This window comes from Lampris incognitus, chromosome 10, assembly GCF_029633865.1.
Source record: "Lampris incognitus isolate fLamInc1 chromosome 10, fLamInc1.hap2, whole genome shotgun sequence".
NCBI classification, from domain to species: Eukaryota; Metazoa; Chordata; class Actinopteri; order Lampriformes; family Lampridae; genus Lampris; species Lampris incognitus.
Genome location: NC_079220.1, coordinates 28,655,815 through 28,799,993, shown reverse-complemented (window position 1 = coordinate 28,799,993; position 144,179 = coordinate 28,655,815). Strand labels below are relative to the sequence as shown.

At 44.3% G+C, this 144,179-nt stretch overlaps 3 protein-coding genes and 1 pseudogene across 5 annotated transcripts in view; 1 reads left to right on the top strand and 3 right to left on the bottom strand.

The window, feature by feature from the left end:
* Positions 1 to 10,122, bottom strand: part of stat3 (signal transducer and activator of transcription 3 (acute-phase response factor)) — a 37,187-nt gene extending 27,065 nt beyond the window's left edge. The window contains exons 1-2 of one of the 2 annotated variants that reach the window (XM_056287450.1): positions 9,881 to 10,122; positions 5,429 to 5,578 (exon numbers count right to left, since the gene is read on the bottom strand). In XM_056287450.1, coding sequence (XP_056143425.1) covers positions 5,429 to 5,556 — 128 coding nt within the window. In that variant the 5' untranslated portion in view covers positions 5,557 to 5,578; positions 9,881 to 10,122. The remainder of the gene's footprint in view (positions 1 to 5,428; positions 5,579 to 9,880) is intronic. The other variant, XM_056287452.1, reaches the window with a different exon arrangement.
* Positions 10,123 to 32,530: 22,408 nt separating this feature from the next.
* cavin1a (caveolae associated protein 1a) lies at positions 32,531 to 65,868 on the bottom strand. Its single transcript, XM_056287968.1, has 2 exons — positions 65,040 to 65,868; positions 32,531 to 34,654 (listed from the first exon to the last, which is right to left on the bottom strand). The coding sequence occupies exons 1-2, from the start codon at positions 65,541 to 65,543 to the stop codon at positions 33,875 to 33,877; spliced, it is 1,284 nt and encodes a 427-aa protein (XP_056143943.1). The 5' UTR covers positions 65,544 to 65,868; the 3' UTR covers positions 32,531 to 33,874.
* Positions 65,869 to 76,951: 11,083 nt separating this feature from the next.
* atp6v0a1a (ATPase H+ transporting V0 subunit a1a) lies at positions 76,952 to 127,457 on the top strand. 2 transcript variants are annotated; one of them, XM_056288509.1, is made up of 22 exons: positions 76,952 to 77,011; positions 80,166 to 80,302; positions 83,478 to 83,556; positions 83,634 to 83,731; positions 83,818 to 83,946; positions 87,748 to 87,830; positions 91,726 to 91,852; positions 93,206 to 93,288; positions 93,444 to 93,537; positions 99,300 to 99,512; positions 104,174 to 104,324; positions 104,716 to 104,855; positions 112,420 to 112,586; positions 112,692 to 112,782; positions 112,929 to 113,047; positions 113,163 to 113,379; positions 113,538 to 113,645; positions 113,757 to 113,864; positions 118,543 to 118,560; positions 119,079 to 119,196; positions 119,766 to 119,937; positions 126,309 to 127,457. In XM_056288509.1, the coding sequence occupies exons 2-22, from the start codon at positions 80,186 to 80,188 to the stop codon at positions 126,400 to 126,402; spliced, it is 2,526 nt and encodes an 841-aa protein (XP_056144484.1). In that variant the 5' UTR covers positions 76,952 to 77,011; positions 80,166 to 80,185; the 3' UTR covers positions 126,403 to 127,457. The 2 variants fall into 2 exon arrangements, with proteins under 2 accessions (XP_056144484.1, XP_056144485.1); XM_056288510.1 differs by lacking the exon at positions 118,543 to 118,560.
* A 14,790-nt stretch (positions 127,458 to 142,247) lies between these two features.
* LOC130119782 (uncharacterized) overlaps positions 142,248 to 144,179 on the bottom strand; it is a 5,455-nt pseudogene continuing 3,523 nt past the window's right edge.

Sequence of the window (144,179 nt, the reverse complement as noted above, 5' to 3'; positions counted from 1 at the left end):
GTCATGCACATCATGTGCACAATGTCCAATAGAGAAGGGGGCAGTGCCTACATTCAAAAATTAAAAAATGTGATCGCTAACCGTCCAGAAAGGGGGGGGGTTGCATACAACATTAATGGTATTTTTCTACTGGCGTTATTTATTTATACTTACAAAATAGGTGCTTATATCTATGTCTGCAACTGCAATTCATTCCTGTTATTCAGTGTGGACACATTTCTGGTTTGTAAATGATAAAATATTTTTCAGCTAGACATAGATAGCACATTTTACTACTGGTTAAATATGCTTTGTTTTTTGAGAGGACTTTCCAGGTGGTTGAATAATAAATGTCTCTGTCCACCAATGACCAAATATAACAGCTTAAAGATGTTACATTTTTGAAATTGTTGTTTTTAAAGCTACACGTGTGCATTAAACCTCTTTTTGAATGTTCCCTCTGTTAGACCAACATATGTCTCTACTTTGCCGTTGTCATCTCTCGTCATCGTAGCTTGGTATATAGCTCCTTTCATCTGGCATTTTCTTTCGAGGGGGCATGAGTCGTTCACATGGCAGTTGCAGTTGGGGATGTCCATTTGTGATGAAGGTGTCATTGATTTGTTCATGATTGTGTTGTGGGACGATATTATTTGTTGAATGTGAGGCATGCAGCTGTAACTAATTTTGATGGTGTTCTTATTGAATAGCTTTCTTCCTCAGTTGGTGGTCCGGGGTGGAGCACTTATCCAAAAGTTCAAAAAACTGCTTACCGATGTTTGTGGCCACGGTATCACTGTAGGCTGGGTTGTGCCAGGTGATGTTTCGTCTTCTGCTATATTTGTTGATTTGCTGGCAGTCAGTATTTAATGGTGGGTTGTACTTGAGCTTAAAATTGTAGCAGCTCTTTTGTAACGCATCTTGGTATGGGGGTGTAGCTTCATTGAAGATGGACTCATTAGATGATAATTTTGAGAGTCTTCTATTAATGCTTTCTGGAATGTTCTTCAAGATGGAGGGTGGGTCGTTGCTTTCTATATGAACATACTGCCGCGTGTTGTTGGGCTTAATGTACGGCTTGTATGTACCATTCCTAAGGTCCATGGAGATGTCCAGAAAGTCAAGTTGTTTTTTGTTTGCTTCAATAGTGATTTTTAGCCCATTGTTTGAGAATATTTTGCATACAGATTTCTTAATTTGCTCAACCTCTCTTGATGTTCTCCACAAATTGCTAGCCCATCATCCCTATAGAGTCCGACATTAATGTCTAGGTCTTGTAATTGAGATAACAAATATATGCCAATTAGTTCACACGTTTCCACCCCGTCGAAGCTGCCCATGGTAAAAATTTGCTATTACCTTTTTCTGCCATGGGTTTTCATTGTGGTACAAAAGTGATTCCTTCGGCTGGTATATAATGCCTCTGTCTCGCTCGGATATCACTGTGTTTTGCAGCAAAATCAATGGCTTTGGATAATAACTTTTTGCTTATGGAGGGGTAGAACTCACAGATATCAAAACATAGCAGAACAAGCTTGTTTTGTGCGTCACGCACTCATCAGCTGCAAATGTGGTTAAACATCTAATATAACTGATAGCAAAACATAAATTTGCAGGTCTTCTTGTCATCTATATGTTCTTAAACCATTCTAATACTTGGTTTGTGTTTTTCCATTGGTTTAAGGGGACTTTTTTCAAGATTTGATCATTCATGTTTTCGATGATTTTTGTACTTATCTTTCTGATTTCCGGTTTTGTGGGGTTGATTAGTCTGCATGTTGGCTTGTTTAAAAATTTCGGTTTGTGGTCCTTCAGGGAGATAAAGGCTTGGTTCTGGGGTTCCGGGCAGTGACATCAATGTGGTTGTCTAACTTTGGGTACGAGACAATTTTTTTTTTTTTTTGTCTTTCATCATTACTTCTCTTTTGGCGATCACCGCAGCCCTCTTGTATGATTTTGTGACGTTATTTTCTAGGAGGGCGCCATATTGCTCGAGTTTTAATTTGTAAAAGTTAATGGTTTTGTCGGCTGCAATGAGGAGCATATATAATCTTCTTTTATCTTTTTTGAATCGTTGTGCAATTTCTTCTGGAATGTTTTAGTTGGTAGTTTAAATGTGAAGTTTTTAATAATTTCGAGCACGCCATCTTCAAAGGGTTTCAGTTTGGGGACGGACGGGGGTGATTTGGTAGATTTGAATCCGTAATTCTCTTGTCAATTAGTTTATCGTCCAGATTTAGAAAGAAGAAAACTCTCTATCTAACCGCTCTTATGAACTTCTCGGTTTTTGAAACAAGGCACTTCAGGTAGTCTCTCTGCGTCAGTGATGGTATGTTCTTCGTCAAGTAGCTGAAATTTACTTGTTCCATGTTAGTTTCAAAAGTGCTCAACCAGATGAGAAGCAAAAAAATATATATATATAAAAAATGTAACAGGAAACTGCTCATGTACTGGGGTGTTGCATTTTGTGTGCTGGTACAGGCCTAAGTGAATGTGTACCCACCTCACACCTTCTCACCCCTTTCTCTCTAGATAGTAGACAGAATTGGTAGAATGGTGAACTGGAACAACAACAAATTTATGTGAAGTTAACCCAACTGTTAGCTTCCAGGAAAAAAAAACAACAACGAAAAAGAAACCTTCACTGTGTCTCTGAACACCTTGATACAGTATAAACTCAAATTAATAAAGGCACTCTTTTCTCACACTGGTGGAGTTTCTTTTAAGGGTCCTGGGACAATGAAATAACCTTATTCATATTTCGAGTATGAACTTCCTTCCTAAACTGCTTTACTCTGCTATTGAGAAAAAAGGTGAAGGCAGCTTAAGGCTGTGCTTCCAGAATGTAACCCTAATACCCTGGTGCCTCATGTATCAACCGTTACCATGGGCAAATTTGTGCATACACACCCACAGAATTTTTTAGCCCTCAAGTTTGTCTGACAGTCAGCAGCAAATCATGATGGTTATTTATAATTCTTCCCTCCTTGTCTACCTCTTGCAATGAGCAATCACCCAGGCCTGCAAAGACATCAGTGTTAGCCGATCGGTGTCTAAATTCAGGGGTTACCCAGGTTCTACACTGGTCTCTGAGACAAACTTCAGGGCTAAAAAATTCCATGGGGGTGTATGCACAAATTTGCCCATAGTAACGACTGATACATGAGGCCCCTGGTCCCTGAAAACGAGACCTTGAATGGGGAGAAATCCCACATTAAAAAGGCCCTGGTTAAGTGTGGTTATCCTAACTGGGCATCTGCCAAAGCCAGGAAGATGCCCAAACAGTGCACCAGCTGACCAAAGAGAGGAGAAGGACAATAGCTTTCTAAGCATAAACCAATGGTGACTCCATATGTGGTGGGAGTGTTGGAAAAGTTTAGACGCATATTTTCTAAACGCCATGTCTCAGTTGCTTTCAAACCTCAAAACACCCTGCACCAGAAGTTGGTCCACTCCGAGGATCGGGTCCCCTGGCACAAACAAAGCAATATAGTGTACGCTGTTAAGTGCCAGGAGGATTGCAGTGACTTATACATTGGGGAAATCAAACAGACAGTGGCCAAGAGGATGGCACAACACAGACGAGCAAACACGTCAGGCCAGTATGAGGATGTGCACATCCTTGATAGGGAGGAACGCTGGTTTGAACGGGGAGTCAAAGAGGCCAACTATGTGAAGAGGGAACAACCATCCCTGAACCGAGGGGGTGCCTAAGAGTACATATGTCACCATCTTACAATGCTGTGAATGCAAACATTCCCCAATCCTCTGTGAATAGTACACATGGACATTGTAACTCTAGTTAATGGTCATGGCATTATGCATATGCAACCAATCGTTGTTTTCAGTCATTATGCATCTGAATTGTTTATAAGGCAGTCAGAGAATAAGTGAAGAGGTCACTTAGATGAATGATGAAACGTTTATCCCAATAAACGTTGTGTCCAGATGAACTGATTCAACTTTCTGTGATTTCCTTACCTGGATTATTGAGCATGCATAAAGACATGTTTTAGTGTAGCTTCTGAGATGATTTCCAGCTGTGACTGATTAATCCTACTCTTGAAATTTTATTTTCATAGCGGAGTTTTAAAATTGGTGACTATGTCACTTAAGTGTGGCGGCAAGGTGGATAAGATGAATTATTTTTGGTTCATCCAGTCAGTGTTCTTCCAGTTCTCCTGTGCTGCGATCAGCAGTGAATGATTTGCTGGCTTGTGAAATATGATCAACTCATTTTCTTTCAAGACTCATACCTGAATACATAATGTTTTGGTTTTGACACTGTCAGTGCCCGATCTGACTCAACCGTATGTGTAATAAGACGCACATGCACACAGTTTACTCAGATGGGGCAGCACCAGAGAGCAGTGTTGCTAGAGCTAGAGAGTGAATGAAGAGAGGGAGCGGCGATAGCGAGAACAAACGTTTTTCCAAAGGTTTTGAATCATCGCAACCATGAGAGATTCTTCATCATGCAGTCATTACTGTGCACCAAAAACTTTAGGCTGATAGGTCCAGTAGTTTGCAAGATTAGCCACGGACAGACACACACTCACACACGTTACCAAATGCATAATCCCCTCGAAGCTACTGCCTGGCAGAGATAATAACCATTAACATTGCAGTTTTGAAAGCAGTTCAGTGGATTGTTTGTGAAGTACGAGTACAGATGCACCCGATATCAATAATGGTACTGGATACCAGAAACAGTATCAGCACATTACATTTTAGCTGACACCAGGCTATATTGGAGTATCGGTATCAGATATTTTACCCAAGACTGAAATCCAATATCAAAAGCAATAATTAAGATGCCATAAATAAAAGCAAAATGGCTTGATTTACTGTATTTTTGACATGTAGAAACCTGTATTTCTTTAATAGTGAAAAAGAATGATTCTTTCTCAATTACATTGCCCATTGAACCCAAAGTAATGGTAATATTATGTGTTTTTACATTACATCACCTCTCATGGTGGCATTGCACGTGAAGAAACTGAAAAAGCACAGGAAACATCTGGCTCTATCCAGAATACCCAAAAATGTAACCCTAAACTTGTTCATTTTCAATTCAAGTCAAAGTGAAAGAAGTTAGAAGAAGCTGGGTTCCCCAATAGTAAAATGTTAACAATGCGAATTTAGAATATTTACCCAGCCCATGTGGTGGTGTCACAAGATTTTTGATGTTATGAGGAAGAGGGCAGTCAGGAAAACTAAAATAGTTTGTCGGTCACGGTAAGTGACTCACTACCAGGAAATTTCAATGAGCAATCTGTCAAGTTGACACTTATACAACGATCCCACCTTAGCGAACTGATAAGAACATCAGCATATAGCTAAAAGTCTACGTGCTTACCAAGCAAAGTCTCTTTGTTTGACATAGACACATCACTAAATTTAGACAAGTTACTAAATTTGCCACCATTAAATTATTTAAGACACCTACCAGTCCTGGCTCTCAATCCAGGGGGCAAGGAACTGTCGGAGCTCCATGGGGAAGCTGTCACTGTAGAGGTGGTAGAGCTGCTCCAGATACCTGGTCTCCAGCTGCTGTAACTGGTTCCACTGCGCCATTCTGACTTGTGGCTCAACAACTCTACGCAGACAAGAGAGAGAGAGGTACAAAGGCACAACTCAATAATAATAATAATAAATAAAAAAAAACATCAAACACAGACCTACATGTGTTACTATAAGAGCTATTACACTAAACAAAACAGAAAGAAAAACCTGCTTGGCTTTATCTGCTTTTACAGGAAACTTTAAAAAGCCACCGAGAGCATGATGACATGCTGTTTTGATGGGAGCCTGCTTCTATTAACATGGTTACTTCCTGTTCAGCAAAACACACCACCGCCACTGAAAAATGCAGGCTGTCACTCCAATACAGATTTAATTTGATGGTCTTTGGCAAAAACAAGGAAGGGAAGCATACCTTTTTCCTGGCAGCTGGTATTCAAAAGCTGAGCTAGGTATGGATTTGAATTAGAAGAAAACTATTGCATTTACCTAGTACCAAAATGTGTGCTCATCTTAATTCATTGAGTTTTTTGTTTTTCCCGAGGGACAATTTTTGTCTCTCACCCACTTTCCCTGATAACAGAACCTGCAAGCCATCTCATCTTTACACCATTCCTTATGGGGCTCTGTCCTTTACTCCAGCAAGCCTCATAGATACTGAGTGAACCTTACAGAGGTAGAGGAGTAAAATATTTCAACTGAGAAATTTCAAAGTCAAGAAGCCCTCCACCCCCTCCCTGGCCTTCTTGTGATACACAAAGGCCTCAACTCCCAACACCACAGTAGCGTTGCCCAATACTTAAAGACATTCCACAAAAGGCCTTGTTCCTTGGAAATCTTCCAGCACACATGCTCACAACAGTTATGCAAAAGGTCCTGTCAAAGCTGTTCTTTCACAGATACAATGCAAAACAAAAAAAAACAAAAAACAACAACCTTAAATGTACACGTTTTAGCAGCACTTGAGATAATGCCTGATTATTTGAGCCTGTGCTGAATCCAGGCCCACATCTATTATGTTTTAGGCACAATCATGCTGGACTTGATCAGTTAATTCATCACTTTGTACTTTTACAATACAACCAGCATCATTCACAAACTCCGACAGCAATCTGAAATCACCAAATAGCCTAATTGCAATTACTTCAGAGGCAAATGGCATTACTTTGATCCATTGTCAGTCAAAAGCATCCAGTTAGTGAGCCATAAAAACAACATATTCTCATTAAAATCAGGGAGAAGCTGCAAGTAGTAGTAGTAGTAGTAGTAGTAGTAGTAGTAGTAGTTTCTCATTAAAATCAGACATGTTTAGGGGTTTTGTAGGGACCTGACAGGGAAAACCCAGATGCTCTTACAAACCTGACACGATTCTCATCTGACACTATATTCCTCTTTCAATACCATCTGAAAGTACACTCAACTCGAAATTTCTGTGCATGTGAGAAAGATGAGAAATCTCCACACAGCAGCTGATTCATCATATGTGTGTGCACCATTCTCTTTGAGTTTTGATTGTTATAGTTAATTGTCCTTTCTATTTTGGCCTAAATTCAATTTGCTGACGATAAGTCAGTATAACCAAAAATAAATATAGATGCTCTAAAAACTTCTTACAATAGTATTAATCAGCATTTATACCACAGACTTTCAGCTTCTTGACTAACTGATGAGTAATAGAAACTGATAAGCACATCTCACCTGTGAATCTTTCCTGAAGAATTTTACCCTTATAAAGTAATTGATTCCTGCCATCATCATCAAAAAATCCAATGACCAACTAACTGATCTAAAACCAGCCTATATTGGCAGGTTGCTTCTGGTCAACTGGGCTGCAATTAAACCAGAACAATATACTATTTAAAAATAGACATCACAATTTGTGCAATGGACACATTGCAAAGGGTGCAATGTAAGGCAAATTGGGCCCATCAGTCAGGTAAGGCTTACACACTTATTACTTGATAGAAAATGAAAACTAGCTTCTTTATGACTATTTTTTAAGAGAAATATCCTGGCACACCTGAGAAATAATATGATTTAGTCTGATTTCATGACTGCTTGGACAGCTGCCATACAGCCCCCTCTAAAATCACCTTAGGGTGATAAATGCATTGCAAATGGAGGCTTGAAAGTTAAGAGCTGCACATCTGGTGAAACTGGTATATCTGCAAAAAAAAAAAAGAAAAGAAAAAAGTAATATTTATTTATTCATTATCCAAACTGCTTATCAGGGTCGCGGGGATGCTGGAGCCTATCCCAGCAGTCATTGGGCGGCAGGCGGGGAAACACCCTGGACAGGCCGCCAGACCATCACAGTGCATATAGTAATATTTAATTTCTTTTTACCAATATTTTGCCAAAACTGCTCAAACTCTGCAGCACAGGTTTAGGAAAAGGTTTGCCCCATTATCTGTCAGACATAAAACTTTGACTTCCGATTTCGAAGACAGAGGAACGTTTCTGGCAACACAAACTTCAGCATTATACCTGTTTGTCCTTTAACTACTGAAAGATAAACAAATCTTACGGTATCCCAGAAAATGTCCTCTTCGACAAAAAGAAAATAACAATGGCTCTTTTTCTTCTTTTTTTTAACTTTATGGACTTTTCAACAACACAAATGGGGTATGGCAAGCCCTAGCTTTTGCTGGGTCAGATAAATAAAAATAAGAAGGTAGGCAACACAACAGTCAGTACAGACTATTCAGTTATCATATATGGTTATTACATAAGCTGACATTTTGGTCATTTAGACAAACTAAGAAACTAAAGCTGTGGCTAGTAATACACTACCATAGGACATCAATAATACAAAAGAATGGCGATGTAAAAAAGAAAGCAACAACGATTACAATTCCTAAAATAAGTGACGGTCGGATTTGAAACCCACTTCAGATTTTATTAGTGCAAGAGAGGCTGTCATAGAAATCAAAATAAAGAGTGTCGGAACGGAGCAACACCCTGTCAGACCTGTCAGCCTCAAGTTTTGTTTTTCATTCTTTATTGAACACATTTTCACATACAACGGTATAAGGACATAGACAACAGAAAACAAAAATAAAAAGGAGACAAAAATAAACAAAAAAAGGTTACATTTTACAATGCCAGATTTTGTTATATGCAGCATATAGCATATTAAATTCACCTAGTAATTTAAAGGTATTAATAGCTTTTTTGTTTTTTTTTAAGATTAAATAAAATGGTGTGATATTGTTTAAATTCATTAATAAAGTGCAGGAAATTTGGACTCGTTCCTGACCATTTTGTCTTGTGAATTTCCAATCTTACCTTTACTAAAACATGGCATTACATCAAAAATATCTATTTCAACACTCATGTTAAGTCTCTTTTTTTAGAAAGTTGGCTAAATCAATCCAGAACATTCTTGTATGTATACACTGCAAGAATAGATGGGTAATACTCTCTTTTTCTAGTCCAGAAAAATCACACTTATAATCAATATCTAGTTTGAATCTTTCTAACACAAGTTTTACCAGATAAATTCTATGCAATATCTTGAAAAACACTTCCTTAAACTTGTTATTGATTGAATATTTATCACAAATTGCCCATGCTTTCTTCCACTGTATATCATTAAATAATGAGGACAAAAAACATCTAGAAGATGGGACAGCGACACCACTAAGCGTGTTCCTAGTATTTTTGTTAGAGCACTTCTTTTACAATATATTGGTTTCACCAATATAAATATTTCCCCACACAACCTTCAAAATGAAAAGGTACGTTAGCCTCCAGCTGGGCTACAGATGGGCGTGACTGACGAGCCACATCACAACATGCATTACTGCTTCCCAGTCAACGTCCCAGTCAGGTTAGCGATGACATTAACAGACATTGAGGGAAAGGTTTGAGTTGTCAGGCTACTTAAGTCAAGTCAAGTCAATTTGACCTGTATAGCCCCAATACCACAGATTAAAAATTTTCCTCAAGGGGCTTTACAGCAACACAAGATCCTGTCCTTAGTAAAGTGTGCTGGACCAATGCGAATCACCCAAAACACAACTACGTCGGGCTAACGTACGATTGAGTAGATCGTCTTCGGCACTAGCGATATGGGTTGTAAGGGGAAACACGTTGCCAGTAGGGAAACCCGTAACATGGCCCATCAGCATAACTCTTAGAAAAAAAGTTACGCTTGAATCAACTATGTCGCAATGGCGAACAGTAATTGCTGACACACTGATGCAAACACCACTAATGTCAAACGATCTACGAGTAGCTAAAGTATGCATTTGAATAGCGCAGCTCGCCAAAAAGCGACGCTGGTGATAAACAAGCCCACCCGGAGCCTGGCTGCAACGGAACATAACGCGTCTAATAATGGCAGTGATATGAAACACAACTTTATAGCCCTTACCTGGCTCGCCGTCTTCTCTTGGGAAAAGTTTGAGAGAAAAAAATATAACTGTCGATACGAGTTAGATATCGACAAAGCTCCTTACACACTTTACTTCAAGCGGATGTGACAACGCCAACCTAGAAATGATAAAAAGACAGCTTTTCACGCAGCGTCAACACGAACGCTTCCTCTCGGCTGCAGTCTTCTTTTTTCTTTTTTCCCCTCAACCCACCTCTGTCGCTCCTCTCACCCCAGCCAGACACAGTCCGCGAATTTAATGATTGACAAGTAGAGAAGGCAATAGAAATTAAGAATTAGTCTGCTGTCCATTCGTGGCCTTGTATTTTGCCACGGGAGGCGGGACAGAAAGCTGGCAGGAGGCTGAGCGTGTTATGTTTATTGCCGTCGCAGTCGTGCTGTTCCGCGTCGACTCACCCCTTCTGCTACAGCCGTAGAACACATCATGGCCGTCACTGTCTATAGAGGGAGGACGGATTAGTTGATAGAAGAGCTAAACTGGAAGTCATCTGAATTACCGGCAGTAACTACGTCATCAAGAGTTTAACAAGACCGAACGCACATTCTGTTAACCATTTAAATGAATCGATGAAATGAACTAATGATTAAAAAAAAAAGAAATTCTCGCAGTAAGTTGAATCAGTTCATCTGGACACCAAGTTTAGTGGGAAAAACGTTTCATCGCTCGTCTAAAGGCTTCGTCAGTCTTAGCTGACTTGCAGGTATCCCCAACCTAAGCAGCGTAATGACCGAAACCGGCGATCTAACACAGGTTTCATGCGCAAATGCAGTGACCATTAATTAGTTACAATGGCCACGTTTACTATTCACAGAGGACTGGGGAATCGCTGCAATCACAGCGTTGACAGATGTATGTGACAGATGTGCCCTTAGCCCCCCCTCCTCGGTTCAGGATGGTCGCGCCCTCTTCCTTATAGACGGCTTTTGATTTTAATTGCCTTACCTGTATTATTGAGCATGCATCAAGACACTTAATAAAAATATACACTTTATCAACCGCTTCCTATAATGACCTTTTTCCAGCTGCCCTCCAAACTAAGCAATATAATCAAAATAGGAGAATTTTTGCATTTGCATTCGAATTCTAAAATATCCCCCCAAGACTGTCGTTCATCATGACAGCTTTACCAATGAAGTGTCCATCAAGTTGGTTCAAGGAGTTAACATCTTTGTTCTCATCCTTTTTGTGTTGTAATAGGAAACCTGAAATAAGCCTGAAGAAACTTTCAATGCCGAGACCCAAGGGTGGTCTGGCTGTGCCAGACATTTATGAATATTATTTATCTTATAATGCCAAACCCAGCAACTGAGGATGCACAAGCCAGTGCATCCTTAGTGCCAGTCCCAAGCCCGGACAAATGGGGAGGGTTGCGTCAGGAAGGGCATCCAGTGTAAAATCTCTGCCAAATCAAATATGCGGATCATAAATAAGACTTACATACCGGATCGGTCGAGGCCCGGGTTACCAACGACCGCCACCGGTACTGTTAACCAGCAGGGTGTCGGTGGAAACTATGCTACTATTGGGCGAAGGAGAATGAGAGGGGGAAAGCATGTCCAGAGGCAGCTAGAGAGGAGGAAGGGTAGGCATGTGGAGGTGAGAGTTGGAACTTTGAATGTTGGCACTATGACTGGTAAAGGGAGAGAGCTGGCTGACATGATGGAAAGAAGAAAGGTAGGCATACTGTGTGTGCAAGAGACCAGGTGGAAGGGGAGTAAGGCCAGGAGTATCGGAGGTGGGTTCAAACTCTTCTACCATGGTGTGAATGGGAGGAGAAATGGGGTAGGGGTAATTCTGAAGGAAGAGTATGTCAATAGCGTGCTGGAGGTGAGAGTGTCAAACAGAGTGATGAGTATGAAGCTGGAAATTGAAGGTTTATTGTTGAATGTTATCAGCGCATATGCCCCGCAAGTTGGGTGTGAGATGGATGAAAAAGAAGAATTCTGGAGTGAGTTGGACGACATGGTGGAGAGGGTACCCAAGGAGGAGAGAGTGGTGATTGGAGCGGACTTCAATGGACATGTTGGTGAAGGGAACAGAGGTGATGAGGAGGTGATGGGAAGGTATGGAGTCAAGAAGAGAAATGTGGAAGGACAGATGGCGGTGAATTTTGCGAAAAGGATGGAAATGGCTGTGGAGAATACATATTTCAAGAAGAGGGAGGAACACAGGGTGGCATACAAGAGTGGAGGAAAGTGCACACAGGTGGACTATATCTTATGTAGAAGGCGCCATCTAAAAGGGATTGGAGACTGCAACGTGGTGACAGGGGAGAACTTAGCTAGGCAGCATCGGATGGTGGTCTGTAGGATGACTTTGGAGACCAAGAAGAGGAAGCGAGTGAAGACACAGCTGAAGATCAAATGGTGGAAGTTGAAGAGGGGAGACTGTTGTGTGGAGTTCAGGCAGGAGTTAAGACAGGCACTGGGTGGTAGTGAAGAGTTGCCAGATGGCTGGACAACCACTGCAGAAATAGTGAGGGAGACAGCTAGGAAGGTACTTGGTGTGTCATCAGGACAGAGGAAGGAAGACAAGGAGACTTGGTGGTGGAATGAGGAAGTACAGCAAATTATACAGAGGAAAAGGTTGGCAAAGAAGAAGTGGGATAGTAAGAGAGATGAAGAAAGTAGACAGCATAAAGCAAAGAGAGAGGTGGCAAAGGCAAAGGAAAAGGCGTATGGTGAGTTGGATGACAGATTAGACACTAAGGAAGGAGAAAAGGACTTGTACCAATTGGCTAGACAGAGGGACCAAGCTGCAAAGGATGTGCAGCAAGTTAGGGCGATCAAGGATAGAGATGGAAATGTGCTGACAAGCGAGGAGAGCGTGCTAAGAAGGTGGAAGGAATACTTTGAGGGGCTGATGAATGAAGAAAATGAGAGAGAGAGAAGGTTGGATGATGTAGGGATAGTGAATCAGGAAGTTCAGTGGATTAACAAGGAGGAAGTGAGGGCAGCTATGAAGAGGATGAAGAGTGGAAAGGCAGTTGGTCCTGATGACATACCTGTGGAGGCATGGAGATGTTTAGGAAAGATGGCAGTGGAGTTTTTAACTAGATTGTTTAACACAATCCTGGAAAGTGAGAGGATGCCTGAGGAGTGGAGAAGAAGCATACTGGTACCGATTTTCAAGAACAAGGGCGATGTGCAGAACTGTAACAACTACAGAGGTATAAAGTTGATCAGCCACAGCATGAAGATTTGGGAAAGAGTAATAGAAGCTAGGTTAAGAGGAGAGGTGATGATCAGCGAGCAGCAGTATGGGTTCATGCCATGAAAGAGCACCACAGATGCGATGTTTGCTTTGAGAATGTTGATTGAGAAGTATAGAGAAGACCAGAAAGAGTTGCATTGTGTCTTTGTAGATTTAGAGAAAGCTTATGACAGAGTGCCGAGAGAGGAGGTGTGGTATTGTATGAGGAAGTCAGGAGTTGCAGAGAAGTATGTAGGAGTGGTGCAGGATACGTATGAGGGAAGTGTGACAATGGTGAGGTGTGCGGTTGGAATGACAGATGGGTTCAAGGTGGAGGTGGGATCACATCAAGGATCGGCTCTGAGCCCTTTCATGTTTGCAATGGTGATGGACAGGTTGACGGACAAGATCAGGCAGGAGTCTCCATGGACGATGATGTTCGCGGATGACATTGTGATCTGTAGCGAGAGTAGGGTGCAGGTTGAGGAGAGCCTGGAGAGGTGGAGGTATGCACTGGAAAGAAGAGGAATGAAAGTCAGTAGGAGCAAGACGGAATATCTATGCGTGAATGAGAGAGAGGACAGTGGAATGGTCAGGATGCAAGGAGTGGAGGTGACAAAGGCATTTGAGTTTAAATACTTGGGGTCAACTGTCCAAAGTAACGGGGAGTGCAGTAGAGAGGTGAAAAAGAGAGTGCAGGCAGGTTGGAGTGGGTGGAGAAGTGTGTCAGGAGTGATTTGCGACAGAAGGGTACCAGCAAGAGTTAAAGGGAAAGTTTACAAGATGGTTGTGAGACCAGCTATGTTATATGGTTTAGAGACAGTGGCACTGACGAAAAGACAGGAGGCGGAGCTGGAGGTGGCAGAGTTGAAGATGCTAAGATTTTCACTGGGAGTAACGAAGAAGGACAGGATTAGGAGCGTTTATATTAGAGGGACCGCTCAGGTTGGACGGTTTGGAGACAAAGCAAGAGAGGCAAGATTGAGATGGCTTGGACATGTGTGGAGGAGAGATGCTGAGTATATTGGGAGAAGGATGCTAAATATGGAGCTGCCAGGGAAGAGGAGAAGAGGAAGGCCAAAGAGGAGGTTTATGGATGTGGTGAGGGAAGACATGCAGGTGGCTGGTGTGACAGAGGAAGACGCAGAAGACAGGAAGAAATGGAAACGGATGATCCGCTGTGGCGACCCCTGACGGGAGCAGCCGAAAGTAGTAGTAGTAGATTTATCTTATAATGCCAGATATTCTTCTATCACATGGGGTTATGCTAACCCTAATTTGATAGACAGCTGGGAATGGCTTCAGGGACGAATTATTGCTAATCTTAACAACAAAATGTGTTTGGCTGCTTTGTGGTTTCATCCAAATCCTTCAGCAGAACTTGATAATGCCAAGTGGTTGAGTTGTAACATTACGTGTCTGGGAGATAGAATCAGTGATAGGAGAACAGTTTCATATAGTAATTTAAAGGAACAGTATAACCTAAACGATGCCTCCTTCTTGCCTTATCAACAAATGCTCCATAATTAAATCTAAAATGCATAAAGGGGTGCCAATGGCAACAGAGAAGGGTACGAACGATAAGTTAGGGGACGTTGTTGCCAGGAAAGGATTTGTGTTAAATCAAATCAAATGAAATGAAATCAATTTTATTTGTTTAGCCCAATATCACAAATTATAAAATTGGCTCAGTGGCAAATTTGTAAAATGTGATATTACAATGTTACAGTGTTACAATTTCATTTAGCAGGCGGTTTTATCCAAAGCGACGTCGTGAGAGTTAATACAACACAAGCAATGCCCTTGTGTGAGCGTCGGGGTAGCGTAGCGGTCTATTCCGTTGCCTACCAACACGGGGATCGCTGGTTCGAATCCCCGTGTTACCTCCGGCTTGGTTGGGTGTCCCTACAGACACAACTGGCCATGTCTGCTGAAACTCCTCACTGTCAGGTGAAAAGCAGCGGCTGGCGACTCCCCATGTATAGGAGGAGGTATGGGGTAATCTGCATTTAGCCCTCCCGCGATCGGCAGAGAGGGGATGGAGCAGCGACCGGGACGGCTCGGGCAGCGGGGTGATTGGCCAGGTACAACTGGGGGGGGGGGTCTTGTGTGCGCCTCGCTACCGTAACTCACCAACACAACTTTATCCACAAGAAGGATAGAAGGGTTTAGCTTTCTGTAGCCTGTTAGCAAAGAATATGGAATGGAACGATATCAAAATGACAATTTTGCATCACTGAAAGCTGCGGTCTCAGACAAATGCTGGCATGGCTGCGGTTAAAGAAGCACCCACTTCCACTGTCTGTGGAAATGCCCTGCAGTGAACTCCCTCTGGTCAGTGGTAACAAATGCCCTCACACAGATCAACCAGGTTTTCATTCATTCATTCATTAATTCATTATCCAAGCCGCTTATCCCAATTGGGGTCGCGGGGATGCTGGAGCCTATCCCAGCAGTCATTGGGCAGCAGGCGGGGAGACACCCTGGACAGGCTGCCAGGGCTGACAAACATTCACACCAAGGGACAATTTAGTATGGTCGATTCACCTGACCTACATGTCTTTGGACTTTTTTGGTCTTTTTTTTCTCTATTAAATGAATGTTAAATGCAATTTGTTTGTTTTCAAGACAAGGATATATTTTTTAAATTTCCTTTTTCAGATAACAGTATAGAACAGGTTAATGTTCCTAAATGTCCAATAGGAGACAAAATAGATGGATTATCTGTAGGGAAAATAAGATTAATATTATTCGGTTGTCTTGCTGCTAAACAGAACATTGTTATGAATCGGAAGATAAGAAATACAACCTGTTTCACCCTGAGCGGTTGGTTGGAGGCGTATAGGCTTAATAGGGATGGAAAGAGCTGCCACCACCCTAAGGCACCTTGATCTGGGCCTTGAGGGATACAAAAAGGTCATATTTGAACTCCTTACCGGATTATGTGTAATAGTGTATGAGCTACAACAATAAGATTTCAATGATCTTTTGTTACAATAAAAAAAATCACTTACATTAATTACTTATTGATGCCCCCCTTTTTCCTCATATTCCTTTGTTTTTGTGCACTTATGTTGTTTTGCATTTTTATGTATATAATTTTGTATGTGCTAATGTCCAGTCTGTAAAATAAAAAAAATTAAAATGTCTAATTACATGATTTCTATCTGATAAAAATTGGAAATGCATTTTTATGAAAGCGGACATGTAGCCTAACACTCCAGAGATCAGTCAGGTGGTGCTGGTATGTAGGCTGTGTTTTCTTGGGAGTATCAGTATATTTACCTGTGTGCAAGTAACTCAGATATAGAGTTAGTTGATTGTATCAACTTAAACAGACAGACTTCTACAGCAGTCATGTCTTGTGTATTAGGGCGTGACTGAAATCTCCCATTTTCATGTTTTTCTAGCATTTTAGGAATTAAAATTTTGAAATTACAAATGAACAAAAGAAAAATATAGATTTTCAATCGTTCAGTTTCACTATGATGGTTGAGGCATCACTCAGACAATAGAAAACATATGTGGTGAGCTAGCATGGAAGAAGGCAACGAGAAGCAGATATTTCCTTTTAATGGCAATTCTCGCATGCCACATGTTGCACGACCCTGGGATGCTCCTTTATTTGGATGTAGAACAGAACTACCCAAACATGAACACTGGCTGGAGGCCATTAACTGCTACAAGAGTCCCGATCAAAGTGACCACACCACCAGCCATTCCCCAACATTGTCCTGGTCACACAAAAACTGAAGACCACACAACCACAATAACAACAATATGAACACATCACTAAAACAACGATTTTAACATAAACGTTAATAGTCCCATGAGCCCTTGCTCTCCCCCAGCACAGATCTGTCAACAGTCAGAGCGACTGCCTCCTTTGGTCGCTACACAGCCCCCATCTGAGGGGTCAGTAGTCCTGACGACCCCATCACCCAATACATAGTCACTCAAATGCCCAGGGTGCCGTCACTGGCTTACAGGCCACTTGGGGCTCACAGGAAGCACAACTGGATTAAAGTCACACTGATTGGTACATGGGGTGCTGCTGTTGCCCCCCTCCCCAACAACAGGTGGAGCAAGGGGTGGTATGGGGAGAGTCTGTCCTGGTGCAGCAACACCACGTGCCCCCGGCTGGGCATGCGCGCCTGGTACACCACCTTGGACAGTCGGCCCACGACCTCACTTGGCCCCTGCCAGTGGCTGCAAAGTTTGGAGGAAACCCCCATCTTGCGAATGGGACAATACACTTATATCTTGTCCCCTCGCACAAATACCTGCCCAAGGCACTGTGCTCCACAGGTCCTCCTCTACTGGCTGCACTCTGGAGCCAGCCTGGGCCTGGTGGATGCAGGAGTCATGGCAGTGCACATGCAGCTCCATGTTTCGTCGACAGCCAGGTCAGTAGAACCGCCCCCTGAGGTGGTGGAGGGTCTTGGCATTCCCGTAGTCCCCACCTCAACCGAGCCATGGACCATTTGGAGAACCTGGGGACAGAGCCCATGTGGCACCAATATCTGTAGGAGGTTGCTCCCACACGAGGGAGCGGCACAGTGTCGACAGTAGTCCTTGACTGCCCATTTGACTCCTAGCCAGTAGAACCTTGCCATGGTACGCTCGTAGGTTTTCTGGGGCTCCAAATGTGCCCAAGTAGGTGAGTATGAGTGAGATAGAGGACCTTAGAAATATAAGAACTCGGTACCAGTAACTTGTTAACTACAGTCATTCGGTCTTTTTGTATCTTACATAGCAGACCATTTTTTTATTTTTATTTTTTGCACAAAGTGATGATATCTGAGTTCACTCACCCTAGGCTGGAGGACTGAATCGATCATCTGCACATCGCTCTGTGCTTGGGCCAGATTTGGATCTTGGAGTTGGGCTGTGGCAAACCGACCTGGCATTTGGGCATCTCCTGGTTCAGCAAGGGAAAATTCTGAGAAAACCTCTAATGATCTGATCTCCTTGGGGGCTGGTCAATGCTCAGCCCCCTCTTCAGCTGACTCATGGTGTCTCCTGGAGGGGGGTCAAGCTCTGACTCCCTTTCAGACCAGGTGGAACTTTCCTGGTGGTTGGTAGGCAGTACTACAGCACACAGTTGAGCCATGGGGTGTCTGCATCTTCCCTTCCTCTTTTGGCGCGCAGTATATCTACCATCTGTGGACGCCTTTTTCCAGAGTCAGGAGAAAAGAGGGCAGTCTCTATCAATTAATATAGGAACTGGGAAGTTGTCGACCACTCCGGCTGGCAACGTTGTCCGTCCTTGTGTGGTCTGAAGGTACACAGAGGCTAGTGGGTAAAAAATAAAATAAGATTAAAAATAAAAACAATTTGAATAAATAAAAACAAGTAACAAACATTTGTAAAAGCTTTCCCTAAAAGAAAAGTTTTAAGATGAGATTTAAAAGAAGCTAAGTGTCTTAGTTCAATAGGAAAAGAGTTCCATAGTGTGGGGGCTCTAACAGCAAAAGCCTGATCACCCTTTGTGACAAACCGAGACTTGTGAATAACCAGCAGGGCTCCATCTATGGATCTTAATGGACAAGAGGGCGTATACCAGGTCAATAAATCAGAAATGTATGGAAAAATAACATAATAATAACATTTTAAAATCAATTCGAAATATAACAGGGAGCCAGTGTAGGGAGGCAAGCACAGGAGTGATATGGCCATGCCTCTCTGTTCTGGTAATGAGCCGAGTCAACTGCAAATGGTGGAAGGAGCCCTTACTGATACCCGAGTAAAGTGCATTGTAATAGTCAAGCTGATAATAGATAAAAGCATGTACAACTTTTTGCAGATCGGCAATTAACAAAAATGACCTAATTTTGGAGATGACCTTGAGGTGGAGAAAGGATGACTGAACAACATGTTTGATTTCAGAATCATAATCATAATCAGAATACTTTTTCTATTGCAGACACTCACACTCTAATAACTAAAAACAAACAAGATATAAGATAAGAAAACAGAAACAGAAACAAATAGAAATAAAGATAAAATAAGATATAGCAATAAGAACAACATACGTATATCAACAAGCATGGTGCACATAACACCCTATCTATACTGCACTACTGCAGCACACAACAAGCAGCACAAACAAAACCCGACAGGGCCAATCCAATGATCATTAACTCAGAGTGTCTGACAGTCTGAGTCTGAGTGAGGAGTTGTAAAGTTTGATGGCCACAGGCAGGAATGACCTCCCATGGCGCTCTGTGGTGTTTTGTTTTTTTTTTGGCAGAATGAGTCCTATTACTAAAAGTACTCCTGTGCCCAACCAGCATGTCATGGGGTGGGTAGGAGACATTGTCCATGATGGCACATAATTTCAACAATGTCCTCCTCTCAGAAACCGCCGCCAGAGAATCCAGTTCCACCCCCACAACATCACCGGCCTTGCAGATCAGTTTATTGAGCCTGTTTGCATCCGCTACCCTCAACCTGCTGCCCCAACACACAACAGCAAACATGAGAGCACTGGCCACCACAGACTCGTACCACATCCTGAGCATTGTCTGGCAGATGTTGAAGGACCTAAGCCTCCTCAAAAAGTAGAGACGGCTCTGTCTCTTCTTGTAGAGGGCATCAGTAATCTTAGCTCAGCCCAATTTATTATCTATATACACCCCCAGGTACTTGTAGTATTCCACAGTGTCCACACTGACTAACTAACCCTAACCCTCGAATGTAGACAGGGGTGACTGGTGTCATTTCCCTCCTTAGAGCAACAACCAGCTCCTTTGTCTTATTCACGTTGAGCTGCAGATTGCTCTGCAGCTCAACATGCTGCAGAATAAGTGCTATTTGATTACTGAGGTTAGCATAAAATACTACCCCAAAATTCCTAGTAGCCTGCTTAAGACTTCTAGGGCTGATGGAATTTGGGGGACTGAACAGAATGACCTCAGGCTTATCATCATTAAATTTAAGAAAATGTTTGGACATCCAGTATTTACTGTCAGAGAAGCAAGTTGTAAGGTTTGCTAGGGCACTAGCATCTGTGGGTTTTAGTGGCATGTATAACTGAGTGTCGTCAGCATAAAAATGGTAAAACACATCATGATTTTGAATCATCCGGTCAAGGGGCAGCATTTATATAGAAAATAGAAGGGGGCCAAGAACTGAGCCTTGAGGGGCACCACAACTCAACTGAGCCATCGAGGAAGTAGTTACCCAGAATAACAGATAAAGTTCTGTGAGAGAGGTATGAGCCTAATAAACTAAGAGCTGAGGCTTTGATACCAACCCAAGACTCTAAATAATGTAAGAGGATACTGTGGTCGACTGTGTCAAAGGCATCACTTAAGTCTAAAAGAACTATTATTGAGCAGTCACCTCTGTCTTCAGTCAGTCATTAGTAAAAATATTAGAGCTGTCTCAGTACTATGAAGTGCTCTAAAACCAGACTGGAAACTGTTAAAAACACTCTTGGTGTTCATTCAAGAAATCCGTTGAGATGAAATTGCTCATTCCAGAAGCTTAGATAAAAAAAGACAATTAGAGATTGGTCTGTAGTTACTTACGGACAAGGGATCTAAATTGGTTTTTTTTTTCAGCATCGGGTGAGCAGTGGCATGCTTAAAACTGTCTGAAAGGAACCAGAGCCCAGAGAAGAATTAAGAATTTGCAAATAACGGGGCTAACAGTTGGAAATACCTCCTTGAGCAGCTTAGTGGTAAGGATGTCTAAAATGCAGGAGGAGGAGTTCATATTGGAGACTGTACTCTCTAACACTGAAATTGTATTTGGCTGAAACTGGGAAAAGAGGCAGAATTAACAAGGGCCAGGCTGGATTTGGGACCTGATATTCTCCACCTTATTTACAAAAGGAGTGAGAACTTTTTCAGACAGCTCAACATCAGGTTAAAAAAAAGAAGATGAGGGACCATTAATAACAGACTCAATTACCCTAAAGAGAACTTAAGGATTGTGGTTATTTCTTGATATCAATTCAGAGACGTACGCTGATCTTGCATCCTTAACTGCCTTCTGGTAATTAACATTTGGTTTTTAAAGGTGTGATGTGCTAATTCAGATTTGTTGACCTTCCATCGTCATTCTGGGCCAAAAAAGGGCCCAGCAGAGGATGTATTTTATCTAGCAGCTCAAGAAATTCAACCTGCCTCAGGAACTGTTGATTCAGTTCTACATTGCAATAATCCAGTCTGTCATCTGCACATCCATCACTGTCTGGTTTGCTTCGGCTGCCAAACAGGACAGGGACAGACTACAATGGACAGTTAGGTCTGCAGAGAAAATCATTGGTGCCAAACTGCCCTCCATTCAGGATTTATACACCTCCAGACTCAGGAAATGGGCAGGCAAAATCACTGCAGACCCATCACTCCCTGGTCACAACCTGTTCCAACTCCTTTGCTTTGGCAGGTGCTACAGAGCACTGTACCCCAAAACAACCAGATATAAAAACAGTTTCTTTCCACGGGCTGTCATTCAAATGAATGCTTAACACTATCAGTAAATCCAACCATTTTGTATATACTGTACTGTACATTGTACGTATACTGGTATGCTCTGTCATGTCCATCTACCTCAGGGATGTATATAAGTAACCTGCTAACATCTCTTTCAGCATCTCTGATATATTCTCTGCACCATTGCAGCTTATCCCCTCTTATTTCACTTGTGTATAGTCAATCCTTGTGTATATATCTGAAGATTGTTGTGTTGTAGTGTTGTTAGTCTATATTAAGTACACTGAGAAAGTCACAAAACCGCAGTCAAATTCCATGTTTGAGCAAACCTACATGGCCAATAAAGATGATTCTGATTTTTTACAGTCTATAGGCACGAGTGTGATCGTTCAGCCAGGGAAGGTTATTTGATTTTTGTTTTCTAGTTTTAAATGGTGCAGTTTGGTTAAGGATGGATAGGTACTAATCACTGAATTAATTTAACAGTGCATCTGAATTGAGAGGGGTTGCAGAGGGATTAAAGGATGATTAATATTTGGGAATCGGTCAACAAACTCAAATAATTGAGAGGGGATGCAGAGGGATTTAAGGATGATTAATATTTGGGAATTGGTCAACAAACTCAAACAAGAAGCTCATGATAAATGATGTAGAAATCGAAAAAGTGTCGGAAATCAAATTTCTTGGAGTAATAATAGACAATACATTATGTTGGAAACCTCATACAAAGTATATTAAAGCAAAAATATCAAAGTCAATTGCAATACTATATAAAGCCAAAGATCTCCTGCATCAACCAGCACTATGCACCTTGTACTGCTCCTTCATACTTCCGTACATCACCTACTGTGTGGAAGTGTGGGGGAACACATACAAAACAAACACAGATCCAATTTTCATCCTTCAAAAAAGAACCATAAGAATTGTAAACAAAACCACTTACAGACAGCCTACAAACCCACTCATTATCAAACTGAAAGCACTAAAATTTAAGGATTTGGTTGACTTCAAAACAATTCAAATCATGCACAGAGTAAAAAATCAGCAGTTCCCGAACGGTGTCCAAAAGTTGTTCCAAAGGAGGAAAAGTAAATACGATCTCAGAGGAATATGTATATTAAAAAAACAATTAGTGAGGACAAATACAAAACTTCATTGTATATCCATCAAAGGAGTCAATCTATGGACCAACTGTAAAAAAGAAATGAAGATGTGTACATCAATAAGTAAGTTTAAACAACTCTTTAAAACAACATATTGAATTGATATAGGATGGAGGAACAAAGAGGTGGACTGGAATAACATGACATGATACATGACGTGTAAGGTGCCTTGTTTGACTTGTACTGTTTTGTTTATTTTGATCTCTATGCATTGGCATTTCTTTTCTTTTTTCCACTTTTGTTTTGTCTTGAAAGTTTTGTTTTGTTTTGATTTGATTGATAAAGTATAAGAAAGGGGTATGACCAGAAAAGTTCTTTACTTCATCCTACGCCCTTTTCGAACATGGTCTAGTTATTACTTGTGTTGTTACAGAGAGTTTGCAAAATATGTTCACTATTATTTCCATTTGTTCTTGTATTCCTGCATGTGTATTTTATTTTGTTATTTTAGCATGTTCGAAATAAAAAAAAAATCAATCAATTAATTAAAAGCATCACAGAATTTAACTGCAGAGCCAGCATTGAGAATGCGAAAGCATGTTTTAGGATAGTAACTAGGAATAGCGAGCTGTAGTGGAACTTTGAAAATGATAGTTTTATGGTCAGTTACAAGCATATCCACCAGACTAAGACACTTGGAAGAGAAACCAGATGAGAGTACAAGGTATAAAATGTGACCTTTGGAATGAATGTGTGGCCCCTTTAACAGACTGAATGAGATCAAAAGAGTCTATAAGATCAAAAAGATGTGAAGTCAGGGAATGGGGAGGACACATATATGAATATTAAAATCACCAAAAATAAGCACCCTGTCATATTTTGGCATGACAATAGATAGGTCAGAAAACTCAGAAACAGGCAAATGGGAACCACAAGGAGGTCAGCTATAGCCAAATACCTCGAGGGAGTGAGGCAGGTCCCAAGGAGCCAGTTCAATGGGAAGAATAAGATCCAAGCCATCAACACATACGCCCTACCAGTCATCCGAAGGAATAATAAGCTGGCCAAAGGAGGAGATAAAGGCCATAGATATCAGGACATGGAAACTCCTCACAATGTACAGAAGGTTCCACCCAAAGTCCAGCAGCCTGAGACTGTGCGATGAGTGAAAAGATGGGGGCTGAGGGTTAGTGAGTGTCAGGGCCACTATCCAGGATGAAGCAAGGAACATCCATTAGTACATCAGAAAGAGGACCCAAGGATGAACTGCCGAGTTAGCACTTCAGGCAGCAGAAGACAGAGAGTGCAGAGGAAGAAGAAGAGGAGGTATCATGGAAGATCAAGCCCCTTCGTGGGATGTACCAGAAGACGTAGCTGATATTGAAAAAGTGTCGGAAATCAGATTTCTTGGAGTAATAATAGACAATGAATTAAAAAGCCTACCAGTAGCTAGAAAAGGCTGGAGCAAAGAACAGCACAAAGGTTCTCATTATAACAGCACAAGAACAGGCACTCAGGACCAGATCGGTTGAAGCAGGGGCCTACCACAGCAGAAAATATCCAAGATGCAGGCTGTGCAAAGACCCTGAGAGAGATTTTTTTTTCAAATTTCCCTGTCACCCCTTTTTGGGTGGTCTGTGTCTTCCTCTACCAGAGGCCTGGGAGTTTGAGGGTCCTGCACAGTATCTTAGCTGTTCCTAGGACTGCACTCTTCTGGACAGAGACCTCAGATGTTCCTGGAATCTGCTGGAGCCACTCTCCCAGTTTGGGGGTCATAGCCCTTAGTGCTCCTATTACCACTGGGACTACTGTGGATTTCCCCTGCCACATCTGATCTAGGTCTTCCCTCAGTCCTTGGTTTTTCTCTAGCTTGTCATGCTCTTTCTTCCTGATGTTGCTGTCTCTCGGGATTGTTACATCGATCACTACTGCTGTCTTCTGTTCCTTGTTGACCACCACAACATCTGGTTGGTTAGGCAGCACCTGCTTGTCAGTCTGGAATTTGAAGTCCCACAGGATCCTTGCTCTACCATTCTCAACCATCTTTGGCGGCGTCTCCCATTTGGACTTGGGGACTTCAAGTCGGTATTCAGTACAAAACTTCCTGTACACTATTCCAGCCACTTGTGTATGCTTTCAGTGTATGCTTTCCCAGCTAGCATTTTACACCCTGCTGGACTATATCTACACTCACTGGCCACTTTATTAGGTACACCTTGCTAGCACCGGGTTGGATCCCCTTTTGCCTTCAGAACTGCCTTAATCCTTCGTGGCATAGATTCAACAAGGTACTGGAAACATTCCTTGGAGAGTTTGGTCCATATTTACATGATAGCATCACGCAGTTGCTGCAGATTTGTCGGCTGCACATCCATGATGCGAATCTCCCGGTCCACCACATCCCAAAGGTGCTCTATTGGATTGAGATCTGGTGACTGTGGAGGCCATTTAAGTACAGTGAACTCATTGTCATGTTCAAGAAACCAGTCTGAGATGATTCGAGCTTTATGACATGGCGCGTTATCCTGCTGGAAGTAGCCATCAGAAGATGGGAACACTGTGGTCATAAAGGGATGGACATGGTCAGCAACAATACTCAGGTAGGCTGTGGCGTTGACACGATGCTCAATTGGTACTAAGGGGCCCAAAGTGTGCCAAGAAAATATCCCCCACACCATTACACCACCACCACCAGCCTGAACCGTTGATACAAGGCAGGATGGATCCATGCTTTCATGTTGTTGACGCCAAATTCTGACCCTACCATCCGAATGTCGCAGCAGAAATCGAGACTCATCAGACCAGGCAACGTTTTTCCAATCTTCTATTGTCCAATTTTTCGTGAGTCTGTGCGAATTGTAGCCTCAGTTTCCTGTTCTTAGCTGACAGGAGTGGCACCCGGTGTGGTCTGCTGCTGCTATAGCCCATCTGCCTCAAGGTTCGACGTGTTGTGCGTTCAGAGATGCTCTTCTGCATACCTCGGTTGTAATGAGTGGTTATTTGAGTTACTGTTGCCTTTCTATCAACTCGAACCAGTCTGGCCATTCTCCTCTGACCTCTGGCATCAACAAGGCGTTTTCGCCCACAGAACTGCCGCTCACTGGATATTTTCTCTTTTTCGGACCATTCTCTGTAAACCCTAGAGATGGTTGTGCGTGAAAATCCCAGTAGATCAGCAGTTTCTGAAATACTCAGACCAGCCCGTCTGGCACCAACAACCATGCCATGTTCAAAGTCACTTAAATCACCTTTCTTCCTCATTCTGATGCTCGGTTTGAACTGCAGCAGATCGTCTTGACCATGTCTACATGCCTAAATGCATTGAGTTGCTGCCATGTGATTGGCTGATTAGAAATTTGCGTTAACGAGCAGTTGGACAGGTGTGCCAAATAAAGTGGCCGGTGAGTGTATATAGTCATGGGGATGCTGGAACCTATCCCAGTAGACATTGGGTGGCAGGTGGGGAGACACCCTGGACAGTCCACCAGACCATCACACAGGGCCGACACACAGGGCCGACACACACACACACACACACACACACACACACACACACACACACCTATGGACAATTTAGTATGGCCGATTCACCTGACTTACATGTCTTTGGACTGTGGGAGGAAACCGGAGCACCTGGAGGAAACCCACGCAGACACGGGGAGAACATGCATGCTGTGCATGTTCTCCCCGTGTCTGCGTGTCCCTGTGTCTGGCTTAGGACCTTCTTGCTGTGAGGCGACCGAGCTAACCACTGCACCACCGTGCCACTGCTAAATATGTGTGTGTGTGTGTGTGTGTGTGTGTGTGTGTGTGTGTGTGTGTGTGTGTGTGTGTGTGTGTGTGTATATAATAGCTCAAAGTTGTTAAATGGCAGAACAAGCCTGTTTCGTGCTCAGTGCACTCATCAGCTGCCATATGTGTGTGTGTGTGTGTTTATATATATATATAATGTATTACATCTCATAAAGAATTTACTTGGCTCACTGGATTTTATATATACTATATATACATACATACACACACACACACACACACACACACATGGGCTAGGCTTTTTTGCCTACATGCATCAATGAGCCTTGGGCGCCTATGACCCTGTCGCCAGTTCACCGGTTGTCCTTCCTTGGACCACTTTTGGTAGGTACTGACCACTGCATACTGGGAACATCCCACAAGACCTGCCGTTTTGGAGATGCTCTGACTTAAATTTGGCCCTTGTCAAAGTCGCTCAGAGCCTTATGCTTGCCCATTTTTCCTGCTTCCAACACATTAAATTCAACAACTGACTGTTCACTTGCTGCCTAATATATCCCACCCCTTGACAGGTACCATTTTAATCAGATACTCAATATTATTCTCTTACTTGTAAGTGGTTTTAATGTTTTGGCTGATCGGTGTGTGTGTGTGTGTGGGGGGGGGGTGATTTAGTAAAAGAACCCTTAATGATAAAAAGCAAACTTCAGTAATTATCTATCCCTTCTATTCCTGGATGTTAGGAGATCTCTTTGCAACAGTGTAGCTGATCACCTTGCAGAATGAGATTAGTTTTAAGAGCAATTGTTCTGCCACTATCATTTCTAGTAGCCTCGCTTGCATTTTGATAGCTGGTGACTTATATATCGGAACCAAAGTGCCTCTCAGTGGAATACTGTGCATCTTTGCTTCTGGCTGTCAATAGCGAAGCTTTTGTCCAGTCAGGAGTGGTGAGTTTAGAGGAGGGGATTCGTGCGAACATTCAATGATGGTGCATTTTTTTTATCTACATATTGTAGTTTGTATTGTTACTTCATAAAACCCAGCCACTGAGGATGCACAAGCCAGTGCATCCTTAGCGCCGGTCCCAAGCCCGGACAAATGGGGAGGGTTGCGTCAGGAAGGGCATCCGGCATAAAATCTTTGCCAAATCAAATATACGGATTATAAATAAGACTTACATACCGGATCGGTCGAGGCCCGGGTTACCAACGACCGCCACCGGTACTGTTAACCAGCAGGGTGTCGGTAGAAACTATGCTACTGTTGGGCGAAGGAGAGGGGGAAAGCATGTCCAGAGGCAGCTGGAGAGGAGGAAGGGTAGACATGTGGAGGTGAGAGTTGGAACTTTGAATGTGGGCACTATGACTGGTAAAGGGAGAGAGCTGGCTGACATGATGGAAAGAAGAAAGGTAGGCATACTGTGTGTGCAAGAGACCAGGTGGAAGGGGAGTAAGGCCAGGAGTATCGGAGGTGGGTTCAAACTCTTTTACCATGGTGTGAATGGGAGGAGAAATGGGGTAGGGGTAATTCTGAAGGAAGAGTATGTCAAGAGCGTGCTGGAGGTGAAGAGAGTGTCAGACAGAGTGATGAGTATGAAGCTGGAAATTGAAGGTTTATTGTTGAATGTTATCAGCGCATATGCCCCGCAAGTTGGGTGTGAGATGGATGAAAAAGAAGAATTCTGGAGTGAGTTGGATGACACGGTGGAGAGGGTACCCAAGGAGGAGAGAGTGGTGATTGGAGCGGACTTCAATGGACATGTTGATGAAGGGAACAGAGGTGATGAGGAGGTGATGGGAAGGTATGGAGTCAAGAAGAGAAATGTGGAAGGACAGATGGTGGTGGATTTTGCGAAAAGGATGGAAATGGCTGTGGTGAATACATATTTCAAGAAGAGGGAGGAACACAGGGTGACATACAAGAGTGGAGGAAAGTGCACACAGGTGGACTATATCTTATGTAGAAGGCGCCATCTAAAAGGGATTGGAGACTGCAACGTGGTGACAGGGGAGAACGTAGCTAGGCAGCATAGGATGGTGGTCTGTAGGATGACTTTGGAGACCAAGAAGAGGAAGCGAGTGAAGACACAGCCGAAGATCAAATGGTGGAAGTTGAAGAAGGAAGACTGTTGTGTGGAGTTTAGGCAGGAGTTAAGACAGGCACTGGGTGGTAGTGAAGAGTTGCCAGATGGCTGGAAAACCACTGCAGAAATAGTGAGGGAGACAGCTAGGAAGGTACTTGGTGTGTCATCAGGACAGAGGAAGGAAGACAAGGAGACTTGGTGGTGGAATGAGGAAGTATAGCAAATTATACAGAGGAAAAGGTTGGCAAAGAAGAAGTGGGATAGTAAAAGAGATGAAGAAAGTAGACAGGAGTACATGGAGATGCAGCGTAAAGCAAAGAGAGTGGTGGCAAAGGCAAAGGAAAAGGCGTATGGTGAGTTGGATGACAGGTTAGACACTAAGGAAGGAGAAAAGGACTTGTACCGATTGGCTAGACAGAGAGACCAAGCTGCAAAGGATGCGCAGCAAGTTAGGGCGATCAAGGATAGAGATGGAAATGTGCTGACAAGCGAGGAGAGTGTGCTAAGAAGGTGGAAGGAATACTTTGAGGGGCTGATGAATGAAGAAAATGAGAGAGAGAAGGTTGGATGATGTAGGGATAGTGAATCAGGAAGTTCAGTGGATTAACAAGGAGGAAGTGAGGGCAGCTATGAAGAGGATGAAGAGTGGAAAGGCAGTTGGTCCTGATGACATACCTGTGGAAGCATGGAGATGTTTAGGAGAGATGGCAGTGGAGTTTTTAACTAGATTGTTTAACACAATCCTGGAAAGTGAGAGGATGCCTGAGGAGTGGAGAAGAAGCATACTGGTACCGATTTTCAAGAACAAGGGCGATGTGCAGAACTGTAACAACTACAGAGGTATAAAGTTGATCAGCCACAGCATGAAGATTTGGGAAAGAGTAATAGAAGCTAGGTTAAGAGGAGAGGTGATGATCAGCGAGCAGCGGTATGGTTTCATGCCACGAAAGAGCACCACAGATGCGATGTTTGCTTTGAAAATGTTGATTGAGAAGTATAGAGAAGGCCAGAAAGAGTTGCATTGTGTCTTTGTAGATTTAGAGAAAGCTTATGACAGAGTGCCGAGAGAGGAGATGTGGTATTGTATGAGGAAGTCAGGAGTTGCAGAGAAGTATGCAGGAGTGGTGCAGGATATGTATGAGGGAAGTGTGACAATGGTGAGGTGTGCGGTTGGAATGACAGATGGGTTCAAGGTGGAGGTCGGATTACATCAAGGATCAGCTCTGAGCCCTTTCATGTTTGCAATGGTGATGGACAGGTTGACGGACAAGATCAGGCAGGAGTCTCCATGGACGATGATGTTCGCGGATGACATTGTGATCTGTAGCAAGAGTAGGGTGCAGGTTGAGGAGAGCCTGGAGAGGTGGAGGTATGCACTGGAGAGAAGAGGAATGAAAGTCAGTAGGAGCAAGACGGAATACCTATGCGTGAATGAGAGAGAGGACAGTGGAATGGTCAGGATGCAAGGAGTGGAGGTGACAAAAGCATTTGAGTTTAAATACTTGGGGTGAACCGTCCAAAGTAACGGGGAGTGCAGTAGAGAGGTGAAAAAGAGAGTGCAGGCAGGGTGGAGTGGGTGGAGAAGTGTGTCAGGAGTGATTTGTGACAGAAGGGTACCAGCAAGAGTTAAAGGGAAGGTTTACAAGATGGTTGCGAGACCAGCTATGTTGTATGGTTTAGAGACAGTGGCACTGACGAAAAGACAGGAGGTGGAGCTGGAGGTGGCAGAGTTGAAGATGCTAAGATTTTCACTGGGAGTAACGAAGAAGGACAGGATTAGGAACGATTATATTAGAGGGGCCGCTCAGGTTGGACGGTTTGGAGACAAAGCAAGAGAGGCAAGATTGAGATGGCTTGGACATGTGTGGAGGAGAGATGCTGAGTATATTGGGAGAAGGATGCTGAATATGGAGCTGCCAGGGAAGAGGAGAAGAGGAAGGCCAAAGAGGAGGTTTATGGATGTGGTGAGGGAAGACATGCGTGGCTGGTGTGACAGAGGAAGACGCAGAAGATGGGAAGAAATGGAAACGGATGATCCGCTGTGGCGACCCCTAACGGGAGCAGCCGAAAGTAGTAGTAGTAGATTGTTACTTCATAAGTTATAATATAAAATATGTATGCATGATGCCATAAATATTTTAAGATATCAGTGGGGATCTAAAGTATTTGAAGGCAAAATCCATGCCTGTTGTTGACTTGATTTTTAATCGTCATTGGTTTTTTGTCCACTAGCTTCTTCGCCATAATGATACGATTGGTGATTCCGCCAATTTCCTGTGTGTGAGCACTGTTCCACACAAGTACTCATTATTCTGCCCATAATGCCTCTGTTGTAGCCCTCAGAATCAAATGGACACACACACACACCCTCTTCTTTTGCTCTTCCCCTCTCTCTATTTTGAGAGTGCTCTGCCCACTGCACTCTCCTTAATCAGATTCATTGGCCCATTGATTATCCTGATGGTTCCTCCTGCTACACAAAGAACAGCTATATGGCCCTCTCCTTGCCTACACTGCATCAAGGTCGGACACAATGGCCTCAAGCAAGGCAGAAGGAAGCTGTTTGTCCCCCCTTATCCCTGCTCTGAAACCAGTGTGCTGCTGCTTAAATATTAAAGGAGGTATGGGTTGACTGGCGTGCATCATAACTTTTACCTCGTGTCAGGCACAGAATAATTACACTCTACGCTCTTCATCGTTCCTGATTGTAGTTCACTGCTCTTTGTGGCTTAGGATCAGGCAACTTCACATATTTCTGAAATTTCATCTACCTTCATATCATCTAATACTAAAATGAACAAATATCTGAATACAATATCAAATCGCAGTGCCTTTAATGCACAACAACCAGAAGCAGAGTTGAGTCAGTTCTTGGCCTTTAGCAGTTTCTGCTTTCTTGCCATTGACTGGAAACACTAACATGCTTTCTTGTCAGTGTGAAAAGTCCCTCTGTTCAGTACAATATGCACGAGCTTGTACCTGATCTCTGCAAACCAGAATGGGTTGTGTCCATATAGTGTCTTTGTCCACGTCTGCGTCTAAGTTTATTTTGTCTTTGTTTGATGGCTGGGAGAGCTGGCGCTGGATCAGCTGGGAGAGCTTGGCCTGCTGCGTCCTATGGGCCCAGGGATCACGACCCTGGCCGGAGTTGCGCCTGAAGAGGTAACACCAAGGGCAGTCTGACAGGACGCGGAAGCGGTGCAGGCTAAGCTAACTGCTTGTCCATGCAGACCAGCAGTTCCGATAACACCGAGGGTGGTCTGGCGGCAGCCTCGCCTAGCGTTGACTGTGTTTTAGTGTCGTCGTGTGGAGTGTGGGGAGGTGTGTCGAAGGTGTCTGGTTGGGAGAGCTGGCGTTGGATTGGCTGGGGGAGCCTGTCCTGCTGCGTCCGGTGGACCCAGGGACCACGACCCTGCTGGAGCTGTGCCCAAGGAGGAAACACTGAGTGTGGTCTGACAGGATGCAGAAGCGGGGGGCAGGCTAAGCTAACTGCTAGCCCAATGCAGACAGGCAGTTCCAGCAGTCATCCTGGCTGGCGTTTGTTCTCGGGGCAGTGGAATTTTTGGACTGTTGCACTGAGTGGACTGTGTTGTTAACTATATGTTTTTTTTTGTGCTTTGTTCTCTCTGTTTTTGTATGTTTTTGGTGGTGTCATTTTTGGGAAATTTGGGATGTGTGTTTTTGTCTTTTGTGTCACACTGCTGTGGGCTGGGGGAAATGTAATTTTGTTTCTTTTGTGTACTCAAGTACATAAAAGAAATGACAATAAATTGTTCCTGATTCCTGATTCCTCCCTGTGATTTGGTATTTATACCAAATCAAATTACCTTGAAATTTTCTCCCACTACTATCAAATTCAATAATTCAATTCACTTAATTCAAATGTAATGGAGATGGGAATATGAACTGTGATGTGTTGTGACCAGGGTGACAAAGTCAATATCCTTGCCTATTGTGCGGTCGTGTAATATGTGGATCTTGGTTATACAAAAATGGCTTGGTGCGATGCTTGTGCCAGGGTGAATATAAAATCAAACATATCACAGCAGATAAAATTCAAAGTGTGTTTTTACTTATGTCATTAAACGTGCAATATGAAGAAACACAGTAGCAAAGATTACATTCTAATTGCTAATTGCATCAATCTTTGGCATTTGATCACGAGTGCTGAATCAATCTGAAATAAGTGCCCATTTTCAGACAACAATCCAGAATAAATACAGAGAACTCTATCTCCAACATAATAACATTGTACAACTTAGAATCTCTTAGGGAGGAAGTTTTATGACCCCCTTCCCTTTTTGCTTGAACACAAAACAAAATCATTTGTTGGTTGGCTTAAAACAATGAGCCACATTAACCCCTTAAAACTGTCACATCATATGTAGTTTACAATTTTATAATATGATGTATTTTATAAATTAGCAGATTTTCCATTGAAATTTTCCACCTTAAATATTTCAAAGGAGGGATCAAACCTTTCATTCCCTGATAAGGTTCGGGATAACACCACCAATCATCTCACTTTTTCAGTCGCCGGCCACTCACTGTTTAATATGAGACAAACTTATATTGAAACTTATGTTGAAACACTTGGCACAATGGCTGTGTAAGATGAGCCCACATTTGCAGTAAAGGGCTTCCTGATGTCATTTCAGTCGGCTGAGACTGCTTTGTGCATATGTGGTTAATGTATATGTAAACTCTTCAGTCAAGGAAAATACATCAAATCCATCCCTTTTTTGTCTTCTCATCTCCTAAGACACCCATCATTCAGTCCTTTCCTTCTGGCATGCATGTTGCATGACCACACACCACTGACTACAACCCATACCCTGTAAGCAACCTCCTGTTAACATTCTTATTTGTGTGTATATATCTTACATGGCAATTATTGTACATCAAATCTACAAAGCAAAGACTATTTATACCTTTCTCATTGTGGCCACTCCATTAAAAAAAAACAAAAAAACAAAAACAAAAAAAAACAGCGAAATTCGATAGACAACAAATATCCCGGACCTCCAAATCTAGGATTACTGTTGCGGTGAATGATTGTGTTCCTCCACTGGGAACTCTAAAAAGCTGAGTAAACAAGGAATGAGAAAAAGAGACTGCAGCATGTTTTAAAAACTAGCGTTTAGATGTTTTTGTTTTTTTTGTTTTGTTTAATTTCTTCTCTAAAACTGAGCAAATATCAATGTAAAAGTCATCCCTCATTGGTTAAGAAAAAGAAAAAAAATAAAATAAATGAGACTTCATAGATTGTGATTATGTCCAGAGAGTCTCTATAACTAATATGGTGTCCTTGTGTTTAGACTCATTCATTGAGATTTCTCTCTATCTTTCTTGTATCCTTCCACGAATCGCAGCAGTGCAGAGCCAGGGTCTGGCCTACTCGTTGTGCGTCTTCTTTAGGTGGTCAGCCTCCACCATGACCAGCTGAGAGTCCTCAGCCACCTCCAGGATTGCCCCCATCTCCGGACCATCTACGCTCACCAGCTCCCCCTCCTCCACCTCCAGGTGCACATCCAGCACTTCCCCCTCTTCCTCCGACAGGGCTTCGGTCTTAGTTACCTCTATCATCTCTGTGTTGTGCACCACCTCTTCATCCTCCTGCTCCTCCCCGTCACGGATCTTCTTCACGTAGAAGGTGAAGGGGGGCACACGGTACACAGCCGTCTTGGAGCGGGCATACATGGTGTGGTCTGGGGTCAGCGACTTCTTCATCTTATCGCTGGAGCCCTTCAGTTTCTGCTTGCGCTCTTGGTTTGGGGTCAAATGGGAGCCCAGCTTATTCATCTTCTTCTCCAAGCTGTGCTTGGTCTTCTCCAGGTTTTCACGGGTCCTCTGCCGGGTCTTCTCTAGGTTCTCGCGGGTCCTCTGCCGGGTCTTCTCCAGGTTCTCCTTGGTCTTCAGCTTGGTCTTCTCCATTTTCTCTTTGGAGAAGGCCTTCTTTATGTTGTCCACGCGCTGTTTGCTGGTGCGCTTGATGCGCTCAGCACGAGACTCCTCGATGATCTCCTCGATCTCCACTTCCTCGTCAGAGTTGAGGGCGACGGGGACCCCCTCGCCCCCCTCCTCAGGTATCAGCTCCAAGCCTTCCACCGCACTTCCTTCTGTTACCGTCTCTGCTGCTTTGGGCTTAGAGGACTTTGGTGTCTTCATCGCTTCCTGTGGAGAATGGAGAGAGACCGTAGGAAAGGTCAGCAGTAAAGGAGAATCTTTTTTTTCTATGGCACGACATCAAAGTCTGCCAAAAATAGAAAAGAAAAAAAAGAAAAGAAAAACAATCATTGACTGTAGCCAGAGATATTAAATGTATTATCTGTGGGAAATTAGATGTCAACGTCCTGAATGAATCGTGAAACAAAAATGCATCAACTGTACGACATACTTAGGACATTTTCTGTCAAGTCGGTCAATCAAGTTGCATTTCTATAGCGCTTTTCAAGCTGCAACAGCCACTCAAAGCGTTATCATTTATTCATTAATATTAAAACGGATATTTATGGTGAGATGATTGCCGTTAGCAACGAATCCATGTCACTTCTTCGATGTCACATAAAAAGCCCGAAGCAGAAATTCTAATGGACCGTGGGATAGAAATGAAACTACAAATGTGTACGGATGGCACATTGATTATACTGTAAGGCGCGTGCAGCGCTCAGTGCAAAACGTTGAACGTCATTTGCAGCTGTTAGTGAAGCGCGCCATCTCGTGGTGAATCTTCAGAACTCCTGTGCCGGCAATGCGCCTGCAGCTTCAAGAAGTAGCACAAAGCTGAGAAGTCAGACCAGTGTGGTTAAATATACATTACTATACCACACCTTAACCACATCCTCACGTTGATGCAAAATCTATGATTCTTCAAAGAAAGCACGCCAATTTTATTTTGTTTTCAGTCATACTGAAACTTGACGTCACAGGAACATACATCTCGGGCATGAATGCATTTCCTGTCGTTTACTCTACACAGTCCACATGAGAGTGTCCTCCTCACAACAAAACAAATTGAAATGAAACAGCTACTCAAAGTCTTTCATCCAAATATAAGCCGAGTCTGCGCCTCACAGACCTGTTAACAAGAGGACCAATATGACGGCTAAATGTGGGGATTTAAGGTCGTTTAAAGCTAATGAGGGTGGTTTATTTGGAAAGGCTTGGTTATAATGGCAGGGCATGTGAATGTTAGTAAAATTCTGCAAGGCTCTCTAATGCAAAGCTGTGCCCATCAAACAAAACAAACATATCATATAGATAACCACAACCAATAAATACTGATTTTAATCTAAATATTCTGAATCCTAATTGTACTTTGCAAAAACCTTGTTGGTTGTAACAAAAGTGTATTATGAATATGAATCCTACTCGAAACAATAATGACACTCAATACATTAACCCAAGCAGTAAGCCAATTAACAAGTACGTATACCAAAATCTCTGTTTCAGAGTTATCACTGTAATGGCGAATACGTTTTGAAATATTTTGGAAAACAAGAACCCCTGACGTTGCTTTGCGTCATCAAGGCAACACTAAAACAAGACATGAAGTGTGCTATACGTGTATTTTCCCCGGGTGTGCATTATGAATACTGCAACATCTTCTGCTCATGTGGCTGCCATCCAGGAATATGTTGCATGTGGGGGACAAGCACTTTGCTTTGCTTGCCATACGTCGTTTTTTTTTGCCCCCCTCCCCAACATTCGTGACATTCGTAGTTCAGTAAAATACGATATGAAAAGTTTCTGGAAAAACCTTCCAGTACGTCCTGTCAGTGCGTATTTGAGTTCTTCGTGTTTGATGAAGACCATGGTATCGTTAAGCCACTGAGAAATGGAGGGACACTTGGTAAACTTGCACTGTGATAGGAACGCCTGGCTAGAAAGGATGTGAAAGCTACGATTTGTTTTTGCACACAATTCAGAGAAAGTGAATTGTCAGGGGTGCAAAACAGAGCCAACCGATGGGCAATGCTGTACTCTAATCTTAATGACAGTGGAAATAATACTGAAGACACTGGTCCTAAAACCCTATCGTGCCCTTTCTCTTTTCATATGAGCAGCTGTCTCATCACACCCTTTCACTGTCGCCTCTAGTCATTCTTTTTTTCTTGGGGGAGAGGGTTCCCCCCTTTTTCTCTCCAAGGGGGGTTTCCCCCTTTTTCTCTCCAATTGTATTCGGCCAATTACCCCACTCTCCCGAGCCGTCCCGGTCGCTGCTCCACCCCCTCTGCCAAACTGGGGAGGGCTGCAGACTACCACATGCCTCCTCCGATACATGTGGATTCGCCAGCCGCTTGGGGATATAGCGCGTGGGAGGATCACGCTATTCCCTCCAATCCCCCTTCCCCTGAACAAATGCCCCGATCGACCAGAGGAGGCGCTGATGCAGTGACCAGGACCATACCAACATCCAGCTTTCCACCCGCAGACACGGCCAATTGTATCTGTAGGGACGCCCGACTAAGCCGGAGGTAATGCAGGGATTCGAACCGGCGATCTCCGTGTTGGTAGGCAGCGGAATAGACCGCTACGCTACCCGGACACTCGGCTCTAGTTATTCTTCTTCCATTGGAAAACAAGGACGGGTGTCTCTCTCTCTCTCTGTGGGACCGAGCCTGATAACGGTGAACCTGCTCCTATGTAACAGCACATCCACGAAACACGACCAGGGAGGCTCCTAACATGGGGTTCCCACCCTGAGCTCAGACACACCTCTTCAGTGAGAGCGAACGTGTGGCCAATCTCCCGAATTTGTGTGATAAACATCATCACTTCTGTCAATAATAGTTCCTCTTGAGACTTTTATTGTGAAAGCAATGATGATGTTGACCAAAATAATTGTGTTGATCACACACACTCGGGGCTTGGCCTTATGCTAGCTAACAAGCCCTGTCGATGGCCCATAGCACACATATCATTCATACCATACATACTCTTTTGGACTTGGCATACTGTAAACCCTTCAGTGAATGGCTTGACTGTGTCTCAGTGCCAATCGGATGGGATCAATCTCTTGCACTTCTCCTGGATCGCCACCTTGCCGTGGTGGAGAAGCTTGTGTGTACCAATGATCCCAAGAGCTATGCCGTCCAGAGCTTGGCTCCTGGTAGGGTCACCCAAGGCAGGTAGGTCAAGGGGGAGATTCCAGGTGAAGTGCGATCCGACAAAGACCTCAACGGCGGAAGATGTCTCCAGGTCACAATGACAGTGAAGGTGGATGAAGGCTGCAACAGAGGGTGGTCCCCAATCATCTTGGTTCTCCATGGCATTGGACTCTGGCCACCCCCTGCCAAGGACCGTGTGGTGACTGCAGGCGCATTAGCCACTCCACGCAAAAAGCTGACACGCGCAGGCGTCCTCCCATTATGCAGCTCCAGGATTGGCCTCTATACCCACCTGAGGACCCAGAGGGACCCAGAGGGAGGACGGTCATACTCGACCCCGAGTGAACACAGATGATGATGAATCTACTGCAGAATTTGAAGTATCCTCCTGCATGGATACGGATTCTGTGTGGTCGTGAACTCCTCTCTCACCAGCATTTGGGGTACTCATGGAAATCTCCTTTATGGTTTATTGTCCTATACTAGACTTTATCACATTAGTATAGCTGTAAAATAATAACGAGGCAAGAGACGAGCACCGTACGTTTTCAACTCCTTTCTTTTTATCTCACTTCTTCATCACCCTCAGCACCGTACTACACTCAGCGACAATCATTAGGCTACTGCGCCCTCTGGTGGCGTGGTGGTATTGCAATGCATGAACAATGAATGAACCGACTACACAACATTTATCAACTCTTCATTGGTCAAAGAAGGTGTGTCAGAGTTAGATATGGAACTAATCAGCGTAGGTGACTGAAGCAAGTTCCTCAGTAGGGATACAGCCTCAGCTGTCACAAGCTGATTGTCCGCTGCCATACCATCGACCGTTGGTAAAGATTCTGCTATTCAACACCTGCACTCCTTACTTCCTCCCGCCTTCCGGTCGAACTGGTGACCTTGAGTGGTACCTTCCCTATGCTAGTGAAATTACTTGTATGCATACATGTGAAACGCTTGCACATTGACATATAACAGCATACATAAATATAACTGAAAACATATACATACACATTTGAAACATGTATCCAAATATGTGAAACACTTGCACATGTATCCAAACTTTTTGTATTTTTGTACTCATATGCAAGAGATTCAGTTATGAATGTGTTTAACAATATATATACCTTTTCATATGTGTATGTGTGAGTGTTTCAGACAAAAATGTTTAAATCATTCACTTGTTTGTGTGTAAGCATTTCATATGTATGTGTATAAGACAGAAGTATATATGTATGCGTGAGCATTTCAGAAGAGTATGTGCAAGGTTTTATATATGAGCGTGCATAGGTTTGCAGAGTATGTACAATGTATGGATGAGTGTTTCAGTAGTGAGTGTGAAAGTGTCTCAGTGTTATTGGCCTAATCAGCCCATCATACATATATATGTGTCTCTGCCATAGGCGAGGCTTCATACAATAGACATATTGTAAAACATGCAGGGGTGGGTTAGCTTGAATCGACAATGGGTTTATTGAGAAAGCAGAAAGCAAGGAGCGTGTGCGTGTGTGTGTGTAAGCCTTTTATTTTACTGTAGCTTCAGGAGTAGCTGTACAAGGTTTATGTCTTTAAATGGATATTCAGGGCGTTACCAGGGTTTCAAAGGAGTGACAATCACAACGTGGTGCAAATATGAAATAAACATATACACTCTATATGTTTATTTCAAAGATCATATACTACATATATGTCTTGATGCATGCTCAATAATCCAGGTAAGAAGATCAAAGAAGGTTGAATCAGTTCATCTGCTTCCGGTGTGGGAAGATGGCGGCGCGACGTCACGTCTGCGGCAGCCTCACCCCAGTACCATCCATGCAGTGTCTTCATCCCCGTCTGTGTCTAAGTTTGTGTCTTCTTTTGATGGCTGGGAGAGCTGGTGCTGGATCGGCTGGGGGAGCTTGGTGTGCTGCGTCCTGTGGGCCCAGGGACCACGGCCCTGCTTGGAGCAGCGCCTGAAGAGGAAGCACCGAGGGCGGTCTGACAGGAGGAGGAAGTGGGGCAGGCTAAGCTAACTGCTAGCCCATGCAGACCGGCAGTTCCGACAGTCATCCTGGCGTTCGCTCTCTTGGACAGTAATTTTTTTTTTTGTGGATATATGTGTTTTTTGTAGTTTTTGTAGTTTTTTTGTAGTTTGGATAGCTATATGTGTTCTTGTAGTTTGGATATGTGTTTTTGGTCTTTGTGTTGCGCTGCTGTGGGCTGATCTGGGCACATTTATTGACAGATATGTTTCATCACTCATCTGAGGGACCTCTTCTAAGAGACTGAGGAGGTCACTTAGATGAGTGATGAAACATAATCTGTCAATAAACGTAGCATCCAGATGAACTGGTTCAACCTTCTTTCGACATAACACATACTATGATCGGCAAAAGATAAGAAAAAGTTGTGGTTTCCTTCGTGAGAGTTTTACAAGTTGTATATGTCTTTACTTTTTTCCTCCAAAAGATGGGCACCTGTTATATTACGTTGGCTACATAAGCATCTCACACGGTTCACGTATTGCCACATGATCCCAACCATTAATGCACATTGCTTCCTTTTCTGGTGCTGTGTATGAAGGGGACCCTGCCAACCCACTCTAAATGGGTTTATTTTGAGCTCGCCTTTCCCTCTCTGGATTCCATCTGCCATTCTCTGGCTGGTGGCCACCGCAGCATTCAGCATCACTTGCCACCCCCGCCCCCTGGTGAAAGGCAACAGATAAACACAGCGCCCCGTCGCCCTGGCAACCATCCTCCAGCAAATAATAGCAGGACATCTCTGCAACAACACACCACCGTGTCGCTCTCTGATCTGCCCCCTGTGACTCAGGGGGCAGATCATCGCCAACGTTGAACCTGCAACCGTTATGTAAAGCACTCGTCTCACATGTCGCCACACAGGGCAGAAGCGGAGCTGAAATGCTCATATGAGGCCCGCATTTTTTTCTAATGGACTTAATCTTTAAAAAGTCCCACTCCCCACAGTCAAACCAATCCATTCATAGTTGCGCCTGGCTAACTGGGGAGAGTGGTCTTAAAGAGGCCTATTCAGTTCATCTCCCCAACACATGAAAAAACAAATGGGCCACAAGAGTCAATACATAGGGAAGATGCACTTGCCAACAATGACAACCATTGTGTAACTGATGAGTAAACAAGAAACTTTACAGGATCCCTTTGCCTCCAACAACCACCTGAAAAAAATTTGGCAAATTCTTGTGTCTGTATTTTACTATATCCCAGTTGTATTACCGATTACCCCACTCTTCTGAGCCGCCCCCATCGCTGTTGCACCCCCTCTGCTGTTCCGGGGAGAGCTGCAGACTACCACATGTCTCCTGCGATATGTGTGGAATCTCCAGCAGCTTCTTTTCACCTGACAGTGAAGAGTTTCACCAGGGGGACATAGCGCGTGGGAGGATCACGCTATTCCCCCCAGTTCCCCCTCCCCCCTGAACAGTCGTCCCGACCGACCAGAGGAGGCGCTAGTGCAGCAACCAGGACACATACCCACATCCGGCTTCCCACCGGCAGACACGGCCAATAGACCGCTATGCTACCCGGACGCTCTTCATATTATATCTTTTTCTTTTTTTTGTAATAAATGTATTGTAACCGGTTATTTTCCTTCCCGGTGCGGGATTCGATACGGGGTGTACTGCACCACAAGGCGACATCACTAACCGCTCGGCTAAAGGGTCAGACCCGTTAGCTAGGGGCTAACGTGTCTTATTACTAGTTTACAGTATTTCTGATTTTCTCCCATTTTAGTGGCCAATCGATTCCTATTTTAGTTCAAACACTCACCCTTGTACTACACGCGTTCGCCAACTGTATCTCTCCGGCCGGCAGTCTCGAAGGAGTCGCCTCGCCACTTTCGTAACAAGGCGAATCCAGGCCGAACCACTGCTTTTCCCGACACACACGCATTCATGTGACGAACTCAAGCCGGCTCCGCCCCCTCCCGAAGACAGCGCTGCCAATTACTGCTGCTTCGTCGAGTCCGGCCATAGTCGGATCTGACGAGACCGAGGCGCGAACCCCGGTCCCCAGTGGGCAACTGCATCGACACAAAGCCGATGATGAGACCGCTACACCACCGCGGACCCTTCATATTATATCTTAATAATATAGGAATCTAGGGCGTCCGGTTAGTGTAGCAGTCTATTCCGTTGCCTGCCAACACGGGGATTGCCGGTTCGAATCCCCGTGTTACTTCCGGCTTGGTCGAGCGTCCCTACAGATACAATTAGCCGTGTCTGCGGGCGGGAAGCCGGATGTAGGTATGTGTCCTGGTCGCTGCACTAGCGCCTTCGGTCAGGGCACCTGTTCAAAGGGGAGGGGGAACTTGGGGGATAGCATGATCCTCCCACGCGCTACGTCCCCCTGGTGAAACTCCTCACTGTCAGGAGAAAATAAGTGGCTGGCGACTCCACATGTGTCGGAGGAGACATGTGGTAGTCTGCAGCCCTCCCCGGATCGGCAGAGGGGGTGGGGCAGTGACCAGGACGGTTCGAAAGGGTGGGGTAATTGGCCAAGTACAAGTGGGGAGAAAAAGGGGGCAAGATAATAAATAAATAAATACATACATACATAATATAGGACTCTATGATCTGCAGGAAACACAACCGTCACTGTATTCACAGAGACATCCTGTGTGTTGCCACACAACGATGCATCCACAACATGCAGAGGTATGCTGAACAGGCCGATTCTTTCTTTTGACTAGATGTGTGTTTGTGAATTGGTGATGCACAAACACACACACGCACGCACACACACACACACACACACACACACACACACACACCTACACGTTTGAATGGTAATTTAGCAAATCTGATTGAATGTAATGTGTGCTTTAAAGTGTGACTTTCCACCGTGATTTTGGGAGAAATTGAAAGAGAGTAAAAGGGAATTGATTATTTGATTCAGTGGGAGTTTTTGTTTTTTAAAACAATGGGTAATTCTTTTATATGTGCACAGTCAGATGCACACAAACGTGCAGGCACATACATATACACACACGCGGGCGAGCGAGCAGAAACACACTATTTGGACCACATGCAGCAGCTCTGCAGCTCCTGCAGCCAACGGCCAACACAGCAAGGCCAGCACACCGGGAACAACTGCAGCTACACAAAACAGAAAAGTGTTTGGCGGCATAGTCGACAACTCTGATTTAAGCAGATGCGATGCTAAAGGTCAATACACTAATAGCAAGACTTGTTAGGTCAAGACAACAACGACCTAACAGTCTAGCTAACTAGAAATAATCCCCGATTTGGGGGGGGGTGCTGGAAGTAGATCTTCTCTTTCTGCTAAATCAGGCCCACTGTTTTGATTTGGGGAGGAAGACGAGCAAAGCTGGTGTTACCCAAAGCTTGTTTACCGTTTTGATTGTTTCGTTTACTTCACAGCGTTACCGTTCTTGGTGGGGTGGGCCAGCAGAGTTTGTTTACTTCCTCAATACTTGATTCAGCCCCCTGCTGATTAGTGTGGGTGTTGAGTGGAGGATCACCGCTCCCTCTCACACGCAGCTGCTGGCTACACCCGGGGAAGGGAGGAGCAGCCTCCTCTACTGCCATTTACAAAGTGATTAAACGACACATGGGCCGCAAACGGAGAGCGAGAGCGAGAGAGAGAGAGAGAGAGAGAGAGAGAGAGAGAGAGAGAGAGAGAGAGAGAGAGAGAGAGAGAGAGAGAGAGAGAGGGAGAGAGCAATAGACAGATTTTAGATTTTTTTTTACATTTTTAAAAGTAACCTTTATTTAAAAAATACAGCCATATTCAGTGGTCACGGGAATGGATGGATGGACAACCATATTCAAAACACAAGCAAATAAACAGATATCTAAAAATAAATCACATCAGCTCTCCAGAAAAAACAAGTTGGTTGTCTTTAACCGAGTACAGCACATCCCCGTGGGCCCAGATAACACAGAACTGCTCGACAGCTTTCATTTCTCTGTAATCACTCAAATCAATCATCATCCTGGCTTTCACCATTCTAGTAACCAGCAGTTTTACATCAGTGTCTACCGAGTTGTTGATCTTCCTCTTTCTGCTTACACAAATAATGAACTTTATCTTGCTTGTCCCAAGATAAAGTTCATTAGTTGACACAAAGAGTTATGGACAGAGAGAGAGAGAGAGAGAGAGAGAGAGAGAGAGAGAGAGAGAGAGAGAGAGAGAGAGAGAGAGAGAGAGAGAGAGAGAGAGAGCAAATAGAGAGTGCGAGAGCAAGAGAGAGAGAAAGCAATAAGAGATCGCAATAGAGAGTGATTAAGAGAGAGAGAGCAATAGAGATGGAGAAAGAGAGAGAGAGAGCGAGAGAGAGGGACATGGAACATCCATTAGTGTCCCTGTGTTAACTTCCCCTCTCCTCCCACCTCCTAGCTATGGAAAAGTCTGCTCTATGTGCGGAGTGTGTGTGTGTGTGTGTGTGTGTGTGTGTGTGTGTGTGTGTATTCTGACAGGTGCCGGGGGAATGAGTACTTGGTGAGTATATGCCTATCCTCCTCAATAAGGACTTTTGTTGGTAACATTACTGTTTCCTCTGAGAGCATTCTGCAGCATACCTCATGGAAAACTTGGAAGACTCAGGGGAGTGTGTGCGTGTGCATGTGCGTGTGTGTGTGTGTGTGTGTGTGTGTGTGTGTGTGTGTGTGTGTGTGTGTGCGCATGAGCTTGTGTGTGTTTTCCTTGGACAAGCTGGCAATTGTCTACCTTTATGAGGTCTCTGAGGGAGGCACCATCAAAATATCCCCAGAAGCCTCGGGGTATATGGTGGTATCGCAAAAAACCTTAATTTGTACCGAGGAAAAAGATGGATAGTTAGGTAATGGCGAAGGACGATAAACAATACAAGGACAGATGTTTTGTCTTCTGTCCCAATTTGGAGGAACTTTTAGAATTGCTGCTGTGTCTTATGCGTTGGAGAACATTTAGTCTTCAGGATGTATGTAGTTGATTGTTTCGGCTCATGCAGGATGGTCGTTCTCTGACTCATAATGAGGGCTCTTGGATGCTTTATCCAGCTGTTGCTATAGACAAGAGAACAAACAGTGGTCCAGGCTAGTACAGCTTTAACCAAAAGCACTGGGCCTGGATCTGTCTTTCACCTCCACTCCACCCCCGTCCTCTCTCTTTGCTAATTGGATGGACCAACTGCTGCAAGGCCACACAGCCATGCCCGTTGTCCAGTATTGTTGTCTGGGCAAATAAATCCAATTCCAGTGGTTACTGCTGTCACCTCAATGCAAGAAGGTTCAAACCCCGGGGTTGTCCAACCTTGGGGGTCATCGCAGATCGTCCTCTGTGTGGAGTTTGCATGTTCTCCCCGTGTCTGCAGCGGGTTTTCTCCAGGTGCTCCGGTTTCCCCCACCATCAAAAAGACATGCATGTTAGGGTTTATACTCCTGTCTGTGCCCTTGGCCGAGGCATGGCAAGATGAACTGGAGTAGGTCCTCGGGTGCTGCACGGCGGCTGCCCACTGCTCCTAGCTACACAGCCAGGATGGATGAAATGCAGAGAGGAATTTCCCTACGGGGATTAATAAAGTGTATCACAAAAAAAAGAAAAAAAAAGATGCAAGCCATTAAACGCATCCATAAAATAAACCATTGTAGTTACTTAGTTGAGTCTGAGGTTACGGCAGCACTGGGAATATTATGTCAATAAGGTGGTAATGGTCTCATACAGGGTGTAATGGTGGCTTAGTGGTTAGCACGATTGCCTCATAGCAAGCGGGTCCTGGGCATGAATCCAGACAGTCTGCATCGAGTTGTGTGTTCTTTACCTGTGCTGGCGTGGGTTTCTCTGTTTTCACAGTCTAAAGACATGCATGATGGGCCTCTCTAAATTGCCCATCGGTGTGAATGGTGTGTGAGGCACCTGTTGAGGGTTTCCCCCTGCCTTCCAGTCAGTGCATGCTGGGATACACTCCAGTCCTCTGCAACTGTGGAAAGTATTAAGCAAGTATGGAGGAGGAGGGATGGATAGTTTCATGCAATTCAGTCTTGTTTGTTTTTCCGTGGTAACCATTACCTTTAAAAATTAGCTTTTTTGTGCACATTTCCTCTTTTGGTGTCCTTTTGTGTTTCCGTTTCGGGTGTGGGAAGATGGCGGTGCGAATTCACATTTGTGGCGGCCTCACCCAGTACTTTCCATGCAGTGTCTTTGTCCACATCTGCGTCTAAGGTTTGTCTTCGTTCAATAGCTGGGAGAGCTGGCACTGGATTGGCTGGGAGAGCTTGGTCTGCTGCATCCTGTGGGCCCAGGGACCACGGCCCTGCCTGGAGCTGCGCCTGAAGAGGAAGTACTGAGGGCGGTCTGACAGGACGCGGAAGCAGAGCAGGCTAAGCTAACTGCTAGCCTATGCAGACCAGCAGTTCCGATACCACCGAGGGCGGTCTGGCGGTGACCTCGCCTAGCATTGACTGTGGTGTTTTTAGTTTCGGCGTGTGGAGTGCGGGGAGGTGTGTCATGGGTGTCTGGCTGGTAGAGCTGGCATTGGATCAGCTGAGGAAGCCTGGTCTGCTGCATCCAGTGGGCCCAAGGACCACAGCCCTGCTTGGAGCTGTGCCCGAAGAGGAAACACAGAGAGTGGTCTGACAGGATGCGGAAGTAGGGAAGGCTAAGCTAACTGCTAGCTCATGCAGACCGGCAGTTCCGACAGTCATCCTGGCTGGCATTCGTCCCCTTGGACAGTGATTTTTTTTAATTCTTTGTTTAGTTTGGATATATGTTTGTTTGGATATATGTCTTACTCTAGATGTGTGTTCTTGTAGTTCTTGTAGTTTTTGTCTTTGTGTTGTACTGCTATTGGCTGGGGTAAAAGACATTTTGTTTCATTTCATGTACACAAGTACATGGAATGAAATGACAAATAAAGTATTCCTGATTCCTTAGAAAAACTGCTGAACAAAACTATAATTAACACACAAATGCACAAAAAAAAAATCCAGACAGACCAAAACAGATTCGAGGATTAATAGAAGATATGTCCGGTGGGGTAGAAAGCACACGCAAACATGTAGACATGCAAACACGCCAACACACACACGCGACTGTATGCGAGTCATTGTGATGAGAAGCTGCTGCTGTGAGTCACCGAGGCAGCTGTCTGATCCTGTCTTCTCCAGGCAGCTGTGCACCCCAGCTTTCACAACAAGGGATATCACTGGACCGTCTGGCCCTCTGGAAGGGGGCTACGGGCAGAGAGGGGTGAGGGGCAAAGACACCCGACATGCAACATGCAAGAAGTTTGAGGTTTCCATGTTAAAAGCCCTGCGTTGGAATGAAATACAATCCTTGAAGCCTTTAGGGAAGTCGTCTCTGAACATGTGCAATGAAACCCCAATAAGAGCATGCAGGTATTTACTCTAACCAAATACCGTAGTAGCTGATATCACTAATCACCATACAGTCATCCCGAGAGAGGAGCGCCTAGTTCAAGTTTCATTTTGGGAAAACCTCATGGTCTTTGATTACATGTTGTTGGAGACAATGACTCATGATGTTTTGTTTTGGACTTACATTTTGACATCACCTACTCTCTTAGGCTCGATCAGTCTCTTTATACTTCACAAAGGATGCTTTTAGCTGCTAACTACCTGGTGCATTTTGAGGAACCCATACGACTGAGACGCCGACACTTGTGAGAAGCACAACAAGAATTCTGTTTTGTGAAAAATCACACTCCTCTTTTTGCACCCCGAAGCCCAGCCAGCGTCTATACAGTGCCGTGTTTGCAAAGGCCCAACGATGAGTAATGGAAGTCTTAACAGCCAAAGAGACTCCCCTTGTACAGACGGACCCATTCACCAAAAGGTCTCCTGTACACCCGCTTGTTGCCATGGCAATGTCCCGGTACAGTCTCCATACAAGCCACAGGAAGGGAGTTCCTCGCTTTTTCCGTTACGATGATTTATGACTTGGCAATCGGGAATCTGACTGGGAAAGCCCTTTTCCACTGCTCAGCCCCACCACATCCATGACCAAGCTGGTGAAATCCCTGGCTTACGCCCACAGCAGAGGGGTACATTTACTTTTCCAGTTGCAGCTCTGTATGAGCTGGCAGCTGCAGCAGTGGAACAGATTTTATAACAAAATCCTCTCTGCGATGCTACCACACACACTGGCTCTCATTTATTAAGTAACGTTACTGTTAGGCTTACACCAGCATTAAAAACTATGTGTTCAGACTTTCCATTCAGTTGCATCTGTACAAGACGCAATGAATACGGTCCCTGGTGCAGACACAAGCATGGAGTAACTTGCCCCACCACAATTTTCGTTGTTAGAGATGTAATTGAGGATATCATTGATTAAACTGAATTGAACTGAAATTTTAATCATCAATTTCGAGATGATGGACAGTGTTGGCCAAGTCAGAATCTGACTATCAGCAGCATGTCATGCTGAATACAGTATGGACATGTGCGCTGTTCATGTAATGTTTAGTGATCTGCCCTTCCTGTCCGACAGCACCTGGATATGGGAGCGTACGCAGTAATCCTGCTTTGCTTTAACAACGGGCTAATGTTTAACTGCAGAATAAGACTGGGAGGTGTTGAATTGAAAACAAAACAGGCTATATTGTAGGGATTTTACTGTGATTAGTTATCTGCTTGATATATAAATTTTGTTCGTCTTAACGGCCAAAACAGCAAAGTTGAGCAGTGACTGGGACGGATCGGAAGAATGGGATAATTGGCCGGATACAATTGGGGAGAAAGGGGGGGGTCAAAAAATAAATAAAGAAAAAATAAAGAAAAAAAGAATGAACCAGTGCCTGAAGTGGATGAAACAGGCAATGGTATATAATAAAAAACCAGGACTGATATTAGTATATGTACTCCGACTTTCTTTCATGAGCACAGTGTAAGCTACATCCTTCTCCTGGATCGCCACCTTGCCGTGGTGGAGAAGCTTGTGTGTACCAATGATCCCAAGAGCTATGCCATCCAGAGCTTGGCTCCTGGTAGGGTCACCCAAGGCAGATAGGTCAAGGGGGAGGGTCCAGATGAAGCACGATCCAACAAAGACCGCAATGGCACAACTGGCAGAAGATGTTTCCAGGTAACAACAGCAGTGAAGGCGGATGAAGGCAACAGCAGATGGTGGTCCCCAATCGTGTTGGTTCTCCATGCCATTGGACTCTGGCCACCCCCTTCCAAGGACCATGTGGTGGCTGCAGGCGCATCAACCTCGTCATGTAAAAAAGCTGTCACGCGCAGGCATTCTGCCATTATGTGGCTCCAGGATCGGCCCCTACACCCACCTGAGGACTCAGAGGGAGGACGGTCATACTCGTTCCCGAGTGACTGCCGGTGACGATGATGAAACTACATCACATGAGAAATGATGAAAGCCTATCGCAGCACACTCCATGCGCTCAATCCAGGCTTTAAGTTTGCAACTGTAATGTAAAAACATAACTTGTGTAACCTTTCATTCATTACTGGAAGCATCTGCGGGTGGATAGAATCTAATCCTGAAGGTACCCTGAACCCACCCGGTGTCCCAGCTATGTCTCACTGACAGCTTATAACTCACAGATCAGTGCCAGGAACATACTCCGCCACAGCCACGGTGGAAATACAAGCACCCTCACTCAGCAGGCGGACTCAGAGGACAGTTTTCATTGCATAGCTGCCCTCCTGTGAAGGTATTATTTGAGCTGAGTTTTGTCTTCACTGATGAAAATTGCTTAAAAAGTACTCTCATATGTTACAATGGTGAGTGTTATTTGTGTGACAAGTAAATAATTTTACAGATATTCCTCTGAAAATAACTTTTCGGTAGAAAGCTACTGATTATATTGCAAATGCTCCTTATCACTGATATAATACACTGATACCGCGTATTGTTATACGGTATAACTAACAGATAGATTAGATAGTCCTAACTGAGGAAATCACGATCAAAGTGCACAGAAAGCAAGGTACTTCGGCTATGTGCAAACCACACACACATATGGACATTATGTACACCTGGAAACAAACAAGCAAACAAGAAACACACACGCACACACACACACACGCATTCTAGTAAATCAATCAGTGCTGCCGATAGTTAAATTGAGATCCAAGTCAATGAAAGGGGACACTGCAGAATTCCATTCTATTGCTGCTGGGGTATTTATAATCAAAGTACCACAGCATTTTTCCCAATACCAACTCAGGCCATTTGGCACACTTGGTATTTTGGCTGTAGCTTGAAAGACGAAGGGTGTGCCTAAAAAACGCAGGCGTAAACAGTAGAGAGTGTAGCCTCCACGGAGTGGCGGTACGATACGAGAAAACGTTGCTACGGACCATCCGAGAAGCTGTGTGCAAACTTTAACACTCCACGGGTAATCTGATCTGTAGCCCAGCTGGCATATCCTGTCTGCTGGTTAAGGTTGGTTTGGGAGGAGGAGATGAGATGAGGTGAGGGCAGGCAGGCATCACAGGATTCATAAAATATAATGTATTTTAATAAAAGGAGGCCAGAGAGGGACTCTTCTAGACCTGGAGAGTGAACAATTGAAAAACAACACATAGAAGTACAAGCGCATGCACACACACACACACACACACACACACACACACACACACACACACACACACACACAAACACACACACACACGCACACACACACACACACACACACACACACACACACACAGATGGAACTGTCTTGGGTCACTTTATTTACAGCAGTAATAATGAGAATACCTATTTCGTTGCCTACCAACACAGGGAATCGCCGGTTCGAATCCCCGTGTTACCTCCGGCTTGGTCAGGCGTCCCTACAGACACAATTGGCCATGTCTGCGGGTGGGAAGCCGGATGTGGGTATGTGTTCTGGTCGCTGCACTAGCGCCTCCTCTGCGTGACCCTGCCACATGAAACTCCTCACTGTCAGGTGAAAAGAAGTGGCTGGTGACTCCACATGTATCGGAGGAGGCATGTGGTAGTCTGCAGCCCTTCCCGGATGGGCAGAGGGGGTGGAGCAGTGACCGGGCGACGCAGAAGAGTGGGGTAAATGGACGGTTACAATTGGGGAGAAAAAGGGGGAACCCCCCCCCCAAAATAACATAACAAGAGTACATTGATCGATTCGAGAAATGACACAAGTCATGCACTCCCCAAAACTGAACCCATCTCAGCTGAATAATGCAACATGCACCTTGTGTAGATGTGCTAAATTACGCTGCTGTGCAAATCACACATTAGCTGATAGGATTGCAAAGGTTCCAGGGGCACACCCCACTGTGGACATATACGTACTGTGCTCTTAACTTCGCAAGTCGAGGACACACACAAGTGTTTAGTGTTTTCAACGTGTTAAGCGTTTGAGCCCCCCCCCTTCCTTCAACTGTTGGAATAGCAGGGGTCGTCTTTCTGTTGCACAGGCATACATAGAGCCTTATGTCAGGGACAGAGAGAAGGGCTAAAGTATCTCTGTCATTATAGCCAGCATCTTTTACTATCCTTTACTCAGGCACTTAGTACTTAGACTGAGGTACACACGGAGACCTTAATAATACACCAAGGACATGGTGGAAAACCTAAATGAATACTTACATATTCAGTCATGACATGTCTTTATGTCCTCTTTAGGATGTACTTGTTCTTAAAAACATTTGATTTTGATTTTTGATATACTTTATTAATCCACGTGGGGAAATTCTTCTCTGCATTTAACCCATCCCAGCTGTGTAGCTAGGTGCAGTGGGCAGCCGCCATGCAGCGCCGAGGACCAACTCCAGTTTGTCTTGCCATGCCTTGCTCAGGGGCAAGACCATTAACCCTAACATGCATGTCTTTTTGATGGTGCGGGAAACCGGAGTACCCGCAGACCCCCCCGACACGGGGAGAACATGTAAACTCCACACAGAGGACGAACTGGGATGACCCCCAAGGTTGGACCACCCCTGGGGTTTGAACCCAGGACCTTCTTGCTGTGAGGTGACAGTGCTAACCACTGGGCTGCCTGAAGCACAGCTTTTTTTCTTTTCTTTTTAGAACACCATTACCTGTAATTCGTCCAGCTAACATGAAAATAACACCCAATTCATTTGCACTCTTGAAAACAAAAAGCAACTGGAACAAAAAAAAAAGAGAGAAAGAAAAAAGGTGGAGAATAACAAAGGAAGGCCAAAAAGTACAGTTCTGTGTTTGGAGCAGGCTCCCGTTGCTACAACAACAACACACAGCATCCTTCAAACACAGGTCACATCAAAGTCAGGGGGAGTTCTTTTGATCCAGCATGAAGGTTTTGATCTTTTCCAAGTGAGAACACACGAGAGACGAACGTGTAACTCTGCTTTCATCTGTACTCATTTGTTCTGCGGTATCACAGGTGATTTGAGACAGAGGAAAGAGGGAGGCAAGAGAGAGAGAGAGAGAGAGAGAGAGAGAGAGAGAGAGAGAGAGAGAGAGAGAGAGAGAGAGAGAGAGAGAGAGAGAAAGAAAGAATGAACAGTCATGGCAGTGGTACAGGATTGCTGCCAAATGTGCCAATAGAAACACAGAGCTGGCTCCAAGATGTCCCCTGGCTGTTGAAGGAACAAAGGCGTTTAGAAGAGACTCCGCTGTTTGACATCATGCCAAAGGAAAACCCAACAGACAAGGGGAGGAAAGCATTCTCCCTTTACAAACAGAGAGGTTTGCGACAGTCTGCAAAAAAAAGAAAAAAAACTGCAGTAAATGTCTTTGAAATGTAACACACATCCGCAATGCCTCTGACATGTTCAAATAACTGGCACACACACACACACACACACACACACACACACACACACACACACACACACACACACACACACACACACACACACACACACACATCACTCAGCCACTCAGCACTGGAACTCAAAGTTGCCTCTGCATCATAACTGACACACACACACACACACACACACACACACACACACACACACACACACACACACACACACACACACACACACACACAAACACACACACACACACTCTCTCTCTCTCTCTAATGGAAAGATGTCTGGAAGGCTCTCTGCATGTGTGTGCGTGTGTGTGTGTGTGTGTTGCAGTGTAGCAGACACTAACTGGGAGAAAAGACCTACGAGTAGTGTAGTTAGTATTTGCCAGGTGAGCAGTTCTTATATGCATTTGAATTTGAGGTTTTAAATCCCAGTCTTTTCCAGAAGGGACTTCAAATTAGTGCAACAGCAGACTGAACATCGTTTTCCAAGTGGAGATCAAGTCATTGCTTTCCAAGTCACAAGTAAGTTAGGTCTTGGCACTTAAGTCCCAAGTCCAACCTGGCAAGTCCCAGACCTAAACTTCAAGTGTCAAGGTCTAAACCAGTCATTATGTGCTCTTCATCAAATTTAATGCCGTTTCCAAATTTTAAACTACACTAAATTTACACAAATCATTAATGTTTTGTAAAATTTGTATTATTATGGATTGATTAAAAGTGAATCTGTAATTATGCAAATGAAGAGTTGACTGGCTGCACACTCGTTAAAAGCATTGAGAAGGTACCAAGTCTTTCAAGTCAAAAGGCTCAAATCCAAGTGGAGTCATGAGTCATTTATGTTGGTCAAAATCGAGTTTCAAGTGTTTTTTTTCTTCTTCAGTTTTGTCAAGTCAAGTCTAAAGTCACCAAATTTGTGACTTGAGTCTGACTCGAATCCAAATCATTTGACTCGAGTCCACACGTTGTTTTAAAACACACAAGCAACTGGTAAAGCCAGGAAGCAGAAGGATCAGGGCCTTAGTGCTCCTACAAAACTCCCGTGACTCTTAAACGGCCATGTATCAAGTCTGGATCAGAGGTCAGAGTAAATTGGGAGTGGGAGCGATAACGGGGAGAAACTGAGAAGGAGGGAGGACAACAAGGGGGCATGGCTAGCAGCAAAGGGATGCCAATGGGATGAATCACAGTTCTAACTTGGTGTGGCTGTACTTCAGTCCCCTCCTGCCTGCTGCAAGAGAGTTGCCCAAGTTACCCGCTCAGTAAAAGGTCACACATCTGACATGTGCCCAAAAACAAAAAGTATCAATACGATTGGTGTGCCTGTTAAACCTGGGCTTGGATCAGTTGGACCGGAGTAAGTGGGTCAAATTATCCTTTCATTTGAGGAAAGGTGAAGCCGGGCTGTTGCACTGGCAGAGGCAGTCACTTTTGACTGGAGCTGTTGCCTGCTGCTTGCTACCTCAGAGAGGGATGTGAAACTACGGCTGATCACTCCGATAGAGAGCCTTCATGTCTGTCACTGTCCTTGAGTACCTGCCAAAGCAGACCCCAGGTCCAGACAGACACCATGGTGGGTGTAAATCATCCATGTGAATGAATTTCTCTTGTTGAAGAAATAACCTGTGTTACAGAAGTTCTGCAAAACCCAGGGAGACCTGCAGAGTGTAATGTGTTAAGACACACATGAAGCCTTTGTATAATATGTCGAGAGGATATCACAGCTAATTGGGGGAAATTGAATCAGGGGAGAAACACATGAGAAGATTGTGTGTGTGTGTGTGTGAGAGAGAGAGAGAGAGAGAGAGAGAGAGAGAGAGAGAGAGAGAGAGAGAGAGAGAGAGAGAGAGAGAGAGAGAGAGAGAGAGAGAGAGAGAGAGAGAGAGAGAGAGAGAGAGAGAGAGAGAGCAGGAGGAGAGAAAGGGTTGCCCCCATGGGTCGCTGGCTATCTGAGGGGTGAAGACTCGCCGGCTTTGCAGCCTCAAGACCTTCAGCAGCTGCAAGAAGACTCACAGTGGAGGCATTATTTGTAAAAGACCCCCATGTCTTTGTTCCTGAGACAAACCACCTAACGAGGGAGGTTTTAATCAACTCATCGTTGCGGATACGGCTTCCAAAAAAAAAATCAATCTTAATGACAGAAACGAAAATCTTTAAATGGTGTTCATTAGCTTGAAACACACCAACACTTTGCTTTTCAGGGAAAAAAAAGATGCGTACAAAGTTAATTAATGAAGAGGCTTGAGACTGGGGGGAATAGTGTGATCCTCCCACGCGCTACGTCCCCCTGGCGAAACTCCTCACTGTCAGGTGAAAAGAAGCGGCTGCGGACTCCACGTGTACCGGAGGAGGCATGTGGTTGTGTGCAGCCCTCCCCGGATCGGCAGAGGGGGTACAGCAGTGACCGGGACGGCTCGGCTGAGTGGGGTAATTGGCCGGATACAATCGGGGGGGAAAAAGGAGGAGGAAAATAAATAAATAAATAACACGGCTCTAAATAGAAACAGCAAAATGGCACAATAACACAAACACCTGGAAACACATTCAGTAAAATACATGATTACTGGAATGCACCAGCATAGCAGCTAGCCACCACCATAATGCACCGGCATAGCAGCTAGTTACCACCAAAATGCACCGGCATAGCAGCTAGCTACCCCACAATGCACCGGCATAGCAGCTAGCCACCACCATAATGCACCAGCATAGCAGCTAGCCACGACCACAATGCACCAGCATTGCAGCTAGCCACCACCACAATGCACCGCATAGCAGCTAGCCACCACCACAATGCACCAGCATTGCAGCTAGCCACCACCACAATGCAGCAGCATAGCAGCTAGCTACCACCACAAAGCTAAAACATGGTTTCTGCAATGTGTGGCCCAAGAAGACATGAAAGATGAATGAAAGCATTCTTTCATGCAGAGTGCAAGGAGCAGGGGTTAAAATCACCCAACTTATGAATAACATGAGATACTAACTAAACAATATACATGGTATGATATAAACTATAACTTCCTATTTAAACTATGGGAATATTTACTTAGCATTTCCACAGGAGGTGAATATGATTGAATCCTTTCTTTCGAAATATTGGGCTGATGGAGCACGGCAGCTCCTTATTATTTATGTCTCTATCTTGCCACTCCACACCCTGCTGTTGCTTGGGGGATTATGCATACTGCCATCGAACCATGTTTAATTATAAAGCATCACTGTCAAAAGCTTCCCCTGAGCCCAGGAAACGAAATGATGTTACTATTCTCAGAGTGCACAGGCACAGGGACATTGTGGAAAAACAACACTTGCAGCTTTTACAAAAAGGCATGCATAAAAGGAGGTGTACAATGCAATTATGCACATGCACGCACACACGCACACACACGGCAACATCTATACTATATCTTACACATTAACATGACCTTATTCAGATACTGCCTTTAAAGCTCACTATTTAACGCAAACACCCACATCAATGTGCTAACACATTTAAAGTGGAAAGAAGTGAAACCGGTCTTAAAGCCAGTGTTGATTTGCTACGCTGCCAATCTGTGACAAACTTCTCTCCGTCTGTTATTTGAACTCGACACCCAACAGCCATTCTCTGGCAATAAATAGTGCTCGGAGCCCGGCACAACGAAGATAACATGGAAGTCGAAGTGGGTCCGGCTGTTTGACATGACAGGGCCGCCTTGAGGTAGAGACCCCAGCGTCACGGCCGAGATCCTACCAGCCACAGGAGATGACGCTCCCTATGAACAGCACCTCCACCCGTGATGGAGCAGAAACATCTCAACTGCAGACCTTCACACAAATGGGTGTGAGGAGCACCCTAACAAACGATGTTAAAACAGTCTCACACACTGGCTGAAGCCAAAGGACCTTTTGTTGTTCAAGACAGGGGCGGGGATCTTCAGTCACCCCACAACTACGATTCAGAGGCTCATGGTTCGATTCCTGAGGCATCTCATTGTCGGATTTCTATACATGGTTGATTTCCCCCCCATAAATACAAAAATTAAAACCCTTTTCTTTATACATTGTTTGTAACAAATACATCACTTAAGCTGCCCCTTTTGAAATACATAAAATATTCCTTTTCAAAGTCCTCCAGATAAGACTGAACATAGTGCTGAAAAACAGTAAATAAGTAATAATAATAACTTTATTTATATAGCACTTTTCAAAACAAATTTACAAAGTGCTTTACAAAAAACAACAGCAAAAAAAAAAAACTTAACAAAAAAAAACCACAAAACAAAAAAGAGGTAGAAAACAACGATAACATCAATTTGAAAACAGTTTGAAATTTAAACATCGGAAGGAAATATAAACGTTAGAGGAGCTCTTTTGTAGTGCAACACATTTTGTCATACATTAAAATAAAACAAAACGGATTTATATATAAAAAAAAATAATAACATTTCTGTAGCAGTATTATGTATTGCACATTACTTATACTTTCAGCCGAACATGTGTTAACAGCTCCACTCCCTCAGACTCTCACTCTCACTCACACACACACACTACCCCTCCTGTGTATCAGTGTTACGGTGCACTCTTGGGGTTCTGCTCTGTGGAGAAAACACGGGCCCTCGAGGCTTCCATTCATTAATAGTGTGTGTGCAACCCAGTGGCTAAATATTAACATTGCACTACAACAGAAGTACACGTGGGGGAAACCTACAGTACTGACTCACCATGGGGAGGAACCAAAATTTCTAGATACTTATTATTATGAATTGAACCCCTAGGCCTAGGGCCAATCTATTCTCCACAGATCAAAAACCCCAAGTGTGCACCGACCATGTATCGGGTCTGGATCAGAGGTCAGAGTAACTCAGGAATGGGAGCGATTAGGGGGGGAAACTGAGAAGAGAAACGACAGCTTTCTTTTCAAAGTCTTCCTGATAAGATCGAACACCATAGCTCAAAAACAATTAACCAAAAGAACCCGTTTTTGTACTAGTACATATCAAAAAGTTTTGTCAAACATCAAAATAAAACTGCTCTCATATGAAAAAACAACAAGCCTGAAGCAGCTCTAATAGCAGAACATGAGCATGTAGATAATGCAGAAAAATGCCATAATCGAAATTGTGACAATCGGGCGACTGGGTAGCTTAGCGGTCTATTCAGTTGCCTACCAACACGGGGATTGCTGGATCAAATCCCCGTGTTACCTCCAGCTTGGTCGGGCGTCCCTACGGACACAATTGGCCGTGTCTGCAGGTGGAATGCCGGAGGTGGGTATGTGTCCTGGTCGCTGCTTTAGTGCCTCTTCTGGTCGGTCGGGGTGCCTGTTTGGGGGTAGGGGGAACTGGGGGGAATAGCATGATCCTCCCACATGCTACGTCCCCCTGGCGAAACTTCTCACTGCCAGGTGAAAGGAAGTGGCTGGCGACTCCACGTATCGGAGGGGGCATGCGGTAGTCTGAACCCCTCCCCGGATCAGCAGAGGGGGTGAAGCAGTGACCGGGATGGCTTGGAAGAATGGGGTAATTTGCCAGGTACAATTGGGGAGAAAAAAAATTGTGACAATGCGTGGCAGTGCAACATGACAAATTTCTGCGGATCAATGTTGGAATTTCCAAATTCTTGTGTAAGAACACAAGCGGGTTACATGTTTAGGAGTCAATGTGCTTTGCTGTGCAGTGACTACATCTCCTGCGGTGGAGAAAACTCATTTTGCGGAAACACTGGTGCCTGGGATGCAGAGATATTTCTTGGACAGGAGGAAACATCACTTCATGGACACGCCACCAGTGTAGAAGGTCTTCAGAGAGAGGAGAAACTTTAAGGTACTTGTCCATTTCCTCCTCGGCTCTTGTGTCTTGGGCTGAACTGTATTTTCAGTGAAGGTCTGCCCCAGCAGATTTGTAAGCAAAGGTGAAGCCTTTTTTTTTGGGAGCATAAGGACATTGGTCTTGCTTCTCTGTAATTTTTAGCACTGGTGCATCTTCTCCCCGCATTCTGTCTTCCCGATTCATCAGCCTCTTCTACTCTCATGATCTGCTGTAGGTAAACACCCTCAATCCAATCCACATTTGAAAATGTCAGTTTACCAGACAAAAATGTACTTCTTGCCATCAATATCAAAAGTCTTGTGTAACTTCATTATTCTCTAAAACTACCATTACTGTTATGCTTTTTCTATCATGCTACTTAATCTTATTTATTAATTTATTCTATTTGAATCTTTTTTTCTCTTCTTTTGTACTGTACTGTTAATCACTCTCAGCTGCATGTAGTGTAATGTAGTGTATGCATATCATTAGTGACATTTTACATTTTTTGAGTGGCATTTTACATTTTCAAATAAATTTCAACATGGTAGAATTACCTCATGTGACACAGCCTCAGTAGTAATTCTTCTGAAGGGCCCCTGTCTCTCCTCCTCTGTGAGGAAAGGCAGTCCCTTGAAACAGGGGTCAAGAGCAGAAGCTGTATGAAGAATATTTTTCTTTTCCTCACTGGTGTACCTCTTGCTAAGGTCCTTTCTGATGGCCTGCTTAAGCTCCTGGATAATTTGTGACTCTCCAATGCCACTGCCTGTCATGTTCTGGATGAGTTGAGCATTCAGAGGAGCAATCAGACACACTATGGGGTTTCTCTCCTCTGAAATCAGAGCGGTGGCAACTTTCATTGGCTTTAAGGCCTTAACAGCATCCTCTGCATTTGATACATCTGTTGCGCTCAGAGTGCAGAGGTCAGACTCTTTCTTCTCACCTCTGGAGACAACAAGGTGGCACAGATAGCAGGTTCTTGCTCTAAGAACCTGTCTACTACCTCATACGTGCTGTTCCACCAGGTGCTGACATCTGTTTTCAGCTTATGACACTTGAGACTAAGTGTTCTGCTTCTCCTCAAGGTGTTGCTTCGCTCTGATGCTATGGTGGAAAAATGTGGTAATCCGTCTGATCCTTCCCAGTTGCCTTGACACACTGGACAGCTTGAACGCACGCTGAGAGGCCAAGTTCAGTGTGTGGGCAAAGCATATGACATGGGGGAATTTACCCATTTCAGCAGCAACCACCATGTTGAAGGCATTGTCTGTCACCAACACTAAATCTTTAGTCACGAGCTCCCATTCTTCAGCCACATCTTACAACAACTCTGCTAAATGGGCACCCATGTGGCTCTGATACACAGCTCTTGTTTTGAGCACATGTGGCTGTAGCTGTCATTTGTCCCTAATATGATATGCAGTCACAGTTACATATGATTTTTGCACAATGGATGTCCACAAATAGCAGGTTATTGCCACTTGAATTGTCTTTCTGAATTGGTGTTGCTGTATAGCACTGGCATGGCTGTGTCTTAGCCTTAGAGATAGGGTGAGGAGCTCAGACATCTGGAGGGAGGTCGGAGTACAGCCGCTGTTCCTTCGTGTCAAAATGAGCCAGTTGAGATGGTTCGGGCATCTGATTAGGATGCCTTGTGGGTGCCTTCCTTTGGAGGTTTTCGAGGCACTTCCAACTGGACAGGGACCCCTGGGTAGACTCAGAACTCGCTGGAGGGACTACATGTTCAATCTGGCCTAGGGATGCCTTGGGATCCCCCAGGAGGAGCTGGAGGGTGTTACTGGGGGAGAGGGACATCTGGCGTGCCCTACTTAACTTGCTGCCACCGCGACCCGACGCTGGAGAAGCAGTTAATTATGAGATGAGATGAAATAAGATGAGATGGCTGTGTCTGTGGAGAATTGCCAGGACAGGACATTGTACCTTGGTTCGAGGCAGGAGAAAACGAAAGCTTTCATTTTCCACGACGGAGTAAGGGCACAAATCTTTAGCATTAAAACTTGTAACAGACTTTATCTTTTTGGCTCTGTCAGAGTTAGGTGCCAGCTTTGATATGAGTGTTCAAGAGTTTTCTGGTAGGAGTCAGACACAGCAGTTTTCTTCTCTGCTAAGTTTAGCTCGGGGTGGATACAGGCAATATAATTTCTCAAATTGGTGGTGTTGCCTACATACTTGTGATCTTGGAGTAACATGTCTTGCAAACTGAATAAGTCTTGTCTAGCTCTTTTTTACCATCGATTTCATGAAATCCACAGTATGCCCAGACATCAGCTTTTAAAAAAGCCAGAGGGGATTTATTTCTTTTCTCGCTTACAGCTGCTCTGCCATTTTCACTCGGTCTTTAATGGTTGGTGCTAGATTGGATGGGCCAGAGGGTCGTTCTCACTGTTGATTGGTTGTTTTGCAGGTAACTGATGATGCTCTGGGCATTCAGTTAAGGTGAGTGATTAAGGTTAGGGTTTCTCACCCGCATGTGCATGTGCATGTGCATGCACATGTGCAGATGTGGGTATGTGTCCTGGTCGCTGCACTAGCGCCTCCTTTGGTCGGTCGTGTGCCTGTTCAGGGGGGAGGGGGAACTGGGGAATAGCGTGATCCTCCCATGCGATATGTCCCCCTGGTGAATCTCCTCACTGTCAGGTGAAAAGAAGCAGCTGGCAACTCCACATGTGTCGGAGGAGACATGTGGTAGTCTGCAGCCCTCCTCAGATTGGCAGAGGGGGTGGAGCAGCAACTGGGGCGGCTCGGAAGAGTGGGGCAATTGGCCGGATACAATGGGGGAGAAAAAGGGAGAAAAGAAGCCAAAAAAAAAGGTGAGTGGGTAAGGTTAGAGTTAGGGTGAGCCAATTGGAGGCATGTGAACACTTTCATCACACGGAGCAGAGCATCCCTCCCGACCCTCCAGCCCATCCAGTCTAGCACCAACCATCTTGAATGTAAACATGGTGTATGCATTCTATGTAGCAGTAACTCCAAATTACAGAGGCGGGGCAGCCCATTGAAAATTATATTACTAATCGATTGAAGACTTCTCTGCATCGATACAGAATTGTTCAACAAAGCATTGCGATGCACCGTAGAATCGATTATTTCCCCCACCTCCGGTTCGAGCATGATTAAAGTTAGATTCTCAAAATAAACCACCGAAGACTTAAGAAGCACAAAAATAGGTGTTGCGTGAGACATTTCGCTCACCTGGAAACTCTACATACATAAACTCCCTCTAACACTCCGGGATGCATATGCACACACACACATACACACACAAATATTACTGATTCACACACAGCGTTGCTGGTTGCGTGCAAGTTTCACAAACAGCAGGAGGCACCTGCTTTGCTGGAGTAATTTATTGGGGCCTCCAGTGTCTGATTGGATTTCTGCTACATGCCAATAGTGTAACCTGCTGCCACAGTGGACATTCCGGGAAGGGGATCTGAATTTAAGGCCCCCCTTGCCAACACAGACTCCATACTAAGCACTGTCCCAGACAGGGCCGCAAGTCTGTAAGTGTGATCCCCCCAGAGCAACTTGGTAAAAAATACAAGTTTTTTTGGCACGGCGTCTTGTAAAAACATATTTGTTGAGTACCCACTGCAGCTTTATCTGCCCTGATTTGCTCTTGCAGTCAAAAGTACATCAAACATTACCAACAAGTCAACCAGTTGTAAAATGTTGCCTTCTCAACAGAGTATGGGAATTATTGTCATAAGCAAATATAACTGCCATGCATTACATTGTTGTATAGGCATATCTTATTTGAATGTTGAATGAATCCCCTTTATAACAGTTAGCAAAGAATACAAGTGGTTCAGGCAAGCGTGTGAGGAGATGAAGTTATCATTGACATAATGTTGTCTCATGTGAAGACAGGGTTTGCATGCAGTGGGATATGAAAGCTGTTGCCACACAGCACAGAGTGAAGTAGAGCACGTGGCAAGATGCAAGCTATTAGCCAGACATTACAGCACGCCGTGCTAAAAAAAGACTTGCTCGCCAAGTCTCAAATACACCGTGGTGGTTAGACTGCTTAATGGGCCACTCACACACTAACTCATATTTACTTCTTTTTGCAAAGGGCAAATTATGTTTTCTTTGGCCATGTTCCACAGAGGCCACATAGGTTCACGACTTGATGCAGTGTATCTTCGTATAGGCACGGTCGTAATAAGCTGTAATGTAAGCTGGATTTGCAGGTTCGTGTTGGGAAAAATACTTCAAAATAGACACGGATAAGGAATTTTACAACTTGAAACTGGAAACTTTTTTTTTAATTTTAGGGCTTAATCAATGTCCATTTGACCACCGAGATGAAATTTTACAATATAATCATGCAGCAGACATTGCTGTGTTTGTGGAGAGAAAAGAGGACGTGTGCAGAGTATTGGTAAAAAAATAAAATAAAAGACTACATATTTACCACTGAATAATTAACTGTATAATCAACAACAAAAATTAAAAGCAGGAAATATTGAGTACACACTTGCAAGGAGTCTGGTGAGCAGTACACTGGGCCAAAGGTAGCCGGTTTCACACTTACAACACTAGAAAGTAGGGCTGTGAGATATGGGCTTTACCTATGAATAACACTGCTTGGAAGGAAATTCATGAAATTTTGGTGTTAGATAAAAGATAAAAGTTAAAAAAAAAATCTCACATATAGTCCTAATCTTGGACTTTGGAATTAAAGTTGAGTTGCATTTGACTTAAAAAACGTATGTGGGAGTGCTCCCGAGCTCTGTTGACTGTGTGAGGAGCTGCCAGGAGAGGGTCTAGATGGCGTCTGCATGGAGACAGGGGCGAGCCCGTGCCTTCCTACACAGGAAGAATGTGTTCAACTTGTACTTTGTTGTGCAGTCACAAGAACGCTGTTGTTGAAACAGACCCAGTATTGGCTAACCAAGAGCAAAAACAACCTAACAATCATGTCATTTTCATCTCGACAACATTTTAATGCGAAATAGAAATCAAGGCCTTTGCAGAATACCACACCAATGCAAAAACCAAAGGAATAAAACTTGTTAAATTACACAAGCAGGGTATAGTGTGGCGAAGGTAGGTTTATCCCTTGTAGCTGCTTGGCTATTCCTCTCTGAACTTTGATGAGTTTGATTACACCGGGTGAACCTTTTCAACTGCGGTTAAAAAACAAAAAAGCTCTTAACCTCGTAAGAATTACTTCTACTCTTAGCTTTAAGTAGGGGCAATTAGCGTGTTACCACTTAAAGCAAAGAATTAATTTCATTCTTAAATTGGTGCTTTGCAGGATTTTTAAAGAATAATCAGGAACATTTATTTGTCGTTTCGTTCCATGCACCTGCACACATGAAATGAAATGAAATATCGTTTCCTCCAGCCCGCAGCAGTGCAACACAAAGACAAAAACACATATCCAAACTACAAGAACACACATATCCAAGCTACAAAAAAACTACAAAAACACATATGTCCAACATATAAAATAAATAGATAAATAAATAAAATAATTACAATTTGGTGAAAAACTGAAATATACGGCTTCGTTTTAATGAAAGCTATCAGTCCTGTCTGAAATCTCAACATTTCTGTGCACATATGAGAGAGTACGTGCATCTCCTTCCTGTAAGACATCTGCCAGCATCGCACCCCTGCTAGTCGGACTCTGTCGAAGGCCTGCAAGCCCGGACGCTCATGTGTCCAAGTACTTTTGTCCAAAGACAACGGGCATAACACACCCCCCAAAACACATATAAATGTATCACCATTCCCACGGATCAGAGAGATAGTCGGATCTCAACCTACCCGACCCCCCCCCAAAAAAAAAAAATTCTGAGCATAGAAAAGGAGAAGAGAGGTGCGGCACACAGCAGATCGAGGCGGTGATGCTATTCTTCAAGTTCTGAGAACTTTGATAAATACGGCCCGTGAATACAACTCTATCAGCCATCCTATATTTACACCAATATATTTTGAGTTTTACAACCAGATAGGACATGATATGCCAATGGGGTGGGGTCCAAATCGGCACCAAAAAAAAAAAAGAAGAAGAAAAAAACCCCCAGCACATCTTCATCTTACATAGTTAAAAAGCCTGCCAAATATCTTTCCCTTGAACACGCAGAGGTGGGGCGATGGTCCTTTCTCATATATACTAGTGTGCCAGTGTTTATAAGCCTCGTCTATTTGTTTGCCCCAACTGGCCCCTCTTCTTTATATAGTCTTAATTTGGTTGCAGTGCAATACTGAAGGGTTAGGTATGGTCACCTTCACCTTCATTCCTCCTTCCTTACATTATATGATGCTGATGGAAATCACGAGGGGTGTGATGGGGTCAGACCACCTTAGGCAAAGTGCAAATACTGTACATAACCGCAGCTTCAAAATATTTAGATGTAGCACTTCTTTTACCTCATTAGCATCATATACAATGTATATATTAAAAAAAATCAAATTAATAGATAAGTCCGAAATGTTCAAGAAAAAATAAATTGTTACGTATCACAGAAACTCACAGCTTTGAGCTATTGACTGGCATATCAAAGTATACTAAACTGAGAACCACTCCCTTTAGCTTAGGTCTCCCTTTTTTTTTTTTGCTCTAAGAAGTACTAAACCATTCATGGTCACTTTAGGCCATGATGTGTCAAAAGCCTTCTTGAACGTTACGACAGATACGATTTCGGCGCATTTTGCACTTCATCCCAACTTTCCACTGGAACTTGGGAAATGCACCACACCCTTTAATGAGACAAACATATTCTGTCAGAATGACTCTAGCATGTCCATGTTAATGACCCGTGCATGAAATATTATTGAACTGTGCAACTTTCACACTTCGATGACACTCAGACCAAGATTATGACCTGCTGCTGATAACTCCGCAACGCTACTTAATAAGCAAATGTGTACAGATCCTGCACCCCTCAACACACCCCAACTCACCTGGTAGATGAGAACTTTGAAGTTGCGTCTCTTGAGCAGCTCGTTCTCGTTGCTCTCCAGCTTCTTGATCTGGCCCGCCTGCTTCTCCAGGTTGCCTCGCACTGTCTTCACGTTGACACTGACCTTGCGTACCTTTTCCAGCATTTTGTTGACCGTATTGGCGGTGCTTGTGTGACTCTTGGACAGCTTCGCCAGCTCCCCCTGTATGCCCGACACGGACTTCTCCATGGACTCTTGCCGAGCCTCCAGCCCGTTCTGGGTGTGCTGGATCTGGTCCACCACACCGATGATCTTATCTAGCAGGGAGAGAACCATGACGCCGTTCACCTGCGCCTCACTCTTGTCTCTGGGGCCGGCGGCCAGCACCAGGTCCACCTCCTCGTCAGAGTCGTCATCGTCATCTACGGCCGGCTCTGTGGCGGCACCCACCAGGGCCACTTCGTCATCATCGTAGGGAACCTCTGCTAAGACCCCCCCCTCCAGCTTCACACCTGAATCCGCCATGTCTGTCTACACCAAACACACCGCTCACAACGCTCACTTAGGATAAGAATACACTGCTGGAAAACAACCTGCAGAAGCCACCCTGCCCAAAAATCAGATCTGAAGGCTTTCCCCTTTCAGACAACCGTATCCTCTACTTACTTGCTTCTTTCTAGTCTACTTCAACCTTTCGTTCCCCCGCTGGCCCTAATATGCGACTCTCTCGGTCTTTCTCTTTCTCTCTCTGTGTCTGCTCTGGGATGCCAGCCAGCCAAAGGGAGCAGAGCCTGTCACTGCTGAGGCATGTGTGCCCTGACTCAAATGCCTCTGCTCCCTATGAAACCAGCCAGCCAAACTTTTTCTTCCCAACACCCGCCCCCGTGCTGCCCAGGCTCCACCCTCTTCCCTCCCCAGGCAGAGGGCAGAAAACCCCCAAGTCTCAGACTCCACCTCTGGTAGTGGCATGACACACTCCTCCCTATGGGAAGCAGAAAGGGTCAATGGAGTGGAGATTCAGTAACCATGAGCTACATCAGAACATGCTGGCACAGTTTGGCAAATTAAAAGCCATTGTAAAGCACCCCTTTCAGCTTCCAGAAATGATTACAGATATAAAATGTAGATGTCCTGTGGATGTTGACTCCATGTCATAATGTCTGTTCTTAATATGCAGTGGCAAAGAAAAAAGAAAGAGATGGAGATGAAGACAAATGAGGGCTAAAAACAATTATACTTACTGATGTAGTCTGCAAAGCTAAGGCATACAAACTATGAAGCTGTACAGACTTGTGCTACAGTCATCCAGCTTAGTGTGCTCAGTTATTTTTCATTTTATTTTTCATTTCGGCGGCATGGCTCAGGGGGTAGAGCGGGTTGTCTAGTAATCGAAAGGTCGCTGGTTCGATCCGCGGCTCCTGCAGAGAGCGTGTCGAAGTGTCCTTGAGCAAGATACTGAGCCCTTAACTGCTCCTGATGAGCAGGTTGGCACCTTGCATGGCAGCCTCCTCCATGAGTGTATGAATGTGTGTGAATGGGTGAATGTGAGGCATACACTGTAAAGCACTGTGAGTGGTCAGTCAACTAGAAAAGCGCTATACAAATGCAGTCCATTTACCATTTTACCATTTATACAGCAAGTGTCTAGTTCATGGGTGGGCCCGAGCTGGCCTGAGCCCACCCCCTTAACAGCCAGGCCCACCCAATGAAAGATCTTGTTTTTTTGGTGGGAATTTTATACAGTAAAATAGCGAAGAAGCTTTACTAGTCATCCAAATTCCTCTGTTCTAATGCGAGGACAGTTTCGTTCCAATTCACCCTGCCATGCCTATAGTAGGTGAACGTTGCACCTGTTTGCTGGCCGTCACGCTGCTCCTTATTGTGCAGTAGTATAATATAGCATATTGTCTGTTTTTTGATGTTTGTGAGGCTGATGCTGTGTTTTGTTACCCACTGTGTGACGTTGGTTATTTTCATCTGACTCTTTTCAAATAATAAAAGTCCTTGGTCAGTAAGTTTACGTGTGATTGGCTTTAGCGTGTGGGCCCACCTACACACACACACACACACACACACACACACACACACACACACACAAAATTGATCGTATCTTAATTTCAACAGTCTCCTGGTTTTCCAGCAGATGGTGCTGTTTTCCCTTTGTCTTGAGTGCTTTTTAGGGTTCATTAGCTTTTTATTTTTTGACACAATTCGCTGTCAATTAGTTTAGGCAAGTTTATGTAATTTCTAGTTAGTTTCGACTTAATTATGATCTCATGTTTTTATACCAGCTTAATTTCTTTTATATATATAGATGTATAAATGCATGTATATATGTATATTTATATGTATATGTATATATATATGTGTGTGTGTGTGTGTGTGTTTTAATGCTATGCATTAAAACTTTTTCGCTGTGTCTGTGTTGATGTATATACATACATACACACACACACACACACACACACACACACACACACACATATATATATACACTACCGTTCAAAAGTTTGGGATCACCCAAACAATTTTGTGTTTTCCATGAAAAGTCACACTTATTCACCACCATATGTTGTGAAATGAATAGAAAATAGAGTCAAGACATTGACAAGGTTAGAAATAATGATTTGTATTTGAAATAAGATTTTTTTTTTACATCAAACTTTGCTTTCGTCAAAGAATCCTCCATTTGCAGCAATTACAGCATTGCAGACCTTTGGCATTCTAGCTGTTAATTTGTTGAGGTAATCTGGAGAAATCGCACCCCACGCTTCCAGAAGCAGCTTCCACAAGTTGGATTGGTTGGATGGGCACTTCTTGCGTACCATACGGTCAAGCTGCTCCCACAACAGCTCAATGGGGTTCAGATCTGGTGACTGCGCTGGCCACTCCATTACCGATAGAATACCAGCTGCCTGCTTCTGCTCTAAATAGTTCTTGCACAATTTGGAGGTGTGTTTAGGGTCATTGTCCTGTTGTAGGATGAAATTGGCTCCAATCAAGCGCTGTCCACTGGGTATGGCATGGCGTTGCAAAATGGAGTGATAGCCTTCCTTATTCAGAATCCCTTTTACCCTGTACAAATCTCCCACCTTACCAGCACCAAAGCAACCCCAGACCATCACATTACCTCCACCATGCTTAACAGATGGCGTCAGGCATTCTTCCAGCATCTTTTCATTTGTTCTGCGTCTCACAAACGTTCTTCTTTGTGACCCAAACACCTCAAACTTGGATTCATCCGTCCACAACACTTTTTTCCAGTCTTCCTCTGTCCAATGTCTGTGTTCTTTTGCCCATCTTAATCTTTTTCTTTTATTGGTCAGTCTCAGATATGGCTTTTTCTTTGCCACTCTGCCCTGAAGCCCAGAATCCCGCAGCCGCCTCTTCACTGTAGATGTTGACACTGGTGTTTTGCGGGTACTATTTAATGAAGATGCCAGTTGGGGACCTGTGAGGCGTCTGTTTCTCAAACTAGAGACTCTAATGTACTTATCTTCTTGCTCAGTTGTGCAACGCGGCCTCCCACCTCTTTTTCTACTCTGGTTAGAGCCTGTTTGTGCTGTCCTCTGAAGGGAGTAGTACACACCGGTGTAGGAAATCTTCAATTTCTTAGCAATTTCTCGCATGGAATAGCCTTCATTTCTAAGAACAAGAATAGACTGTCGAGTTTCAGATGAAAGTTCTCTTTTTCTGGCCATTTTGAGCGTTTAATTGACCCCACAAATGTGATGCTCCAGAAACTCAATCTGCTCAAAGGAAGGTCAGTTTTGTAGCTTCTGTAACGAGCTAAACTGTTTTCAGATGTGTGAACATGATTGCACAAGGGTTTTCTAATCATCAATTAGCCTTCTGAGCCAATGAGCAAACACATTGTACCATTAGAACACTGGAGTGATAGTTGCTTGAAATCAGAGGTGGAAAGTAACGAAATACATTTACTCACGTTACTGTATTGAATACTTTTTTTGTGTATTTTGTATTTTTTAAGTACAATTTAAAATCGGTATTTTGTATTTTACTTGAGTACGTTTTGACTCAAGTATTGTACTTAGTTACTTTTTAAAACCTATCCGTTACTGAGTAAAAATAACAATTCAACCTACAGGGGAAAAATACGCGCCAGAACCATAGACAGTAAACCAATGGCCAGAACCAACAGTGACAAATGATGATGTGATTAGCACTGGCGCGTGAACATAGAGGGCGCGCGCGGACAAGCTAGGTTAGTGGGCGCGAAGTTTTTAGTTTCTAGTGCTAGAATGGGGGTCGACAAAGCAGGCACGGCCAGCGGTCGCGGTCCAGAAGACCCGGACCTAGAAATAATAGATGAAGCTCAAGCTGAAACATCGAAGTCTGTAGAACTAGATGCAGAAAAAAAATCCTTGGCCACATTTGGAAGATTTCTTTTTGTTCAAGCGTAGGAAAGGCAACAGCATCATCATGCAGTGCAAGATGTGCCTCCCAGCAGTGAAGTACCTGTCTGCTTTCAACAACTCCACTTCAAATCTGCAGAAGCATGTTTTGGTAAGTATTTCTGCTGTCTCATTAGTAGTTTTATTTAATATAGCTGTTATGTCTGCACACATCGACAGTGCTGCATTTGATTTGGTGCTGTTCTATTGTGCTGGGATCGATTGGTGATGCCTGCGGGCTCTGGGTTGTTTGATCGGGTCTGCCTTTGATGCTGTGTCAGTCTAAATAAAGAATGCCACGGAGAGGTTGTGTCGAGCGACAGCGCTGTGTCCTGACGTGATTTAAAAATACAATAATAGCCAACCCAGGCTCACCCCATTTCGTGGGCATTTTTATGCTAGCACCTGCAACCATTGACAGTAGAAGAAACCCACAGCTAGCCAGCACATTCTAATTAGCTGCTATGCTAACATAATCAAACGTGACACATCATTAAGTACCAAATGAACTCGCTCCAGCCGACAATCCGCATGTTTATCGTACTTCAAACAGATACAAAACGCGTAATGTATATTTGCAGTCTGTTTAAGTCTTTAGGACATTGGCTAAATTTGCATAACAGCTAGCCCCTGGTACTTGAATGTGTAAAGGCTAGCTGTTAGTTGCTAGTAGTCTTGAGTGGACTCGGGGAAATTAGCCTTGGTTAAATTTAGCTGCTATGAATAGTCGGTGTTACCCCGTCGAAATTGCCACGGGTTTCAATTTGATTGTGTCTTTGAATTTACAGTCAAATCAAATGTATCAACTGTGTTAACAGAGAGGGTTGTAGTGTGAGGCACTTTGCCTAACCAACATTACAGGGCACTCAGCGCTCCTCCACAATAGGCGGGGAGCTAAGGGGCCTTACCGTCTGACCATGCTGAACATGTTAACAAATGTTAACATTGAAAATGTTGGGTTGCATTTCATGTTTCAGGTACTCAATGCATTTCAATGTATTTCCCTCCATTGGAAATGCGTTACAATTACAGGAACATGACTCTCCATGAGCAAGGGGAAAGTGTGACATCTGTCTTTGCAAGTTTAATCACATCTAGTGATAAATGTATGGTTTTAGTGGTATTATTGGCTTTCTCTTAATAATAAAGGCCAAAATGTAAAGTCTTTCTACTCGATTTACAAGGCAAATCAAGTAGAAAGACTTTAAATTTTGGTCTCTACTATTATGGAAAGCCAATAATACCACTGAAACCATACATTTTCCAAAGCTTGTGTCCTCTAGATGTGATTAAACATGCAGAGACAGATGTCACACCTTCCCCTTGCTCGTGGAGAGCCAATGGAGGGAAATACATTGAAATGCATTGAGTACCTGAAACATGACGTGCAACCCAAAATTTTCAATGTTAACATTTGTTAACATGTTCAGCATGGTCAGACCTTTCAAAAAAAGTTGGTTTCGTTCGATTGTAAGGAGGGTGCACGACTGCACGGTAAGGCCTCGTAGCTCCCCGCCTACTAGGCAGACCCAGAAAAGATTGTTTTGACTCCTTCATATCGACGACAAGGGATTAGATCACTAGTAGGCGATTGTTGCTCTGTGTGCATGCAAGCAGCTATGATGATTACACATGCATTGATATGTCTCCTTCCTCTGTATCATAATACTGGTAGGCTATAGAAACACATTGGCTTTTGATGTTGATTTGAAATCTCAATTTTAGCATTCAAATCCAAATCATTGATTTTGTTGGGAAGGGTGCAGCATTGTAATGCCCTCTGGATTGTGGCATATTGTGCTTAATACAATGTAATAGACAAAATGTGATGACTAAAGAAATAGAAAACTTTTATTTATCAAAGTTTTAATTTCAGTGTGTTTAATAAGCACCACATTGATTCCTCTACTGATAATACCCTTTTCTGTTTTTTCACAGAGGAAACATCCATCGAAACAGTTGGCTTTTAGCCGAGCAAAGCCAGGGAAGCAAACCCACCAAGCAAATCCACCAAGTCCAAGCAAACAAACAAATATAAAAGATGCCATGACAGTGGGAGGCAACCGCCGTGTGCCACAAGGCAAGATCGACAAGATCATCATTAGGCTAATATGTGAGGGCCTTCATACATTTAGTTTGGTTGAACAACCTGCGTTCAAAGAACTTTTGACAATGCTAAATCCACAATGCAAGGTCATTTCCAGGCCCACTGTCCGGCCTAGATTAGAGGCATCTGCCATTCAGATGAAGAAGAATGTCATGTCCCATCTCAGTAAAGTGAGCTACGTTGCCACCACTACAGATTGTTGGACTGCACACCAGCAAAGTTTTATTGGGGTGACGGGTCATTGGGTGGATGAAGAAACCTTTGAGAGGAGATCAGCTGCGCTTGCATGTAAGAGGTTAAGAGGGTCCCACACCTTTGATGTCCTTGCAGGGGCACTTGACGACATACACTGTCAGTATAGAATTAGGGGCAAAGTGGTGAGAACCACAACAGATAGTGGCTCAAACTTCGTTAAAGCTTTTAGTGTCTTCGGAGAACAGAGCCAGTCTGAGGATGCAGAATCAGATGCTGAGTCGGACAGAGATTCAATTGATGATGAGCCCACAGCCAACTACCTGGACACATTCAGCATCCTGGAGCAAGATAATGGCCTGGAGTACCAACTTCCTACACACCAAAGGTGTGCATGCCATCTTCTCAACTTAGTTGCCACAACAGATGCTGAGATAGCAGAAAAGAAGATGGACACATACAAGAGACTATCGCGTGCAGCCTTTGGGAAATGTCAAGCCATGTGGAACAATACGGGTCGTTCATACATGGCAGCAGAAGTTGTGGAAGATCATTGCCGACTCCAGCTCATCCGACCAAATCAAACGCGGTGGAATTCAACATTCATGGCTGTGGAGAGAATCATACGGATCATACAAGAGAAAGGGGAGGAGGCAATCAGGAATATTTGTGAAGAATTCAAATTGAAAACGTAAGTTTTAATTTGCATTTCAACAGTATGAAAGTGTGAATGTGTGTTTACATACTTGAAACTTAACTTTTCCTGCTTGATTTCCTGACAATTCTTTGTATTCTATTTATGCCAGGCTGACTCAAGCAGAAATTGCTTTCCTGACTGATTACTGCTCGGTGATGAAACCTCTGGTAAAGGCCTTGAACATACTTCAGTCAGAGACCAACACACACTTAGGGTGGCTTCTTCCAGTGATATGTCAGCTACAAGCAAAACTCAAAAGGCAGGAGACCTCATCCAAGATGTGTCTACCACTCATCAAAGCCATTCAGGATGGTGTCCAAAAGCGTTTTGGTGAGATGATGATGGACCCAGAACTGATTGCGGCAGCAATACTTCTACCGAAGTTCAAGACCACCTGGACAGAGAGGCCGGATGTCATAGAAACAGGTATGATTGCATCTTATAATAAACTGCTTTTCAACAGTGTATTGGAGATCTACTTTGTTTTATACTCAATACAATGTGGTCAGTGCTATAAGGCATTATGCATTATGGTGCACGCTTGGTAAATTAATCAAGTCTTAATTGTCAGAAATGTGTTGTTTGTCACTCGACAGGTCTGGCTCATGTCAGACGAACACCTTGACCAGATGGCAGAGGTGGAAGTTGAGCAAGTTGGACAACATTCCTCAGATGAAGATGATTTCTTCACCTCAATGAAGTCCAGAAGGTCAGAAGGTACAGGGGAGTTGGAAGGGTACCTAGCCTGTATCCCAAACGATATGGATCTGCTAAACTCCTTTCCAAATTAAAAAAAACTCTCTCTGAAACTCAACACTGGCCTGCCTGCTTCAGCTGCCTGCGAACGGCTTTTCAGTTGTGCTGGATTACTGTTCACTGCAAAGCGAGCAAGGATGAGCTCAACTAACTTTGAAAATCAGCTGCTGCTTAAACTGAACAAGAAGTTTGTAGACTAGGTTATAGGTGATTTAGGGTGTCACAAAACTAGTGGCCTTGATTTGCAATATTCCTCTCTGGAATATTGCTGCTCTTTTATGTTAGTTCCTTTAATTTTGTAACACTTGTGCGCGTCATCATGTGGACATTACTTTGTAGTTTGTACCTCTCTGAGAGAGAGAGAGAGACAGAGAGAAAGTAGGCGTGCACAAGCCTGTTTAATGTTTTTTACCACTAAATGGATGAGCTCAATTAACTTTGAAAATCAGCAGCTGCTTAAACTGAACAAGAAGTTTGTAGACTAGGTTACAGGTAATTCAGGGTGTCACAAAACTAGCAGCCTTGATTTGCAGTATAACAGCTGTTGCTGTTGGTGTTGACATGTATGTTGTTGTAATTACACTTACATTTGTGTAGGTATTCTTTGTTGTTATCGCACTTACACACACATGCCCTCTATAGCGCTCTTGCAGCTGTGGAGATGGCATTAACACATTCTCATTCTCTGACGGTTAACAAACACACACACACACACACACACACACACACACACACACACACACACACACACACACACACACACACACACACACACACACACACACACACACACACACACACACACAAGCATGTCTCCTCTGGAATATTGCTGCTCCTTTATGTCAGTTTGACTTTGTAGCAACACTTATGAGCGTCATCATGTGGGCATTACTTGGTACTTTTTACCTGTGTGTGTGAGAGAGAGAGAGGGTGAGAGGGAGAGAGAGGGAGAGCGTGTGCGTGTGAGAGAGAGAGTGAGAGAGAGAAAACGTGAGAGTAAGCATGTTTAATGTTGTACCACTAAATGGATGAGCTCAACTAACTTTAAGATGCTACTTAAACTGAACAAGAAGTTCAGTTGTTGTGAAGTTGTTGTTATTGCGCTTACATTTGTTACACTTGTTCTTTAATTAAAAACAAAATAGTTATGGATTTCTGACCCCTTGTCCTATTTTTACTACCCTCACACCCCACACAAAGAAAGTAACTAAGTAACTTTTACTTAAAGTACATTTCAAATGAACTACTTTTTACTTTTACTTGAGTACATTTTCAGATGAGTACTTTTACTTCTACTTGAGTAATATTTCATCAAAGTATTGGTACTTTTACTTGAGTACAATATTTTTGTACTTTTTCCACCTCTGCTTGAAATGGGCCTCTATACACCTATGTAGATATTGCACCAAAAACCAGACATTTGCAGCTAGAATAGTCATTTACCACATTAGCAATGTATAGAGTGTATTTCTTTAAAGTTAAGACTAGTTTAAAGTTATCTTCATTGAAAAGTACAGTGCTTTTCCTTCAAAAATATGGACATTTCAATGTGATCCCAAACTTTTGAACGGTAGTGTATATATATAGCTTTTTTCCGAATCTGTCAATGGTGATCTAAGTGCTCAACTAATGAGGAGTGGAATATCATCAGCCGCAGCTGATGAGTGCGTGTCACACGAAACAGGCTTGTACTGCAATGTATTAAAACTGTTTTTTCTTGTATCTGTGCACATATATATATATATATATATATTTATAGGCCTAAACTTCTCAACATCAATTCTCACCTTGCCAGAATCGCTGCTCAATTGAATCAGATCCCTACATTCAAAGATTCTCTTCTATAATAGACATGATCTTCTTTGTGTCCAAGGGATTTAACTGTAATGATTGAAGTATTTAAAAAATATACACAAAGGCATAATAATCAACAGCAAGCGTCTCTACCACAGGGACTGGGGTGCATGGGTAGGTTCTGTAATGTGGGTAATGTGACAGATTCTACTGGTGTGCGTAATGCTGTCCAGCAGTTCTTCGCCTTGCTGGAATCAACGTGTCTATCTTGCAATTGAATGAGAATGAAAATCCCTGGCATAGGTTCAGTACATTCAGTTTTAGCCAATCAAGAACCTGACGTAGTCTATAACACAGCATGCATACACCAGCCAGTGGTAATATGCAGGTTTCGGACTGGGAACTACATGCGGCCCTGGGAATTTTTGTCAGGATCGGCCCCTTTTCCCCCGACATACTCATTTTTGAGTTGCATATCAGGCCATTTATAACATATAGCCTAAGCAACAGATATCAAGTTGGCACCCTAACAACAGGTGTACTTACAGTGTTATGTAATAAATAAATAGCCAAGAAATAGCCTAGGGTAAAAGTCGGCATCCCAAGAGGCACACTTAGGATTTTATTCCTTTTTCTTTTTTACACTCTCAATGAGGATTTTATTCCTTTGACAATGGACAACCCAGCTAACTTAACTAAAACAAATATGACATAATCATATGACATAGTCATGAATGTAGTCTATGACAAAATAGCTAAACTCAATTTTCACACTTGAAATGTAGGCCTTGCCTAATGATGATCTGGAAATGTGTCTGAAATTGTACATTAATTAACAGCACTCTGTAGTCATGGTCAATCCTCCTCCGACACTGTGTTCGCAGCTGAGCTGATGTAATTAACACATCAGGTTTTAATGCTACCGACACTATTTAAACGGGTTCATTCACTGCTGTTGTCAGGCTGTGACAGGCAGCATGCCTGCGCCCTATTGGAGCCGAGCCAGACTGACCAATCAGCTGGGCCACAATAACGCGCTCCCCTTAACATCATTTAAAAAACAGCAAAGCACAGCGGCCTTAAGCAGCGAACAGAATAGAATAGAATAGAATAGAATAGAATAGAATAGAATAGCATGTCCTACCTTGGTCCTTGTAGTCTACCTTGGTGGTGAGAAGACGTCTCATCAATGGCATCGGTATTTTTGAATAAATGTGTTAATTTAAAACATTCTGCAGCATCAGCCTCAAGGTTGACCCCCCCCCCTGACCTTTTCCGTTCCACCTTTTCGCTTTGAGACCTTTATCCATTTCAGGCTAGTTTTATTTTCAACTCAAACTTATAACTTTTAGTTTCCGCTCGTTCTCTCTTGATTTGACCTCTGACGTTAGATGGATGGACGCATCCACTTGAAGGGGTGGTGGGCGGGGCCCACAAAGGTAGCACTTCCTATACCTGCCTTACAGTATAGGTAGCCTATTGACAATTGGGACAGTGTAATCCCCAATCAGATGGGCTGTTCCAACATTAAGGGGGCCGCAGCCAGCAGGTCGATCCCCCTCCCCCAACATTGCTGGCTTCGAGACCCACTAGTGGGCCGGACCATCAAGCATTTGCCAGAGTGCCAGTCCGAGCCTGTCACTGTTACCAGAAGTATTATGCACCGTTTTGTCATTTACACAATACGAACGTTCTACTCTTCAGTGCCCTCCTGCATATAAAAAAATGGCGTTTGCATCACAACCTATTTGCCTTTCTATGCCAGTCTATCAATATCTGTTACTAGTTGCGTGAAGTGAACAATATTCTGTGGACCACAGTAAATACCATCCTGCGGGTCGGGCTCTTACAGCTCCGTCACACCCGCGGAGTTTAACTACAGTGACGTCAGTGTTGATTCCGGTTAGCCGAGCGGTGCTGCAGTCCGCTAGCCAGCGCCTCGACACCGATCAGCTGAGAAGACGCACAGCAAAGAGGAAACAGCAGCAGACTGCAGCCGACGAAGGAAGGGCGATCACTTAAAGAGAGACCCGTAAGTAAACTAAAGCTGCTACTTTCAGCTAATCAAGCAAGAAAAGGTGCCAAACATTGTACCAGTTGAGTGAATATAAACATTTAGCACTCGCTGACTCAACAGGTGCTATAGCTAACGTACGTGTAGCATAGCTAACCTGTTGTCACACGCGCACGCACGCGCACTCTCCAGCGCTAGTCAAGTTACTGAACTGGCTAACGTAGCTAGCGCTGACTGGCTAACGTTAAAGTTACGACAACCGCCAGTTAACCAACGACACGTTTTAGTTATCAGACGAGGTCAGCGTTTTTTTAATGAGGATAGCTAGCTGACTGCTGGTTCATCAAGCTGAACACTGCGGTCAAGCCAGCCGTCATTCGCGTTTGCGTGGTCAAACCAGCCGCCCTGTGTTTCGAGTGCGTAATTGATGTAACATTTACGGTAATCGCAATGAAACGGCTCTGGGGAGCTGTTGGAAGTGACTTCGGCATACAGTCACACTTATGGGACAGATATTACAGCAATACTTCCACTTTGTTCCCGGTAATGAACATAATCAACATTGACTCAATAGGCAGTTTCTTACAGGGCCCAGTTTAAAGTTTACGCAAATTCCACCAAGCAATACTTCCAGATTTCAAATTAAAGGATGGCGTGGATTTTCATTTACATTATTTGCAATTAAGGAACAGAACAATTCGTGTTCATTAAAAAAACAAAAGGAAAGCCAACTGATTGGGTTCATTACAATTAACTAAAGCTGTCTTTATCCCCAAATTCCATTGCTGACAAGTTAATTAAACAGGTCCATAAGTAGACACTTGTGCTGAAGAAATTTGCACAAATGTTATGAACTACTTTTACCGTGTAGTTTTTGGGTAATCTAATGTCCCAGAGAACTAGAATAAACCTTTTCGGATAACTTAAATATGGGATGAAAACGAGTTCTTCCCTAAGTGTCGCGGAATTACTTCTTAGACTAGTTTTTGAGTAAATCAATGTCAAAGTCCCTTCCAGAGAACAAAAATAACCCTTTTCTTCTAATTTTGATGTGGAATAAAAACAATTTCTTCCATAAGTAGTTCAGTACACATATACCACTGGAAGTAGTACTTCTTCAACTAATTGCAGAAATACTTTGAGCTACTTTTACTGTGTAGTTTTTTGAGTAGTCATATGTTAAAACCCCTTATAGAGAACATAAATAAGCCTTTTTGCCAAACGTTGATGTGGGTTTAAAAACAATTCTTCTATAAGTTGTTCATGATCCTAATATTTTTGAAATTAGTACTTCTTAGACTACTTGCCCAAATATTATGGACTACTTTTACTGTGTATTTTCTTTTTTTTGTTGAGTAATTCAATGTCAAAATCTTTGCCAGAGAACAAAAAAATAAACCTTTTCACCTAACTTTGATGTGGGGTAAAAACATTTTCTTCTATAATACTGCCGGAATTGGTAAAACAGTAAAATTAGTTCATAGTATTTGTGCAAGTAGTCTAAAGTACTAATTCCAGCAGTATAAGGACTACTTATGGAAGAAATGTTTTTTTTTATCCCAAATCAGATTTAGGTGAAAAGGCTTATATTTGTTCTCTTGAAGGGACTTTAACATTGAATTACTCAAAAACAGCACCTCAAGTTTCAGAAAGAAAGCCACTGCAAGGTTTAAATGTGGTATTTATACTTTGATACAGTAAAAATGCTTGATTTTCTCCTGTCTGTGCCCCTGACCGAGGCATGGCAAGACGAACTGGAGTTGGTCTAGCTACACAGCTAGGACGGGGTAAATTCATAGAGGAATTTCCCCACGGGCATTAATATAGTATAGCAAACATGTTCAGTCTGTGTGTTGTCAGTTATCCTGAACTCAAATGTCGTTGTCAGGAATTATTTATTTTAAAATCAAAGAGTTGGGATTTTTTTTAAATTATAAGGGAGACAGGTGACATATTTTATACTTCCTTTGAATATAATCAAATTGATCTTGCTTTCATATATGTATTTTGTATATACCTTGTGTTTAGCACCTTATTTTGAAAACCGGACGTAGTCACGCATATTCTTGCGCTAACTTTGCCAAGTCCGACGCAATTTGATAAATTGTATTGTATGTGGCGTACTCGGGTACAATTAAGATTTCATAGCCTGTCTTCAGGTAAGACTGTCATACTGCAACAGTTGTCTTTGGAAAGTGAGGAAAATGACAATAAAAGCCGCCAACCCTGCATGTCAGCTCGCTCAGTGCCGTTTCAATGCATTTACCGTAAAGGTCAGAATACGGGTGCACTCCAAATTTAGGGGTTGCTGGTTTGACCACGGAGATGCGAATGACGGCTGGCTTGACCTCAGCACATGAAAGCGCGTCACATGTATATGATGCCCGACTCTTTGGACAGTCGAGGGAGGCAGTAGCTAATTGACGTCCCTTTTCTATTGTATGAACTGAAATCAATATGCCTAATTGAACTGCGGCCTTAATTTACTGACTTTGCTGTAACTTAATGTTATTATACCTGAGTGTCCGGCCCGAACTTTGTTGTGTATTTGCATACCCCCCCCCCTTTTTATTTTTAAGCCGAGGTCTTGGACATATCCAGCTCTCAAGCTCACCGCTACCATATTAACGTCATATGTCACATGGAACGGCATAATCCATTGATACACCTACTGTAGTGGTTTTACCAGTGAGTTCTGCTTATTGGAACTAAGCCTGTGGGGGGAAAAGTGAGTTCTGAATGATAATACAATAGGCATTTATTTTGCCCTATTACAAGAAGGGTTATTATTACTTACTGTGTAGCCTTGGGGAAAAAAAAAATTCAAAAGCCTTAAATTTTGTAGAGGTCAGATTATCAGGAGAACCAAATTCCTGGGCTGATCATGGGACTTCCATCAGGGGGGACCTGTCAGATTTTTTTAGTCACATGCCAGCCTTTTGCAGCCATGCTAAACTACCACACAAGTGATACAGCCATCTTCATTAGTGGTCTTGGCATGCATTAAAATTGTTGAATGTAAAGTTGTGATGCTTTGTCTAAAGGAAAATACTTTGAGAGCATAACTCCTAACTTGAGACCTTTTCGCTACAACTCCCTGTAGTTGTTGCTAATAGATGCCAGTGCTCTCAATTTCTGATTTCTGGAGTTTCATGTTGTCTTGTGTGCTCAGCGCGTACTCCCTTCACCACCATGGGGGAACTCTTTAGAAGTGAAGAGATGACCCTGGCTCAGCTCTTCCTCCAGTCAGAGGCTGCCTACTGCTGTGTCAGTGAACTGGGAGAGATTGGAATGGTACAGTTTCGTGATGTGAGTATACCTCTACCACAGTGGTCGGGAACCTATGGCTCGCGAGCCATATATGGCTCTTCCGGTGACGGCATATGGCTCCCAGACAATTTTGAGTTGAAAAATAATAATAATAAAAAAAATCCGTTTGGAACTGATTTTAAAATACTTGTGATATTTCTTAATAATACTGTGTCATTTTAAAGTAAACAGAAATTAGTTTTGAAGATGAATTTCACGGGTCACCCGTGGGTCGGGTCAGGAACCAATGGCTCGCGAGCATGTTCGGGTCATTGTAAAGGTGAAGAAATCAATTTTATCAGATAGCCAACTAGTTTATCCGCCTCAACCCTTGTAACGGAAAAGATGGCGAAAAGAAAAAAAGATGATGATTACCGTGCATTCCAGGCTGCGTGCACAGAGGAATTTGCATTTGTGGAGAGAGCAGGATCTGCGGTATGTCTAATATGCGATGATAAAATTGCATCGATGAAACGGTCAAATATAAAGCGGCACTTCGATACGCACCATGCTTCATTTGCATGGAAATATCCAGCGGGGGACAGCAGGAAAAGGGCATGCGAGGAGCTACAGCGGAGAGTGCAGACGAGTCAGCAGCAACTACGTGTGTGGACCAAGCAAGGTGACGGGAATTCCGCTAGCTTTGCGGGTGCTTTGGCAATAGTAAGGAATGGAAAGTCATTCACAGATGGCGAGTATGCCAAAACATTCATGCTTGATGTGGCCAATGAACTGCTTGATGACTTCCCAAATAAAGACAAGATAATCAAACGAATAAAAGACATGCCCCTGTCAGCAAGAACTGTGCACGATCGTAGCATCATGATGGCAAATCAAGTCGAGGAAACACAAATTAAGGACATAAACACCGGGACATACTTTTCTCTCGCGTTAGATGAGTCAACAGATGTTAGCCATCTATCTCAGTGCAGTATAATTGCCACGTATGCTGCAGGTGACACACTGCGTGAGGAAAGCTTGGCTGTTTCGCCAATGAAAGGGACAACAAGAGGAGAGGATTTATTCACGTCTTTCATGAAGTTTGCTAAAGAAAAAAAACTACCGATGGATAAACTTATTTCTGTCTGTACTGATGGTGCACTCTGTATGTTGGGGAAGAACAAAGGATTTGTAGCGCTTCTCCGTGAACATGAAAAGAGAGCCATCCTAAGTTTTCATTGCATCCTGCACCAGGAGGCGCTTTGCGCTCAGACGTGTGGCCAGGAGCTTGGTGAGGTGATGTCGCTGGTCATTCGAGTGGTCAACTTTATTGTTGCCCGAGTTTTAAATGATCGCCAGTTTAAAGTACTGTTAGAAGAAGTTCGGAATCATTATCCCGGTCTGCTTTTACACAGCAACGTGCGTTGGTTGTCAAGGGGGAAGGTGCTCAGCCGTTTTGCAGCTTGCCTGAGTGAAATCCAGACTTTTCTTGAAATTAAAAGCGTCAAGCATCCTGAGCTAGACAACGCTGACTGGCTCCTGCAGTTTCACTATCTCGTGGACATAACTGGCCATCTGAACCAGCTCAATGTGAAAATGCAGGGTATTGGAAATACAATCTCATCCCTTCAACAAGCAGTGTTTGCATTTGAAAGCAAGCTGGAAGTCTTTTTCAGGGACATTGAAACAGGTCGTCTTCTGCACTTTGAAAGACTGCAACAATTTAGAGATGCATGCTTAGCAAGTGACTCCACTCAACATCTGGATCTCCAGCAGCTAGCTGGCTTTACGTCCAATCTCCTGCAGTCATTCAAAGCACGTTTTGGAGAATTTCGTGCGCGCACTGGTCTTTTCAAGTTCATCACTCATCCACATGAGTGTGCAGTAGACAAAATCGACCTGACATGCATCCTCGGGCTCTCTATCGGAGACTTTGAGCTGGAAGTTGCTGACCTGAAGGCATCAGACATGTGGATGAGTAAGTTCAAGTCACTTAATGGAGAGTTGGAAAGTCTTGCGCGACAGTGAGCAGAGCTGGCGAGGGAACACAAGTGGACAGAAATGAAAAATCTTCAACCTGAAGACCAGCTGATTCTTAAAACTTGGAACGAGCTTCCTGTGACATACCACACAATGCAGCGTGTGAGTATTGCCGTATTGACCATGTTTGGCTCTACATATGCATGTGAACAGTCTTTCTCGCATATGAGGAACATTAAGACCAACCTACGCTCACGTTTAACTGATGGAAGCCTCAACGCCTGCATGAAGCTCAACCTCACCACGTATGAACCAGACTACAAGGCCATCAGCAAAACCATGCAGCACCAGAAGTCGCATTAAAAGTAACACATATTTAATTTATTATACGTTAAAAATACTATATGGCTCTCAATGAAATATATTTAGAAATATTTGGCTTTTATGGCTCTCCCAGTCAAAAAGGTTCCCGACCCCTGCTCTACCACACCACTTTGTAAGATTCCTCACTGGTTCTCTTAATCCGTTTTGGCTCGTTCATTCCTACAATTTTGAGCAGGCTGCTATATTAGAGCTATAAGACCAATGCAAAAGGCAAAGGAATGATGATGCTTGAGAATTCACTGGTTTCCAGTTATGGTAAAGGAAAACACATCAAATCAGTGAGATTGTTGAGAAGGCAAATGCCTTCTGCATTGTGTTCATCATGTGGTCGCAGCTGACCCCTCATTCCACAGATGCGAAGGCTCATTCATGATAGCCCCAAGGACAACATTGTGGTAGAATATAGGATAACAAGTGTTAACTGTGTTTGGAGCGAGAAAAGTTAAATGACATCTATGTCTTTAAATGATATTTGTAATGCAAATTTGAATTTATTATTATTATTATTGTTATTATTATTTTGTTTAGTTTCTGGATCAACATCGTAAACAAACAAATGTTCAGTGGTGTTGAATTTCACCCAATAGTTCAATAAAGGCTTCTTTTCAAAGTTTTTTTTATTTCCAGCTCCTTGCAGTTGTTTATTATCGTAAGATAAATGCAAAAATAATGTTATTAGTAGCTAACGGTAGCAGCATATTAATTCATACACCGTCTCCTTCTATGTCTTTGCCAGCCATGTTTCCCTTGAAAAAGAGATTTTTGAATCTCAACAGGACTTTACCTGATTAAACGAAGACTAATGCATTAATTAATGCTTAAAACAATTGTGTTGTTGTGTTAGTTGAAACTTCTGATGTTTATCTTTCAGCTAAATCCTGATGTGAACGTGTTCCAGCGCAAGTTTGTCAATGAAGTACGAAGATGTGAGGAGATGGATCGCAAGCTGAGTGAGTGACCTATCCCCAAAACAACTCTACCAAAAGATCACCACAGTAGCATACCACTCTATTACCTCTTCCCGTAGGGTTTGTGGAGAAGGAGATCAAGAAGGCCAACATCCCCATCATGGACACGGGAGAGAACCCTGAAGTTCCCTTCCCTAGAGATATGATTGACCTAGAGGTGACCTCCCTCACCTTTCCCACATGATGGTAAACAATGAGCTCTGCCAATCTAGAACACTTCACTGATGGCCTCTGTCCCCACAGGCCACATTTGAGAAGCTGGAGAATGAGCTGAAGGAGATTAACACCAACCAGGAGGCCCTGAAGAAAAACTTCCTGGAGCTCACTGAGCTCAAGCACATCCTGCGTCGCACACAACAGTTTTTTGACGAGGTTAGCTTCACTGTACGTAACAAAACCCTGCATCAGTTCACTAGGAGGCTGTTAACACCTGGCATTAACATGCGTCTTGGGTGATCTGATCACAAGTGGAGAGCTCTAAGTGCAGGTATAAATGCACCCAATGCATCCTCAATGCATCTTGAGATCCTATCGCTGAGGCCACATTCGGAGGTGGTGTGGGACGCATTTGTCCATATCGCATTTTAAGTGTAAACGAACATGTGAAAGACCGCCTAGTCAACTCCAAAGCCTGCTCTGTGTTTAGTTTTTTTTCTTCCTTTTTTCCCCAACCTCATCTATAATTTCTGACATACATAACACCCACAGCTGGGGAAGAGCCCCTGCCTGCTTGCACATTCAATTTCAATCACGGGTTCAAGTTCATTTACCCACCACAGTGCAGAGCCTGACCTTCTGAAACCCACTGGAATAAATCTGAGCCTGAACCAAGGTGATCAGGTCAAGCCTGACAGGATTCAGATTGAGAATTACAAACTCCAGAGTCAAGACATTTACATTTTCCCACATAACGAGTTTTAAGAATGAGTTTCAACTTTTGCTGTGTGTTTTGAGCATAAATGAAAGAAGGCCAAACAATCGGAGCCTGATGCTCCTAATTCACTCAGTTAATTTTCCTCATCAGATTATTTGTCTCTGGCATGACATGCATTTGCTGCGTCCTCGCCATTGTATTAATGTGAACCTATTTACCCACTATAGACTATTTCTTCAATGCATGAGATCAGGTCAGAGGTCTGAAGGCTTTCAGGCAGAGCTACATCATCATCATAATGACGTTTATTTACACAGCACTTTTTAAAAACCTATTGTGCTTCACAACAAAGTGGAATGGAAATAAGCGAAAAGAAGTGCAGGTTGGATATGGGATGATTTATTTTATTGAAGAGTGGTTCACATTTTTTATGACAACTTAATTGAGCAGAATAATTGACATTAATATCTTGCAAATGTGAAATATGTCATACTAATTGATGGCACATTGAAATGAGGAAGAATGTCTCATTTTCTTAGATAAGTGTTACTTCGTCTTCTCTCTCCGTGCGTTTCTGTACACGTTTACGTGTTTATTTACGTGATTGTGACGCGTCGATGCCACGGGGATGGTTTGAGATGAAGGCAGACACGGTTTTAGGCAAGTAACACAGGCTTTATTTAATAATGTCTTTCATTTGTTCACTTGCATGGGCCGGTGCGCTGCTGTCCTGCGAGCTGCGCTCCCTCTCTCTGCTTGCAGCCGAGGCTAAACCACACCCCTACCACAGTGATGTATGTGTTTATTTGCATATAGAGCGGGGAAGTGAGATCCGATCACAAGTGGTCACTTGAGACGCATTCTTTTTTTTTTCAAGGAAAATATCAAAATGAATGAAAAATTACAGTTGAAGGACTCTATGATATTTTTTGACATTTTAACATCCCCAAATCCCATTTACCCACACCCTGCTCCCCTCTATCTACTCCTACCCTGTCCCACAGGCCTCTTCTCAGAACAGAATTAAACCACGTTACACTAGGATAAATGTAAACACGAAAAAGGAAACAAAAGGAACCAAAAATAAATGATAAAATAAATACAATAAAATAAAGAAGAGTGAATAAAAGAATAACTATTGTACTAGCAACTGTGCCATTTTAATGGTCTTTTTGGGCTTTATGAGGTTGGGTAACTGCTGGCTGTGTACATGGTGGGCAAGCTGCAAGGTTTTGTTCACCCCAGGTCGGCCCAAGCCCAATTTCTATGGCGCCACCTTGCCAGGAGGGAGGCAATCAACGGCTTCCAGTGAGAATAAAACCTATCAGAGGAGCCCCTCAGTGTAAACTTTATTTTTTCCAGTTTAAGTAGAAACAAAATGTCCCATAGCCATGCTTTAATAGAGGGTGGCTGAGAGGATTTCCAAAGGATGAGGATTTTTCTACAGGCGATTAAAGAGGCAAAGGCAATAACATTAGATTGAATAGCCGTTGTAGTGATTTTGTCTGGGGGGGGGGGGGTCTACCAAAGATTGCTATGTGAGGGGACGGACAGATTTTCAACTTAAAATTTCTGAAATCATGTTAAAAAATGAATGCCAGTAGCCAGTTAGTTTGGGACATGATCAGAACATATGAGCCAAATCGTAAAGCGCTAGGGAACATCTTTCACAATTTTCATTCACTTTGCTTGGGTAAAGTTTGGCGAGCTTAGCCTTGCTATAATGGAGTCTATGAATTACTTTGAACCGTATGAGATGGAGCCTAGCACAACTGGCGGAGGAGTTGATAGCTTCCAGAGCCTTTTTCCAGAAAGCATTTAAAAAAGTGGTCTGCGGTTCTTTTTACCAACAAAATCTGATCTTATTAATGACCGACTCATCCGCTGGGGATAAAAGGGGATAGGAGACATGGCCCTTGGATAAGGTTCCCACCTTGAGTAATAAGTCTATGCTACTAGGAGGGGGGCCAACCAAAATGGTGCCTGACCTTTGCCCAGATCTTCAAGGTGGCTATTACGATGGGGTTAGAGGTGAATTGTGAAGGGGAAAGGGGTAGGGCGCTACACACAAGAGCTTGGAGTGAAGAAGAGGAGCATGACTTTGCCTCAATCTTAAACCACCTGCTTTGAGGTGAGGTGAACCAGAGGCATGATCTTGTGGGCGTTAGCGGCCAAATAGTAGCCCATGATGCTGGGCAGTCCAAGTCCGCCGAGATAAGCGAAAAGAAGTGCAGTTGGGATATGGGATGATTTATTTTATTGAAGAGCACTTCACATTTTTTATGACAACATAATTCGGTAGAATAATTGACAGTAGTAACTGACAGATGTGAAATACGTCATACTAATTGACAGCACATTAAAATGAGGCTCGAGTGAGCAAGAATGTCTAATTTTGTTAAAGAACTGTTACTTCGTCTTCTCCTTGCATTTCTGTACGTGTTTATTTACATGATTGTGACACGTCTATGCCACGGGGAGGGTTCGAGATGAGGGCAGACATGGTTTTAGGCGATTAAGACAGGCTTTATTTAATAATGTCTTTCATTCATTCACTTGCATGGGCCGGTGCACTGCTGTCCTGCGAGCTGCGCACTGGCCCATGCAACGCTCCCTCTCTCCGCTTGCAGTCGAGGCTAAACCACACCCCTACCACAGTGACGTATGTGTTTAATTTGCATATAGAGCGTGGAAGTGAGATCCGATAACAAATGGTCACTCGAGATGCATTCTAATGCCGGGTGTGCACTACTGACAGTGTTTATCAGTTTCAATGTGTGATTCTGCCCTACACCAACCAATCAAGACTTAAAATGTTAATTAAATAAAATGTTTTTTACTCACACAGCTAATTACTTAAGCCATTCATGTTAAATGTAAATGATTTAATCACACCGCAGTATACCATCGCTTCTAGACACTATTTATTTGCCAGAGTCAAGCTTAGCCTTCCTACTGGGCCATTGCCCTGCATCCATTTTCCCCCATGGTATTCTCAAGCAAAGTTAATGTTAAATTACAGTGTTAAGTCATCATTTACAAGTTCTTATGGGATGTAATTGGGGTAAATCATTTAGCTAAACTTGTAGCTTTTTCTGTCAGTCATTTACAAGTGGAATTGCCTTTGTGCTGGAAATAAACACTGCACTCTGTATTCTCATTCTCATATTCAGTCAGTAATCCACCTGTTGATTATGTCCAGGATCTAGTGTTCAGTAGCCAAGCTCACACAACTCTATTTCTGACTAAATGCTGCTGTACTACCTAATGGATTGTGAACTGACTGACTGTCATGGCAGATGGAGGACCCAAGTCTGTTGGAGGAGTCATCCATACTGCTGGACCCCAACGAGGCCAACCGAGGGGCTCCCCTCCGACTAGGGTGAGTCTCCCATCGTGATTATAAGTGGATTAAGCTTTTTCTGGATTTCCGTTCTGTGTCATTCAACCATCTCTGACCCAGTGCGGAGTGTTAGAGGTAGCCAATGACCTCCCACACACCAGCTCAGACTTCCCAGCTGAGTCAGACTGCAAAGGTCACTTAAAGCTGAAACCATCCGAACAGATTTCACAGATGTTGTTGTTATTAATTCAGATACTTTAAAATAATCCAGCGAGTTAAGTAAATTCTTTATGAGATAGTACAAGTCTGTTTCATGCCATAAGCAATCATCAGCTCATACTTTAAAATATATTCCTATTAGATACTTTAAAATATATCCCTGAGCATGAAAACCCCTTGCCAAATCCACAATAAAAAAAAGAAGAAGAAGCAATTGGTCAATATATTTATGTTTTTTAGCCCTCATCGAATGATCACTATTTATCATCAATTGCCAGGGGAAGTCTATGAATTTGATCTTGTCTATGGACGTTGGTTATTTCAGGCAGCCCAATCAAAGGAGCAGCAAAGACACAATAAATGCAGCACATGCCTCTCATACATTACTAGTACACTTGGTCTAGATTGCAGCACTAAGGGATAAGTACACTGTTAATCAGAAACAGTCATCTTAAAACAGTTTTGAGCAATTAAAATGCATTGTTGAGTCAGATTTTCTTCATGACATGATAATGAAAGCTGTTAGGCTTGCATAGACAAGTGTGTAACCACACGGGTTGGTCACAAAAACTTCACTTTAGCTTAGTTAGCAAGCATAGCTGTTCAACATAGAACAATATATACATTATCTTTGGAACATTTTGTGGTTGGAAGTTGGAAAAACCAAGATGGAGCTTCCTACAACCCACTTTGTTTGAAATGCAGTATTGCAAAAGCCAATAGCTCCCTTCTGATATCTCATGGTAAGGTTTGAAAAACACAGTCAAAAATCTAAAATAAGGTGGTATTAATGGTTGACAGTAATATATACGTAAAATAGCATAACTTTGAAAATAACATTTGGACAGATTTTTTACTGTTATGGATTATCTACTACTACTACTACTACTACTATTACAATTTATGGTTATGGATTATCTATCTCAAGCAAATTTCAAGTCTCTGCAAATTGATTTTCATTCTGTACTGAAATTGATGGAATCCGATGTCTCATGGGAAAATCACATTCTAAAATAAGATAATATTCTTGGACAGCAGTAATATATGTAAAATATATGTCATTTGTAGTTAATGAACTAAAACATGCAAAATTCTGGTATGCCCCTCTATAATACATCAGGACATTAGCAATTGATCTAAATGTGATACTTTTTTCAGTGGGGTATTGTTAGCGGGATTGGCTGGGAATATTTCCTTACATGTTCCTTCCAGACAACATACAATTTCAGTTGTCCTGAGGTAACCTATTACCTAACCTTCCCTGTCAATGCATTTGCTGTCCAGATAGGGCTTGACAAATAAAACACTGGGAACTGCAAAATTTAACATAAATTCAGCCAATATTGTGGACTCTTAGGAAGCTGGTTTGACCCTTTACACCCAGAAGAGCTTACTCCTTGCGTGGTCATGCTAATCAACAAAATCAGCCTCACATCCCCCTTTTCTTCAGGTCATTATTGTCTTTTGGTCAATTCAATCTCCATCCTCTCACAAAATCTCAACCAACACTTTTGTTTGATTCAGAAATACCATTTCAGTCGGAAGCTGTGGAAGTTTGCAGTCATCTAAATGCTGTTTCATGGGACCTTTAAACTACAGTCCTGAAGGTCATTGTTGGCTGGACTGGCCAGCGGACCAGCCCTACAAATATGAATGTCTCTTACTGACAGACTGAGTGACCACATTTAGAGTAACTGACTTGAGTTTGACACAATTGGGCCACTGGATCAGGTGACCAAGTCACTGGAGTTACATGATTGGTCGGCCGAGTGCCGAGAGTCATGAAGGAGAGTGCACAGTTAAAGCACCCCAAATAACAGCCACTCTGACAAAACACTCACTGGCGAATCCACAAAAGGATTGCGTGGCATTTGTGGCCACTAAACCTGCACAAATAAGACAAAAAGAAACCGTATAATTATCAAAGCACCTGCAAAGGGTGAACTGCACTACTAACTGCGCTGCCAAGTAAATAGCATCTTGGTACTCCAGTGCTATTTGCACATATTTAAATTAAGTTATATGCATACATTTGGTGCAAAATTTGCCCCTTTCCATGCAAATGAGCCTCATAGCAAAAACAAGTCAAATTCACAAACACCAGCGCTAATAGCTACATGCATTTAATACTCACCAGGCATCGTCATGCCTGGTGTGCTCACGAGCGGATATTTCACAGGAGAATATTTTTGATTATACCAGGATCGAAATCATTCGCAAATACAGGTTGCCAGGTCAAACAATTCTTGTTATACTTGATGACATCAAGGATGACACTGAACCTGCCTACTGTGCTCTTGGCGCAAAGCCACCATGTATATTTTGCCACATGGATAATTGCATTCGGCTGCAAAACGTTATGGGCGTGTTTGCGCTGTAATATCATTCACACAATATATTTTGTCAGTCGGACATTGAGACGGGTCAGATAGCGGTTGCAAGTGATGCGCCATTCATGGTGCTATCAGTGGCTGCAATCCATTCTGTGTGAATTCACCTGTCAATACAGAGTGAGTCGTAGAAGAACAAGACAGCCCCAGATAGAAACAGATGAGCAAGGAGGGGGCATTAACAAATAATTAGAATAGTTAATTATTACAATTAAATTAACTTCTCTTTCAAATCAAACATCCCAAGATATGAGTGGAAAGTACTGTTGTTGCAACTGTATTTATAATCCCCTTCTTCTTTTTTTTTAACTCAAACATAGCTTAACCATGTCATGTGATATGCTACTCAAGTACACTTTAACAACAAATATTAATGGGACCATGACAAAAATTGCAGATGAACATTTAATATTCAGGAATTCACATTATAGACACTACCACTGACGATCCCTGTAACAAATTGGCCACAATTTCCAACATAAACCATACACGGTCTAGCCATATACTAGGTTTTGACCTGGTTTTTGTTTAAACAACTGAAACCTATGGCGATGCTAGGGGCTTCATTAGTGTTTCTCCACTTCAATTCCCAGAGTTCTCTTTGAGGTGTGAGTTGCTAGTGCTGTTATATCAGCGCTTTCCTCACTGCCAAACAAAGAAACCAGGTTGAACCTTAGTTTTAGATATTGGTATTGTAATATCTGTTGGTGTTGTTAAAGGTCTTTCACAAGCTTGGTTCGCCATATCTACTTTTTAGCCACATCAACTTTGTTTCCTCCTTAAACTTATCGCTACCTGTTTTATTCTTCAGCATTTGGCCCGAGTAATCATTAAAAAGAGCGCTTATATAATATAAGAGCACCTATATAATGTAATTTTAATGTACATTTTATAGTATAAATATTTGAGGATTAGATGTTGCCAAAAATACATCAGCAATAGAGAATGTCAAGCATAGAGTAATTTGTTTGCATATAAATCTTAAAGGTACAATCCGTAATGGTATGTGCTGCCATGGCTATGTGGAGTATTCTGACAATACAAGCGCCCAACTGACAACAAAAAAACATGACATATCTTGCCATCTGGTCAAACTTGTGAATTTGTTTTAGAAATTGAAACATCTAATGCCTCAAAAGTTGAAAGCAGTGCAGCGTTGGCTGGTTTTCTCATTCGCAGGTAATAAAGAGAACAATGTTTTTGAAGTCTGAGCAAATAACAGCAGAACTGGGGTGGACAGGTGCTGTATGCATCATTTACAGATTGTACCTTTTAAAGGATTTTAACCTTTTGAATTTTTGCAAAATGTTGACCGTTCATTGCAGATTTGTAGCTGGAGTGATTGGCAGGGAGCGCATTCCCACATTTGAGAGGATGCTGTGGAGAGTTTGCCGTGGAAACGTGTTCCTGAGGCAGGCAGACATTGAGGAACCACTGGAGGACCCTGCTTCGGTCAGTACCTGATAGTAGGTAGATCCGACATAGGTGAAGCAGGTAAAAGAAATTGTTCATAACATGAATAATTGTTGGCGGCATGGTGGCCCAGTGGTTAGCGCTGTCGCCTCACAGCAAGAGGGTTCGAACCCGGGGTTGTCCAGACTTGAGGGTCATCCCAAGTTGTCCTCTGTGGAGTTTGCATTTTCTCCCCATGTCTGCTGTGGATTTTCTGCGGGTGCTCCGGTTTCCCCCACCATCAAAAAGACATGCATGTTAGGTTTAATACTCCTGTCTGTGCCCTTGACCGAGGCGTGGCAAGACGAACTGGAATTGGTCCCTGGGCGCTGCACGGTGGCTGCCCACTGCTTCTAGCGACACAGCTAGGATGGGTTAAATGCAGAGCAGAATTTCCCCATGAGGATTAATAATAAAGTATATTAATATATATATTAATTTATTTATTCATGGTAGATGTATAGCTTGAACTAAGATGGCGTCTTGCTTATGTCCTGCCTTAGAACTAAGGACGCAATAGACCTTTATCACACCTGTGCTCTTTCAGCTGGGAAGTAGTTGGCAACGTCATGTGTAGTGGCACTTCACTGTGTAGTCACAATAACATCAGTGGCAGGGTCCAGAAACTAGACCTTTTGTAGTGTACTTCAGTCCTCATCTTCCGCATAAAAAAGCCATACTTGTACTTTCATTCAAGAAGCAAGGCAACCAAAAGAGCTGGCAACTCAATCAGAGATTTAAACCAACCACCAGTTTAACTTAAATCAAACCTCAAGTTTTTAGGGCTCCTTGTTCTTCCACATCAACCTGTGGCACATAGGGTTACCTCTGATTACATTTTGTCCATTGAATTAGATACAGAACATAAAACAAAATATTAGGTATGTTGCCCATTCATTCTTGGACTTAAAAAATGATCTAAATTTAAATTCTACAACATTGTAAATACTATTAAGTTGGGCTCAATTCAGAGTAGAAGAGAAACATTCAGTAACACTAACGTAGCTGGCTAATATTAGCTATTATCAATTGTTTTTTACTTTGAACATGTGCACAAAATCTTGGAAGAAAGAATTATATCTCTTCTCAAGTGCTCAAGTTTGCTAACTTTTGTGAAAGAATTACGCTCCACAATCAGTGGCTTTGAATTTCGGCAAGGTCAACTAAGAGAGAAGTTAAAAATACTCGACTGCCGTCCGTTTTTTGAACCACTTCTGTAGTGTCCAATGGAAATTGATATACATATCTCCTACCCACTTCCAATTTCTGTGAAAAAGATTTCTAGTGATGTCCTTTGAAGGTGTTACAGTGTATCTGTGATGCTAAGGCCTTGGCTGTCTAATGCTTTCACAGGGGGACCAGGTCTACAAGTCAGTTTTCATCATCTTCTTCCAGGGAGACCAATTGAAGAATCGGGTCAAGAAGATATGTGAGGGGTAAGAGACACAACCAAAGCCCACTGATAATGGCACCAGCCAGTTTGTTACATTACAAAACCATAAATATTATTCAGTGCACCTTCTCCTTCAGATCCCTAACGTTGCAGTGTTTTTGTCCCTCCCACCCCACCCCCCAATTCATTGGCCCTCAGGTTCAGAGCATCCCTGTACCCATGTCCAGAAACACCACAGGAGAGAAAAGAAATGGCAGCAGGAGTCAGCGCTCGCATTGATGACCTCCAGATGGTATTAATATAATGGTTATAGTAGAATATTTCTTGCTTGGGCTGCACAGAATTTAAAACTTACACCTTTGGGCTTCTACAGCTGCATGTGACAGGACATGGAGAGGTGGGGTGGGGAGCCAGGCTGGCAGCAGCCTGGAAAAACGACTCCTCTGAAACAGACTCATGAATTTATACCACCTGAACTGATTGTTCTTTTGTGGCTCTTAAGTAAAGTTTAGGGTTGTGGTTGGGTAATGGTTAAGGTTAGGTAGTGGTTAGTGAGGCTGCCATAGAACAGTACAGCTCTCTTAGTTAAATCACATATTTTCCAAGAGAATTTTGCTGAGACATTTTTGTTATGTTTTATTTTTGTGAGTTGTGGTTAGGGCACCACGTTGACGCAGTGATTAGTGTGGTCGCCTCAGAGCAAGAAGGTCCTGGGTTCAAGACCCAGGGTAATCCAACCTTGGGGGTCGTCCCGGGTCGTCCTCTGTGTGGAGTTTGCATGTTCTTGCCGTGTCTGCAGTGTCAACAGTATTACACTATTGGCCTTTACACTGACCTTTACACAATTCACGAAGTAACATTGGAAGGGATTTAAAAACTAAAGTCTCTTCATTTCATTGTGGATGGTATGGTACAACCTTACCAGCAATTTTAGATGCAAATGACACTGAACTCTAGGTATTTTTTCCATATTCCTCCGAGTTTGATAGTTGGTGAAAAGCATCTGTTGTGACTTAGTTCAAAAACTGCATTCACCTTGTCCAGAAATGTCTGGGTTGAGCGACATGCCTTCAGAGCAAGTTGGACAGCATTTCTAACCGTCATGCAGTGAGCCTCGCAGGGCACTGGTCTAAATTGCAAAGACCTTGCTCATCCCAAATAAGCGTATTTACCATTTCCAAGTTTTACCGGATTAAGGTCGCTAGATTTTTTTTTTCTTTGCTATGTCATGGGCTTTGAGTTCGTTGTTTCTTCAGTTTCTGCTTCCTGTTTTTATTAGTCTGTTTTTGTTAAGTGTTGAGTAGAGGAAATTGCATAAGGCTTTTGTTGAGTAATTGTTGACATGAACTTCAGCCTCAGTTCCACCTTGAAGGCAAATTAAATGTGTGTAGTTTTTTTTTTTTTTTTTTTTTAAAGATCAGTGATATCCTCTTGAACCATTTCCTTGTTGACATACTTTGTTAGGGCCGGGCGATATAGACAAACACAAGTATTGCGATATTTTTGCCCGAATACCTCAATATCGATATTTTGATGATATTGTGGAGATGACTATTGGTGCTCTCTCAAACTATTTACACAATGACATTTTTGATAAAACACTCATAAGTAATGTGGATACGATGTTCAAACAGGAAGAAACAAATAATATAACAGCTAGAACAGTTTATAAGTTCAGAAAATTGCATCTCTTCACTGTTATGCAGAAAACACTAGTGTCATATCACAATATTACCACATCCAAAATCCCAGATATCTTATCTTTTGTCACGATATCAATATCGTCTTTTTCCGGCTTGTTCCCTGTTTCCCAGGGGTTGCCACAGCGGATTTGATAGTTTCCATCAGTACCCTGTGAGGGCACAGCACTGATGGCGGTCATTGTTAACCTGGGCCTTGACCGATCCGGTATGGTCTTGTCATTCCGCATAATGATTTGGCAAAATTTTACGTTGAATGCCCTTCCTGACACAACCACTAACCTGATGGATGCCATCCCAGTATTCATGGACTTGCGCCCAATGCCTGTTGCCATATCTAGTCTTTTGTCACAATATCAATATATTGCTCAGCCCTACTTTCCTTGTTATTTCTCAGAAACTTTTATGTGTGCCTCGAGTAGTAACAGCATGATTCTTCTCTGCTTTCTAATAGTCTTCCTTTCCCCTGCCTAAGCCTTGCCTTTCTTCCTGTTTTTATAAGCAGATGGTGCTATACTGCCTTGGAGGTTACAGGAATGTCACAGTGGCAAATAGTGTTTATCTGTTAAATGCCAGCCAAAAGGAAACGTTTTGATCAGATTAGGAAGCTGATGAATTTGCTTGAGGTTCTGCTGTACTCATGATGTTTGGCTGATTCCATGGCAGCTGATTTTCTTGTGTACATTGTTTGTCAGGGGAGGGTAGCAAGCAGCTGACTTCAGTGTCCTATATGCGGTTGAATGTGGAAAGATGCTTTAAGAAAGCATATGGCTCCAGCTCCCACATGACATGAGATGTCAGTGACACCTCTCCCATTCAGTAAATGCCAAGCCCAAGTGATGGCAGGAACATTTGTTTGCTGATGGTAGGGTGACAAAGCTACCTTCTGACCAGTTTTTCTGTGGTTAAGATAATTTGGAGTTTCAATACCAAGTGTGGCGGTAAGGTGGTGCAGTGGTTAGAGTGGTCGCCTCATAAGGTCCTGGTTTCGAGCCCCAGGGTAGTCCAACCTTGCAGGTCATCCCGGTTCGTCCTCTGTGTGGAGTTTGCATGTTCTCCCCGTGTCTACGTGGGTTTCCTCCGGGTGCTCCGGTTTCCTCCCACAGTCCAAAGACATGTAGATCAGGTGAATTGGCCATACTAAATTGTTCCTAGGTGTGAATGTGTGTGTTTGTGTCGGCCCTGTGATGGACTGGCGGCCTGTCCAGGGTGTCTCCCTGCCTGCCGCCCAGTGACTGCTGGGATAGGCTCCAGCACCCCTGCAACCCTGAGAGCAGGATAAGCGGTTTGGATAATGAATGAATGGAAGGAATGAAGGTGACAAAGCTACCTCCTGCTCAGTTTTTCAGTGGTTAAGATCACTTGGAGTTTCAAGACCGAGTGTACTTTTTGAATTGTTTATTTGATGGTAAGTTCTCCGATCAGATTGTTTATAGTTGGAATCATGATGATTTTATGAACAAAGTTACATAGTGAGAGATCTGATATTATAAAGAACTTCCTGTTTGATTTCGAAAAGTCAAATTAAATAGAAGGGTGGCGCAGTGGTTAGTGCAGTTGCCTCACAGCAAGAAGGTTCTAGGTTCGAGCCCTGGGGTAGTCCAACCTTGGGGGTCATGCTGGGTTGTCCTCTGTGTCGAGTTTGCATGTTCTCCCCGTGTCTACGTGGGTTTCCTCCGGGTGCTCCGGTTTCCTCCCACAGTCCAAAGACATGTAGGTCAGGTGAATCGGCCAAACTAATTGTCCCTAGATATGAGTGTGTGTGTGTGTTTGTGTCTATGTCGGCCCTGTGTGATGGCCTGGCAGCCTGTCCAGGGTGTCTCCCCACCTACCGCCCAATGACTGCTGAGATAGGCTCTAGCATCCCCATGACCCTGAGAGCAGGATAAGCAGTTCGGATAATGGATGGATGGATGGAAATTAAATAGACATTTTAACCTTTGGACCTGGCTAAACGAGCCACTGAAAAACAGTCACTAACATAGAGAACTCCTCAGTTACCTCCAAACACTTGCTCACACCACCAACTGCCTGGCATCCCATTGTACTGTAATCCTCTTTACCACCCTGGCTCAGCGTGCCAACCTTGTCTAGCAGTTTGGTTTTAGGGAACAATGTCTTCCTCTGTGCTATATTTTGTTAAGGATTTGCTGCTGTTGAGTTACACATCACCTCTTCTGAACCTGTACAAGACATCGTGATTTAACTGCAGTTGGATCAAGTGCAGTGCACATAGCAATGCTGTCTCTCAACTAGAATCCGCTCTTCTCCCAGAGACTTGAGCACTGTTATTGTGTTGTTGTCTTTAATTCCTCCCCGGTGGCTCAGCATACAGTGTGAGGTACATCAGTGGCATCCTTCCCTTCTTTGGCTTGGAAAACAGGACCCCCATCTCGTCTATCTCTTGCAGGGAACCAGCTGTCCATGGTGTTGTTTAACATTGTGTTCAGCCACCCACACTAAGACCCACCCTGCTTAAAACACACACCCACACACCCACCCACACACACACCCACACTGCACATACTAACATAGCAGGGAAGCTATACTCACCCTAATCCAGAGTTTAACTTAAATCCCCAGGAGTGAGTTAGTCTCTCACATGCTACTTCCTTCTGTCAGCTGATCACGCGTGTTAGGTTTTGTTCCAGTATACTGTACTTTTGCTCAAGTCTCTCTGTTTTAGGACCAGTTACAATAGCTGCCCTTTGGAAGAGGGTGAGGGAGGGAGACTGCTTCATGTCCGACAGGTGTACTAGATCATTACCTCCCTGTCCTCTCACATTCGTGAGTGCCTGAGTTTGCATACCTTGATGTTTGCTGGTAGCGCTGCACTGTTTTTCAGTGCTATATGCTGATGAGAAGCGATGACAGAGCAGCGAGGGTGAGGGGGAATGCCCGGCTGTGTGTGGGCCTGACAGTCCCTGTAGTGGGTGAGAGAATGTGTGGGTGTAAGGCAGAGCTAAAGTGTCCATGCTATTTTGCTGATGGGGCATGCTTTAAATGTGAGTCTGGTGGGAGTATACCAGGAAATGTGCAAATGTCTCTTACGGGAAGACATTTTAGATCGCATTGCCATCACTGTCACTATATGGTATAGCATACAATAATTACTTCATTAAAAGTAAAACCCCCTGATTATACTTGTCTTTTAAGACTACTGGACATTGTTTTTCATAGTCATTTTTCATATAGTTATTTTGACATTATCTTACAGCTGTACCCTTCCAGCCAATGACTAACGTCAACATGCAGTTTTATTTTCAAGTCCTCTTGAGTAGCATGGGGCAAACAGAAGTTATCACTCCTCCAGGAAGTTGAAGTACTCATTATCCTTTACACAATAGGTAACAAGAAAATTGTTGGAGAGTCGTGCACCGGTTGGGGTGCCCATAGCGAATTCAGTCTGTGAATAGAATGAAGCAAAGGGTGGATGAATGAGAGCATTCACAGACAAGCAAAGGGTGAGTTTGTTCTGTTTTGATAAATCAGAACAAATGGAGAAAAAAATCCAGTTTTTTGCAATTGGATTAAAGTTGGATTAAAACTTTAATCCAATTAAAAAATCTAATTAAAATAGGTATAGGCTATATCTATCCACTGATCTGTCTGCCAAATGTTACATTTCTCCATTAGCTAACACCATAGACTGCACCTCTTTAGTTGGCATGTATAAGAATTTAGTAACAACGAAGTTCTAGGTAATAACTAGTTAGAGCAGTGAAACCAATATTTAGTGTGTTGTTGATTCCCATTTTGTAAATACTTATGCAACATCTTGATTTAGTAAGGACTTACAACTGGTGCAACTGGCCCTTATGTCATGCCACCAGGTACACAGGCAACGAGCCATACAAGCCATTTCAAAGTCTAGCTTATTGTGACATCGCATTGGGAGGTGAGTGATCAGTTCACACAGTCTCTTTCTTCAGACAGTGATTGTGTGAACTGTTTGGCTGTATATTTCGAAATGGCTTGTATAGTTCATTACCTGTGCACCTGGTGGCATAATACCAATTCTTTAAGGGTACAGGATAAACCAGGAGGGCATCCTTAGAGCAAATAGCCCTGTCTGTTGCCCCTGGATGTTGCCACCGAGCCAACATGCCTGCACTCAATACCAGCTCTGATTTCTGTCATCTCTTTCAGAACAGGGCACCTTGACATCAGTACAGGTGCAACAATAGGAATACAGTACTATTACAATAGTGCCCTTAAGAAAATGTCAACTGTTCTTTCAACAAGTTGTTAAATTCTATATGATGTGACCTGCACAAAACATTGTTTTTCACATGTACACCTGCATGATTGAAATGACAACACTCCTGACTTGATTGACTTTGTTGCCCCAAAGGTGCTGAACCAGACAGAGGACCACAGACAGAGGGTCCTGCAAGCTGCAGCCAAGACAGTTAGGGTGTGGTTTATCAAAGTGAGAAAGATGAAGGCCATCTACCACACCCTTAACCTCTGCAACATCGATGTCACCCAAAAGTGTCTGATCGCCGAGGTGTGGTGCCCTGTCTCGGACCTGGACTCCATCCAATTTGCCCTGCGCAGAGGGACGGTGAGTATGTGTGCCATCATCCAAATTCCACATCAATGGCAGTTTGATAGAAACTGTTTTCAGTTTTAAAAAATCAAGTTAGAACTTTAATAATCTAGTGGGATGCCCACATAAAAGTAGGTACACGAAGTTGTCTAAGAAAATTAGAGTGTAAAAAGGGAAAAAAAATCATTACATTTATATAGCGCTTTTCTAGACACCCAAAGCACTTCACATTGAAGGGGTAAAGCTCACTTCAATCACCACCAATGTGTAGCACCACCTAGGTGATTCATGGCAGTCATTTTGTACCAGAACACTCACCACACATCAGCTTGAGGTGGAGAGGGAGGAATCATTGAGCCAGTTACATGGGGGGATGATTAGGTGGCCAGATGGAGAAAGCCAGGTTGGGAATTTTGCCAGGACACTGGGGGACCCCCTACTCTTTGGGATAAGTGCCATGGGATCTTTAATGACCACAGTGAGCCAGGACCTTGGTTTAATGTCTCACCCGAAGGGCGGATACCAATACCAAACCTTGTAGATAGTAGTATACTCAAAAAGTACATATTCAAAATGGTATATGTCTGATAGTGTACATTGAAAAAGTACAGGGGAAACACATTATGCAAACAAATAAGACCCACTGTAACGTGCTTCCACTGAATAAGTAGGTTGTATTTACCATTTCAACTATGCCTGTGCTCTCAAAGTCTGAGCATGTCTATTTATTTCACGGCAGACCTTTGACTGACAAGTTGATGGCAGGTCAAACACTGGGGATGAACATGCCATGTCCTATAATTTGAAAAAAATTAAGAGTGCAGTTGCTCCATGCTAATGCATATTCCATAAATTAACACAGTGCTAAGCTTTGCTAGTTTCAAAGTAAAGTGTCGGTGTGGCATCCTATTATGTATTGCTCATTATTAATTAAGTTTATTGAAGGAATGCTGTCAATGCTCCAGATTCACATGCTTTGCGAATGCTGAGAACTTTTTTTTAAGTGCAATGCCCATGGAAATTGGAGCAGCATAGGAATGCAAACTCTGCTCAAACACAGTGGCCCAGTGTTTTCTAATAAGAGATAACCCCACATTCTGAGAAAAGGAAAAAAAAATATATATGTAGCATTTTTTTCCCCCGGAAACCATCAATGGTGTTGATAAAAGTGCTCAACAAATGAAGAGTGGAATATTAATATTATTTTATTCACATTGGCAGCTGATGAGCGCAAGACGCAAGAAACAAGCTTGTACTGAAATGTATTAACGTTTTTTTTCTGACATCTATAATAATAATAATAATAATAATATTTATTTCGGACACACAGCCGGTCAATAGCATACAAGCAACAATACAATAAAAGAAAACAATACAATAATAATAAAAAAAAACATTTAGGCCTACATGACACCTCTACACTGCACGAGCATGCACATGTGCGCACACACACACACAACATATAGCTTTATATTTTTTTGGGGGGGGGTAGTGTTTTTTACTGGAATGTGCCTTTAAAGTGTTCACACATTAAGTATTGCCTTCTTCAAAAGGGGTGTGGTTTAAGATTATCTGTGTGTGGGTTACAGTTGGGGAGTGGGGCCAGTTTGAATTAACAGATCTACTGCAGCTTGTGACAGTGTTAATAGGCCATTTGGCATTTGTTGTGTGAGTTTGTGATATGTGTGGATTTTACACCTCTGGGGGGGCCATATTTCAGCCTGACATATGCTCACTTGTCTAGTTGAGAAACACAAGGCCTTAGTATAATGTGCCAAGATCTCTCCTCTTCCTCTCATCTCCACTTTGCTAAACGCTGACGCTGGGGTTCAAAAAGCAGGTCAGAAGTGAAATACTCATCTGGAATTGTCCCAAATACAACAATAAAATTACTCGATGGGATTTTGCTGAGAAAAGTCAGGGGACATACCCTTAAAAGCAATTATCCTCTCTTTTTAGTTTCATCATTCTGTGCAGGTAGTGCTGAAGTAGGTCTAGTGTCGACCCACAGTCCTGATCTTGAACAGATATTTAGATGTGTAGGGAGTGTGCCGGCAGAGGCTTAAAGCTGTCCTCCATGGCACGCTCACCAGACTGAATTTATCCCTGGTCTATTTTTTACCTCGCTTGTACAGTTGAGAAACACAAGACCTTGGTGTAATATGCCAAGATCTCTCCTCTTCCAGTACATCTGCTTTACTACATGCTGATGGGACACAGAACAATACACCTGAAATAGAATGAATTACTTTCTCAAGCCCCTTGTGGATGCTGGCTTGTTCTGACTGGTACAAGACTTTAGTGTCCATATTAAACAGTGGTGCTCTGTGATGGGTCCCGATAGGACCCAGACACAAATGGGGAAAGTGATGGGATTCTTCCCAATCCTAGAAAAGGAGAGAGGGAGAGTCAGCTCCAGCTGCCATGCTCAGCCTGTTATGCATGCTCCTATTATTGAACAGATAAATGGGATTGAAATAACTTGCTCTCTGGGATATGTTGGAGGAATGTTACTTCAGATCCTTCTGGCCCTTTTTTTTTTTTTACCTAGTATTCCAAGCTAGGTTACCACATGTAGAGCATTGTTATAGGCAGATACATACGTATATATAGTGCCTATGTACCTATTTGTTATGTCATTCTTACTTTTCTGCCTTTTTATACAGATTATCAGCTCCTAAGTCTTGTGATTCCTGTGATCAAAAAGACATTCATGTTAGGGTTAATACTCCTGTCTGTGTCCCTGACCAAGGCAATGGAAAAAAGAACTGAAGTGGTCCTCAGGCGCTGCACGGTGGCTGCCCACTGCTCCTAACTACACAGCTAGGATGGGTTAAATGCAGAGAAAGAATTGCCCCACAGGGATTAATAAAGAAGTAAAATAAATAATTTAAAAAAATTCTTGTGATTTAGTTATTTTAAGATCATTTAATTTTCTTAGGTACATAGATGCATTTTTTTCCACGTCCCCAGGACTAATCTGCGATGCCGTAAGTTGGCATGCCCCGGTCCCCACCTTTGCCTGCCACCTGGCCTGCATTACACCCTACCCCAATGCTTATCCCCATGTGTGGTGGGTCCATGGGGTGATGGCTCCATGTTGTTTTTTCGGGCTGGGCCCAACCGGGCCCCATGAGTCAAGGCCCAGACGCTCGCCGGCGAGCTCCCTACCCAGGTCTGGGTCCAGGAAGGGACCCCGGTTTCCCTTTTCCGGGCGAGGTGCTGTAGCTCTGCTGGTGTTCTTTCATTGGGTTTCTTGGGAATCGCTCTTAGTCTGGCCCCTCCCCTGGGACTAGTTTGCCTTGGGAGACCATACCAGGAGCCCCTGACAAAATGGCTCCCAGGATCACAGGGACACCCAAACCCCTCCACCACGTTAAGGTGGTGATTCTTGGAGTGGAAAACATCTGCCCCGTGTGAAGTATTTTGATTGTGTTAGATGTTTATAGTATTTTCTACTATACAACTGGTGTTCGTTCCTTTGTCTCTAAATGTGAGGTATTCCACCAAGACGAACCTACTCGGCTGTCAAAAAAAAAAAAAAATTCACCTGGAAGAGTTCAGTTGCATTTATCAACTTGGTTTAAACTTTTAAATGTAATAGTCTAATTTTAATGTGTTAATGAATTCGTAATATTGTCAGTAAATGGCTCCTCTTTCTCATACAGTGTATGTGTATTTTTAGGCCATGCTGTTATTAAGGCTTTTGCACACCAAGTCTGAATTTTTTAGCGCCTTAGAATATAAATACCACCACACCTTTTCTCTATTAAGCATACACACCACCTCCCAAAAAAGGCATCCATCAAAAATGTTTTTCGAACAGTTTCTACTTGTTTTTTTCCACATACACCAATAAGGTCTTTGAGATTTTTGAGTTACTTGATCATGATAATGGATTACCTTTATATAGTGCTTTATCTAGACACCCAAAGTGTTTCACAGTGAAGGGTGAAACTCACCTCAGCCCCCACCAATGTGTAGCACCACCTGGTTGATGCACAGCAGCCATTTTGCCCCAGAACGCTCACCACACATCAGCTTGCGGTAGAGAGGGAGGAATCATTAAGCCAATTATACGGGGGGATTAGGTGGTCAGATGGAGAGAGCCAGGTTGGGAATTTTTTCCAGGACACTGGGGAGCCCCCTACTCTTTGTGATAAGTGCCATGAGATCTTTAATGACTATAGTGAGTCAGGACCTTGGTTTAACGTCTCATCTGAAGGACGGCATCGCCTACAGCACAGTGTCCCCTTCACTGCGGCATTTAAAAAAAAAAAAAAATTTATTAGGACCAGAGGGAAGATTGACCCACCATCACCACTTCCAGCAGCAACTCAGTTTTTCTGGGAGGTCTTCCATCCACGTACTAGCCAAGCCCACACCTGCTTAGCTTCTGTCACTCAGCAGAGCCAGGGTACATGTTGGTATGGCTGCTGCCAAATGATGACGAATAAAGGAAAAACAACTCATACAAAAAATAAGGATTTGATGCACAAAGACCTTTAGGCTCATACCATAGTAGTAATATAAACAGAACAAAAAAGACAGTTATTTACGAGTATTTGTGACAATTAATCGTCGACTAAAATTTCATTATTGTGACGGCCCTAGTTTCATTGGTTTATGAAACCAGTGCTAACATATAGTGGTGTGTTTTTTTTCCCTCTCTTTAGGAGAAGAGCGGCTCCACTGTGCCCTCAATCCTCAACAGAATGCAGACCAAGCAGACACCACCCACCTACAACAAGACCAACAAGTTCACCTCAGGCTTCCAGAACATTGTAGATGCATATGGTATTGGCAACTACCGTGAAATCAACCCAGGTAAACATGTTTGTCCTGCCTTTTTTATGGAATCCTCATTCTAACATTTACCTAGTTAAGTCAAGGTTATTTGTGTAGCCCAAATTCACAAGGAAGTCCTGAAGGGCTTTTCCTTAAGTGCCAGACCCTGTAAAACCTATGAGGCAGCGTTCGTTTTTTCTTTTAAAGGCACATTTTGTTTACCCGGTTGGCTATGTTAATGAGCCACAATGAAATGACTGCGTTGTTGCTTCAGCAACCTGGTTTGGTTTATCAACCATTCTCCCCACATCACATTTTTGGGACATACTGTGTATTGAGTAGTGTGTATCATAAATCATCTGGATTCACCCCACCCCCACCTCCCACCAAACAACCCTCAAACAATGCCTGTCTGCCTCCTCGTCTCCAGCACCATACACCATCATCACCTTCCCCTTCCTATTTGCTGTCATGTTTGGTGACCTGGGCCACGGGGTTCTCATGACCTGTGCTGCCCTCTACCTGGTACTGAGAGAGAGCAGGCTGATGGCCCAGAAGAATGATAATGAGGTATGGATATCTACACTGTCCCATCATAACCATCTCATCATCCCCAGAACGTTTGCACTGGCGTTGCTCCAACCCTGCTGCCAAGCTGGTTTTGCTGCTTCTGCAGAGTTGACGTTGATATTTGTAGAAATGCTTCTTGTCTAGCATTAGACCTGTTGGAGTTATAGTATCAGAAATAAAATCTGTTTTATTAGCTAAGTAAGTTTGAACATGCACAGAATTTGACTTGGTGGATTGCTCACTTCAATAACATCTAACATAATAGAAAACTGTAATGGAGTGCATTTAGAGTACAAGTACAGTCGAATTCACTGAAGTCGAACTTGGGTAACTGGAATACCCCAATGACTAGGGTTGGGCATCAAGAACTGGTTCCAAGTTAGAATCGGTTCCAACATTCTGATTCGAATGGAGTCATTGGAATCCCCCTTGGTTGGTAGGCAACGGAATATACCACTACCTTACCCGTATGCTCATTGTCTATAATTATATATACTACATATATAACTTTGTTAAAAGAAACACTCAATGGTAGGGAAAGTGCCCAACAGATAAGGAGCAAAATAATCCAGTGACTCAAGTGAATTCTTTATGAGGTTGCTCATGGCATGAAACAGGCTTGTACTGTCTCAAACAGGCTTGTACTGTCTCATAAAGAATTTATTTGAGTCACTGGATTATGTACATTACATATATAATTCTTCGGCACAGTGGTGCAGTGGTTGCCATGGTCGCCTTGCAATGGGGGGGGTCCTGGGTTCGAGCCCCCGGGATAGTCCAACCTTGGGGGTCATCCCGGGTCGTCCTCTGTGTGGGGTATACATGTTCACCCTGTGTCTACGTGGCTTTCCTCTGGGTGCTCTGGTTTCCTCCCACAGTCCAAAGACATGCAGGTCAGGTAAATCAGCTGTGCTAAATTGTTCAGTAACACTATAATAACTACACAAATGAGGCATTACTTAAGTATTAGTAACTACTGAATTCATCATTTGTAAAGCATTTGTAAAGCAAGACATACGCCAATGGTTAGTGTGTTAATAGATGTTTTATAAATACTTATTAATACTGCAATTCATGATTAATTCATGCACAAATGCACATCTAAATAGTGTGTTAATCATGTACTTACACTTTCTAAAGGATCTTATGATCCTTTAGACTTTTGTGAGTCTAAGGTACTGCTGGCCTTTCAATCTCATTTGTAAATGCTTTGTAAGGCGTAGATAGTCCTCACTTTAGACGAGGTCATACAAGATACTTAACTAACAACTAGTAACTACCTGAATTAATCATGAATTGCACCCAACCCTGTCGGTGACTCGAGGGTTTTTTCAAGTCCCGACAAACATGTACAGTGGATATAAATACACCCCTGTTAAAGTTGCAGATTTTTGTGATGTAAAAAAATGAAACCAAGATAAATCATGCCATCACCTTTTCCCACCTTTAATGTGAAATTAGAAACAATAAAATTCAAGTGAAAAACAAACAAAGCTTTTAGGAGAAAAAAAAACCTGGGTACATAAGTGTGCACACCCCTAAACTAATACTTTGTTGAAGCACCTTTTGATTTTATTACAGTACTCAAGTCTTTTGGGTAAGAGTCTATCAGCTTGGCACATCTTGACTTGGCAGTATTTTCCCACTCTTCCTTGTAAAAACATTGTAGATCCGTCAGATTGCGAGGGCATCTGTACACAGCCAGGTCACCCGACAGAATTTCAATAGGATTCAGGTCTGGGCTCTGGCTGGGCCATTCCAAAATGCTGATCTTCTTTTGGGGAAGCCATTCCTTTGTTGATTTGGATGTATGCTTTGGGTCGTTGGTGTGCTGGAAGTTGAAATTCCTCTTTTTTTGGGGGGGGAGGGGTTCCTCATTTTTTCCCCCAATTGTACTTGGCAAATTACCCTATTTTCCAAGCTGTCCCAGTCACTGCTCCACCCCCTCTGCTGATCCGGGGAGGGCTGCAGACTACCACATGCCTCCCCCGATACGTGTGGCATCGCCAGCCATTTCTTTTCACCTGACAGTGAGAAGGTTCACCAGCTTCACCAGGGGGACGTAGCGCATTGGAAGATCACACTATTCCCCCCAGTTCCCCCTCCCCCCCTGAACAGGCGCCCCGACCGACCAGAGGAGGCGCTAGTCCAGCAATCAGAACACATACCCACATCCGGCTTCCCACTTGCAGACACAGCCAATTGTGTCTGAAGGGACGTCCGACCAAGCTGGAGGTAACACGCGGATTCGAACCGGCAATCCCCGTGTTGGTAGGCAACGGTATAGACTGCTACGCTACCCGGACGCCCCTTGAAATTAATCTTCAGCTTTCTAGCAGACGCCTGAAGGTTTTGCGCCAAAATCGACTGGCGTTTGGAGCTATTCATGATTCCCTTCACCTTGAATATATCTGCAATTGCTGATTGTTGGGCTGACAGTGGCTGGTAAGAACATTTTGGCTTATCGCCCAACCCTAGTAGTTTCACCTCTGCGAAACTAACTAGTAAGTTTGTACACAAGCGTGCACAAAATAGTTTGAGAAGCAGCCTTACTGAGGTACGAGGTAGAAGACATGAGATAAGAAGGAGAGGTAAGGAGGAGAGGTACAAACAACTACCCCATAAGAGAGACTGTGCTATACCAATTGGCGCACACTTGTTGACTTCCTGTGTGCCATGCGTGCAAGCATTATTAAAGTGTGACAATACTGTAAAAGATTTTGTCTCATTCCTCAGAGTGGAATTTAAATAACTGCCACAACAGGGATGTCCTCTTCTTGGTCATACCACTGTCGTGCTATTTTCTCAACTTGATGATTGTCTTCGCTGTGTTCCATGGTATAGCTAATGCTTTGGAAATTCTTTTATGCTCCTCTCCTGATCGATACCTTTCAGCAACAATATCCCATTCATGCTTTGTAAGCTGTTTGTGGACCGTGGCTTTTGCAGTTGGATGCAACCAAGAAGATATCGGGAAAGTCCTACAGGAACAGCTGAACTTTATTTGGGGTTAATCACAGTCACTTTAATTGATGGTAGGTGTTTACTAACTGCTATTTAACATGAGTTTGAAATTCACCTCCCCAATTATAGGGTGTGCACACTTATGTAACCAGGTTATTGTACGTTTTGCATTATTTTCCCATAAAGTTTTTGATTTTCACTTTATTTTAATAGGTTGCAATTTCACATTAGGGTTGAAAAAGTTCTGACATGATTTAACTTGGTTTCACTTTTTTATATCACAAAAACCTGCCATTTTAACAGGGGTGCGTAGACTTTTTATAGCCACTGTATATTTTCATACAAGTCTCACCATTGATAAATTGGGAACCCTATTAGCTAGATCCCTTTTGTCAGTCCAAAGCTGTATTTCAGTGCTGTTTACGCGATTTAGTAATGTGAAGGTTGACTCAAAGTTTACAATTAGTTATAAGGAACGTATCCACAACTTGTAAAAAGTAAAGCATATTTGTTTCTGGAAAATAAACTGACCCAGAAATAAGAGCTTTGCTCAGTCCATGCAGAGGATGAAATCAGTTGTCAGTTGTGTGGTTCAGTTGTATAAAGAAATTGAGAATGCTGAAATAATAAACGACTGAATAAAAACAATATTGGAGTTATAGATGACGTTGTCTATTCAACTCGAGAACAAGAGAGAAGGCACTGTGAAGTTGTGTATACGAACATCCAAAAATTCTAGATGGATAGAAGCTGTATTTGTGATTGGGGAAAACCACCAGCGGTGCCAGAAAAATCATTCCGATAGTAGGCAAACATAGTTTCGGAATTCATGAAGTTTGCAATGGCGGGTGAGTTAACGAGGAGAAAAAATGTTATGCTTAGATTAGGCTATTTTATTTATATTGACAATTCCACACAATTTCAATTGACAATTCAATTGACAGTTTCAAGTTGGCAATTCAACGGGTCCACGCAATTTAAGAAAAAAAAATTAAAGAACAAAAAATTACGTGAAAAAATGGGCATGACAATGAGAAATGGCCTTAGATCCCATATTACATCACATGTCACACATTTTTTTTATTTTCAAAAAATACAGTAACAAAACATGATGAAATAATGTCGAATCTTATTTTTATATTTATAGTAAAAAAAAAATGTCTATAAATGTGCGGTTGTTGTACCTTGAGTCACTGGACAACAAATTTTTTCAAACATTTTGCTTCCTGAAAAAAAAAAATAGAGATTATGATAGACAATGTCAAGCTGAACACAAAAATAATTTCAGATTTGCTGTATCACATAGGAATTTGGAGAAACATTAAAATAACGTTTATTGAATTTTAACATGTTTAATAGCATAATGATGCTGACACATTGTGTTACTTCAGCTGAACTTAATATGTTTTGCAGCTGATTTTCGTTTGTACTCAGCATCTGGTGCCTCTCATGTCAGTGTCCAACAATAGTCGGCCAGAATTGATGGATTCCAGTTGCCCTGATACCTCTTTTCCATGGTTGCAATGTCCTGGTGAAACCTTTCACCATGTTTGTCACTGATTGCACCAAGATCAACAGGGCAGAAGTCCAAGTGTGAATGCATAAAATGAATTTTCAATGACATGTTGCACTTCATGGTTTTGCATGCTTTAAGCATGTTGTCAAGCATGTTGTACACAAATAATGTAGTTTGCTGCTCTGTAGTTGCTAAGAAAATTCTCAACAGCATCCTTAAATGCCTTCCATGCTATTTTCTCTGGCCCCACTAGCAGATCTTCTAACTCCCTGTCATTGATGACCTGTCTGATTTGTGGACCAGCAAAAATGCCTTCCTTAATCTTGGAATCAGTTTTTCTTGGAAACATCTGTCTCAAATAGCGAAATCCATCACCTTCTTTGTTTGTTGCTTTCACAAAATTTTTCATCAATCTGAGTTTTTTATGAAGAGGAGGCAGAAATATCTTTGTTGGGTCCACAAGTGGTTTATTTGCCGCACTTTTCCGCCCTGGAACGAAATGCTTACGGAGCGGCAGTTCTTTTTAATGTAATGTGAGGCTATCCCATTCACAAAGGAAACAATAGTACTTTGTATAGCTGAGCTGCATTCCTAGTAGCAGTGCCAATACTTTTGCATCACAACAGATGTTCCAGTCGTAATTGTTGTGCTATATGTGTTTCAACAACAGTTCCATGTTATTGTAGGTTTCTTTCATGTGTACTGCTTCGCCAGTGGGTACTGAAGGGTAGACATTGACATTGTGTAACAGGACAGCTTTCAGACTTAACTTTGACGGCTCTATAAAAAGATGCCATTGTTGTGGGCCATGCATACAACCCAAAGCCATAAATAATCCATCAGTGCTAGTGCAGAAACAGCTGTTTTTAACCTGCATAAAGAAGTTTGTCAAATGTTCTTGATGGTTCCAAAAGATAGAAATTTGTGTACCTTGTGACAGGAAACCACCCTTGCAATCTTGGACCAAGTAGTCCTGCTTTAGCTTTTGACAAATCTAAGTGCCTGAGCAGGTCATTTAATTCTGGCTGTGTTGTCAGATGAGGATAACCAAGCATAAAGGGTTCAATATCTGGATCAGTGTAATTTTCCGTATCTGGGTCATGGTTGTGTCATCGTCATCTGCCTCATCTAGGCTCCATGTCTCTCGTGGCTTCGGTACTGGCAAACTGTCGTCATGTGGCTCTGGTCTCATGGCTGAAGGCAGATTGGGGTATTCAAAAGATTTCTTTTTTCCTTTCTTTTTTTTTTGTGGATTTTCCCCCTTTTAATCCCCAACTGTGCTTGGCCAGTTACCCCAGTATTCCGAGCTGTCCTGGTCACTGCTCCACCCTCTCTGCCAATCTTGGGAGGGCTGCAGACTACCACATGCCTCCTCCGATAAATGTGGAGTCGCCAGCCGCTTCTTTTCACCTGATAGTGAGGACTTTCACCATGGGGACGTAGCGTGTGGGAGGATCACGCTATTCCCCCCCCCCCCAGTTCCCCCTCCCCCCCGAACAGGCACCCTGACCGACCAGAGGAGGCGCTAGTGCAGGACATATACCCACATCTGGCTTCCCACCAACAGACACGGCCAATTGTGTCTGTAGGGAGGGACACCCGACCAAGCCGAAGGTAACACGGGGATTCGAACCAGTGATCCCTGTGTTGGTAGGCAACGGAATAGACTGCCACGCCACCCGGATGCCCCTAGATTTATTATTTATTGGACTTTTTCCGCTTTTTTCTCCCCAGTTGTACCCGACCAATTACCCCACTCTTCCGAGCCATCCTGGTTGCTGCTCCACCTCCTCTGCCGATCCAGGGAGGGCTGCAGACTACCACATGTCTCCTCAGATACATGTGGAATCGCCAGCTGCTTCTTTTCATCTTACAGTGAGGAGTTTCACCAGGGGGACATAGCGCATGGGAGGATCACGCTATTCCCCCCAGTTTCCCTCCCCCCGAGCAGGCGCCCTGACTGACCAGAGGAGGCACTAGTGCAGCGACCAGGACACATACCCACATCCGGCTTCCCACCCGCAGACACGGCCAATTGTTTCTGTAGGGATGCTCGACCAAGCCATGAGTAACTAGATTTCTTATTTTTAGTAGAGAAGCCAGATATATTGGTCAGACAGAAGTAACAGTGCATCACGTGATCATTCTGTTCTTGCCATATCTTTGGGACTTCAAATGGCATTGGCTTCTGAGTACCTCTGAGCCAAGCTCTCAGGTTGACTGCACAAGTTGCATCAAAAATGTGAGGAGCCCAGGGTTGCTCTTGGTCACCAATTTTACATCCGAAGCAGAGCTCATAGGCTTTCTTAATAAGTGCAGTCATGTTGTGTCTTTGAGCCTTAGGCGTATACTCGCCACATAAGTTGCAGAATGTATTGCAACTGTTGCAACATTGATGAGACATTTCTGATGTGTTGTCTTCCTGAAGACAATAAACCCTATTGTTAAGTATACTCACTATGCTGTTGCCTGAAGAACATGTGCATCAACATGCGTCCAAACAGTATCTGTAAAGGTGAGCAGCTTTTATAGCCGGTCTGCCAGCATCTAACCTTACTAAGCATGCCCAGGCATGCCTAAGACAACATTCGCATAGCACCTACACTCAGTGCATGCCCAGGCATGCTTGGACTGACCAACACAGCTTGCATTGTGGACAATATACTAGTCGACTTAAAATATGACAGGAAATCACAAAAATAGGTTAGATCTACAAAACAGTATGTGATAGGAAAATTTTAAGGTGATTTTCATGATCAGCAAACCAAAATCCATAAAATACACCCGAAAGTGTTCAGGAAGCAACATTTCCATTGTCTAGTAAAATCAGTTAAGTCGACGCCGATCTCCATGAGTACCAAACAACCTAAACTTTCAACAAACCCCGTTAACCCCGAGGCCCATTACGTTAACTATTTTTCCCCCTCTTCCAGTGGGATCGACTTTAGCGGGTTTGACTGTAAAAAATGACAAAAACATTAGAATAACAAGCTAGGAAGTGATAGAATTTACAGTTCAAATGTTCCATCAAAGCTTATTTTTCCATGGGAAATCACAAAAAAATCATGTGGTGTTTCTTGCTAGATGTTCAGCATGGTGTTTGCGGGACGGTACATCATCCTGTTGATGGGAATTTTTTCCATCTACACTGGCATCATCTACAATGACTGCTTCTCCAAGTCCCTCAACCTGTTTGGCTCTGGTTGGAGTGTTAGACCCATGTTCACGCCTCGTGTAGGAGGCAACTGGACGTAAGTATCATTAGAAAAAATGGATAGCCTCAAAACCAGTAATCCTTGTAGTCATACAGTAATTGAAGGGTTGGAAATCTCCCACTGTGTTCATATTCTCTCCAGGGTTGCGACGCTCAATAGTAATAGAGTTCTACAGTTGGATCCAGCAATAGACGGAGTGTTCAATGGACCATACCCCATTGGCATTGACCCTGTGATTATTAAACTTTTTTACTTTCCAAATTTGTGTGTAATCCTTCAGAATTAAGTGAACCAAAAGAAATCTTTGTTATTAACATTTTTATTTCAGTAATAGTTTGGACTATGTTTATGAAATCTGTAACCATGTTAAACCTGCAGATCTGGAACATTGCTGCCAACAAGCTGACGTTCCTCAACTCCTTCAAGATGAAGATGTCTATCATCCTGGGAGTCATCCACATGCTGTTTGGAGTGACCCTCAGTCTTTTTAACCATCTGTGAGACCTGCTCCACTGCTGAAGGACACATTGGAATATTTCTGTTTGTACCACCTGCACTCTGTGCAGGATTGTTACAAATTTTTACAGACTGGTTGCATATGTTTGTGTGCAGGTACTTCAAGAAGCCCCTCAACATCTACCTGGGGTTTATCCCAGAGATAGTCTTCATGGCCAGCCTGTTTGGCTACCTGGTCCTCTTGGTGTTTTACAAGTGGCTGTCTTACGACGCACGCTCATCCAGGGATGCTCCCAGTCTGCTCATCGCCTTCATTAACATGTTCCTCTTCAACTACAACGACCCCAGTAACAAACCTCTCTACAGAGGGCAGGTTAGATACATTGGTCCAACACTTACTCAGTCCGTCTCATCATCTGTCCACCCACCTATCCATATGTCCATCAGTCAAACCATTCCTTTGTCCTTGGTTGAAATAACTTGGGCTATTGCAATTTAAACATTTTCTGTTTCCTGCCCCTGGATATGTAGATGGGTCTCCAGTCACTGTTGGTGATAGTTGCCCTGGCCTGTGTTCCCTGTATGTTAATAGTGAAAACTCTGGTTCTGCGAAGACAGTACCTGTGGCGGAAAAATCTGGTAAGGGAAAAGCAGCCCTGCACCTCATTCTCAAACATGTGTCCATGTCTATGTGCACCATTCCCATTGCTCACAAGCATCCTGACTACAGTCTTGAAACTTGTTCAAAAGGGGACGCAGAATTTTGGAGGGATCCGTGTGGCCAATGGACCCACAGAGGATGAGGCAGAGATCATCCAGCATGACCAGCTCTCACAGCATTCTGAAGAGGAACCAGAGGTAAGCTGCACCATGACTGCTAACCTGTAGCATTGGCCACAAATAATAATCTTCTATAAGTCATAACTCACACCTTCTCCCCCTCACTGGTTAGGGAGGTGAATTATTGGTAATCCAATTGTTTGGTGAAGCAGGTGGTTGGGTGAAAGTTTGAAACTTTGCTATTATGGGTCATTATAATGGTCTCCTGATGAAATTTGGCATGGTGGCCCAGTGGTTAGCACTGTCGCCTCACGGCAAGAAGGTCCTGGGTTCAAATCCCAAGGTTGTCTAACCTTGGAGGTCATCCCAGGTCATCCTCTGTGTGGAGTTTGCATGTTCTCCCCGTGTTTGCGGCGAGTTTTCTCCGGGTGCTCCGGTTTCCCTCATCATCAAAAAGACATGCATTTTAGAGCTAATACTCCTGTCTTTGCCCCTGACCAAGGCATGGCAAGATGAACTGCTCTTAGCTACATAGCTAGGATGGGTTAAATGCAGAGCATAATTTCCCCTCAGGGATTAATAAAGTATATCAAAATCAAATCAAAATTAAAAAAATTGACAACCAACAACAATCATCATTTGGTATAGAGTATGGATGTTTGTTTTTCATTTGTTTTTGATGTTTCTCTAATGTTTCTCTGTTTCTCTAACATGTCTAATGTTTCTCTAACTCTGCTGCTCAGTGAGTCGTACCAAGTCTCACATAAAGGTTTTAGATGAACTGTATGAGTGGAGGGTTACAGTTTGTTAGACTTGGCGTCAGCGTGGACGGAGTACAATTGAATAATTCATTAATCGACTGTAGGGTGGAAAACCACACCGATGCCTCGTGTTTCCACCCCCATAGCAACACAGAACAGTATCACTTCCGGATACGGGAGTGGTATTTGCTAAAGCAAGTACGGAAGAAACTCCAGCCTCTCACCATTTCTGGTCTTCAAGTTGTAGTGGCATTGTAAAATGAAACAGACAGCCGATGTTTAATAGCGGCTGTTAAACTTGTGGGATAACTGTTTTTCCTCATTCTGTCCTTTTTAGTACACATTTCCTGATAAACATTAAGAAACAATGTCGAGGCGCCTCTTTGCCCTCTCGTCAAAGCCAGCTAGGCTGTTTGTTGTCCTTCCTGCAGTAGGGATGGGTACCAAACACCGGTATTAAACAGGCACTGATGCTAAATTATTAAAGACTGTAGTACTGATAAGCTCAGCTGTTAATGGTTCTGCTATATGTATTGGAGAAATTAAGAAAATAAATTTCCTATTTATTTAGGCTACATAAATGTTATATTGTAGCTTTTATCTCACCAACTCTGTTTCTAATCTGCAAACAAGATTAAGACATTTGTCTATGATGCATTTTTTGCTTTTAACAATCCAGGAGAGAGGGGTGGGGCCAACACACACACACACACACACACACAGCTTGCTCATAGTGACGATGGCGGAGAGAGAATTAAACGGTCACAAGTCTGGTTATACTTCACTAGAGTCGTTGCCACAAGTGTGAGAAGTCTTTTGCATGTTGTAAGCGTGGAAACACAAGCAATCTTTCAAAACATCTCACGAAAGTGCATCAAATACAGGTAGAGAAATGCCCAGTTTTCGACTAATTGGCTCGTAGTTTGTCTCTCGTTGCCCCATCCACATCAGGTATGTTATGTATGCTAGCAGCCTAGAGCCCACACAGGGTTAACTACTGTATTGTCTGAATATAAGACGTGTTTTTTTTTCTTCCTGGAAATACGTCTGAAAAAGTGGGGTCATCTTATATTAGGGGTCTAGACTTTTAAATGTCAGTATACATTCATAACAACAGATAGCACCAAGTGTCTGTAAGATGAGTGTTCATTCCCCTCCTGACTGAAGCAAGCCTGTTTTTGGCTGGACCCGCAAGCGGGGCCAGCCCTACAAACCCGAATGTCCCGAAGGGACTGACTAATCAGTTTGACATGATTGGGCCACTGGGTCATGTGACCCAGGTAATTGTTTCATATAAAAACTAAATTCGAGCTATTTAATTGTATAAATAACCAGGGTTTGAAAACTGCTGTCCAGTACATCCTGTTCATAGAACCGATGTCAAAACAGCTGCTTTCTAAACAGTCGTGTAAAAACATCCATCCATCCATTATCCGAACTGCTTATCCTGCTCTTAGGATCACGGGGAGGCTGGAGCATATCCCAGCAGTCATTGGGTGGCAGGTGGGAGAGACACCCTGTACAGGCCGCCGGGCCATCACACAGGGCCGACACACACACACACACACACACACACACACACACACACACACACACACACACATATTCATACCTAGGGACAATTTAGTACGGCCAATTCACCCGACCTACATGTCTTTGGACTGTGGGAGGAAACCGGCGCCCCCGGAGGAAACCCACGCAGACACGGGGAGAACATGCAAACTCCACACAGAGGACGACCCCCAAGGTTGGACTAGTCTGGGGCTCGAACTCAGGACATTCTTGCTGCGAGGTGACCGCGCTAACCACTGCACCACCGTGCCGCCGCGTAAAAACAGGCGCTTTCTAAATGTGGTTGCGGTCCAGCCATATACAGGGTTTTAACCTAGTCTTGTTTTTTCTCTGTCGGATTTGTTTCAGACTGTTCTACAATTAGACGTCACTTCAATGGTTAATGCAATTATTAAAATTTTGATAGGCTACATGGTTGTTCTTTCACTGTGAGATGGATAGCTTAATTGGTATACAAAATACTAGACTACAGTTTATCTTTATTTTTATGGTATTTAAATACCACAAGTTCATTTACAAATGTGATTACATTTTATTTAATTTAAATATGACAATTTAAATGATATTGAAACAAGATTTTATTTAAAAGATGTTAAAAATTATATTCCGCTGCCTGCCAACACGGGGCTCTGCGGTTAGAATCCTCATGTTACCTCTGGCTTGGTCGGGCATCCCTACAGACACAATTGGCTGTGTCTGTCGGTGGGAAGCCGGATGTGGGTATGTGTCCTGGTCGCTGCACTAGTACCTCTTCTGGTCGGTCAGGGCGCCCGTTCGGGGGGGAGGGGAACTGGGGGAGAATAGCATGATCCTCCCATGCGCTATGTCCCGCTGGTGAAACTCCTCAGTGCCAGGTGACAAGAAGCGGCTGGCGACTCCACATGTATCGGAGGAGGCATGTGGTAGTGTGCGGCCCTCCCTGGCTCGGCAGAGGGGGTAGAGCAGAGACCAGGATGGCTCAGAAGTATGGAGTAATTGGACACATACGATTGGGGAGAAAAAGGGGAAGAAAAAAAAAAAGAACGCTCTGTGCAGACATGAGAAAATAAAGCAAAGTTAATTCTGTTCTTAATTTTTTCTGTCTCTCTTTAAAAAATAACAAAAAGAACCAACAAGAGTACCGTTAAAGTACCGGCTCGATAAGCAGTATTGGTAAGAGTAGTACGGTAACAATACCCATCCCTATCCTGCAGCACTCTGAAGCCACAGAGGTGTTCAGAGGGAGCCAGCGGGGGCTATGGTTCAGACCAGAGGAGGGCCTTGTGTTTTTGTTTTTTTTGTTTTTTTTTAATTTGTTTTTCCTGCTGTGTAATTGATCTCATTCTATTGTTCTGCCCGCTGAAACGACTAGTACTTTTTTGATGACTACAAGCAGCACATGCCAAAACAAACACATCCTCTGTTTGTTTGTGCTTGAGTTCATGGAAGATATGAGGCTGTTGTGTGAGCTGTGGTGTGTTCAGCCGTTACTTGATGGGCACTTAAGAGCATTGTGTGAAACGACATAAACTCTGGGAGATGTATACTCTGGTTTTCACAAAGTTTAATTTCGGTTCAAGGCCAAATAAATTGAATTTGGTTTGTTCTAAGTAACTATTTTTCTTTGACCATGTCAAATTCCTTTAGCCGTTTGTTGTTTTTCATTAATTTGACCAAACTCTCGTGTATATGTAAGCATATGTGTGGTGGTATGTAGCATAAGTGTTGTATATGGACCCGGTAGCTTAATTCCTACTATGGCTGGACAGATGTTAAGCTGCAGAAGCAGTAAAAATCCACCACTTACTGCAGGTTTAAATGGAAAACCTCCTTTGAAAGACGGTGTTTATTTGTCCCATTTCTACATGATCAGCCACTTCAGTCATTTTATCGAAGACCCAGTAATACAAGGAACCTTGTCTTGGCCCACTTTGTAGTATTGAATGCCACCAGAGAGGACATTTGCTCTGCTTTGTTCAAACAAGGAGAAATGGCATCTTTATGGTTATCTTTATGATCCAAATTGCAATAAGCTGCAATTTGCTGCTCACTCAAGCACCCCTGTGTTATTGAGTTCATGGTATATGTTCAACAGGCTGCATCCATCTGTTGTCTCAGAGGGTTAGTTTGTGTAGCTTAGAGCTATCTGTGTCCCCATCAGTGATTCCCACAGCAACCCCAGAGACATAAAAAGCAGAGCAACATGGTGACCAGGAGGATGTGGAGAATCTGGACAATGTCAGAGCAGGAAATTGTCACATAACATGGTGCATTCTTAGTTTTGCCTTTGTCCTCAGGCGGTAGCAGTAAAAAACTAGTTCCACTCTTTCGTCTTGTACTGATAAGCCTATCACCGGTATCTCTCATTCATTTTAATGTTTGACAATGTCTGTCAGTGTGTGTTGTCAGTAACCAAACGTAACTGTTTGTCATTTGCTTTCAAGGCCCGTGAGGAGGAAGAGGTAGGATGGGAGCTCATGACCCCCCCCCCTTTTTTTTTTTCTGCAAATACTAGTTTGCTAGTTTGTCTGTCTGCCCTAGAGCTTCATTGTGTGTTCACAGAGCCTGCTGCTCTTAGATCTGTCTGTGTATATGTAAGCCTGTGGTTGGTGTATGTGTCTCTGGTGACTATTGCTGTTCGTGGGTGAGGAAATTCCTCAAGCAGCTGGGAGATTGGGCTGGCAGGATCTTAAATTAAGCGCTTCCTTACGGTCCCAATCACACTTGTGTGTTGGATGCTGGAGGCATCCAGTGGGGCTGCTGAATCCTTGTGTTCAAACAGGACGATGTCAAATGGCTTCTTTGAAATCAAAAACCGTCGACCTTTCCAAATGGAGCTAGCATGCACCAATTCATTCATCTATCAATCATTATGACCCATCTTGTTTTAGAGCCCAGGCCCTGTAGTGCAGTCCTTTTCACCCATAAGTGCATGCTGATGTGTGATGCTGCTTTTGTGTCATTGCCTTGTACTCTACAGTTTAACTTTGGCGATGTGGCAGTGCACCAGGCCATCCATACCATAGAGTACTGCTTGGGCTGTATCTCCAACACAGCCTCCTATCTGCGGTTATGGGCCCTTAGTCTGGCCCATGCACGTAAGTCATACACACCATAATGTGCACTTACATACTCCTGTACTCTCAATTTCAGAAACTCATGATAAAATAATTTGTTATGGCGGCACGGTGGTACAGTGGTTAGCACGGTCGCCTCATAGCAAGAAGGTCCTGGGTTCAAGCCCCGGGTTAGTCCTACCTTGGGGGTTGTCCCAGGTTGTCCTCTGTGTGGAGTTTGCATGTTCTCCCTGTGTCTGCGTGGGTTTCCTCTGGGTGCTCCGGTTTCCTCTCGCAGTCCAAAGACATGTAGGTCAGGTGAATTGGCCGTACTAAATTGTCCCTCGCTGTGAATGTGTGTGTCGGCCCTGTGATGGCCTGGCGGCCTGTCCAGGGTGTCTCCCCGCCTGCTGCCCAATGACTGCTGGGATAGGCTCCAGCATCCCTGCGACCCTGAGTAAGGATAAGTGGTTTGAATAATGAATGAATGATACAATAAGCAAATAAATACACAGAAGTATAGACAAACTAGCACAAATACACTTGTAGGCTCAGGTTCCTATCACTTACTCTACTGTCCATGACCTGCTTTCTTTCCCTCCTATGCACAGAATTGTCTGAAGTGCTATGGTCCATGGTGATGCACATTGGCTTGTCCATAAGGGGCTTTGGGGGCTCCTTTTTACTCGTCTTCATCTTTTCTGCCTTCGCCATCCTCACAGTTGCCATCCTTCTTATTATGGAAGGGTTGTCAGCCTTCCTGCATGCTCTGCGTCTGCACTGGTAAGTAAAATCTCATGGATCTGTCTGCTTCTTTGGTGTGTACAGCTGTTGGCTTCTCTAAGTCAGCCTTCACTTAAACTTTATTCAGAAAGTGCCTTTCCTTAAAATTAGGGATGCATCGATACCCCTTTTTTTTCAGACCAAGTACAAGTACTTACATTTGAGTACTTGCCGATACCGAATACCGATATGAATATTTTGTTGCGTCCCAACCCTGTTTTCTGCTTCCCTGCATGCATATTGAGTTGTGCCAAGTGATAATGCAGTTTATTTTGCAGGGTTTGAAGTGTTAGGCTATATTAACTCATACTGATTTAATTAACTAGATCGTTTTAACTACAGGATCATGGCTACACATTGATTTGATTGATTTACTTGCTCTTTTTTTTGTTTTTGGTTTGGATTTCCCCCCCCCTTTTTTTTTTCCCCAATTGTACATGGCCAATTACACCGTCCCAGTTTCTGCTCCATCCCCTCTGCCAATCCGGGGAGGGCTGCAGACTACCACATGCCTCCTCCGATACATGTGGAGTCACCAGCCGCATCTTATCACCTGACAGTGAGGAGTTTCACCAGGGGGACATAGCGCTTGGGAGGATTACACTATTTCCCCCAGTTCCCCCTCCCCCCCTCCGAACAGGCGCCCCGACCGACCAGAGGAGGCGCTAGTGCAGCGACCAAGACACATACCCACATCCGGCTTCCCTCCCACAGACACGGCCAATTGTGTCTGTAGGAATGCCCGACCAAGCTGGAGGCAACATGGGGATTCGAACCGGCGATCCCCGTGTTGGTAAGCAACGGAATAGACTGCCATGCCACCCGGACACCCTGATTGGTTTAATTTAAAGTGCTTTAAAAAACACCACAAGGTCGCATTGCTGTGTCACATTGCATTTGGTACAATGATATATTTATTTTAATAATCTTTAATCAGATTGTACTCGTTTTTCACACCATTGTCTGTAGTTTTTACCCGTTGAAACATTAGTGAAGCAGAAAACATGGCTGGCACACAACCTCACGCAACACAGTCATAGTGTAGCAGGTAAAAAAACCCCGCTCTGACCCGCCAACATGGCGCGTCCCTCCGTGCCTGGGCTGTCTGCACTCATCCAAGTTACACGCTCTTGTAACGTTGTCATTTCTCACTCCGTTTGGACAAACGACACATCAACAGGTTCGTCTGCGTCTCTCGGCTGTCGCTCTGCATCGTCGGTCTGGCTCCACCTCCTCCTCTTCCCATACGAATGGCTAAAAACACACCGCTCACTTTTCACAATTTCCACTGGAATTGTCTAGTTGGGTATTGGGTGCGGTTGTGTTGGAGTAGTTTTACGAGTACTAGTACATGAGGACATTATCGGACCGATACTGATAAAGGTATCTGTGCATCCCTACTTAAAATGCAGTTTGATGCATTTTACGTAAGAGGAAATTCAGACGTTAAAAAAAACTCACAAGAAAAAAAAAAACAAGTTACAGTAAAAAAAAAAAGCATAGGTAGTGCTATGTCAGTAAAATAATAATGAATAACAGAAAAGAAACAGTATAATTATCTAAGTTAAAGCTAGAGTGAAAAGCTAAGTTTAAATTCGTGCACAGTTTTAGATGGTCCAAATAGAGGCCATTCAGTAGTCTTGGGTGAGGAGCTGAAAACAGCCTCAACAAAAGTCTGGGTGTTGCTTTTGATTTGGGTCTCAGTTTCACACACTATCTCTTACACATACTCAAACAATAGTAAATTGACTGGACAACCACCAAAGATCAGCTGAATCACTGCACATAGACTGTCTGCTCGTACTCATGCTAACATCATAGCCATGCTCCCTTTGTCCTTTCATCATTGGCCTCACACACACGTGCACCTAGAAGGGTAAAATTGTTGTCAACATTTTATGATGGTGTACCTCAAGAACTCATGCATCGTTCTTGTTGAGGTTGTGCACAGATGATATATGATGAAAAACATTGCTATTTCGTGGCTCTAGGAGTCGCCTCACAGCAAGAAGGTCCTGGGTTCGAGCCCTGGGGTAGTCCAACCTTGGGGGTCATCCCGGGTTGTCCTCTGTGTGGGGTTTTTCATGTTCTCCCCATGTCTGCGTGGGTTTCCTCCGGGTGCTCCGGTTTCCTCCCATAGTCCAAAGACATGCAGGTCAGGTGAATCAGCCATACTAAATTGCCCCTAGGTTTGAATGTGTGTGTCGGCCCTGTGATGGACTGGGGGCCTGTCCAGGGTGTCTCCCCGCCTGTCACCCAATGACTGCTGAAATAGACTCCAGCATCCTGCGACCCCAATTCCGATAAGCAGCTTGGATAATGGATGGATGGCTCTAGGAGTATTTTAATGCACAAAATCTTGACATGAGGTGTGGGGTTGTCAAATTTTCACTGGCTAGGCTTGCCTCTAAAAATATTTCATTGTTTTGAACCACTGAAAAAAAAAAAAAACTCAAACGAGGTCTCCATGGATCCACATGAAACCCCTCTAGAATGGAGTTGCTTGTGTTTTAGATCAGTAATGGGATGCCAAATGGCTGTATGCTAAAGTGTTGTAGCTCCCCCTATAGGTTAGACTGTCCGTTACTGGTGGTTCTTTGGTTCTGTAGGGTCTCTGCTGATCTCCCCCCTCTCAACCCATCCAAGGGTGTGTCCGTGAGTAGAACACGGTTTGTCCTATTTGGAATTTAACTTGTTGCGGTTTTCCATTTCCCCAGGCCATGTGATGGAGGAGTGTCCATCAGCTGGGCCTGTTGATAATGTGTGATCTATTGATATCATATGTGGTATGTAAACCAGGGTCTGACATCTAAATTAGATATGGAGGAGCCTTTGTTGTCCCCTCATTAAGGTCTTTATAAGGCGTCACTGAAAGGCAGCCTGAATAGGGTTTGATAATCCACTGGCACACTGACAAAGCATGCCAGTGTCACAGGCACACATTTCTGTATTTATCCTCCACACAGGATGCTGTGCAACTCTCCTTTCACTCAGTATACCTATTTACTTATGAACCAGATTCATGAACACTCTTATTTGTCATAAATACGTTATAAATACATTATTATTATTATTTATTAAATTATAAATACATAAATTATAAATGCAAATACATACATAAAATCTCATATGCTTCTGTACATGAAATGAAACGAAATATAATTTCCCCCAGCCCTCAGCAACACAAAGACAAAACACATATCCAAAAACTACAAGAACTTCAAGAACACACATACTAACACATATACGTATCTAAACTAACACATATATCCAAACTAAAAAAAATCACTGTCCAAGGGAATGAACGCCAGCCAGGATGACTGTTGGAACTGCCGGTCTGCATGGGCTAACAGTTAGCTTAGCCTGCCCCGCTTCCGCGTCCTGTCAGACCGCCCTCGGTGTTTCCTCCTTGGGCGCAGCTCCAGGCAAGGGCCGTGGTCCTTGGGCCCACCGGATCCAGGAGACCAGGCTCCCCCAGCCGATCCAATGCCAGCTCTCCCAGCCAGACACCCTCGACACACCTACCCGCACTCCACACGACGACACCAAAAACACCACAGTCAACGCCAGGCAAGGCCAGACCACCCTCGGTGTTATCAGAACTGCCAGCCTTCATGGGCTAGCAGTTAGCTTAGCCTGCCCCGCTTCCGCATCCTGTCAGACCACCCTCAGTGTTGCCTCCTCGGTCGCAGCTCCAGGCAAGGCCGTGGTCCCAATTCACAGTCTGAAATCATTCATCAGATCTAACTTTTAACTTCTAAAATAATTAGCAGGATTTTTTTTTTTTACTTGTAAACGACTTTTTTTTTTATCCATAACTGTTCTCAATTCTCTCAAGAACTGGGAGAGAGTGGTCTGGTCCTCATTAATATGCATGAGCTGACCTTTGAGTGACAAGTGGCGGTCGGGGTGGATGGCTTTCGTATTTTGATAGTTTGATCTGATTGGCTGAATGGGTCACATTTTATTTGAAGGGGTGTGCGTAAGACTGACATGGCACTGTCATAACCATGACGTGACACCTTTCAGGAACATGAAGGAATCTTTATGAATGTTTGACTGTTGTCATTAAGTGTCATTTGATCAATTATGTAATTTTTAATGCAAAGTTGACATTGTTTGAGATGTCTTTGTTGTAGCAACCCGAGTGGGGACAGACACTCGATTTGATATATTTTGCGTGTCTGTAGCTTGAAAACAGACATCTCAAACAATGTCAACTTTGCATTAAAAATGACAATTGAATGACACTTAATAACAAGTCATAAACATTCATAAAGACTCCTTCATGATCATGATGGGTGTCAGTCATGTCATTTTTGTGACGGTGTCATGTTAGTCTTGTGCACAGCCTTTCAAATAAAATGTTACTTCTGAATGTGCATCTGATGACGTCAGGAAAAAAAGATTGGCTGAGAGAAGCTGAATTAGGGCAAGATCTTTTAAAAAGAGAAAAATAGAAAAAACTGAATTCTACCTTTTCCATCCATCTATCCATTATCCAAACCGTTTATCCTGCTCAGGGCCGCAGGGATGCTGGAGCCTATCCCAGCAGTCATTGGGCGGCAGGTGGGCGGACACCCTGGACAGGCCGCCAGGCCATCACAGGGTCCGACACACATACTTCAGTATGGCCAATTCACCTGACCTACATGTCTTTGGACTGTGGGAGGAAACCGGAGCACCCGATGGAAACCCACGCAAACATGGGGAGAACATGCAAACTCCACACAGAGGACAACCCAGGACAATCTCCAACGTTGGACAACCCGGGGCTCAAACCCAGGACCTTCTTGCTGTGAGGTGACCGCGCTAACCACCGCGCCACCATGCCACCCTGTTCTACCTTTTCATACTTTTTTTTTGCTTTGTTTGTGGAACGAGACAGTATAAAGCGGATGACAGTTGAAGTAATAAGTGATGGTAGAAAATATTGGCATTTCATATTTGGTCTGACTTTAAAGACTTTTTTGTTGAGACAGTTACTTGCATTCCCTAATTTGCAGTTGTTACTGCATAATGGTTGCCAACCTTCTGAAGCGAGATGGTGACCATAACACATCTTGTTGGTTTGCTAAAGCAGAGATGGTCCAAGGCTTCAATAGCCAAACGATATGTATTGTTGGTAAATTCCCACACTAAATGTTCAGTTTTACTGGAGATAGCCCAACGATGGCCTACACAGCTTGGGTTCGAGAGAGTAATCGTAATCCCATTCCGTTTTAATTTGTCTGGAATAATGCTTGTAAATGTATTCTGTGTTGGATTTCTGTTTAAAAGTGGTAGATTAATCGCTTTTTGACCCCCCCCCCGTTTCTTCCAATTGTACTTTATCCCGTTCTTCCGAGCCATCCCATCCCATGCTCCACCCCCTCTACCGATCCGGGGAGGGCTGCAGACTACCACATGCCTCCTCCGATACATGTGGAGTCACCAGCTGCTTCTTTTCACCTGACAGTGAGGAGTTTCGCCAGGGGGACGTAACGCGTGGGAGGATCACGCTATTCCCCCCCAGTTCCCCGTCCCCCAAACAAGCGCCCCGACAGAACAGACCACCACGCCACCCATACGCCCAGATTTATCGCTTTAGCAACTTAAAACCTGTCCATCCAAGGAGTTGTAATTAGGCAACTACAGTCTCTCTCTCTCTCTCTCTCTCTCTCTCTCTTTCTCTCTCTCTCTCACACACACATACAGAATTTGGTCAAAGAAGAACAACATACAGCTAAATGAATTGGACACGGTCTGTAGGTAAATTAGATTCTTGCAACAATCCACATTTCATTTACACATTTATTGTGCCTCTGAACCCTTCTGAAAACGAGGGTCAATATGAGACGGTTCTGAAAGTAAAGGGTTAGGGTTTAAATGATCATGACAAAACATATGGTACACACAGAGTAACACTCTTTTAGCATTCATCTGAGGCAAGAATTTAGTGTTTGATGAAAAGGTAAGATTCACAAATAGCCACATTAAAGTGATGATGCCCCTGATCTACCACCCTATGCCACACAGACCATGTAAACATTTGGGATTCCCAAGTTGAAAGGTCATACAGGCGTTGGTTAGCAAAGGGCTATTAAAAATGGCATCAGATGGCACCCCCCTGAGGAAGAGGCTTCAGTTTCTGGCTTTGGGACCAAGCTGCATTTAAGAGGAGCGGGGAAGTAAAGTTGGGTGGGTGAAGGAAGGATCTGTTACCAGCCGCATCACAGAGGCCAGCTGTGCGGCGGCTAACAGAGGTCGTCTGTTGTGAATGCCTGATGGTCATTTGTACCTAACCTGTGCCGTCACTTGGCTATGAGAACCTTCTCAGATCAGTTTTGTTTTGAAAGCGTGGACATATTTTCCCTTTTTTGTCTCATCAGGGTGGAGTTCCAGAACAAGTTCTACTTGGGCCAGGGATTTAAGTTCCTCCCCTTCACCTTTGAAAGCATTTTGGAAGGGAGGTTTGAAGACTGAGTGCCACCAACCCTTGTTCCTGTCGTGTCACTTGTATCTTGAGAGCCTGTGCTGTCTTGTGTAGTGATTTGCGTGTGATATAGTCGTCAGACTCTCTCAAGATCACTTGTCATGGTCTGTCAAAATTAGACTTGTTTTAAAGATTTTGTTTTTTTTGTTTTTTTTTTGTTTGTTTTGTTATTGTTGTTGGTTGTTTTGTTTGACAAATTTGTCCTATCTGGATCACAAACATTTACAGTGATTGATGTAGAATAATGTTCAGCTGTCTACTCAGAATGTACAGTGTTTATAGTTATTCAGTCGTCCTTCAGAAAATATCCATATCTTGTCCGTCATTTTCTACCGCAACAAATTTACTCTGACAGATTTTGTTTAGCAAAACCTGCTTTTTCCTCATTTACCCTCACTATGAGGTACTGCTCTTTATAAATGACATCTACCTTGCCATAGTTTGAATTGAAAAGTCCATGTTGATTGACAGCGTACGTCAGTGGTGAGGTGTAGTGGTAGGTGAAAAGGTAGCTTCCAGACACGGGCACTAAAGCCCACTCATCTCCCACACCTTTTTCCAGCCGCATTATGTCAGTCTCTCTCATTCTCTCTCTACATCTCTATCCATCTGTCTATATCTCTATTTCAGTGATTTCATCTTACACACATACACACATACAAGCCCCACACATATCTACTGTAACAGTCCAAAGGGAATAATTGTATTAATTTTGGCGAAAAGACCTAGATTGGCTTGTGTTGTCCTTTGTGATTGCTGCTCTGTAATTCATCATATCCCTATGCAGAGAAAGGGTCTACCTCCCAAGTGTGGTCTGATTATGTAATAATCTAATATTGTGTTGGGTTTTTTTTAGTTGTACATTGATTCGTTTTTTGTTTTTGTTTTTTCTGTTCCAGTGTTTGCTGATACTGTATTTGACCTCATAGAATGAGAGAGATGTGAAGATTGAATCAAAATGGAATCATTCCATTGTATATATGTTATCGCCTGCAGCAGGGAGGTCTGTAGTTTCAGTGTTTGTTGATCCATTAAAGGGGAAAAGATCTGGTCTAATTGCTGTTGTGTTGGTCTTTCTCTTCCTGTATGAGATTTCCCTTGTTCCTCAATATAATTTTCTTCTTGAGGCACATTAAGAAGCATATTTGATGATGTTAGTTCAAGTTCTATTTGAAAACGTTTTATGTGTGTAGGGCTCCCTCTAGTGCTGGAATAGAGAAATATCAAAGTAGCCACATAATTTTTATCAGTTATCCTCTTGATGGCGCTATTGGATGGACTCCTCTGGCCTTTATGAAGAACAAAGACCTGATTTCATATCTACTGCCATGGTCCACATCAAGCCTTTCTGTGAAGGTGATGCATGCTTGGGTACTTTGGAGTTGGATGTATGAGGTTTATGCAGTGAAGCTGAGTCTGAAATACTAATGCCTCTAGTTGCTGTGACAGGTGAACTATCTTAATTACCTGTTCCACTGGTGAACTTTGTTCCTGAAAGGGGATATCTGCATATTATTGTTCAATGAGGGAAAATAACTTTAGAAAACACTACAAATGGATATACAGACATGTATTTTTCAGATGCTCTTTTCTCAGGTAAGCCAATAATCATTGCATAACTGACCGGTTTCACCCAAACCTAAATGTGTCTATGGGCAAATACTCTTAAACAGAGTCAGTCGTCCAGGTGTCTCTCCCCTCACATTAATTGGACCGTCTTGACCCCCCCCCCTTTTCTCCCCAATTGTATCTGGCCAATTACCCCACTCTTCCGAGCAGTCCCGCTACTGCACCCCCTCTGCCAATTCGGGGAGGTCTGCAGACTCTACCACATGCCTCCTTCTGTACATGTGGAGTTACCAGCCGCTTCTTTTCACCTGACAGTGAGGAGTTTCGCCAGGGGGACATAGCACATGGGAGGATCACGCTATTCCCCCCAGTTTCACCCCCCCCCCCGAACAGGCACCCCGACCAACCAGAGGAGGCACTAGTGCAGTGACCAGGACATATATACTCACGTCCAGTTTCCCACCCGCGGACATGGCCAGTTGTGTCTGAAAAGACACCCGACCAAGCCGGAGGTAACACGGGGATTCGAACCAGCAATCCCTGAGTTGGTTGGCAAGGGAATAGACCACTACGCTACCCGGATGTCCAACGTCTTGACGTTTTGAATTTTTCTCAGACAGCATGAAATTATGCTCCTTCACACCCTTCAAATTAAGATGATTTTACTCAATGACAGAATACATAGAGAAGGGGTGTGGGTATGGCGGGTGGGCTGTCTGAGGCCTTCACTCCTCTGAGGCCTTCTCTCCTCAGACATGGTTTTACCTTGCTGGCCCTCTTTAAAAGCCCCCAGCATTCCGTGGCCAAGAATGTGTTTTTGTCGTAGAAGCATTGGGGGGGGGGTCATAATCATCCAGATTAAAAAAGGAGCTCTTGATCTGTTTTACCCTCGTTTAAAATCCTTCTTCAATTTCATGTCCCCCAGCGTGTTGTGTATAAGAAGTGGGAGAGGCAAACTTATGTAAGAGCCCCCAAAGTCCACCCCCCAGTGTTTATGCTTCCAGGGAACTCGATTCTCCTGCGGTCATGTTTCAAAGCATCAGCTCCAACTAGATTAAGGTTTTTATTTTGCTGCTTTATCTAATGTAAATAGCAAGTGTGCTCTGGCTTGGTGTGGAGTCCTCCTCCTGGAATGCTGTGTTTCTCCAAAGGTTATCATAGATTTCTCTTTGGGATAAGAACAATGCTATTGCAGCTGCTCTAATCCTGCAGGCCTTGGTGTTCTCAGTGTCCATGGGCGAGGCGTGCTGAACATGACTAGGAGGTCTGAGATGTTGTGTTAGTCGATTAGAGACAGCTATGCTGTAGGTAATTAAAGAAGTGTGTTTTTCTGTGCAATGTGGTATGTCACAATCTGTGTGTTTCATACGCTGCAAAGCCCAGTCCATATCCATATCCTACCCAGTCCATATCCATATCCTGTTGTATGTGTTGAATAACGATGGTGTATGTGTGATTGTTTTGACTGTCCGGAGAGCCACTCAGATGTATGTCCCGTCCTGAAAGGAATCTGGATTCAGTGTTTGCCAGACTTTGTCATAAGGTCACACATGCACTTCCTTTTTGTGAGGATAAACTCGTGGGAAAGATATTTTCTTGGTGAGATATGTTCTTCAGCTTTAAAATTTGATTCATGTTCTGTTTTAATTTGTTTTGTGTTTCCAATCCACTGCGGTTGCTTTGGCCTAGTTACTGATAGCCAATATCTTTCATATGAAAGACTTGTAGAGTTGATTAAAGAAACAAAATCTTGATCTCAATTAAAGGCAAAGCCCCAGAGAACAGTTCTATTCAAGAAGTTAACACACAGTCAAGTAAATCTTAACTGAGTTTTTTCAAGGACTGTAGAAAGGTTGCATTCTGCGACATGAAGGATTCATGATGCTCATGTTGACCAAATTAGAAAAGCTACTTTTTCCTTTTATCACTAGAATGACTAAGACTTGATTTTATTAAAAAATTAAAAAAAACAACAACTCTATTTCATGTGACTGCAAAACCTGTCATTTGTTTGAGTTTCAGCATTAAGAAAGGAGGACTGAGAGATTCTCTCTTGGTTCTGGGTCTGGGTCCTTTTTGCTCGGCATTCCTCCAAAGGCCTAATTCTTTTGCATCAGCCTTTTACGACAACGCATAATGTCTCTTTTTTTGTATCTAATGTCAACATGGGTGAAACGCAGAGAAGGCACACCTGATTGACAGCCGGGCCTATTCAGACGGTAGTACGCCCAGGTGGGTCTGGGCCAACGGAAAGCCTCCCTCTCCACAGCAACGAGATTTCATTACCAAGTCCTGAGATAACATTGTTCCTCAAACACTTTTCCACGACCCCTCTGACCCCTGACTATTGTTTCCAGGTTTTTCTTTCTCCCAAACACCAAATTGAACGATTATATCAGGAAGTTTTGCAGAATATGAGAGTATGACAGAAATGGCAATGTGACATACACACACACACACACACACACACACACACACACACACACATGCAATACACATGCATGGTCGTATGTGCACATTCATATCTCTGTGGGAGACGGTTGCATAACACTAGAAGATGGGGGAGCTGGGAGAGTCCATGACAGACAGAGGAGGTGGAGGTCACATAAATCAGGGATGGCAGTGATTGCCTGTCTAGCGTATACCTCTGTGGTATAGTGGGACATACAAGATTCAGCTTTTATGTTCCACTATACTATATACTAGACATTTATAACATCGATTCATATAAATATAAAAAGGTGGGTAGAGTTTATTTCACAAGCACAAAGGTGAGTCATCTGCATAGCGCATAATAATCAGACAAGGATGAGAAACTAAAGTCTTCTTCCTCCCAGATGCTACCCTTTTGCTTCTTCAGTAACTTATTGAAATGGTTTCTCCTGAGTTCACAAACTAGCCACCTTCCATTTTCTTTTCACACTGACGTATGCATCAGATTCAACAAAAACAGAAAAAGCAAATTTCACTTGAGAATATGAGCGCTCAATGTATGAGGGAGAGATAGAACCTTACGAACAACTACACCAACAAACATTAACCACAGCAATGGTGCTAACATTAGTATTGATAATACTTATAATGATGATCATGATGACAATTTATGCAGCATGTTTAAAAACCCATGTTTCAAAGTGCTTTCCACAGACAACAAATGCACCAATTAAGATACAATGAAAGAAAATGAAAGAAGAGTATAAGAGTGGCGGCATCTTTTGTCACATTACTAGATAGAGTACCAACCCTACTTTTTGATTTACAGTGTTGCGGGGGACAAATATTACCACTTTACAGAGTAAATAAACCCCAGATAATTTTAGTGAGTTTACTGACATCTACAGGTTAAAAACCATGCAAAGGTTAAGAACATGGCAGGCTGGTCTTCATACTCTGTGGTGTTTGCATAGCAGGATAAATACAGCTGCAGCTAATAACATTAAATGTAGAACGAGTAGGATTTCCTAAAAAATCGAGGTATGGATGGACGAATTCGAGGGACAGCCCGGGAACCGCCGCAGCCGGGACGCGGACCCGGCTCTCCCGTACCACGGGCGACAACGCTAACCAGTCGACTAAAGAGTCCGACCCGATAGCTAAGGGCTAGCGAGTCTAGTTATCCGTGGTCGTTGTTACGGGTCTAGATAGATCGATGCCATCGGCTATCCACTAGTTTACCTTAGATACACATGACCCAAGCTCAGGAACATGTTACATCACTTTGAATATACTTGGCTGCACTGAGCAACTCGTGTGTGTGTCATTCTTTATAAGATAGCCTACTGAAACATGGTGCCAGAAGTCGGAGAACTTATTTCTTATTTTACTAGCTCGCATGTTTAAGTTTGTAGGCCTGAGTAGGTCACATGTCGGAGGATTCCGATTCAGAGCAAAGTACTTCTGCTGAAGACGTTGTCACAGAGGAGCTAACGCTAGCATTACCGGCGCCGATAGCATCACATACAATGGCAGCTAACGTGAATATTCCACCACCGTCCCCGATGAGCTTCACAGGCGATTGGAGTGTCAATTGGGACATTTTTCGGGCCGAATATGAAGACTACGTCCTCGTCACGGGCATACTTGGCAAGGACAAGAAAATACAAGCGGCTACTCTAAGAAGTGCGATGGGAAGTGAATGCAGGCATATTTACCGCCACAATCTGAACCTCTCAGAAGATGATCAAGGGGATCCTGACGCCATACTGAGAGAGTTGGGGAAATACTTCAAGCCAGCAAAAAACACAATATACGAGAGGTACATTTTCGGGAGGTGCAAGCAGGAGGAAGGAGAATCGTTTGATACCTTTGTGACGAGACTGAGAGAGAGGGCAGCAACCTGTGAGTATGGACAGTTGAAAGATGAAATGATCCGTGATAAGATAGTCCTGGGAGTTGCAAGCGAGGCCGTTAGGCGCAGGCTGTTGAGAGAGAAGGATTTGAACATGGTCACAGCTATTGACATGTGTCGCGCAGCAGATCAAACTGACATCCGTATGAGAGCAATGGAGTTTGCAACAACACCGCAGCCGGAGGCAGTGCATGCCGTTGCTAGGCAACCCAGACAAAACCAATGGAAACAGAGCAATCCACCCAGAACAGCAGGAGATGCAGGCAATTGCAAATATTGTGGCAGCTCGCATTCAAGGGGCAGAGAGCATTGCCCGGCCTTCGGGAAACAATGTAGGTCATGTGGGACACTTAATCACTTTTCTAAAGTGTGCTTAAAGAGCAAAAAGGGGCATGCTGAGGGCAAGGTAAACTGTGTGGAATACACAGAAGAACCCCCAGAGCATAGTAATGATGCAGATGATCTGTACATGTTTGAGTCAATCGGCGCAGTGCACACCAAAGGAAAGAAGTGGTTTGTGACTCTGAAACTCCACGACAAGCCACAACAATGTCAGCTGGACTCTGGAGCCACCTGCAATGTAATGGGCTTTCAAGACAAGAAAAGGCTGGCCCCAAACACACCTCTCCGCCCGAGTGACACCAGACTGAAGCTGTATTTGGGGGAAACACTGAGCTCTATGGGCACCTTTGAGACTGACTGTACTGTGAGAGGCCAAACACACAAGCTCTCATTCGAAATAGTGAGGACCAGCCAACATCCTCTTCTGTCAGGCTCCACCTGTGAACGCTTAGGGCTCATGCATTTCACAATTCCAGAGCATGTGCTCAAAATGGAACACACACAACCAGGAGCCCTAACTAAAGAACAGCTTATCAACAGATACAGTGACGTGTTCAACTCCCCTGTGGAATCCGTGCCTGGGGAGGTCCATTTTGACCTTGATCCTAGTGTTGCTGCAGTACAGAGTGCCCCTCGCAATGTCCCAATCGCAATGAAAGCAGCAGTCAAAGCCCAGCTGGACAAGTACGAGGCTGACGGCCACCTTGCGCCTGTCACAGATCCTACAGATTGGATCAGCAACATGGTGATTGTTAAAAAACCGGAGAAGCTGAGAATATGCATTGACCCTAAACCATTGAACAAAGCCCTAAAGCGCTCTCACTACATCATGCCTACCTTGGAGGACATTTTGTATAAATTGCCCAAGGCCAGAGTCTTCACGTTAGTGGACGCTCGGGATGCATTCCTGCAATGCAAACTGGACTATGAGAGTAGCCTCATGACCACGTTCTGGACCCCCTGGGGGAGGAAGCGGTGGCTCAAGCTACCATTTGGAGTATCGGTGGCGCCCGAGGTATATCAGCGCAAGCAGCACGAGCTCCTCGCCGGTCTGAAGGGCGTTGAGCCCATTGCAGACGATATCCTGGTCGTCGGCTGCGGGGACACAGACAAGGAGGCTGGGGACGACCACGACGTCAAGCTTGCGGCGTTGATGGAACGCTGCCGCGAGGTCAAGCTTCGCCTCAGCCTGAAGAAGTTGCAGTTCAAGGTGGCTGAGGTGCAGTTTCATGGCCACATTCTCTCATCTGCTGGACTGAAGCCCGATCCAGAGAAGGTGAGAGCCATTATTGACATGCCGAACCCAACAGATGCCAAGGGCGTGCAGCGTCTCATTGGCTTCGCTAACTATTTAGCCAAGTTCATGCCTCATCTATCTACTGTCTGCGAGCCGTTGCGACGCCTGTTGGACAAGGACACACCCTGGCACTGGCTGCCTAAGCACGAGGCGGCGGTTCATGAGCTTAAGGCGCTGGCGACAGCCATGCCCGTCCTGCGCTACTATGATGTAACTAAGCCAATCGCAATCCAGAGCGACGCCAGCCAGAGCGGTCTCGGTTGTTGTCTCATGCAGGAAGGTCAGCCCATCGCATTTGCCTCGAGGGCTCTTACCCCCACCGAAAAAAACTATGCACAAATTGAGAAGGAGTGTCTCAGTATCGTCTTCGCCTGCCAGAGGTTTCACCATTACATATATGGCCGCGACCCAATCACAGCAGAGACGGACCATAAGCCTCTGATCTCTATTTTCAGCAAGCCACTTCTCAATGCGCCCAAGAGACTCCAGAGCATGCTCATGACTCTGCAGAACTACGACCTGAGGGTAATCTACAAACCAGGCCCAGAGATGTTCATAAGCGACACGCTCAGCAGAGCTACGGCTGGATGCTCCGGCAGAGGGACTGCATATCAGCGACACGCTATCTGCTCTCTGCAACAAGAGCAGGAAGACATACAGCACGTGAACCAGGCAGAGTACCTGAATGTGACTAACCAGCGGCTGGAACAGATCAGACGACACACCAACAGAGATGAATGCTTACAGGCACTGAAGAACACTGTTCTCGTGGGCTGGCCAGATGTAAAGGAGGAAGCGCCCCTCATCGCTAGGGAGTACTGGCCCTTCAGGGATGAAATCAGTGTGCAGAACAGAGTTCTGTTCCGGGGGCAAAAAGTCATCATCCCAAAGTCACTCCGCCCAGAAATGTTGACGCGCATACATTCAAGTCACATAGGGGGTGATGCATGCTACCGACACGCTCAAGAGACATTGTACTGGCCCAACATGCAGTCAGAGATAAAGGACTTTATAAGCAGCTGCTCGACCTGCAATGTGTACGCCCACAATCAGCAAAAGGAGACCATGCTCTCTCACGAAGTACCAACCAGGCCATGGCAGGTCTTGAGCATGGACCTATTCAGCTTCAGACAGAAAGACTATCTCCTAATAGTCGACCACTATTCCGATTTTTGGGAGATTGAGCTTCTACCCGACATGTCTGCAGAGACAGTCATCAAGCGATGTAAGGCACAGTTCGCCCGACATGGTCAGCCAGAGAAGGTTATTACAGACAACGGCCCTCAGTTCACAGCTCAGTTCACACGGTTCGCTTCTGAGTGGGAATTTGAGCACGTGACCTCCTCTCCCAGACACCCGAAAGCGAATGGCAAGGCCGAGTCGGCCGTGAAGATTGTAAAAATCTTCTGCGTAAGGCCGCGCATGATGGTGGAGACCCCTGGAAAGCCGTGCTTCACTGGAGGAATACACCAACGGAAAACATGGGCAGCAGCCCAGCACAACGCCTCATGTCCCGCCGGTTGAAGACGTCCATCCCGGCGGCAAGCAAGCTCCTGGAAACAGCTGTTGTCGTGGGCGTCACTGAAAAGCTGCGCCACAGGAAGCAACTCGCCAAATCCTTCTATGACAGATCTGCCCGTGAATTGCCGGCACTTGAAATTGGGGAAGTCGTACGGATGAAGCCCCTGCCAGGTGATAACACTGGCCGCTGGAGAGTCGGAACTTGTCTCCGCAGGGTTGCGCCGAGGTCTTATCTTGTGGACATTGATGGCTCCCTGTACCGTCGTAACAGGATCGATCTCAGAGTGGCTGAGCCAGATGCACGAGCCGCGCACGATCCTGTTGAACCCGCTGCGGCACACACACCGGACGGGGATCCAGCTACAGAAACTGTCATTGAGACCCCTCAGGCTGTGTTCGAGCCGAGCCCCATCAGGTCCATGCCCAAGGCGCCATCTACTCCTGTTGGCGCTCCGCGTTCGGATGGACACACTTACACAAGGGTTGGACGGCTGTCTAAACCTCCACTGAAACTCACTATGTAATCTGAATAATGTTGATGGTTGCTATGTGGGAGAGAGGGGGAAAAGAGGAGAAATGTTATCATACGCTACTGTGGTTATTACACTGGTATGGGATATGAAGAGATTTACTGCTGTTGCACTGTTATTGGTTGTTCGTTTATGAAAGTAATTTTATTTTGCACTAACTTCATGTGTATGTGTTTATACTTGGAAAAGGAGGATGTTACGGGTCTAGATAGATCGATGCCATCGGCTATCCACTAGTTTACCTTAGATACACATGACCCGCGCTCAGGAACATGTTACATCACTTTGAATATACTTGGCTGCACTGAGCAACTCGTGTGTGTGTCATTCTTTATAAGATAGCCTACTGAAACAGTCGTTACACTACCCCCCCCCCCTTTCAGGAAGCGCGGGAAGAGTTTTGGGTGTTGTACGGTGTGGTTGTGGTTGTTCTGGCAAGCTAAGATGGATGCCATGCTAGCGGTTAGCCTTGAGCTAAACTACGAGTAGTGACCGGGGCCAGTACGTTAATCTGTCGACCGGTCAGCTGTTATGATTTTCCGGGTGCACCTCCAACACCGGCAGGAATTAAATCCGGGCTCAAATCCGGGCTCAACTGAGCTTCCAAGGAGGACTAAGGTCTATGTCTCACTTATTTCCTATAAATTAGCCACAACGCAACGTTACAATGGTGTCAGAAGTAGGATTTTTTTTCTTCGCCCACGCAGCCGGTGGCTAACAAAGGGAAGGGAAAAAAAACATGAATGGATCTGGACTGCTAACGCCTCCTCAATCGGAGCCCAGATTGAAGGTCATGCAAGTGACAGCCGAGTGGGACCGGAGTGAGGAGGAGGCGTGGATGGCGGAGCTCGCCGTGGATGTAATGGAGAGAGGAGGACTTTCCCGGGCTACCGACGCACACGGGCTGCGGAGCGAGGGCTGGATAGCACGGCTCACAGCGGATGTGGAGGCGGAGCAGGGAGGGATTTATCGAATTGACGATACACACGCACGGAGGAGTGAAATACTATCTGGCTGCAGCCCCAGAGAAGCGGGTCCTCGCGTGAGGAGTGAGGTAGGAGAGGGGAAATTCCCTGCTTCCCAAACGCCGTTACTAACCCAAAACACAGAGGCTAAAATTGAGAGGGATATGTTTAGAGAGTGGCTGAGGATGAAAAGAAATGGGCGAAGATAAACAAGGCTCTGTCTGCTGTGAGAGATCCCTTTGAGAGTGAGCAGGGGATGGGAAGTGGATTGGTTTTAAGGAAAGTTGGCCGAGATTTGCCTGTTATGGAGCCTAGTAGCTTTGATGTTCCAAGCACCCCTGTTCAAACTGCTTTTTATAGCCCTGTGGTAAATGCCAGCTAACCCGACCAGTGCAAGAGGTCACCAGCTTGAGTTTATTAGCCCAGCGGTTTGCCAGGCTAGAGACATTGAATCGGATAGTTTGAACTACACCATCCCTCCACCCAACCAGTCTGCTGATATTAGCCCAGCAGTCGTCGACCCTGGTTCACTCACTGCAGGACAGGCCAACAATAGAGTGAAGGGACTTCAACCGGGGTATTGTAGCCCCATGGTTACCCAGCCTGTTCCGGCCTCAGCTGCCTGCCCCGGGCTGGGCCATGATTCCTCGGCAGACACTGCTACAATGCTGACTAGTGCATTCACCAATGCCCTTGCCGCGGCTCTAGCCGGTGTGATTCCAGCCACCACCACCACCCTCGGTCAGAGGAGGGAATAGTAAAAGTGAGCCGCTATGATGGTAGTACTGGATGGGAGACTTATTGGACTCAATTCCAGCTTATAGCAAAAGCTAACCAGTGGAATAGGGAGGAGAGTGCAGTTCAGTTGGCTGCAGCCCTGGCGGGAGAGGTAAGACGGGTGCTTTTGGACCTCTCTGACATGGCTGACTCCCAGGCTATAGCAGGGGCGATAGAATGGCAGTTTGGTGAACCAACATCAAAGTTGACTGCCCGACAGCAGTTCAATGAGAGGAGACGCAGAGACAGAGAGAGACTGGGGGTCTATGCAGCTGAACTATGCCACCTAGCCCGTAAAGCATTCCCAGAGTTCAGTGAGGAACAGCGATTTATTCTAGCAAAGGAGGCTTTTATCAGTGGATTGACTCCCGACAGGCTACGAGAACAGGTTTGCCTCAGCAACTCTCCATCCTGGGAGAGTGCATTGGGACGTGTGCAGGAAGTGGAACAGATCCTTACTGAAGGACGGAGATTGAGACCCTCTCAGTTTTTCTCAGCTCGACCACCTGCACATCCACGTTTCCCACAAGCCCCCGGAACCGAAGGACAAACACAGCAAGGCTTACTGGATGCACAGGATCGTTCCTGTTGGCGATGTGGTCAGAGGAGCCACATCCAGTAAGACTGCCCTGGACTCATGAACTCCACACCCTACAGTCAGCACACGCCGGGAACCCCTGCACATGCTGTATCCTCATCGGCCATGAATAACTGTGTTTCCGAAGAGTGTCCAGTAACCCCTCGACTGCTGCCTGAGGTGTCGCAGGTGAAGGCTACGAGCAATGGGGGGGGGTCTGTTAATGCCCTAGTGGACTCTGGGTCCTCAGTGACACTTATACGGCCAGATGTTTTGATGGAAGAACCCCAGTTGAACCCCACCATCCGTCCCTTTATCACAGTGACCGGGGTGAGCAGACCTCCCCTTACCGTATGTGGGCAGCCAATATTCATGAACAGTGCTTGCATGGATATGATTTTATGTAAGCCACCGGGGCTGTACTGGATGTGGCACAGCGGACAGTGACATTTAAGGATGGTCCCCCATTGCCTTTGTCATGTGGGGATGAACCCTTGGAGGTTGCCCAGGCCCCAGACACGGGAGATAGCGGGAAGTTATACCAGTCATCTTCCCCCACGGAGTGTTCAGAATCGTTAAAGGCAGTTACTCCAGATGCAGGGCAATTACAGCAAGCAGCGGAGCACTGTGCCCTCGTAAAAACCCCAGACCAAATGCACAGTGAAAACCCCCAACCTACTTCCCTGGAAAAGTGGGCCACTCCACCAGAGTTTTCAGGACTGTCACATGTTAAGGCCGAACAGCTAGAGGCCCCTTCAAGTGAGGAAACCCTTAAAGTTCCCTCATGGGAGACCCTGCCCCAACGAACTCACAGAAGTCAGCGACTTCAACCGGCTGGCAACCTGGTGGCCAAGACGGTAGCCGTGTGTGGTGAGGTTATATTCCCCACTTCCACACCCCAGGAGGAAACAGTAAAAACGGTATGGGAGCAGGACAGGGAGGGAGTTTCCGAACCAGAGCAGCAGCAGTTGTGGACTGTGCTCTGGGAGTATCGGTCTGTCTTTGCCACCTCCCCCATGGACCTTGGTCAGACACATTTAATGGAACATGAGATTGACACGGGTTAGGCTCACCCCATCAGACAGTGCCCACGACGTATTCCACTGAAAAGGCAGGTAGCAGCAGAAAAATGTTTGGAAGAGATGCGGGTGGCTGGAATAATTGAGCCCTCAAGCAGTACGTGGTCTTGCCAGTGGTTATGGTGCCAAAGAAAGATGTGGATGACTTGCGGTTCTGTGTGGATTTCCGGCCGGTGAATGAGGTGACTGTTAAAGACTCTTACCCATTACCCCGAGTCAATGATGCCCTGGATGGAATCAGAGGTTCTGCCTGGTTCTCGTCACTTGATCTGAGGAGTGAGTACTGGCAGGTGCCACTGTTAGCTGAAGCCCGGCCCAAAATGGCTTTCACCACAGGCTCAGGATTATGGCAATTCACAGTGATGCCTTTTTGACTGTGCAACTTGCCAGCGACCTTTGAAAGACTCATTGGAGAGGGTCTTGGCTGACGTACCTTCGCAGAACCGGCAGGTCTACCTCAATGATGTACTGATACATGGGCAGGACTTCCACACCACTTTGGAGGTGCTTTGTCCGGCCTTCTCCAAGATCCAACAGGCAGGGCTGAAATTGAATCCAGGCAAGTGCAAGCTGCTGCGGAAAGAGCTCAGTTACTTCGGCCACAAGGTGAGTGGTGAGGGGAGTGACTAAAGTGGACAGAAAATTTGCTGCAGTCCGGGAATGGCCAACACCAAGGGGATTATCGGAGCTTAAGTGTTTCCTGGGTCTGGCGTCATGCTACCAGTGATTTATTGCTGGGTTCTCGACATTGGCGGCACCCCTGAACCACCTGAACAAAAACAATGTAGCGAATTCGGGGGACCGCCGTGAACCGCCGCAGCTGGGACGCGAACCCAGGTATCTCGTACCATGGGCAACAACGTTAACCAGTCGACTAAAGGGTCCGACCCATTAGCCAAGAGCTAGCGAGTCTATTTATCCATGCACGTTACACTACCCCCCTCCTTCGGGAAGCGCGTCCCCACGCTTCAGCATATCAGCTCCCTCACGCCGCTGGGCGCACGCACTTCCGATGGCCCCACGGTCTCACCATTCCACTTCTGACACCAATGTAGCGAATTCGAGGGGCAGCCCGGGAATTGCCACAGCCGGGATGCGAACCCGGGTCTCCCGCACCATGGGCGACTACGTTAACCAGTCGACTTAAGGGTCTGACCCGTTAGCCAAGGGCTAGCGAGTCTATTTATCCATACACGTTACACTACCCCCCTCCTTTGGGAAGCGTGTCCCCGCGCTTCAGCATATCAGCTCCCTCACGCCGTTGGGCGCACGCACTTCCGATGGCCCCATGGTCTCACCATTCCACTTCTGACACCAATGTAGCGAATTCGAGGGGCAGCCCGGGAATTGCCACAGCCGGGATGCGAACCCGGGTCTCCCGCACCATAGGCGACTACGTTAACCAGTCGACTTAAGGGTCCGACCTGTTAGCCAAGGGCTAGCGAGTCTATTTATCCGTACACGTTACACTACCCCCCTCCTTTGGGAAGCGCGCCCCCGCGCTTCAGCATATCAGCTCCCTCACGCCGCTGGGCGCACGCACTTCCGATGGCCCCACGGTCTCACCATCCCACTTCTGACATCAATGTAGCGAATTAGGGGGGCAGCACGGGAACCGCTGCAGCTGGGAGGCGACCTGGATCTCCCGCACCATGGGTGACAACGTTAACCAGTCGACTAAAGGGTCCGACATGTTAGTCAACTGGTTAACGTTGTGACCCATGGTAAGGGAGACCCGGGTTCGCATTCCAGCTGCAGCAGTTCCCGGCAGCCCCTCGAATTTGCTACAGTATATAGACTCATGCAAAAATAATCCCTCTCAATCCCACTAGACGTGTGTGGCAGTGTCTGTATCCGCAGAGAATCTGTCCTCTGCCTATATTTTCTTATTTTTCCTATTTTGCTGTGTACGGGACGTTTCTGGACGTTAACCTTTGGACAGCGGGACTCTATAAAAATGTAGTGACCAGGTGCCAGATCAAGATTGTAAGCATGCATCCAAGAGGAAGTTATGACAACGGTGGACACAGCGCCGAAAAGATGCAAATATAGCTGTTGTGGTTACACCGCCCCGAGCTGCCTCCCCGGCACGTTCAAGCCACTGCCCCAGCTCTCGCGCTCTGAGGAGACGAGCGCTGCACTGCACCAGGTGTTTGCCATCATCCATCAGGCACACCTGCGGCAATCAGGCAGCCCTCTACAAGAAGTCTCCCAGAACATCACTCCGTGCTTCGACGTACTGAACCCTGCGGTAAAGCTCTGACAAGCCCTCCAGCGTTCCTTGCAATTCTGTTTATTCCCCAGTGTCTTCTCTTCATGTCTCTGTTGGCACGGCCCACCAACAGGACGCAACTCCGCCTCCATCGAGTTTCTTGGCCACATCGTGGAGAAGGAGCTCATCCGCACCGACCCCAGGAAGACCCGAGCGGTGGAGGAGTTGGCACGGCCCACCAACAGGACGCAACTCCAGCGCTTCCTGGGGTTTGCAAACTTCTACCGGCGCTTCATCAGGGGGTTCAGCCGTGTGGCCGCCCCCCTCACTGCACTCACCTCCACCCTCCGCCCCTTCTCCTGGACCTCGGAGGCAGAGGCCGCCTTCTCGGCCTTGAAGAGGCTGTTCACAACGGCTCCGGTGCTCGCCCACCCGGACCCGTCCAGGCAGTTCATTGTGGAGGTGGACGCATCGGACACGGGCATCGGAGCCGTCCTCTCCCAGCGGTCGGAAGAGGACCAGAAGATCCACCCGTGCGCCTTCTTCTCCAGGCGTTTCAGTCCTGCGGAGAAGAACTATGAGATCGGCAACAGGGAGTTGCTGGCTGTCCACACCGCCCTAGAGGACTGGAGACACTGGCTGGAGGGAGCAGGGGAGCAGGGCAGCCGTTCATCGTATGGTCCAATCACAAGAACCTGACCTACGTGCGGACGGCTAAGAGGCTCAACCAAAGGCAGGCGCGCTGGGCTCTCCTCTTCAGCCGGTTCGACTTCACCCTCACCTACCGCCCGGGCACCAAGAACGTCAGGGCAGACGCCCTCTCCCGTCTGTTTCCTGAGGGGTCCCCTGACGCACCAGACACCATCCTTCCCCCGGCCCGGGTGGTGGGTGTCATCACCTGGGCCATCGAATTGGTGGTGAGAAGGGCCCAGCGCGCCCAGCCCGACCCAGGCAATGGACCCCGGAACTGGCTATTTGTGCCTCCCTCTGTCCGGCCCCAGGTGCTGGAGTGGGGCCACTCCAGCCGTTTTGCCTGCCACCCCGGTGTCCACCGAACGGCGGCCTTCATCTGCAGGGGTTTCTGGTGGCCCACCATGGAGGCAGACACCAGAGAGTTCGTGGCTGCCTGCACCACCTGCGCCCGCAGCAAGGCTCTCCATCGCCCTCCAGCAGGTCTCCTGCGCCCCCTTCCTGTCCCCAGCCGACCTTGGTCCCACATTGCCTTGGACTTTGTAACTGGCCTCCCCGTGTCGCAAGGCAATGACACCATTCTGACCATTGTCGACCGGTTTTCCAAGGCCGTCCACTTTGTTGCCCTCACCAAACTCCCCTCTGCAGCCGAGACGGTGGACCGTCTCGTCTCCCACGTCGTCCGACCCCATGGGATTCCCCTGGACATTGTCTCTGACCGTGGTCCCCAGTTCACTTCTAAGGTGTGGCAGGCCTTTTGTAAGGGGATTGGGGCCACGGTCAGCCTCTCCTCCGGGTATCACCCTCGGACCAATGGGCAGGCAGAGCGGGCCAATCAAGCCCTGGAGGCGGCTTTGCATTGCGTTACCACCAGCAACCCCGCCTCCTGGAGCAAGTACCTGCCCTGGGTGGAATACTTGCTCAACTCCATGGAGAGTTCGGCTACCGGTTTGTCCCCCTTCGAGTGTTCCCTTGGCTATCAACCCCCTCTGTTACCCCGTCAGGAGTTGGAGTGGGCGGTCCTGTCCACGAGGGCCCATCTCCGCTGATGTCGGCGCGTTTGGAAGACCGCCCGGGCCGCTATGTTGTGAGCTACAGAGCGGGCCCGGCGCAGCGCCAACCGGCGGAGAGTGCCAGCCCCAGCTTATCGACCTGGCCAGAGGGTATGGCTCCTGGCCTGGGACCTGCCCCTTCCTACCCTCAACCGGAAGCTGGCTCCCCGCTACGTCGGTCCCTACACCATCGACCGCATCGTCAACCCTTTGGTGGTGCGTCTCCATCTCCCTATCTCACTCAAGATCCATTCCGTCTTCCATGTCTCACGCCTCAAACCGGTAGCCTCCAGCCCCCTGTCTCCACCTGTCCAAGCTCCTCCACCCCCCAGGGTCCTCGACGGTGGTGACATGGTCTGGGATGTCGACCGGCTGCTCGCCGTACACTGCCGGGGGCGTGGGTACCAATACCTGGTGGACTGGGTTGGCTATGGGCCCGAGGACCGCAGCTGGGTTCCCCGGTCCTACCTGGCCGACCCCGCACTGCTGGAGGAGTTCTATCAGGCCCACCCCAACGCCATCGGACGGTCGCCCGGTGTCTCCCGTAGGAGGGGCGGTCCTGTTGTGGTTACACCGCCCCGAGCTGCCTCCCCGGCACGTTCAAGCCACTCCCCCAGCTCGGACGTGCCGGAAATATCCGAGCGCTCGGCTCGCGCTCTGAGGAGACGAGCGCTGCGCTGCACCAGGTGTTTGCCATCATTCATCAGGCACACCTGCGGCAATCAGGCAGCCCTCTACAAGAAGTCTCCCAGAACACCACTCCGTGCTTCGACGTACTGAACCCTGCGGTAAAGCTCTGACAAGCCCT

Bases quoted from the DNA above. Each gene is read 5' to 3' on its own strand.
- cavin1a (XM_056287968.1), bottom strand. From the start codon at position 65,543: ATGGCGGATTCAGGTGTGAAGCTGGAGGGGGGGGTCTTAGCAGAGGTT. The intron at 34,655-65,039 runs GTGAGTTGGGGT...CATTCTCCACAG, and splicing joins TCAAAGTTCTCATCTACCAG to GAAGCGATGAAGACACCAAA.
- atp6v0a1a (XM_056288509.1), top strand. From the start codon at position 80,186: ATGGGGGAACTCTTTAGAAGTGAAGAGATGACCCTGGCTCAGCTCTTC. The intron at 83,732-83,817 runs GTGACCTCCCTC...CTGTCCCCACAG, and splicing joins GAGATATGATTGACCTAGAG to GCCACATTTGAGAAGCTGGA. The intron at 99,513-104,173 runs GTGAGTATGTGT...CCCTCTCTTTAG, and splicing joins TTGCCCTGCGCAGAGGGACG to GAGAAGAGCGGCTCCACTGT.